The sequence below is a fragment of the Mustela nigripes genome, chromosome 5 (assembly GCF_022355385.1).
Source record: "Mustela nigripes isolate SB6536 chromosome 5, MUSNIG.SB6536, whole genome shotgun sequence".
In the NCBI taxonomy this organism is placed as follows: domain Eukaryota; kingdom Metazoa; phylum Chordata; class Mammalia; order Carnivora; family Mustelidae; genus Mustela; species Mustela nigripes.
The window spans coordinates 11,419,182-11,563,360 of record NC_081561.1 but is presented as its reverse complement, the minus strand read 5'-3'; the positions used below and the strand labels follow the sequence as shown (position 1 = coordinate 11,563,360).

Sequence of the window (144,179 nt, the reverse complement as noted above, 5' to 3'; positions counted from 1 at the left end):
CTTCCTTAACACATGATATCTCAAGTTTGTCAACCACAATTCAAATTTCAGTGACTCCCTATCTGTTCACTACCTTAACTTATTCTCTTTATGTGCAGAAATTGCTTACAAATGTCTCACTCAGTGGGCATGGTGCTTTCATTGTTCAGTCTATCTGAGGTCCAGTTTTTATGAGGCACTCTCTTCTACATGAAAATCTCCAGACCTCCTTTGGCTTCTGTGCCTTCTCTCTTTGTTTCCCTCCAACCACTCTGATCATCTTCTTTTGGTCTTCTGTGGGGCTTTCCTCTCTACCTGCCCCTAAAAGGTAGGTGTTTACAGCTTTGATGCAAGCTAGCTGTGTCCAAGGACCAGAGGGGAGTCCCTCAGGAGTAGCCAAGAGGGTCGGTGGCTTCATGCAGGGTAGAAATCAAGAGCCAGCCGAGATGAAGTGAGAGCAGAGTTCATTACAGACATAGAGGGAGAGTAGATACAGACATAGCATCCGGGAAACTCAGAAAGGAAAAGACAATGAATCTTGTCTTTGCTTGGGATCTGGGGTTTTTATTGTGGGTTGTGGTCCAGGGTACATGTGTTCTCAGGCATCCGAAAACAAAGACACGTGTTTCGGAATCCTCCATAAGTCACTTATGCCTTGGAGCCAGGGGTCTTAATGAGTCTGTGGTCTTGGAAAATGTTCACGACAACCCCACTCAGTCACTCTTTAGATGTTCTCTACTATGCTTGAAGACTCCAAAGAAATCATTAACTCCTTGACCTTCACAAGGAGGACAAAAACATCTGTTCTATAAGGCTTGTGAAGGCAGAGATGTAGGTCCTAGCAAGAATAAAATCAGGAAAAGGAGCAAAAAACAAACAAAAAGTTTCTCATGGGATGCCTTCAAGTTCCCTGTCTCAGCTTCATCCTGTAACCCTTTTCTCTTCTTAACCTTCCCACTTTTCCAGATGACTTCATCCAAATTCATGGTTTCACTTACCACCCACTCAATGACTACTAACTCCATTTCTCCAGCAGAGACCTCCCTTCTGGAGTCCAGATTTATGTATTCAAAATATCTACTAAGAATCACCATTCAGATGTTTCCCAGATATCATACACTCAACTGTGCTGAGTGCACTTGGGCCTGCCATAACACAACACCATGGAATGAGTGGCTTAAACAGCATAAAATTATTTCTCACAGTTCTGAGGACCAAGATCAAGGGGCTAGATAACTTAGTTCCTGGTGAAGCCCTTCTTACTGGCTGGCAGATGGAAACCTCTCACTGTGCACTCACATGGCCTTTACTTCATGCACGCTCATGGAGAAAGAGAGAATTCTTTCTCTTCCTCTTCTTTGAAGAGCACTGACCTCATCCTAAGGGTGCCACACTCACTACCTCATTGAATAGTAGCCCCCCTCCCAAAGACCACAGCTCTGAGTATCACTAAAGCACCTGGGTTGCTCAGTTAGACATCTGACTCTTGGTTTCATTTCAAGTCATGATCTCACGGGTCGTGAGATTGAGCCCTTTGTCACGCTCGGTGGGGAGTCTGTTTGAAGATTTTTCTCCCTCTGCCTCCCCCCACTCATGGGCACGTGTGTGTGCATCTACCTCTAAAATAAATAAATCAAATTTTAAATACATACATACATATCATCACTTTGGGGATTAGTACTCTGACATACGAATTTCTAGTGGGAGGAGGAAAATCACAAACATTTAGTTGGTAATGTGAGCCAAAACCAAATGCCTTGTCTTCCCTCCCAGACCTGCCCCACCTCTGCTGTACCTCATCTCAGGGGAGAACAGGACCACCCCCCACCCAGCTGCCTACCTGGCAACAAGGAGGGGTCACCTTCTAGATTTTCTGTTTCCTCATCTATAAAATAACAATATAATAGTATCTACTTCACAGAGAATAAGATCAAATGAGCCAATGCATGCAAAATGCTAATAAAATGCGGAACGCGAAGTAAGTTGTTAATAGTATTGCCGTTAGATTTTTTCTCTAAAATTTTCTCTTTTTTTGGAGGGGGTTGCCTAGATGGCTCAGTCAAGTTAGACATCCGACTCACGGTATCAGCTCAGGTCATGATGTCAGGGTCCTGAGATCGAGCGCCGAAGTGGGCTCCATGCTCCGTGCAAGGTCTGCTTGAGATTTTTCTCTCCCTCATCCTCTCTCCTCCCCTCTGCACACCCCACTTGCAATCTCTCTTAAACAAACAAACAAACAAATAAAATCTTTAGATTTTCTTTTTTAAAAAAACTAACCCCCAGAAAAGATTCAGATCCTACCTTTCATAATATCCTTGGACTTGCCACCTTCCCCCACCCCAACCTGTCCTACCTTGACTTTGGGTAGTTCACTGCACACATGGAATATGGGCACTGCCTCCTAATTGGCTTTTCTTCATTGTCTCAGCTTGCTGTCAAGTCGTCTCCACCATAGCTACAAGAGTCATCTTTTCAAGCTGTACTGATCACTGGCACATTTCTATGGTCAAGTCTTCAACGGCTTTGCATGCTTTCAGACAAAGTTCAAATTCCTCAGCATCATCTAAAATGACCTTGGGGGGAGACCCTCTGCTTAGCTCTCCAGCCCCTGTGGGGAGAGACTGTCTATATGGGTGCTGAACATAAGTGCACACTCTTGCCGAGTACGTCAGACAGGAAGACTTGTCCATCTCCTCACACCGAGCAGTACCAGCAGCCAGTCACAGCGGGACCTAAGGAGATCCAGGTGACCACAGCATGGTCACTGCAGACCTGTTCACTGCCTTGGAGTGGGGGGACTTAATAGCTGGTTGCTTGTTGAAGAAAGGCTGTGCCCTTGGGTCTGAGATCCTCCACTGAACGTGTAGCATCCTCTTGAGTCCATCACATTACTCATGCGGGATTTGGGGGAAAAAGAAACAAGTGTGAATATGCTGCATCTCCTGTTCTTGCTACACCATTCATAATAAAGTACTTTGTCTCCGCCCCAGGATTCTTGTGTCACCTGCCAAGATGCTAACATGTTAGGCTGTGAGTAGGGGAAAATTCCATAGCCTCCACAGTGTTTGACAGCCCATCTCCTCCTATCTCTTGTTCCGTCTCTCATCCCATGCCCTGGTTGCACTGATCTATTTCCTGTCCCTCTGCCTTAAAAGATGCTGATCCTTGGGCACCTTGGGTGACTCAGTAAGTATGTGTCTGCCATGCTCAGGTTATGATCCCAGGGTCCTGGGGTAGAGGTTCACCTCAGGCTCCCTGTTTGGTGGGAAGCCTGCTTCTCCCTCTCCCACACCCCCTGCTTGTGCTTTCTTTCTCACTGTCAAATAAATAAATAAATAATCTTAAAAAAAAAAAAAGATGCTGATCCCGCCTCCCCAAATCTTATCTCCTTTATTTTCTACCAACTGAAAGTACTGTCTCCTCTAGGAAGCCTTCCAGAATTCTAGTGTGATTTTGATGCCGTCCGGCACCCCATGTACATCTCATCAGAGTTCTCTGTATCACACTGTGGCTTATTTCCCTCATGCAGCTTCTCCACTGGACAGAAGGTTCTTTTTTTAATAAATATTCTACTTATCTATTTGACAGAGAGAGAAGGAGAGAGATAGCAAGAGAGAGAGCGCAAGCAGGGAGAGCAGCATCAAAAGGAAGCCCAAGGAGGGTCCCGATCCTGGGACCCCAGGCCGATGCTTAACAGACTGAGCCACCAAGACGCCCCTGGACTGAGAGCTTCTCAAGGGTAGGGGTCGTTTTTTAATTTTTCTTTTCTGTATGCCTTGCATCTACAGACTCTATCCTGCCACACTTGGCCTGTGAATGTCAATAAATATTACATATGATGGAATGAGTGACAGGATCCTAAGAGGTTTGACCCATTCTGAAGGATGAGCCTAGAATTGAATTATCCTATGTATCTCCCTTTGCCCTTCACACTTTTTTTTCCTCTCTTACCTTCCCATTTCTTTTCTATTCTAAACTACACCCTACTTCGTGTTCTTAGACGCAAATAGATTTACGTGAGGCAGAAGCATGTCTGCAGAGCAGTGAGATGGATTTCATGCACATATGGGAAAATTAATCTCACCTTATATAATCAGTGTCTAAAGACAGAGACTCAAACTTCCTTCCTCTCCCAAATTTCTTGAGATTGCAAAAAATGGATTAAGTAGAGGGGATGAGGTGGTGTTTATACTTTAAAATATCTTTCATTTTCTCCCTCTCTTTTTCTCTAACACAGCCGTCCTGGTGATAAAGAGAGGACCATGGTGAAAGATAATTGCCCAGGACCCTGGCCAGCGTTAGACACATTGGCTATGGCCACAGTGGAAAACTTAGCTTTAAATGAGCCCTCTTTTCCATCTATAGAATGCTTAGCTGCATACACCATGAACCTAGGAGGGACATCTTGACATGTGTTAAATAAATGAATGTACTAGTAAATAAGGTTCAGGAGCATGCATTAGTTACCCCACAGGGATGCTTTAAAACTCAACATTTTCATAGGGAAACTAATACTATTCTCTTTCCTGGGAAAGGCATATGTCTTCTCCTACTTCCTTAATTACTGTCCTGACCCTGACCATGTCTTCTGAGTGCACTAAACAATAGCGTGGCTAGGACTCCATCCTGGTGAACTTCATTAGGGAAGGTTTTCTCTCTTGGCTTCCAACTCAAGCTTGAATATTCAGCTCTGTGCTTCTGACACTGACTCTGCAAATTCTGTGTCTGTTCGGCCAGTTGCCTCTTTCAATGGGGAACAACCAGGGAAGAAGATTACTTGCTGCTTCCTGTCGCTTTGCTACTGTCACCAACGTCATCCAGCCTCACTCCCTCAGAATTTGGAATAACCTCACTTTTTTCCCATAAATGCGAACGGCCCAGCCCCCTGCAGGGGCGGTGCCTTGGACCTGGCTTCCTCTTGCTCTGGGTGCAGAACCTCTGCCCTCCTAGTCCTGCCTTCATGCCAGCCTACCGAACATTCTGTCTCTTTCACAGCACCCTGTGAGATCCCAGAGCCAGCCCTTTATAGGACAAATGCTAAAATAGAAACCGAGGTGAGACCGAAAACTAGCAGCCATGAAATAAATATTTGTGCTTACATGCTTAAAAATAACCATTCTGGAATGACATAATAGGAAAAACCCAGCTACAATGACATTTGCTCCCGTGTGAAGTCGCAAATGGCTTTACCACTGGGAGTGCTTTCTCTCTTCCGTCCCACAAATGTTTATAGGCACAGTTCATCTCCTGCATTTCCTCATCTCTCTCCCCTCCAAAATGCGCTAAGGAATGACGATTTTTCATTTGTGTCCAGCATTACTTTTTTCTGTCTTATAAATTAAGGTGCCAGTGGTTTGAAGAGATCTCTTGTTAATTTCAGCTCCAATGAAATTGTAAAGTTTCACTAATTTCTTGAAGAGATTATGCAGCTTTTGATGGGGGTTGGGCGTGGGGAGAAGAGTGAAGAAGAAGGGGAAGGGAAAGCAGCAGCAGGACGGCCACGGGGGTCACCCCCCACCTCCCTGGCTTGAGCTGCTGACACCACCTTGCTCTGGGCTACCCTCACCCACACTACCCTTCTGTCTTCTAGAAGAAGAGAGAAACCGGGGGGGGGGATAGCTGCAGAATGCTTGCTGGCCCTGGACTTGCCTCCAAAATTTATCCTGCGTCCCTTATCCGTTCCTTGGGGGTAGATGAGTTGAATAAGGACATCAACAACGTTCTCAGCAAACCGTCCATGGCACATTGGTAGAAATGCTAGCCAGAATCTTCCTTGGGAAAATCAGAGTCCCAGAGATCTCAAGCAGATCAGCCATACTCATTAGGATATAGATGTCTGGACTAATGTATAAAATAAGGGAAAGTTGGTGCGTATGATGGAAATGAGACCATTTTACTAACAGAACATTCAATACCAATCATTCTCACGATTATAGAACCACGCATGATCACACGTTGGGGTCCCCTCCTAGATAGTCTATTAGCAACTTTCATCGTATCTTATTACAGTGGTCATTATGTGGGATTACAATTGTCTGTCTTTCTTCCTGCACTGTAAGCACTCTGAGGGCAGGGACAGTGCCTTTTTCCTTTTCCCTTTTGTAATCCGCGGGTCTCCTATGATGTATAACCCATTGTGGGCGCTTAATGCTAATCCACATGATATGGGGTCTAGCTTTTGACTATAAAACTCAACACCATTTATGCCATACAAGAGTTAAGTCTTGAACACTGTTTTACTCTTTGTATTGTATTAAGATGAGGTTATATGAGATAGTCCAGTGATTAAGAATGAGCACTCTGTCCTTGACTGGCTGGACAACCTTGATTGATTTCCTTAGGTCTTGATATATCTCAGTTTCTCTATCTATAAAATGGGGGTATAATGAGCCTACTTCATAGGCTCATTGTGAGAATTAAATGAGATAATACACATGAGTTATTTAAACAGGCCTGGCAGAAGGTAAGCACTCACTAATTATCTTAGTGGTAGTCACGGCATAAAAATGATGATGGTAATAATGAAAACGATGAATTAAAATCATGATACAGGGACTGATTAGAGGTCATATTTTTAACACTAAACCAGACAAAGGATTAACATAAAGAACTTCAAATTTCAATTTTAAAAATAAATATGGGGCAATACTTATTAAAAATAAAATATTTAAATTTATTTTTTATTATTTTTAATTTAATTTTATTTATTAAAAATTTAAATGAGGCAAAGAAATAAAGATGATTTACTTCCCTAGAAACTCAGCTGACAATTCACTAATACTTTGGAACACGGGAAGCAAAATCCATGAAATCATTGTAATTATTTGGAAATTTTTTGAAGTTGCTAAGCTGATGAAACTTTCAGTCTGTTGGTTTCAAATGTCGGCAGTCAGCTAGAGTGATGGGAACTCTCGACCCTAGGTTGGTACCAGCACCATGGGGGGGCAATTTGGCAGTATTCATTAACATTGAATATGTGCACATCCAGATTCCAGGAATCTGGTGGCTTTTACACCAGGGCTATTCAAAGGGTTCGTCAGTTCGGAGGGTTTTACCAGACTGACCTAAAAGTCTACCTGTGTTCACAGAAGACTCTCCCACATCCACCCCAAATCCTACTTCAGTTCATGGTTCCTGAGTTCAAAAGCCTATAGGTAACCAGACAAAGAGAAGCCTCCTTTAAGGGCTTCTGAGAGCACCATGGAGCCTTTGGTCTCCTGGTCTCTGGATACACATTTCTGTTCAGAGGAAACCTTAGTCTAAAATGAGATAATAGGTTACATTGTAGAGCTAGGTGGAAGAGACGGCCATGTTCATTGAGCCATTTTGCTTCTGTTATTCCAGACCAATGTCAAAAATTGCAACTCTGTTTGTAGTGGTGGGGTGGGGGGTGTTCATGATTGCAAATCATGGGTAAATTTTTTAATTATTTAAAATTTTAAAATTATTTTAATACTCTATGACTTTTCTTGTGTATTTAGGTGCAGGCAATTCTGTTAAGGAATTCTCAGTATTTATGGCTAAAATGTTTCATTCGCAGGAAAGAAAAGCACCTTTAAAGAGAGAAGTATACATCAGGGAATCAGATTTTTAAAAAATGGGTCCAACGTGTCTTTCTCTGGGCAGTTTGGGAAACCCCAAACTGCCCAGAGCAAATTGGATAAGAATCCACAACTAAAATATGTTCATCATTTCTTTCTTTATGGTGTGAGCTCTTAAATAAAGCAGCTAAAATGCATATTATAAAAAATATATCATTAAACCTCTATTCTACTTTAAATTAATTCCCATCTAATTTTATTTATAAAACAATGTTTTTTTATTACTGTTAACAACAAAAAATAGAAATATAAGTTTCTTCCAGATGAGTTTCAGCAATGAAAATCTCTTGTCCTTTAAATACGAGGACATGTTTTACCCCAAGGTCTAGGAATTAATGACATTATTTATGACATCTATACTGGGTTCTAAGTCAATTAATTATTCCCCAAAGCAGAATACCAATAATCCATACATGCACACAAACACACTTACCAAAGGAATACCATGCTTTTTTATCATATACTCCATTTCAGAAATAATTTACAATTTTAGCTAAATTGTACATTACATTGTTATTAATTAAATAATGAGAAATAACATGTCAATTCATTTTCTTGTTTGGATGACTTATTATAAAGTGAATAAATCAACTATCTCTACACCATTTAAATCATCTCTTTACAACATGCGTCTTGAAATTTATTTCTCAGTTGTTCGGTAGTGTTTCATATTTATTCAATATTAAATTCAAATTCAATTCAAGGAATAGCTAATGAGATTTTTGAATCCTATATTAACATTTATTTGAATCAGAAATGAAGTTAAACTATTGCTGTCAGAAAATGTTTTATTTTGCTGATCGGTTTGACAAAGGTTATTGGTTTTGTCAATATAGGGAGGGTATTTTTTATAAATTAAATGAGATGAATCTGCGGCTTCAAGGTTTTGATGAAAATATACATATATTTTTTAAAGATTTTATTTATTTATTTGACAGGGAGAGAGATCACAAATAGGCAGGGCGGCAGGCGGTGGGCAGGGGGGAGGAGCAGGCTCCCGGCTAAGCAGAGAGCCTGATAGGGGGGTCAATCTCAGCACCCTGACATCATTACTTGAGCCGAAGGCAGAAGCTTTAACCCACTGAGCCACCAGGTGCCCAAAAAATATATTTTAAAATGTGATAAGATTGGTGTGATAAGAGCTCAGTCTGTTAAGCAGCTGCCTTCAGCTCAGGTCATGGTCCCACAGTCCTGGTTGGACTCCCCACTCAACGGGGTGTCTGCTTCTCCCCCTCTACTCACCCCTCCCCTGCTCATGCTCTCTCTTTCTCGAATAAATAAATAAAATCTTTAAAAAAATAAAATACAATAAGATACATATTTCTATCAGTAATGAAAGTTGCAATGTTTCCGTTTTTTTTCAGTTATTACAGACACAGTTGACGTTCCCACTGCATATCCTCCAGCCCACCTCTAAGTTCACCGAACCTTCTCGTGGTAAAGGCTGAGTCTTTGCCTAAGGAAGGCTTTCTCTGATCCTCAGCCAGGCACAGGAGCAGTTAATGAAAGGGCGTGAATGCCCCACTTCCCTGTCCTTTGATGGGACATTTCTGAGGTGCCTTCTACATGATACTCAGAAAGTCCCCACTGTGATAAACCTTCTGGGATGGACGCTCAGATAAACCACTTGAACCCAAGACCTCATTTTAGAGTTTGCTTTCCCTTCTTGGAAAACTCTGAAACAGTGATCTGTTCTATACACGGTGCTGTAAGTTAAAGAACTATTTGGTAAATCTAGGTGTTCCTCCTAGAAATTGAACGTGTGAATAACTCTCATTCATGTCAGGTGGTTTTCAATTTTCACCAATTTGAAGAAGAATTTAATAGAATTTTTAGCAAGAGGAATACTAAATAATTTTGATGGTAAATGACTAGGTAGTATTTGACATGTAATTTGAATAAGATTCAAAGAATTGGATAAAATTGCTATAACAAATACTTTTCATTCCCATTTATTTATTATGATGAATATGTTTTCTGAGCAGTTACTTCTGTAAAAACAGAGTGGAGGACAGGAATAACAATAGTGCAGAAATCTGTGTTGTTCTAGTATAAAACCATTCATCAATGCGTACATGAACTAATTGGAGGGAAAAGCACTATTTATATTATTTCGAGAGAAGTGTTATATATGATTGATTAATCACTGACTTCTATCTCTGAACTAATAATACATTATATGCTAATTAATTGAATTTAAATTAAAAATAATTTTAAAATTTTAATTTCCATTCATAATTTCATCAAAAAGAAAGATAATAGGGTGATCAAAAATGGGACTTCCTGGGCACCTGGGTGGCTCAGTGGGTTAAGCCGCTGCCTTTGGCTCAGGTCATGATCTCAGGGTCCTGGGATCGACTCCCGCATCGGGCTCTCTGCTCAGCAGGGAGCCTGCTTCCCTCTCTCTCTCTGCCTGCCTCTCTCTCTACTTGTGATCTCTCTGTCAAATAAATAAATAAAATCTTAAAAAAAAAAAAAAAAACCTACAACTCTCCTTTAAAAAAAAAAAAAAAAAAAAAGGGACTTCCTGGCATAGAAATATATTACACAAAGATAAAACTAGGGGAATTGGAATGGGAAGGGGAAAACAGAAAGATTTAAAATTTCCATAGGAAATTGTGCACGTATTTTTAATGATTATGATCATTGAATCAAATTGTTATGGTATTTAGATTTTTTTGGATATACTTGAAAGAGTAATCGTTTATTTAAAAATAATAGTTACAAAATACCGGAAACTGTTTTAAACCTATGATTTAAATTCTCAAATGTCATGTTAAACAGTGTGAAGGGTATGTAGTTTCTCCAAATTCTTTTTTTTTTTAAGATTTTATTTATTTATTTGACAGAGAGAAAGTAGGCGCGGGGGGGCGGGCAGGCTCCCTTCTGAGCAGAGAGCCTGATGTAGGGCTTGATCCCAGGACCCTGAGATCATAACCTAAACCGAAGGCAGAGACTCAACCCACTGAGCCACCCAGGTGCCCCTCTCCAAGTTCTTTTAAGGGTTATACAAGAAATGAATTTGAAGACTTACAGGTTGAGTTGTGTCCCCAGCCCCTCTCCCCCAATTCATGCAATGATGTTCTAAGCCCAGTTGTTCAGAATACGACCTTATTTGGAGATATAGGTATCTTTATAAAGATATCTATATCTTTTTAATATATAATATTTAATATAATATACATGTGACAATATTATTTATATAAATATATAATATTTAATATAGTATATTAAATATAATACATTTATCTATTATATATATATATCTTTATAAAGATAATGAAATTAAAATGAGGTCATTAGTGTAGGCCCTAATCCAATATGACAGGTGTCCTTATAAAAAGGGAAGTTTGGACATGGAGACAGAGGAAATACAGGGTGAAAAGACACAGGGAGAAGGTGGTCATCTTCAAGCCAAGGAGAGAGACCAGGAACAGATTCTCACAATACTTAGAAGGAACCATTCTTGCAAACACCCATCTCAGATTTTGAGCCTCCAGAACTGTGAGAAATACATTTCTCTTGTTTAACACCCCTGTCTGTGGTACCTTTTTATTGCATCTCTAGAAAATGAATACAAAGACTATTGCCCTGGGGAATAAGACATTAAAATCTGGTACCCCAGCATTTCCCATTTAGTGCCGGGGGTGGGATCCAGGAGATGGGGATGTGATTCCAGATCCTTCTGACACAGTGCCTTTGGAGTCCTGCTTTCGCTATCTAAAACTGGCAAATGCCTCTTCCATTTTCTGCAAATGCCCTGAAGTCACACATGCCTTCGGTCATAGTTTTCTTTAGCTTTTCTCCGTGGGATTGCCTGACAATCTTTGGAGTTGCAGTGTTGTTTTTGACACACTTTATAATGTCAAAGGACTTTTCCACTAGTTTCTAAATTGCAGGCTCATTTTCCCCCTCTGCTATTCTCTTTGGTGTGCCCCTACAGCCACAACTCTAGAACTTGGATTTTAAAATCCAGTAGGATTCTCTTCCTTTGTTTCTTCCTCTTGTATCATGGGGCAAAATTGGCAGAATCTGAAATAAATGGCAACACGATATCTTTTGTTTAAAAAGATGAATCGATGTGCTGAATGGCAGAACGGATAGACAGATATGTGATAAAGGAAGTGAAGTAAAAGATCAGTTTAGAATCTATGTTGGGGGATATATTATTATATAATATATTATAATTTATATATTACAATATAATATATATCATATATATGACACAGCTCCCGCCTTATATATTATATATTATATTATAATTATATTGTAAATATTATAAAAACTTACAACTTTGATTTTGCTGTTTTCAAGTTCTCATAAGAAAATATTGGGGGAGGGGTGCCTGGGATGGAGCCCCACATCACGCTCTCTGCTCAGCGGGGAGCCTGCCTTCTCCTCTCTCTCTGCCTGCCTCTCTGCCTACTTGTGATGTCTGTCAAATAAATAAAATCTTTAAAAAAAAAAAAAGAAAGAAAAAGAAAATATCGGGGGAAATCGGAGGGGGAGATAAACCATGAGAGACTGTAGACTCTGAGAAACCAACTGAGGGTTTTAGAGGAGAGAGGGTGGGGGTGGGGGATGGGTGATCCTGGTGGCGGGTATTAAGGGGGAGCATGGATTACATGAAACACTGGGTGTGGTGTATAAACAATGAATCTTGGAACATTGAAAAGATAAAATAAAATTTAAAAAAAAGAAAATATTGGAAAAACAATGAAGACATCAGTGGCAGACAGAGCACAGAATGAACAAGGCACACACAACACAGAGCACATCCAACTCAGGTAACCAAGGCCAACACCAACTGTGATTAAGTCCTGTCGACAGCATGTGTCTTGATATAAAGAGGGAACACTTCACCTCTGTAATTTTCCTCTCACAAACAGATAACCCCAGTCTGATCGTGACAAACAAATTAGCTAAATCCCAGCTGAAGGACTGCCTACAAAATACCCAAGCAGTAAACCTTAAAACTGTCAAAGCCATCCGGAAACAAGGAACGTGGGAGAAACCGTCACAGCTAAGAGGAACTGAAGGAGACACAGTGACTTACAGGTAATGTGGTTCCCTGGATGGGATCCTAGGACAGGAGATGTTGGGTGAAACCCAAAAAGATCTGAATACAGTGTGAACCTTAGTTAACTATAATCTATCAGTACTGGCTATCCGTTTCAGTAAATGCCCCACACTAAACTCAAGGTGTTACCATTAGGAGACATTGGGTATGAAATATCCAGGATCACTCTGTTCTGTCTTCGTGATTGCTCTGTAATTCTAAAACTGCTCTAAAATACAAAAGTTTATTTAAAAACACAATAACACAAATAATACCTGAAGGAATTAATGTTACTTTGTTATTATATCACAAGTGCAGTTAGATATTGGACCTTCTCAATACAGCTGTAAGGTCTTTGTGTGTCTCTGTAGACTAAAGGCTCTTATTTTCAATGTTGACCTTGGTAGTACGAACTGAAGGCAAGGCCAGGTCATGGGAATTATGCGTGGCATTGAAGCATCTAGTCTGCTCAGTTGGGAATTAACAAACTGTGTGCGTGTGTGTTTGTGTGTGCATGCGCACGCATGTTTTATTTTTTTGACGATGGGTGTTGCAAAATTATGCCATCAGATAACATAGATCAGACAGTTACATTAGAATGGGTGGGACAGCATTCCCCCAGATCTGAATTGGTAATAACGTGTTATACAGATGCAAACACATTCATACAAAAGTATTTTATGACATCTGTAACTCAACTTATTTATAACAGGTGTGTGTAAGATTTCAAAGGGTGTCCATTTTTGACCTTTCGCGCTTTTGCAAAGACACTCATCTTTATTGTATTCTAAAGTTCCAGAAATAGCTGCAGAAAGAATTTCCTTCAAGGAGTCAGCTTTCCTGGGCTGTGCTCCCGGGGCCCTCTGCCGGTTGCTTCACAGCCTGGTATCCAGGCCTTTCTCTTGTCTTCTGGCATCTCCTACTGTCTGCTCACCGGGGCTTCTCCCTCTGCTGTTTAATTCCTGCGTATTCCTTTAAGACTCTAGTTGGCCAAAAAAATGTTCAGTTCCAAAATTTTATGGGTTTGAAAAATAACAGCTTGCACTGATACAGAAAATTACAAAGTATTTCCACATATACGATCTCACTGGATTCTCGCAAAAATCTTCATAAAAACTCCTTTCTTCATGAAGGACACAGAGGGTAAGCTCGGAAGGGACCCCTGGCTGTTCTTGGCTACCTAGCGTCTGATTACCCTTACAGTATTAGGGAACCCTCCCATCTCATAAGGCAAACGTGCAAGCCCCCAGCCTCCCACACAGACACATGGCCCAGGACCCACCCGTGACACAGCTCCCGCCTCAGACCCTGAATCCAAAGTTAGAGAAATGAGGACTCGAGATCCAGCTGGAGTGGGAATGGCCAGCTACATCCTTGTGCAGGAGACAGCAGGGATAACAATGGAGTGGGAGCATCTCTAGCCTGATCCTACCCCGGAGCTGGTAGTTCCAGACCCAATGTCTAGAGCCCCGCTGTGGGGTGATTGCCGGGCAAGCTTGCAAGACGATTTTGGACTCTGTTCCTCACTGTCCAGCCTGAAGATGAAGTTCTCTAGCATCTGGGAGATTATCTGCCACGCGGATACTTCAGCCCCACCTCCTGCTTTTTTTAAAAAATAGATTTGACAAATAGTAGAATAGAATAGAATCGGCTTGCAATAGAATAAAATTGGATTGACACACAATTGGATAAAATAGAATTGACATATTATTGCATAGAACAGAACTGACCTGAAATAAGCTGCACATATTTAAAGTATATAATTTGATAATAATTGACATACAACTATACCTCCAGAATCATCACAAATATCACAAAAGTGATTATGTTCATCACGGCCAAGATTTTTTGTGTTTTTTTAATGCTCTGTTGTAATCCTTGTTTCCTACTTGTTCCCTGCCCCCTCTTTCCAGGCACTGATCTGTTTTCTGTCATTACAGAAAATGATTTTCCAGAAGTGTTATGGGAATAGAATCATACAGAGTATACACTTTCCATCTGCCTTCTTTTACTCAGCATAATTATTTTGACATTCAGCTTGTTTAGCGATCCTTTTCATTGCTCAGTAGCATTCCATGGTAAAGATATACCCCAATGCCTTCATTTGCTGATGGGCATTTAGACTGTTTCCGGGTTTGAGATATTAACACATAGCGCTTCTATGAAGATCCATGCATCAGTTTTTGCATGGGTATGTCCTTTCATTTCTTCTGAGTTAATGCCTAGGGCAGAATGTCTGGATAACATGGTAGGTAATATTTTAATTTGAGAAACTGCCAAGTCATGAGCTCAGGGTCGTGAGATTGAGCCCAGGATCTGGCTCCACACTCAGCGCAGAGTCTGCTTAAAATTCTCTCTCTCCCTCTCCCTGTGCCCCACCCCTCCTCACATGCTCACGTGCTTTCTCTCAAATAATAAAAATAAAACCAAAAAACTGCCAAGAATTTTCCAAAGGACTGCATCATTTTAAATTCCCACCAGCAGTGGGAGTGCCGATTCCTTCACATCTTCTGTCATATTTGGTATGATAAGTCTTAAATTTTAGCTTTTCTAGTAGGTATGAAGTTATCTCATCATGGTTTAATTTGTGTTTCCCTAATGGCTGAGGGTGTTGATGTATCTTTTTCATCTGCTTTTTTTTTTGCCCCCTGTATATACATATATATATATATTTTTAAAGATTTTATTTATTTATTTGACAGACAGAGATCACAAGTAGGCAGAGAGGCAGGCAGAGAGAGAGAGAAGAGGAAGCAGGCTCCCTGCAGAGCAGACAGCCCGATGCAGGGCTCAATCCCAGGGTCCTGGGATCATGACCTGAGCCGAAGGCAGAGCTTTAACCTACCAAGCCACCTAGGCACTCCTCCCTGTATATATTTTTTGCTGAAGTATCTATTCAAGTCTTTTGCATGGTTTTTAATTGGCTTCTTTGTTTTCTTCTTATTGAGTTATGAGAGCTCTTTACATATTCAGGTTACAAATATTTTCACATTTTCTGCTATCCAGGGACTTGCCATTTTATTCTCTTAAGAGTATCTTTTATGGAGGGCACGTATTGCATGGAGCATTGGGTGTGGTGTATAAATAATGAATTCTGGAACACTGAAAAGAAATTTAAAAAATAAATAAAAATTTAAGAAAATAAACAAAAGGTTTATTGTAAACAAAAGTTTACAATGAATCTTGGAACACTGAAAAAATAAAATAAAATTTTAAAAAATAAAAGGCAGTTTTAAATTTTCTTGAGGCCTACTTTACCATTTTTTTCTCTGTGTCGAATTGCTTTTAGTAACACATCCAGAAATCTTTGCTTAACTCCGGATCCCAATGCAAATTCTCCTTTATTTCTTTCTAAAAATTGTATAATCTTAGCTTTTACATTTAGCTCTAGGACCCATTTTGAGTTCATTTTTCCCTTCAGTGATCCCCAAAGCCTCACTATTCCCTACCCTACAGAATTAGCTCCTATGCTGCTTGCCCCTTTTGCTTGCCATCTAGCTACAGTGGTCTCTTTGCAAAATCCTTACTCTCTTCTGCCAAACGGCTCTGTTCACACTGTCCCCACCCCCATCCCCAGAACACTATTCCTTACCCCTCTTGACCAAAGACCTTATCTATTTTAACTCAACAGAAGCTATTCTGGCTTGGCATAGAGCTAAGCACATGGGAGATCCTCCACAGTTTCTAAAAATGGGTCAATAGAAGAAATAGGTGAATAATGAACAAGATCGTATTCCTTGATGAAGGTAACATGGTAATAAAGCTGGGGAACTGGAAAGGGGCTTCTGCTTCCTAGCCCAGTCCAAGTTTTCGTGTGGCATTTGAGTTAAAAGCTTGAAAGAGCTTCTTGACCACGGTCAGTTCCCCCATATACATTTTGGAGATGTCAGTAATGGGACCCAGCCGGCAAATCTCTTGGAAAGTTGGCCCCTTCGTGCCCCATGACTGGTGACTGACTGGTGCATTAGGCCTAGGCATTTTTATGCTGTGAAGTTATTTATGGGTGACTTTAGGCTTGAAGAATTTCTGTTGATCCAGTAATTGGGCTAAGCATTAGTTTTTGTTGATTTAGCTGTGTTCCTTGTGAATTAATGACTAATGACAGGGATTTAAGAACTGATACCCTCAGGTACTTAGCTGTTTTAAATAGCACATTAAACAATATAATGCTTAAAGTTCATGTTCCTTAAAAAAATATTTCATGAAAACCCAGGAGGTGAACCATAAGTGCTATATTAGTTGCATTAAGGATTCATTTTATACCTCCAGAGGTAGAGCCAGGAGCGGATTCTTTTTTCTCTAAATGAATGTGCCTTTCACTAAGAACACAGGCTCCTGATGAATGAGGAGTATACGAATTCCAGCTCCCAAACTCAAGACCTAGTGCTTAAAAGGGAGAAGCATACAAACTTAAATTCAGCTACAAGGAAAGATTAGATACACCACACTGAGAGACAATCTCAAAAGTATCAGGGTTATGAAAGACAAAAGACATCGAGGACCTGTCCCAGATGAGAATCCTGACAAAGAATTGCAACTGTGAAATGCTGGCTTGGATCCTCCATTATAGAAAGAACACAGGTGTGACAACTAGCAACATTTGAATAAGGTCTGTTGATTAATTAAGGGTATTGTCTGTACTATTTCTACTTCCCTGGTTTTGATAGTTGTATAATGGTTTCATTTGTGGAAGCTAGAAGAGTATACAAAATCTTTTGGGACTATTTTTAACACTTGGTTATAAGACTAAAATTAATTCATAACATATTGTTTAAAAATATCCCTAAAATAAATTAATAAACAAAAAACCCCAACAGACATATGCATAAAAAGAGGGACATTTCTTTTTTTTTTTTTTAGTTTTTTATTTAAATTCAATTTAATGAACATAGAGCATATTATTAGTTTCAGAGGTAGAGTTCAGTGATTCATCGGTTGCATATAACACCCAGTGTTCATTCCATCACGTGCCCTCCTCAATGCCCATCACCCTCTCACCCCATCACCCCACCAACCTCCCCTCCAGCAACCCTCAGTTTGTTTCCTAGAGTTAAGAGTCTCTTATGGTTTTTCTCCCACTCTGATTTCAATTTATTTTATTTTTCCTTCCCTTTCCCTATGTTCATCTGTTTTGTTTCTTAACTTCCACATAAGGGTGAGATCATATGATATTTGTCTTTCTCTGACTGACTTATTTCACTTAGCATAATAGAGAGGGAGACATTTCTGTGCAGAGAATAATATAAAGATTTTAAATTGGCAGGGTTCCAAACACCAACAAAAGCATGCAGGAAGAGAATTGATCCTGTTGAGCCTAGGGCCCCTCAAGAAAATGGAATGCTTCTTTATATAATAGAAGAAGAACAGAACCACCACTTCTGGTCTCAGCAGATACAACAGCCCAGGTGCCTGTGCTACTGTCTCTGGCTGCCCTGCTGATGGAGCCCGGGGACCTGACTTCTCATGGGGCCTGCAGGGTATGAACACAAAATCAGGACTTCTCTGCCCAAATACAAATGGGCCACCACTCCTTCTTAAACAGACACCCAAACACCCGTCAGTTGTTTATATTTCCAGTATAACACTGGGTACCACAGTGCAGGCTGGCTCACTGTAATCAGGGGGTTTGACCAGAATTACCTGCAAAGCCTGTCAGCTCCTAAGAGAAGCTGAGAGTAGAGAAAATACAACTTTCTTCAAAGTAATATACATATAAAAAAAAAATACATCAGCCCAAAGACCTCTTCTCTCCAAAGCCATGTGGTCCATGTTATACCTGAAGAGGCCTAGGCTCAGAGAAGGGTGTTGACTTGCTGGAGAGTGTAGGGGGTGAAAGTGAGTCCAGTGGCTTCTGTCCAAGTCCTACACACCATTGGGAGGAGCAACTCCTCTCGGCCTCTGAGCTGGGTTGATTCCAATGTCCCTTCTTACTTTATTTTAACCTTTTTAACCTTCCAACCTGTAATTTAAGGAAAGAATATTTATTCAGATGAAGAATACAGATTAAACCCAAGTGCCATGATTACCATTCCAACCCAAAGCTTGGCATCGCTGAACGAGAGGTACTTCTCTCTCTGGTTTTGAAAAGTGGTTTGTGATGTCTCCACCTCTAAGTTCTAGAACCCATGCCTGTCAGGTACTCTAAAATGTACTTTTACTTGTGTGTATTCTCAAGCATCTTCCAGACATGTCTCTGAAATCAACTAACCATGAACAAATGAAAACCTCCCTCCATGGTTCTCTCTATCCCTGCACAGCCAAACTTCAGGAAAAATTATATATACTTTGCCATATCCATTGTCACCCCTTCCACTGCCTCCTTAATCAACTCTACCATGCTAGGGGAAGAAAAGAGATATTCAATAAAGCCACCTCTATATCATGAACCCAAGGGATAGCTGTTCTGATATAACAGAACGTCTCAAACCATCCAGTACTGTGAGTCATTCTCTCGCTGAAAGACGTTCTGTCTTCAGCTTCCCTGATACTATCTGCTGCCGGTTTTTCTCCTGTTTCTCTGCCAGCTCCTCCTCAATATCCTTTGTCTGCTTTGCTTCTCTACCCAGACTATTAAACGTTGGAAATTCTTAAGACTAGATCCTGGGACTTCATTCTTTTATGTGCTGTACTTTCCTAAAGCAATCCTCCCAATGTGACTTTAAATATGCTATATTCTGGATTCCCATAGACTCAACTCTGAGTTTCCGACCATCAGCTGTTCTACCTTGCTGTCTCAAAAGCACTCAAAATTCAAGGAGTCTCAACTAATTCAATCTCCACACTCAAATCACTGAACCCCTAGCCTGTTCTTCTTGCCATTTCCTCCCTCAGTGAATAGCACCACCATCGTGGCAGTTGTGTCATCCAGAAACCTGCATATTATTATTGACAATGTTCTCTCCTTCCCCCATATATAACACCAAAGAAAAACTTTCCATCTTTCTACCTAAAAATCTCTTGTGGCCGTTCACTTTTCTCTATTTCTCTCACTACTAGCCTTGAAGTCTGATCAACAACTATGGGAAATTTCCCAGTTGGTTTCTTGTCACTTCCCTGTGCCCGAAACCATTCTACCATTGTTTCCCTTAGTCTCTTCATACTACACCCAAAGTGGCCTCTTTCTCTTAACTTTAATTCTGATGTATTTATAGATTCATAGGAAGGTACAAACATAGGACAGAGAGGACCCATGTATTCTGCACCCATTTTCTTCCATGGTTACATTTTATATAATTTTATAGTACAAGGTCAAAGCCAGGAATTTGACATTGGTGCAGTGTGTGAATATAATCCTGTTTCATTTTATCATGTGTGTAGATTGATGTCACCACCACTAGTGGTGGTATAGTCAGTCAAGGTTCAGAGCTATTATTCCATCACCACAGAGACCTCCCTCATGCTACCCCTTCATAGTGACACCTACCCCTCTCCTCTGTCTGCCCCACCATTTCTAACCCCTGCAACTCTCAATCTGTTTTCCATCTCTATAATTTTGTCTTATTCAAGAACACTATACCCCTAAAAATCTTAAAGTATGTGACTTTTTTGGATTGGCTTTTTTTCACTCAAGAGAATGCCCTTGAGATCTAAGTTGTTGTATATCAATGGTTTGTTCCTTTTTATTGCTAAGTAGTACTAATGTTATGGTTGAGCGAATTCCTATGAATTCATTTTGGCTGTTTCTAGTTTGGGCTCTTACACATAATGCTGTGATGAACAACTATGTACAGGTGTTTATGTGGACATAAGTCTTCATTTCTCTAGAAAGCCCAGGAGTGCAACTGTATATTTGGTTTTACAAGAAACAGGCAAATCGGGGCGCCTGGGTGGCTCAGTGGGTTAAGCTTCTGCCTTCAGCTCAGGTCATGATCCCAGGGTCCTGGGATTGAGCCCCATATTGGGCTCTCTGCTCAGCAGGGAGCCTGCTTCCCTTCCTCTCTCTCTGCCTGCCTCTCTGCCTGCTTGTGATTGCTGTCTGTCAAATAAATTAAAAAAAAAAAAAAAAGAAACAGGCAAATAATTTTCCAGACTGTCTGTACCATATTAACAGCAATGCAGGGGAGATCCACTCTCTCTGCTTCCCCTTCCCTGTATCCTTGTCATCATTTTTTTAAGTTATTCTAATGGGTGTATAGTGTTCTCTCACCTTGGTCTTCATTTGCATTTATCTAATGCCTGGTGGTGTCAAACATTTTTTTTAATTTAATTTAATTTATTTTCAGTGTTCCAAGATTCATTGTTTATGCACCATGCTCAGTGCTCCATGGAATACATGCCCTCCTTTTTAATTTGCTTATGTGCCATTTGTATATTTTCTTTGGTGCAATGTCTCTTCATATCTTTTTTTATAAGATTTATTTATTTATTTTAAAAGGGGGAGGGGCAGAAGCAGAGGGAGAGAATCCTCAAGCAGACTCCCTGCTCAGCACTGAGCCCTACTAGGGGCTTGAACCCATGACCCTAAGATCATGAACTGAGCCAAAACCAAGAGTCAGAAACTTAATGGACTGAGCCACCCACGCATCCCTCCCACACATATTTTACAATAATCTTGTCTATGTCTTCAAAAACTCTTGCTGGAATTTTAATATGTATCACATTAAATCTGTATATCAATTTGGGGAGAATTGACATCATTACTATGTTGAGTCTTCCTATCCATGAACATGGAATATCTCTCCAGTTACTCAGATCTTTGATTTCATTGCCTGGTAGTGTTAAGCACATAAGTCCTATACATGTTTTGTTAGACTTTCACCTAAGTATTTCATCTCTTTGTGATTGTAAGTAGTGTTTATTTAATTTTAGTTTCTGCATGTTAATTGATAGTATATATAAATACAGCTGATTTTTGTATGCTGATCTTGTAGTAACAGTGAACTCAATAGTTGTAGGAATTATTTTGTAGATTCCTTGGGATTTTTACATGGACACCCTGTAATATGCAAATGGCACAGTTTTATTACTTTCTTGTCAATCTATATACATTTTAGCTCCTTTTTTTCATTATCGCACTGGCTAGAATTTCCAGTTCTATGTTATTCTATGAATAATAATTATGAGAGTGGATAGCTTCACCTTACTGTCATTGTTAAGAGGAAAACATCAGTTTTGCACCATGAAGTCTGATTTATTGTTATAAATTATATTGTATCCTTTACTAGTTTGAAGGAGTTCCTTTTATTTCTATTTTTCCAATAGTTTTTACCATGAATGGGTGTTGGATTTGTCAAGTGTTTTTGGTGAATTGATTCATATAACCATGTGATTTTTCTCCTGTGTTTAACCTGTTAATGTGGTGGATTCCACTGACTGATTTTCACATTTTAAACCAGACTTGCATCCCTAGAATAAATCCCAGTTAGTCAGGGTGTATAATTACTTTTTATTTCATTTACTATTGTTGTTATATGAAATTAATTTTTATTCATGTCTATTTTCCCAGAATTATCTTTAAAACATAAATTTGACTGCATAATTCCTCTGTTGTTTTTAGTTAACTGTAGGAAATAGATCAAAGCCTTATACGGGCCCACCTTATGGCTAGTCTGGTCCCTGCCTTCCTCGCTACCTCATCTTGTGCTGTTATCTCATTTTCTGTGTTCCAGGCTTCTTTCCTGGCCTTCACACTGTTCACTCTACCTCTGACATTTCCACTACCTCTTACCAAATTAACTTCTACATACTCCTCGCATCTTGGGGATATCCTCTGTAGCCCCCAGTTTTGGTAGAGCCTTTTTATTTAAACTTCATGTTTTATATCAATTTCCTCTGCACATAGCGCATAGTTACATGATTAGATGTGCTATTATTTAATGTCTTCCTGTCCCATGAGAAGCAAAGCTTCACATGGACTGGGGCCACGGCCATCTTAGTTTCTATGGTGACTCCCTTACAGGGCCAAAAGAAGGAATATAGATACATGTTGAATAAATGCATCAAAGTAAGTGTAAGTGGAGGCTAAACAAATGTGGGTGGGGAAGATAAGTGGGTTCAGGGTAGTTGTCCAGTTTTTGAGAAGGTATGGAATCCTGGGAGACAACCCTCAAAAGTCAAGACTACAATTTCCAGATAGAAGAAGGAGTGCTCTGATTTGCGGACAAAGGGGAGTCACTGGCTTCTGGAGAGAGAAAGCCCCTGAAATTATCAGTTCTTACAGATATATGTTTGCCTTCATATTTCAACTCTTTTCTCCAATATCTATCTCTACAAGGTGATCTTAAATCATAAATATGTCCATTTCTCATTTATGTGTGTGTGTCTGTGTGTGTGTGTAGATAGAGATAGATATATATTGATTCCTCAGAATCTTCCAGAAGCAAAAAAGTCAGCTAACAAAACAACTTGGCGATCTCAGAAAGTTACGATCAGAAACTATATTCCAAAATTTTGCTAATCACTTTGAAAAACCATATCTAAGACCTTTTTAAAGTGTGTCACGTTCTCTCACTTAGCTCCATTTGATTCTGATGAAACTCTTCTATTCTCCTTCTGCGACTCAGTGTCTTCCTGAGACTGCTCAGTTTTGCTCCATTCCATCTTCTCTGTCTCTCCTACCCGCCCATCACAGGCCTTCTGCGGGGTTCTGGTCCCAGCTTTTCCTGTCCTCCCTTTATCCTCCCCACTGAGCATCTCTTCACCCAGCATCTCTGTAGGGATCACTCCCTCACCAGATGTTCTTAATGACAATGTCCTTCAGGCCCTCTGGCTGGACATCATGTTACGCTGCTGCTTCCAAGACTACAGAATCTCCTTTTACTCAGAAACCTTTCACAGTCAGCTCTATTGCAATACAACCTTCAATAAAGTATTCTCTGGGCTATGTAGTATGTGGATTGTAATATTATATTGCTATAAATTCCTCATAAAATCTTTGTCTCCCTAAAGGAATGGAGATAAGTCCCAAACATATTGACTAAAGTTCAGCTCTACCTCTGGGAATGAGCTATTTTCTTCTATCCTAAGACTAGAGGTCCTGAGAAAATAATCCACATTTCCCTTAAATGATAAAACATGGTTCAAGCTCGGAAATATTTAACTATAGGCTTATCATAAGCATTAAAAAGATATTGACCACCTATCTAATGCTGACATCCATTTCTCTAGTTCACTGATTCAAGGTAATGTGCATATTATAATAATAACTACTGATTCAAGGTAATGTGCATATTATAATAATAACTACTTGGTGACCTCAAGGTAACATTTCCCATTACTTCCTTGTTGCAAGATTAGCTAAAATAGTTGTGTGTGTGTGTGTGTGTGTGTGTGTGTGAGCGCGTGTGTGTATGCACATGTATATAATCCAGAAATTTTAAAAAAGTTTCCAACTGCTTTTGATTGCACTTTGAAATCTTTGTTTTTTTTTCAGATTTTTTTCATTTATTTTATTTTATTTTTTAAAGATTTTATTTATTTATTCGGCAGAGAGGGAGTGATCACAGGAAGACAAAGAGGCAGGCAGGCAGAGAGAGAGGAGGAAGCAGGCAGGCTCCTTGCCGAGCAGAGAGCCTGATGCGGGCCTCGATCCCAGGACCTCAAGATCATGACCCGAGCTGAAGGCAGAGGATTTAACCCCCTGAACCACTCACGGGCCCCTAGATTTTTTTTTTTTTTCATTTATTTTAGAGAGAGAGAGACCATGTGAGCAGGGAGAGGCAGAAGGAGAGCAAAGGCAAATCTGAAGCAGATTCCTTGCTAAACATGTAACCCTACCCTGGGCTCAGTCCCACAACCCTGAGATTACGACATGAGCCAAAACCAAGAGTCTGACGTTTAACGCACTGAGCCACCCTGGCACCCTGGCTTGTTGCAATCTTATCTTTGTTTTTCTTTCTAGAAGATGCACATGTGCCTTGTGCACATGTCAGTAACTATAAAATTTACATTTTTAGCCCTGATGTCTCTCTAGAACACAACCCTCAATTTTTTTCTGCTCAACAGATACTTTCACTTAAATATTAACTGTACACTAGTAACTGTAACTAGTACAATGCCCAGCACAGAGCAGACCCTCACAAACTTTAAAGAAGTGAATGGACATTATGCAAGATAATGAAATAGTGGAAAGCACCTAATGGCCAAGTATTTTGGTGTGGGTTACTATTAATTTAAAAAGTACTACTAGTAAAAACAAACAAACAACATTTGTTCTACACTTGAAGATATATTGACATTAAAGTAATATATTAATACTATAAACAGAATTTATCACCATTTTGCTCAGTATAGTTCCAAACTTAATGGCTACTCCTACAAACTAGTAAAATCAGCCTAGTCGATGTCCCGGGAACATATTATCTTTATTTCTTTGCATCCATAATCAATCTCCTTCTTGATAAAATTGGATTCCTATTTACTCTTATTTAAATGTTCTTCAAGATCTATCTCAACCCCCACCTCCTATCGAAAGCATTCCTTCAGCCTTCAAGTCAACACAGCTCTGACTGTCTTCTGAATTCTTAAAGTGCACGGTCTAACCACATAATGGATAATTAGGATACCACTGTGTGTCTAATTTTAGTTCTATCACATTCTATGTAAACTTTTTCAGCTGTTTAACTTTCTTGAACTTTGATTTTCCGATCTTTGAGGAAGACACACTAACATTTACTTCTCAAGATTCTTTTAAGGATTAATTAAAATAATGTTTATAAAAAACTTATCTTGTATGCCTTAACTATTCAATTAAGAGCAGCTCTAATGTTGATACATGGCACATACAATTTGCCATCTTACTGTGGACCTTTAGTATATATTTCATAACTCCCTAGATTGGAGGTGTTTCTTTGTAATTCTTTAATCACTGAGAGTTGTGCTTTACTAAAGGGCTTGCTGATTTATTTATCATGATTGTTATTTTTGCTGCTATCTTTATTATTATACCTCAGGTGTGTACAATACTTTATAGTTCACAAAATTCTTTGATATACATGACTGTATTTTATTTTCATAACCTTGTGAGGAAATAGGCCAAAAGATTTTTAGACAAAACAACAAGAAGCACAAAGTATAAAATAATAAAATTATAAGTTGACTTTATCAAAATTTAAAATTTCAACTACTTGGAAACTATATCAAGCTGAACAAAATATTTGCATTCTATATATCTGATGAAAGACTTATGTCCAGAATATATAAAGATCTCTTACACCTAAATGATAAGGTAATTTTTTTTTTAGATTTTTATTTATTTATCCAACAGACAGAGATCACAGGCAGAGAGGCAGGCAGAGAGGAAGGGAAGCAGGCTCCCTGCCAAGCAGAGAGCCCCACGCAGGCCTTGATCCCAGGACCCTGAGATTATGACCTGAGCAGAAGGCAGCGGCTTAACCCACTAAGCCACCCAGGCGCCCAATAAGGTAATTTTTTAAATGTTCAAAGTATATGAGCAGATACTTCAAAAATGAAAATATATGAATGGGGGATGCCTGGGTGGCTCAGTCAGCTAAGTGTCTGCCTTTGGCTCAGGTCAGGATCCCAGGGTCCTGGAATTGAATCCCACATCAGTCTCCTTGATCAGCAGGAAGCCTGCTTTGCTTCTCCCTCTGCCTACAGCTTCCCCTGCTTGTGTTCTCTCTCTCTGACAAATACATTAATTTAATTTAATTTTTAAAAAATAAAATATTAGTTATTGGAATGTTAAAATTAAAATCACAATGCACTTCATAAACCACTTCACCCGCACAAGAATGACTAAAGTTTGAATTACTGACTGTAACCATTGTTAGCCAGGATATGAGAAAACTGGAACACACCTATAAAATGGTGACGTTTGGGAAAGTTGAGTACTTTTTAAAATAAATAGATATACCCTTATCATAAGACTCAGCAATTCCTCCCCAGGTTTTGCCCAAGAAAAATGAACCCACATGTCAGCAAAAACACTGTTACATGAGTGTTCATATTTACTTATGAGAGACAAACACCAAATGGCCATCAGTGGGTGAACAGATAAACAGAAGCAAAGCTGCATAATGAGATAATACACAGCAATAAAAAGAATAAGCAAAAGGAAGAACTATTGCTATATACAACAATATGAATGAATTTCAAAAGCATGCTGAGAGAAATGAGCCGGATACAAAAGAATACATACTGTCATTAATAGTTTTCTCCAGCCTGACTACTGACATCATAACTTCTACCATGAAGTCTATTTCTGACATCTTGCTTATATCCACATCCATTAGATCTGTGGGAGAGGCCATTGTCTCTGGATCTTTTCTCTGTTGGGAGTTCCTCCTCTCAGTCATTCTGCTAAGTTGTGGTTGAAGGAATATACAGCCGAAAATAATCAACCACAATCCAGGCAAGGTGCACCCTGGGAAGGTTTGGAGCAATGAGAAGTCACCACAAAAAAAAAAATACTGTCTAATTCTATTTATATGAAGTGCTAAAATAGACTAAACTAATCTAGAGTGATAGAAAGCAGATCAGTCAGCTGTTGCCTGGGGCTGGGAAAAAGGGGAAAGATTAACTACAAAGGGACAAGAGTGAAATTTTAGGACCAACAGAAAAGTGTATATTGATTATGGTGGATGTACACCTTTCAATCCAGTGTCTCTAAATTATACATTTATCAAAATGTATCAACTGTATACTTAAAATGGGTACATTCCATTGTGTGTCAATTATACCTCAATAAAACTGATTTAAAAGGAAGGAGGAAGAGAGAAAGCTCAGGAGGGAGCTTGGAGTGTTGACTTGATTTGCTAAACACCAGAGCCCAAACTCAAGTCCTCTCACTCTCAATACACTGCTTTTCCCCAAGACCATATTGCCTCTGAATTACCATGGGACGACAGGTACAGAAACCTGGAGAGCAACCTGGTGGCCGCTGCTGGGGGTGACTTGTGCCGAAGGGAGGAGCCTGCTCAGACCACCTGCTTCTCTGGTCTTTATTGCTCCGCACCACACTCTTCTTCTTGCCACAGCTAGAGCTAAAAATCTGCTCTTCCAGCTCATGATCTAGGGCTTTTGCTGCTCTCCTAGAAGCAATACATACTGTGAATCAGTTTCGTCCAGCTCTGCGCTTACGGTTTACACTGCGGTATCATTTAGAGACACTGGATTGAAAGGGACTAATTCACTCTAATTCACTCCACAATTTCTGGGCAGACTTTCTGTGGCTTTATCTTTCTTCCATTAACATACCTATTTATCTGATTAGCAAGCTATCAGCACTCACTACCAAGAGCCTGGATAGTTCATTCAGTGCACTTCAGTCTCCCGACTGCATTTCAGAAGGAGCACAAAAACCTGAAAACAGAGAAGGAAAGCGAATGTAGATCCTGGGCAAGGACAGACATGACAGGATCAGAGCAACATGGCGGACCCCCCCGGGCAGCCATTAGTGGGAACCACATCAGGAGAAGGGAAAATACCAAAAGCCAACCATTGCTACATCTAAGACTTCACCTGGAGCATGGGACGCAGTGGTTTGGTGGCTTTCAGAGCCAGACAGATCTTGGTTAGGGTGCTGTTTCATTTCTGAGCGAATGTGAGCAAGTGACTTATCTCTGAACTTCCACTTCCACACCATGTGGTGAAAATAAAATCTTTCCTTGGTATTATTAGAAGGATTAATGGGTCATGATACAGAAGAAGGTCACAATAATTTTTTATAGTAAATAAAATGGTAAAAATAGAAGAGACCCTAAATTCTTTTAGCTCAACACCCTTCTCGTAAAGATATTTTTTAAAAGATTTTATTTATTTATTTACTTACTTGACAGAGAGAGATCTTAAGTTGGCATAGAGGCACGCAGAAGGAGAGGGGGAAGTAGGCTCCCTGCTGAGCAGAGATCCTGCTGCCGGCCTTGATCCAAGGACCTGAGATCAGGACCCGAGTTGAAGGCAGAGGCTTTAACCCATTGAGCTACCCAGGCGCCCTCAACACCCTGCTCATACAGGTGAGAGAAGCACTTGCTTGTGATCCTACCACCGGTCATTGGCAATCCTGAGATCTCCTGACTGGTATGATCTTTCCACTATGCCATGGGGCATGTCTAGTTGGGGACTTGGTAATTCTAATGCTATATGTATGTGGTTAAGGGTTCAAATCCAAGGAGCTATCAGAAAGGACAGCTCTCTTACCCCACCTTTTCCACTTAAGAACACCAAATTAAAGTGCCCCCTGTTTTAAAAGCTGCTCTGATGAGTAGTTTGTAAACCTCTGATAGATTTCCATAACCCAAGACATATTTGATATCTCCTATTATAATTTCTGAATGGAGGCCGTACTGAGAGTTCCCAAGATGGAGCCCTCAAACTCTTCAAAGTCCACAGTCTTTCAGAGGTGAACAGATACTATTTGAGGGTTGACCTACACCCAGACCTCCTTCCTACTTGAGAAGAAAGCTCCATATTTGTGAGCCTCAGGGGAATGCTGAACTCTGCCAGCTACGACCAAAAGAGAAGAAGAGAGATGTTACCTCCCCTGCCCCTACAGCTAGAACTGGGTCAGGTGACATGTACTCTGCCAATTAGTTGTTCCCATCAGCCCATGATCCCTAAGTGAAGGGTGTTAAGATTAGAATTCAAGGTGGCAGCATCAGGGACAACAATATAGCATTCATGGAAGTAGTGTCTAGGACTGTGTTTCTCAACCATTTTTTTTTCCACTGTCGTTCTCCTAATGAGACTTTTCAGACATTTTTTTTTTTTAATAAATTGCCCTCCCATGAAGTTTTAAGATAGTAGATAAAATGTATATCTGCTTATGTACTGTGTGTATACCCATGCTTTATACATTTGCATTCTGCTCATCGGGGGGAGATATCACCCTAAATGAGAATGCACATGGCATCCAATGGCATTGCAACCAGATGTTCCTGTGAATTAATAATGGCCATACATCTTGTTCCCTAACATCTCTAGTCTGCTCCCCATCTTCACAGTCTGGATCTTCATCCAACTGTGAGTTACCTGACTTTTTCCAATAAGGTCCCATCTTACTTTGGACTTGCCCAGAAGCAGACTCTGAGACAAGGATTCAAGTGCACGTCATTTATTTCGGAGGGTATCCCAGTAAACACCAGGGACAGCTGGAGCTCAAGCCCTTGGGGGTGCTCTAGGTCAGAGAGTAAGACATTCGCCAGGATTATCCTGCCCAATCATCCAGCTGTCAAGACAGCTGGAGACTTCCTACACTAATTCACAGCAGTCATCATCTGAGTACTACTGCCTTGGAGGCTAGGCACCCCACGTTTCTAGTCTGCCTTATATGAGCAGAGCAGCTTTGGAGACCAGAGAAAGCCTCCAGGTAAAGAGACAGCAATGCCGGCCATTGGAAGTCCAGCCCAAGAACACGGAAGTAAAAAAGGTCAAGAGATGTGGTCAAGGCACTGACAATGAAAAACATAAATCATGGATTTTCACCAAGGATTTTTGAGGACTATGTCAAGAGGATGACGTAGATGGACATCAAAGGCAAAATTTGATATGAAGTTCCCAAATTACATAATCAGCTGAATTCCTATCTTTATGTGTTTTGTTTGCTTGTTTGGGTTTTTTTTTTTTTTTTTTTTTTTAATGAGTAAGGATCGGAAGAAAACTGGAATGGGGATGTATGGGAGGATTTAGAGACCTCTAGTTTTCCCAACCCTCAACCTGTTCTTAGCACCCCCTTTTCATCACCTCCTTCCCAGTCTGATCAGGCTCTTCATGTGTGGCCTGAAGGTTCTGACCTTCTGAAAGGAGACGTATAGAATCCCTTCATGCTCTATGCTCCTAACCACACTAATACCAGGATCCTTGATATCCCCAGACCTGTAACTGAAGTCAGAGCCCAGCATTTTGAAATCTAGGGGAAGGAGGAAGGGAAGATTTACAAAGTCAAACCCAGTAGGAGATTTACCCACCAGAAGACTTATCATATTGACAAAGATCTGGGAATGTGTGAGAAAAGGGATCCTGAGGACTACTGAGCCAGGCAGGAAGAATAAACATCATTTTGATCGGGATAAATATGGGTACAATCACCCATGATTCTGGATCTACCAGTGCTAGGCTGAGCAGCTGCGAGTGGTTCTGATATGGGCTTGTCAGCTGAAGAAACCTTGGGCTTCATTGGAAGTGAAGTGTGGGGAAAGTTGAGAGGTCAGAAATGGTGAATTCAATAGAAAAGAGAAGAATTCAAAGATGTCAAGAGATAGGAATGCAGCTGTAGATTTAGCCCTATAGATGATCTCATCCCTAGGGCCTGAGATATGCACTGATGAGGGAAACACCAACGTCTTTGAAAAGCAGCACAGTGGCTCTTCTCTGTGGGCTGGGGTTACTGTAAGATACTGCCATTGCAAAAGGCTCTTAGAATGGCATGACCTTGGGAAAGCCCCAAAGTGACAAAGAGCGTGTAGTTAGACTAGAGCAGACAGACACAAATAGGTGCAGCCACCTTGGGGGACATTAGGACTCATCAGAAGAGACTGACCTGCTGGGATCTTGGGCTGTGGTAGATTGATCATAGGGTTTTTTGCCCTGCTTGATGTATATAACTAAAAAAATATCCAAGTCTGGTGAATCAAGGTTACCACCATGTCAGAAAGTCAGGGTCATTCCTAAGTCCCAATCAGTTCGCAGATCCACACTCCCTTTAATGAAGGCTGAAGAAACCACTTCCTACCATTGCAGGTGTATTCTGTGAATTTCCCTCCTGGTCTCCTTCCCCAAAGGTACTTGTGTCCGTTCTCATGGGCCACTGTACTGGGGAAAGGAAAATGCCCAAACTTTTCAGAAATATTTGGACACTGGCTTCAAGCCAACAGTGTTATAAAAACAGGAGACTAGTAAAGCTCAGGCAATAAATAGAAGTTTAGAGTGTGTGTGCGTGTGTGTGTGTGTGTGTGTATGGTGCTCTGGAGAATGGAATCATCAGAGAAGAGTGTGACATTCATGATGAATTTTCGCTCATGTAATAGAATCTATTCTCCCCTTCCTTGTGGTGTTCCTTCCCCCTGCATCTTGGTGTCTCACACTCTCCGGTCTCCCTCCCACTCCAGGGTCTTTGAACTTGCTTGTCCCTGGTCTGCACTTTCTTCCCACCTCTCCCTACCCCCTCACCTAATTAATTCTTCCTCACCCTTCACAGGTCCGCTCCAGCTGGGACACTTCCATCCGGAAACTTGCCTGTGCCCATCTCTGCTCGCATCTAGGAATCTAGGTCAACTTCCTTGGTTCAACAGCATCACAGGACAGCGTTCCTTTCCTTCAAAGCACTGTCCTCAGTTTGTTCTTTTAGGGGCATGAGGGTGACTTGATCAGTATCTGCTTCTTCTGCTCCATGGTAAGTATCCTAAGAGCTGGAACTACATGCTTTTCTTCACCTCTGGATTCCGGTTTCCTGAAGACAATGTCTGGCATGGTGGACTCTCAAAAAACATTTGTCCAATGAATGAATGAAAACGTTAAGGTACCCACACTGTTTGTCTCAAAAGAAAAAAAGTCTTGTAAGAACTTATTCTTCAGGATCTTGAGTTCTGACAGCACTTTCTTCTGGTGACTGGAGCAGAGGTAGAAACCTGCTATCCTCCTTACTGCCCCCACGTCGGAGACTATCAGTGTGCCCCCCTCCAGAACAGCACCTGGATCCCTAAGGTCACAGAACGATAATCTTTCCTACACAGGACAACATTTTCACCAGACTACAATAGCTGGCTTGAGAGCTGAAAAAAAAAAAAAAAAAAAAGTAAGATTCTGTGCAAGGGTAAGTAGGGGAAATGCAGCCATCCACCATCGCATTGTCCTGTGTTTTTTGGCATCTCCAAGAAGGGGCTAATGGAAGGGTTTGCAGCAGAGAGACTGGATTTTAATTGGTTTGCAAAACTCTCATAAAGCTTTGTTTCAAGCCTTTAATTTCACCATACTTCCCTTTTAACAAACTTCAAGGAAATAACTCACCCCGAACTACAACTGTGTACTGCCAAAGAGCTACCAAATAAGCAAGGCACATGTTTCCTGTATTTGGGTGAATGAACCAGCACCGCTCACTTAAAAGGCTTTTTTTACTAGCAAAAGGTTTGCCTTCAGTGTTACTTTTCTAATGAAAACGTTTGGCGCCACCTGCTGTCAAAATTCACACTGACAGCTTTGCGTTCAGGGAGCCTTCAACGTCTCCCGCAGGAGCCAGCTAGATTATGAAAAACCCCTACTACAACTAATTGGGTGAATTTTAAGAGTATAGACAATTTAAGTTCCTTATTTTCTTACTGGAAAAAAAAAATACCATCTGAGACACTCCACCACGTGTGGCAATTTCCGTTCCCGCAGAAGTGTTTAATGGAAAAGTTTCTTTAAAGGAATATACTTTTTGCACAACTTGTTACTGAGCTGAAAAGACATTTGAGAGAAGGAGAGAAATTGCCCAGAAATCCTACAGGCCTCTTTCATTACTAACATACCAGGATCCTGAGAAGGTTGGAGAATGTGTCTGATGCTAACATTTGGCCCAAGCACACTAATCCAGTTGGCTAACTTTCCCTTTGAGAAGTCTCGCATTCCACTCCCTTGAGTAAAACATAAATAAACCCAGTTAGTCCCCCTGATGCTTTATGAACTGGAATTGTGCGTCTTCACCTACCATTCTTTCCTGAGTATGAGAAAAACAAGAAGGGTGATAATCGAGCGCCTTAACAAGCTCACGCCGGGATAGCTGACATAATGAACTAGCTGACTTATTAGTTTAACTAGCTGACATAATGAACACAAATGATGTTTCAGAGAAATCCACCCCCTTATAAATCAACTGTGTTTACAAATCCCCACATGCACAAGCTGTGTATCTGAATAGCAAGGAGAAAAAAAAAAAAAAAAGATTTTTCTGGAAATGTATAGGTTGATTAGCAGAGACAAGCCCCGTCTGCCTTGCTCGCTCCAGAAGAACACCCAGGGTGAGGGCATTGCGTAGCGTGCTGGCCTCGTTTGTGCTGACCGAAGGAAATCTGGTCCTAAGCATCAGCCAGTACAGAAAAGCATCTGCAAACTTAGCAAAGTGGTAGCATTTCATGCACCAGAATCTAAGTCAGTACTTCGGAGAGGAGTCTCCAGAAACAACCCACCAAGAGCCTGCCATTCAAGCCCCTCTTTTTTGACAGGCAAGTAAATGGAGCCCTAAGAGTTTAAGACTTTCCACGGGCCCTTGTCAGGTTAGGGCAGAGCCAGGGACAGACGGGAGGTCTCCTGATTCGCACCTTCTTCTTCTCCTTCATCATCACGTTTGTTCTAACCAAGGATCTCCTCTGGGATGCAGAACATAGACGTGATGGAGAAGCCACCTGTGACAGCGCCTGTAATCTACATCACTCATCTGAATGTCTTCCCCCTTAAAGAAAGAAATAAAGCTCTTAAGATAAAATAAAGGGGGAGGGGAGGGAAATGACAACTCTGGTAAGCAGAGGGCATGCACCAAAGTGAATCCGGATGCTTGAGTTGTTAAGCCCCTGCTATGTCCCGGGTACCCTACGCACGTCATCTTCAGGTCTGGTGACACTCTTCAATAGAGCGTGATTATGTCTATTTCATAGGTGACCAGGTGGTAGAGCATCGTGCAGAAATGAAGGGCAGAACCCGCCTGTGACATCAGGGCTCCGCATCTCCAAACCCTATCCTCAGTCCCCTTCACCAGGCTGCCTTCTCTGAGCACCTACAGCTGCACCCACTCATCGGTGTCACATAAACAGGACAAGGGGCAGAGATGCTGAAAGGAGGTCCTGCTTTGAGAACCTAAAGGGGTGCCGCTTCTAATAATCCACATTAATAACACAGCTGCCCCACGGAGCGTCAAATCCGTAGTCGTTGAGCTCAACATTTGCCTTGAAAATGAGAATTAGGGGTGCTTGGGTGGCTCAATCGGTTAAGGGACTGTCTTCGGCTCAGGTCCTGGAATCAAGCCCCACATCAGGCTCCCTGCTCAACGGGGAGGCTGCTTCTCCCCTGCCTGTTGTACCCTTGCTTGTGCTTGCTCTCTGTCTCTCGCTCTCTCGCTCTCTCTGTGTCAAATAAATAAATAAAATCTTTAAAAAAAAAAAAAAGAAAGAAAGAAAAAGAATGAGAATTATTGACTCAGGGTGAAAACTTCAGTCTCAAGCATTAGTCATCTTGCCTAGCAGACCTGGTTTGTTTTTAGTCAAGTGTGGGGTGTGTGTTCACCAGCAAAACATGTCACAAGAGGATGTCGACACACACATAACTCCCGTCCGCCTATTACAGCTGCCTCAGACATCTCTTGTCTGACAGAATAGGGTCTGTTTCCGACCCCCACACATCTTTAGGGAATGTGATCTTTGCAGGGATCACGGACAGGAAATGACCTTGAGGGAAGTCACTTGATGTCATTCCTTGAATATTCTGCTGTCAGCTCCTAAAACTGTCAGGAATGAGGTAGAGTGAGTGTCCCCTTCAGCTGCACAAACAGAGGTCACCAAATTCCAGGAAAGAAAAAGGTTGGTAATCACAGTAATTCGCACTTGGACCCAATAGGGCAGCTGGTGATAGGAGACGGCTTCATACTGTGAGCCAAGCAAAGGCAAGCTCGCACCCAGCAGCTGCCATTTTCCGAAGGCAGGACATTGAACCACATGCTTACCAGCTCAGTCTTCCCATCCGCTTGGTGGGCTTCAGACCATGATGTGAGTAGTTAGTCCCTGGGAAAAGCTGCTTCTTGTTTTTTCTGTCTCCAACCCCACGATGTGGTCAAAAATCACGGAGGGTATCCCTCCGAACCAAGAACTGTGGCCCATGCAAAGGGCAAACGCAGCTCCCCTGCCATCAAGGTCACACTGAGTCCACAATGGAGCAAATGCACAAGCTTGACTTTTAATAGAAGTCTGCTTGCATCAGATTCTTGAAGGGTCCCTTTCCTACCAAACACTTAAGAATGACTGGCATAATTCCTTCTCCCTCACACCTCCCAGAAGATCTCTCTTCTCCTTGGTGACTGCCTCCCTGTCTTCCATCTCCCACACTGCCCCTTCCCCACTGCCAGAGTGCACGCTCTGACCTGTCCAGCAAAGTCAGCAGGTACTGTCGGTTGTCTCCTGACATCATTCTCCTGTCTCCTTTCAAAGGGAGTCTGCATTTTATTCAAGTATCTACCGCTCCCTCCTTTGCCTGGGCCTCAAGGAAAGCCATCCATACCCCCTTGTCCTGCTATGGGTCTGATTGATCTAAGAGTCAGTCCACTCACCTTGCCAGCACCTGGTTTAGTAATGGTCTGCATCTCAATTCTGTGCAATGATAGGTGAAGAAAGGTTTCTAGTTATTTCTTGGAATGTTCTCCATCAATCTTATCTGTAGACCATGAAGCATGCGTCATTCTGTCATGATGCTATCACGCGGCCTTATTCCTTGACATCGTTTTGTCCCTACTGAGACTGTCAGCTCAGAGTAGAACTTCTCTTGGGCTACTTTTCAACCCATTCCTATGCAATACCTAGTATACGGCGAGTCCTCAAATAACATTTGTTGACTGAATAAATGAATGAATGAATAATATTATAAGCAGTCCAAAGGAGTGAGTTTTCCTAATGCGTTTCCTAATAAACAAAAAGACAAAGACCTTACTCAACAGTATCCACTGGGTGATTACGTTTGGCTACAAACTGTTATCGATCCCAGCCGTCTTTTCCCAAAACATGACGCCGGGCCAGGTTTCAACCTTCTTTCCCAATTAGGAAATGGCTTCTCAATGACATACACAAGGAGACTTCTGCACAGGCTGTTATGATCACAAGAAGTGAAGGTTTTAGGCCATCAAAGATAGTGAGGCTTTCAAAACCCTGTCTTCTCAGTAGAAACAGTACCTGCAGACAGTTGTGTCATCCCAACCAACAAGACAAAACCAAGGGGACCCTGGCACCACCTGGATGTAGATGACGTGGATATAAGGTACAAGGTCTACTCCCTTAATCACCAAAAACATTAAATTAACAGTCCTGCCTGTCCCTATACGGTCCAGAGGACAAATTAGCCGCCTTGTGTACAGACTGCTATAGAATCATTGGCAATTAAGAGCGGTAATTTAGCTCCTGTTCCTGTAATTACAACTTCTGTGTGGACAGACAGATCCCTCATTGTGTCTGGAACAATCGCAGCATTCCAAACACAAAGCAAGCCAAAGCAGCATATCCCAGGGCGGGCTCTTTCAACAATCTATCGCTCACAGCCCCATGCTTAAGCCAGCTCGAGGACCCAGTTTCCTGCCATTGTTAGCACGTTGAGCCTGGAATTCCATCCAAATGGATTTGACCCTTTACTAAACAACAGTGCATATTTCCCTGATTAGTATATTCCTGTGTTTAGATGGGAAGTGGCAAGACTCAGGGAGGAAAAGGGAGAAAGAGAAGGAAAATAACAAGGAAAAAAAAAACCTTTATTCTATTCATGCTATCATGATAACAACTTGGAGCTCTGACTCCATCCACAAGTGTAATAAAAAGGCTCTCCTGTACATAAATACACAGACATCTATCAGAAATCCCGTTTTATGTGCATGCAGTAAAGTAACTGGACCGGAAATGAACCAGCACACCTGGCTTTGTTAATAACCAGGCATTGCTACGAGGGGTCTGTTTATGCTCAACAGGGGCACCCATACAATTATAACCTCCAGTGATTGTCCTTATCTACGTACATTCTGTTTCTTCAGGATATTATTTCTTCTCATGGTGACATTGACTAGGAGCCTTTTGGTATTGGGCAATTGGGGTGACTCCTGCATGTGCAAAACTACAGAACTCTTCTCTACATGATCCCCTTGAGCATTAGACCTTATTTCTTTTGCTTTTTTCTCTAATGCTACCACTTCTACCCATTTTTATTGCCCTTTATCTCAAGCTGAAGCTACCTCGTATTGATCAATTCACCATGTGTTCTATTAGCAAATATTTTATGATCACATGTGTATTAAGGTCTATTTGTAAATGACCCAAAGGCAGAGAAAAAAAATGAGTCAGCATTTAAAAACCTGTGAAGTTATCAACATTTAAAATTTATGTGTTTCAGAGCGCCTGGGTGGCTCAGTAGATTAAGCCTCTGCCTTTGGCTCGGGTCATGATCTCATGGTCCTGGGATTGAGTCCTGCATCAGGCTCTCTGCTGAGCAGAGAGCCTGCTTTCTCCTCTCTCTCTGCCTCTCTGCCTACTTGTGATCTTTGTCTGTCAAGTAAATAAATAAAATCTTTAAAAATTTTTAAAAAAATAAAACGTATGTGTTTCAAAAGGCACCATCGAGAAAGTTAAAAGACCATATGTTCACGGAATGGGAGAAAAAAAATTGCAAATCATATACATCTCATAAGGTTCTTGTATCTAGAAGACATAGGGAACTATTACAACTCAAGATGCACAACCCAAGTGGAAGTGGGCAAGAATATGAATAGACATTTCTCCAAAGAAGATGCACAAAGGACCAGCAAGCCCAGCAAAGATGCTCAACATCGCGGCCATCGGAGACATGCAAATCAGACCACAATAAGATGCCACTGCAGACCCACAAGGATGGCTCTTTAAAAAAAAAAAAAAAAGGCAGATACTAAGTGTTGGTGCAAATATGAAGAACCCAAAATGTTCCTGTGCTGCTAATGGGAATGTAAAATGGTACCAATGCTTTGGGAAACAGTGTGGCACTTCCTTAAATAGTTAATCATAGAGTTTTCATATCATTTGGCAATCCGACTCTGAGGCAGGTACCCAAGAGACATGAAAAGATTTGTCTACACAAAAACCTGCACATGAATGTGTCTAGCAGCATTATTTATAATAGCCAAGAAGTAGAAACAAACCAATGTCCGACAACTAATGAAATGCTAACAAAAGCCTATCTAGCCATACAGTGGAATAGTATTCAGCAATAAAAAGAAATGAAAGACAGGGGCGCCTGGGTGGTTTAGTGGGTTAAACCTCTGCCTTTGGCTTAGGTCATGATCTCAGGGTCCTGGGATCGAGCCCTGCTTCAGGCTTTCTGATCAATGGAGAGCCTGCTTCCCCGCCTCTCTCTGCCTACTTGTGATCTCTCTCTCTCTCTCTCTCTGTGTCAAATAAATAAATAAAATCCAAAAAAAAAAAAAAAAAGAAATGAAACCCAGATGCAGGTTATGATGCAGATGAACATTGAAAATATTCTGGATGAAAGAAGCCAATTACAAAAGACTACACGTTCTATGATTTCATTTTATGAAATATTCAGAATTGGCAATTGGATAGAGACAGAAAGTAGACAGGTGGCTGTCTAGGGTTGAGGGGACAAAGTATCCATACAGAAATAGCCCCAAAGAAAATGCAGAGATGGCCAATTGGAGTATTTGGGGCTGACAGTTAAGGGTGGTAACAGAGGCACAACTCTGTGAATATATTAAGTCATCAATCTTGGACGCCTGGGTGGCTCAGCCAGTTAAGTGACTGCCTTCGGCTCAGGTCATGATTTCAGAGTCCTGGGACTAAGCCCCGCATCAGGCTCTCTGCTCAGTGGAGAGCCTGCTTCTCCCTCTCCCTCTGCTGTTCTGCCTGCATGTCCTCTCTTGCTCTCTCTGTCAAATAAATAAGTAACATCTTAAAAATTAAAAGTCACTGATCTGTGTACTTTAAATGAGTGAATTGGATCTCAAGTGAATTGTACCTCAATAAAACAAACAAACAAACAAACAAAACTGTGAGGTTAAATAAATGTTCATAATTTGTTATCAGATTTTCATTGAAAGAATGTGGGACTTAAACCCAGAATCTTTGCAGTCTTGCCCTAACATTGACCCCACTCCAAATTAAGTAACCAGGGTAATTCTCTTTAGTCCTCACCTGTACATGAGGAGGGCAGACGGATGTTCTGAAGACCTTCTCACCCCTAATTCTTTTAAAGAACAGTGACCTCTCAAACAATTGTGTTGATAAAACGGCCTGACTGTTCTTTGAACTCTCTAAAGTTATCATATTCTTTTCTTTGGTTTTTAAAATTCCACCATGGACTCCACTGGGTAGTTAAAATAATAAGTTAATTGTGTTTGATTTCAATGAAAGTAGTGTTTTAAATTAGCATGTTTTGTTTACATGCTGATAACATCCATTTTCTGCGAGTTGGGGGGCGTGGGGGGGTAGAGTGAGCTAGTGGAACCTACTTACTCAGAACCAGGCTGGGGTGGGGAGAGATGGGCAGCCAAGGACCTAGGAAGCCCCCTCCTACTCACTCTACATAGAACCCATGGTCCTTCCTATGCTATTTCTTATTTTTCAGCATCCTTCTGGATGATTCTGAGTTTGTCAGGTCACAGCCCGGCACCACATAAACTTGCAGATTAATTCTGACCTGTGGGCACAACAATCCTGGTCCAACACTTTCAAGACAGGATTTTTGTGGTTATAATTTGACTTTTTTTCACTTAATGGTAATGGGCACAGTGTACTCTCCCCACCAAGCTGACACATGAATCATTGGCCAGATGTCTGCTTGACACAATGTAAATCTCCCAAGCCTGGCCACAGAGAGTGCAGAACAGGTCCCCCTGTCTCCCGAACCCTCACGTTTCCAGGTGACATAGCTGCTCTGATGCAGACTGTTTGCTCTCCCTCTTCTGCTCAGCCCTTTGACTTTGTTCTGAAGAATCTCTTTTCCCCCATCAAAAAAGCATTAATGCTTTTAAACCACAACTTTAGCTCAAACCCTATCTTTTCCTTAAATTCTTCTTATCTACCTACACTCTACTGTGGTAGACTGCAATATCATCTTTCTCTGAATTCCATTATAATAATGGCCATGAGCATAAAATGTGTGGAATGGGTTGCCAGTTATTTAATGACCGTAAATTTGGCATCTTCAACCAGTTGTTGAGGTCAGAATTCAGCCTAATGTCTCTCTCCTATCCCTCTCAGTATCTACTATAATCAAAACAGACATGAAATAAACATTTACTAACTTGTGAAAACTGGAACTCAGAGAACACCTACAAAGATGTGGTCCAATGTTGATGTTGTAAGACAAGTAAAATGTGGAAAACAGAAGTAGAAAATTTTGTGAAACATTATTGGTCACACCCTATTAGAGTACAGTTCTGGAAATAATAATATCACTTGCTCTAACTTTTCTATTGGCAGCATTGGGGTGGGGAGAGAGGTAATACTTCTGGTTGATGTTTCCATTTATTCTGGCCAGAAATGAGGTCTCTGTACCTCCATGTTCCCCTCCCGGGTGCCTTATAGCAGATCTTCATCTATACTCTGAAGACCTCCCTAGATCTTCTTCCTTTTCATCCCTTCTTTCTATCTCACTAAATCATCCTCAAGAGTTTTCTTTGTCCTCACACAATTTTTGGAATAATAAAAATGTTTGGATCTGTATAGATCAATCCTATATTCATATACAATTAGTAACTTTCTGAAAAATAGGATTATTGCAAATTACTTTAACCAATTTGATTACGGTTTGGTTTGTTAAGTCACAGTAGCTTTCAAGAGCACTTAAGTGGGCAATAACTAGCTTTCCTCTGCAACCTTGCCACCAAGTCATAATGGAAGCCAGTATCATGCTAAATTCTCATACACACACATCCATCTGATAATCATTTGTTAACAAACCAGGCTCAGTACAGTTCAACTGGTTCTCTAAACTCCATTAAGTCCCAATGCTCTGCTCCTTTAGGAGGTGTTCCAACCATGTCCTACAGAAGGTTTGCTCACAATAGCCACAGGAATATTCCTGACCAAGACTCAAAACATTGGAATCAACATTATCACGTTGGTTAAACCAATGACTGGACTTAGGACTAAATGAGGTTCAAGCTAAGAAAATATCCCTAAGGGAAATGGGTCCATGGTTGAGTGAATTCTTAGGTCCTGTTCAGTCAGAAAGAAGGAACACCTCCAAGTTCTAATCTACACATCTTGAATATTTTTAACTGCGTCAATGAGAGCTAATTAACAAGAATTAATAAAAACCCATTGTTGTTGATACCTAATGTAAGAATTAACAAGGAGGCTTTGTAAAAGATGTATCTGGCCTTTCTGATAAAACATTGGCTGGCTACATCCTAACTAGGCCAGCACCTGATTAGCACCTGATTAGCACCTGGCACTGACCTAAGCTAACATAACACTCATAGAATATCAGACTATTTATACTCAAATATTTGTAAGAAACTTACAGGGATCACAAGAAGCTTGGAAATTAACATTGTATAAGTTGAACCTCTTTGAAAAATTACTTCGCATCATTTTGTAAAGAATTTCTCCTATCCCTGTATTTATCTTTTAAGTGATTTTTTTAAAAAATTCTGGTATTTACACCAAAGATACAGATGTACTGAAAAGAAGGGCCAACTGTACCCCAGTGTTCATAGCAGCAATGGCCACAGTCACCAAACTATGGAAAGAACCAAGATCCCCTTCAACAGACGAATGGATAAAGAAGATTTAGTTCATATATGCAATGGGGTGTTATGCCTCCATCAGGAAGGATGAATACCCAACTCTTGTATCAACATGGACAGGACTGCAAGAGATTATGCTGAGTGAAATAAGTCAAGCAGAGAGAGTCAATTATCATATAGTTTCACTTACTTGTGGAGCATAAGGAATAACACGGAGGATATTGGGAGATGGAGAGGAGAAGTGAGAAAGGGGAAACCGGAGGGGGAGACAAACCATGGGAGCCTGTGGACTCTGAGGGACAAACTGAGATTTTGGAGGGGCCGGGGGTGGGGAGTTGGGTGAACCTGGTGGTTGGTATTATGGAGGGCACATATTGCATGGAGCACTGGGTGTGGTGCATAAACAATGAATTCTGGAGCACTGAAAAGAAATAAAATAGAATAAAATGAAAAAAAATCTGTCAGGGGGGGAAAAAACCTGGTTTTCTTAAAGCTAGGCTTCCTTAAGGCAAAATGTTGTTCCTGCACCAGGCTCACAGTACCTTTGAAAATTTGGAGGGTCTTCTGAGTAAGCAATGAAACTGAAAGCTAGATGTTCACTTAGTGACAGTGCAGATCCCTGAGGAGGGTTCCGCAGGGAAGAAGAAATTCTTTCTCTACCCCTTGAATTCTTCCACATGACTGAGAATTGAATTGACATGAGACAGATTAGCAGCAGGAAAAAAAAATGTTCTATAATGCACACAAGGAGGCCTAATAATGAAATTGAGACCTAAAGAAATGATCAATGCAGTCAGTGTTTATACACTTTAGACAAAGAGACATAAATTTGTGAGGAATTGACAGGACAAAGAAAACAGGTGTTTGGAAGCTGAAATTAGTAGGGAATTCTAAGCAGAATCTAGGCTGAGCAAGTAGATTAGAAAAAAAATAACAAGGTTTGTTTCTACAGCTTTCCTGGTGATAAGGATGTCTTCTTAGTGCAGGGAGGGTGTTTTCCATATGGGAGATTTGTTTCCTGCTTTCAGGGGGACAAAAGTGGGGTCAGTTCTTGCAATGGCGGTGTCTTTAAGTGACTTTCATTTAAAATAATCAGTATGCTAAAGGGATACATTTTGAGGTGGCCTTTGTAGATCCCTTAAGTTGGGTTGGGACAGAGGGACTCTGAGGTCCTTTGCTTGCCAGGCTGGGGCTCTCCACTTCACTTGTGGGCCCCAGTCTCTCCCCAGAAGGGTTATGGAATTTTTTCTAGTGCCATGCCAGCAATGCATGGAACAGCCTGCAGGTCTTCAACTCTTTGAGTTCGAGAAGCACCTGGAGAATGTGGTGAAATTCTCTGCAATAAAAACACATGTATGCACATGCAAAGCATTAGCTGTGAACACCACGTCAGAGTTAGCGGAGAGCTACGACCACCACCGCTTGCAAACTTAATCTCCTGGGAATCCACCAAGGCAGTCAGTACACCAGCTCTGACCTCATGCTGTCAGGAACACCAGTAGACTTCCCTGAGCTCCATCATCTTCCCTGAAATTGGCTTCACAGTGCTCCCTCTTGCTCTCTCTCTACTGCATCCCCCTCCTATGAGGAGGCACCTTGGAAAGTATGGATGAGTATTGAATGTATGGTGGTCATATCAATGCAATGACCACCTCCAGTAAACACAAGCTTCTGTCCCCCTTGCCTTTCCCTGGACACACACAATGTGCCCTGGCACCGAGTCCGCTCACACCCTCGTGTTTCATGAACCAGACAAGCACTCCTCTCCCAGGACTGCCCTCTGCAGGTGGCAAACATGTAAACCTTATACCGGGGGTGTCTTCTCATCTCTTGAAATGTTGCCCCTTGTCTTCAACCTCTGTTTTCCTTCCACACCCATCCTCACCCAGAGCTGTCATTGGACCCTGAGTCTTTGCACCACTCAGTTGAATCACACGGTAGCCACAGGGACCTGATGCAGTACGTATCCCCATCAGAATTTCTCACTTTGAAAACACGCTGCCCAGTTCACGCTAGGTTGATGATAAAGAATGCATCTCCAATAATGGCATTTTTATAGTAATTATCACACCAGTCTCGGAAAGTTACATTTTAAGGCATTTCCTCAGATCAGTCATTTTGTTGGTCACATAGTCCTCATCAGCTTGAAGACAGTTTGCTAATTGCTTGAAATTTCTATAGGCCCTTGGTGAGGGGACCCTCGGCCCATATCTACGCAAGACTACTTCCAAAGCGACAGTGAAGAATTCTGCCCCTCTTTTCTTCAGAGAGTTCAGCTTTTCCCTGAAAAGAAGAAGGAAATCAGGTTCATTTCAATGCCAGTGGTGTCAGAACCCAAGTCAGGGAGAACTGGCCATCCTGAGAACTTGTATTTCCGTTAGTCCCATGGGACAAGCAAGGCGCCTGGCCACCCTGAGCTCAGGGCACCATCAAGGAATCACTCTGGGATGGAAGACCATCCCCCTTACCCCATCTTTTACTTGAAAATCATTTGAAAACTCCAAGTCAAAAGCCCAACTTAGCTGCACCTATCTGGCCCGTTCCTACTCACACCTCCCCGCCATCACCACCACCAAAGCACACAGCAGGAGCACATCTAGAGCCCAGATCCCTCTTTTACAGTTCTTGCCTTTCCCCATGATTTTGTCTCATTTCAGATGAACAGCCTGGCCCTGGCTCTGGCTCTTCTTGTTCCCATACTGCCTTTCCCCATGCATGACCTCTCCTTGTCCAGGATCCTACTTGCCCTGTCAAGTCCTGGCTTGAATCTTTTGGAGAGCCTGCAAGCCCAGCTCACGCCTCCTGACAACTCAGAGCCCACCCAGTCCTGTGGAGGAAGGGGAGAGGGCCTCCCTGTCTCTGGTTCATTGCCAGCTCTGCCAGTTCCTCACCGCAAACTGACATTCCAAAGGAGAAACTTTTAAGTTCATATGTTTTCCTAGAAGCCAACACTGATAGTGCAAAGGCTTCTAATGCCATCCTGTCTTTAAAAAAAAAAAAAAAAAAAAGTCTAAGTTAATTTTATGTTTCGGATATAAGAATCTTGGAACCCTGTATTTTTTATCCACCTTTTATTTCTATTCTGCCTTTCTTCTCTGTCCAAGTTTTAATGGCTCAGCTGGAGTCAAGACCATATTTGCTACTCATGTTTGTTTGAACACTTAGATTCTGTGAAAATATTTGCCTCCTAAATTCCCAATGATAGACAGATGTCCTAGCTCATTGCCATTGTTTTTTAAGGATCTTGGCAGAGAGAGAATTGGCTTCGTATTTCAAAGAACCCCCCCGCCTTTTTTTTACTAAAAAGTTCTCGTATCATCACACAAAAGCACTTACAACATGCACTCACAAAGTGGGCCCTCCATCCCATAAAAAGGAAAAGCAACTCTCTTCATTTTCTCTCAAGGCCCACTAATGAGCTCAGTGACCTTGGGTCTAACCTCACTGAGCCTTGGTTTCCTTTGTAAATGGGGGATTTGTTTGATTTCTAAGGTTTCATCCAGCCATGACCTTCCACGGTTCTATCAAAACAGGTCACAGTGAAAGAAAGCATAATTTTACTCTGAGCTCAGGGATTTTCAGGAGAATATTACAAATCTGCAAATAGTGCTTGAGATGTCATCAATCTCTTTTTGCTAACAAAATGCATTTCCACTTGCCCCAGCTCTACTCTTTCACTGAGCAATTGGAAATAGCCTTGAGAAGTAAAGATTTGATGGGCCTCAGGGACAGCAAGCTTCATTCTTCTGCCTGTAGATTCCAAAGTTAAAACACTGTTAGAGCCAATTCTTCTTGCCAAACCAGATCCAGCAGGAGCCCTGTCAACGGGGTCCATCTCCATGTCCGGCGCAATGGATATGAATACATGTTTGCGTAGACCGAGCAAATGCACGAAGGACCCCTGGGTCAGCACTTTCATTCCTTGTCTGTTTCGTGGGCAAAGTAACGTTCATCCTCCTGGAATGGAAAGAAGTAGAGAAAATCCGTTATCTGTTGCAGAGGTTTTTGACATGCATCCACTCAACTTTTTGGTCAGTAAGTCAGGATTCCACCGGCCCTTTCTGTTCTAGAATTGAGGGTGTTGGGGAATCGGGAATTGGGGAGACAGTATTGTCAATCATCTGATGTTTTCTCCTGTCAGTTAATAAAGCTGCACCCATCACTTTGCTCCTACAGCCCCGGACTTCCCCACACAGCTCCAAAATGTTTCCGCATTAAAAAAGACAATTCAGTGACAATATCTCTGATCATTTTAACCACATCTTGAGTCTAATAAAGGACGAAGGGTGAGCTATAAAGTACTTAGCTGCAGAAACTTGGCCTGGTGCCTGGAGGTTATTTGGTCTTTTCTTCCCTTATTCCCTGGATACTGTGTCTCTATCACTTTACCATTCCTTTGGGCTCTTATTCAAGCCCACAGGCTGTGTTTCTGTGAACACATACAAAATGGAAATCTAAGCTGTCAGTTTCATGTACCACTCAGAGAAGAAATGACCGATCCTAGCCCTGTCCTTAGCTGGAATTACAGGCATGTGGGAATATTTTTGGCTCAAAATTCAGTCCTCAACCTCCACTCCTCCACATTTCCTTTTCTAATGAAAAGCGATGTGGAAACACATACACATACACATACACACACACACACACACACACACACACACACAGAGAGAACTAGCCGCATCTTCATTTTGTTTGTAGTTTTCGTGAACCAAAATACAGCTTTTTATTTCTTCCCAAGAAGCACATGTAGGGGGACATCATTGGAAGACCCTCTATCATATTTAAGATTTCACATTTTCATTAAAAAATGTACCCTTAGAAAGTAGAATTATTTTTCCCAACTATGAGTTTAAAGGGGTTAGGAAAAGTTCATTGTCAATGATTCAGTTGATAAAGGTCTAGAGAAACATTTCATACAGGAAAATGAGGCCAAGCAAAGAGGAAAATGAAAACAGGGAAAGGGCTCTGCAAGAAACCAACAGACAAGAGCAACTCAAAGGAAAAGCATTCCCAGGCAGCAAAAGGCACACCTATGCTCCAGCCATACACACATGTACAGGTAGACCTACACCTACACACGTGGCTTTGAACCCAATGGGCCAGTGCAACCACTCATGTTTCATGGACTCCTTTTGTGATTTGTCCATGTAAGCTCTAAATTCTGCAAAGTTCTGTAAATGTCAAATATAATTCTAGAGTTGCTGGTTTGCTTTTTTTTTTTTTTAATGCAGAAAATCCTGACTCTATACCACACATGACCACTGATGTATTCAACAAATATATTCCCTGATGAATTTCTACCATGTTCTAGGTACTGTGCACAGAGCTGTATAGAACACTCTCTCTGACTTATGGCACTCCTGCTCATGAATGAGATAGGTCTAGAAAGGTAACCAGAATAAAAATGTGTGGTGTGAAGGAGTACATGCAGCCATGTGGAAACACAGATTAAAGAATAACTAGCTCTGCTTGAAGAAACACTTGTGCTAAGTCTAGAAGGATAAGGAGGGGTTCACTAAGGAAGCAGGAAAAGCATAATGAGCAAAGGGCAGACCATGGACAATAGCAACAAGGGAGAGAAAGAGAGTGGGATGTACAGTAGGTAGCAACTCTCATGGGACTGGTGTTTAGGAAGTAAGTCAGATTTTGAAAGACACTGATCACCATGCTGAGAAGTTTTGGTTTTATCACATAGGCAGTATTGCAGCATAAAGGGATTCCCTCTATCCCCTCTTTCTCCCTCTTTCTCCCCTCCTCCCCCCAAGGCTTCACTATTAATTTATGGATTCTTTGAGATTTTTGTTGCTGCAAGATATGGCAACAGCAGGACAAAGGGGCAGGAGGTAGGGGAGAGAGAGAAATCAGTTAAGAGGCTTTGGCAATATTCTTCATAAGAGCTAATGAAGGAAGTGGGCAGTGGGAAGGGAGACCAGAAAGATTCACAGAGGCAGGCCAGCAATCACCCAGACCATCCTTATGTCCATGTCTCCTAGATTATCCTTATTTGGGGTCATCTGTTTCCATCAAGGCTCTGTGACTACAGAGGACCCCCTGACTCATCTGAGAACAGTCTACCAAGCCCCCGTGTAGGGCACCTTCATATTCACTGGGGTGTCCTGGCTGGGGACTCAACAGCATAACCTCATGAGATCAGAACTCATGCTGGACTTAGAGTGTCCTTCTCAGAAACAACTTTCCATCTGACTCATTAGGACAGTAAAGCTGGCAGTTTGATTCACCTTTGAAATCAGTTTCATAAATAAAAAATCAATTTCCTGGGTTATCAGAAGCAGCTTGATACTGGAGGTAAAAAGGGGACCTTACTTTTTCACAGCTTGGCAGCCACACATCAGGATCTCCTGGAACAGTAACTGTCAACCACTGTCATGAGCTGATGAGAAAATACCCAGACAGATCATCCCATCATTAGTAATGAGATGGCAGTGGGAATGAAGAAGCCTTTTGTGAGGATGCACACGAGGAAGGGTTGAGGTTACTTATACATCTGAAAGCAGAAGCTGAAAAGCTCAGCCAGATTCAGCAAAGGAAGGTGGATGGTGCAAAGTACCTTCTCCTGCCTTCATCCATGGAGGGCCAACCACCGTCTAAATCAACAGGCAAACATGGGAGCACACTGAAATGAAACAACAATTAGGACAGCTGACTTTCCATATCTATTTGCTTTCAAGCCTCAAATGTGGTATATTGCTGGTGTACAATAAATACTTTTTGAGTAAATAAGAGGTTTGGATTACACAGGTGATTTTCTTTTCTTTTTTTTTTTTATGATTTTATTTATTTATTTGAGAGAGGGTGTGAACAAGGTGCAGAGGGGAGGGACAAGCAGACTCACCACTGAGCAGGGAGCCCAATGTGAGGCTTGATCCCCAGGATCCCTGGACCCCAGGATCATGACCTGAGCTGAAGGCAGGTGCTTAACTGACTGAGCCACCCATGTGCCCCTACATAAGTGATTTTCAGACTGGACTTCACCAGGGCCTAAGATTTCCCTGGAGATGCCCAGGACTGGCCTATAGAAAAGTGGGACTACTTTATCTGTATTCCCATGATGGTCCACATCTCTACATCATCTTTTATTCTAAGGGAAGTTTCTACAAGTAAGACTAGGTAACTACTAAAACCCTCCCACTCCTAAAATATCATTTGGATTCTATGCAACAAGACCTAAATGAACTGATTTCCAGTGCTCAATGTGCTCTAGCAAGTCATGTTTAATGTATTTTTAATTCACTGATGACAAATAAAAATCAGCACTCTTTCCTTATATTTGAGGAAATTGGAATTCCAGAATTGGCTGGATTTAGGAGGAATGAGGCTGCCATCATGGGGTTCACCCAGCTTGCTTTATAAATATTATTCTACCCATATCTCCAGTTCTTCAAACTGCTAGCAACACCACTGTGGCTTAAAATGACAAACTCTTGGCACCCTCCAACCCTAACCATCCCTCCCAAACCTCTCTAGGGAAGCTGGACTTCCAAACCAGAATGACTTCCTCACCCACAAAGCAATGAGGCCTGGATTTTTCTCTTCTTAGGGTAACTTTCTAACTTGTTATTTCCATAATTAGCTTTAATGACTCTCCTCCTCCTCTCTTTATTTCCAAACAACATGCTATTTTCATTCCTTGTGGGGGTGGCAGACCTCCAAGCTTTTGGCAACTCTCCCTTTGACCGAAGACCCAAGGAAGAATTTTAGACAGTCGACTGAGGGCGTCTAGGACAGCTGCATGAAGAATGAGACTGAGATGATGAGGTGGTGTTGGAGGGGGGGCTCAAAAAAGCATTGATGGCAAACCCCATTTCACAGATGAGAAAGCTGAGACCTAACAGGTAAAGCAACTTGCCCAAGATTGCATTGTAGGGACTAGGGGAACATCAAGCTACAAAAGCTGGGGTAGGGGGTGGGAATGAAATTGACAATGTCCATGGTTGGCTTAGGTGGTGCCCTGAACTTCTACTTTCGCAGGTGAAATATGGCAACAATGGCATCCAGAATTTTCTGGAAACTCCAAGTCATATTTTAGCGGGTCAGGCCTTTTCGTAGATGCAGCCCCTTCTCCCTAGCAGGCTGTTCTTCAGCTATTTCTGTTGGGGTGCTCAGAGCTCTCCAGGGGAGCCAATATACTGCAAAAAGAGATGTGGGATCTTCTTGGGTAGACAAAGTATTCACCAGCACAGCAGACAGCTCCATAATCTTCTCCTGCAGGCTTCTGTCTCCTATGGTGTGTCCAATACATACCTGTGCCCATCCCTTGGATCAGTTCTGAGCCCATTCGTATTTTGTCCCGCATCCAGACTGGCACCTCACCTACCTGGGTCAATCCCTCTCAAACTCAGTCTGAGACCCAAGAAAAATGTGCACATAGACATATGGGACACACACACACACAGACATCACAGAGAAACTTGGAAAACAATGGGAGGGATTGCTGTAGAGAAGGAGTTTATTTTCTTCTTTCTCTTTATCGCTCCTAAATTTTTCTCAAGTTCCTTTGAATTACTAATTCAGTTTGGACATCCAAAACCAAAAATAAACACGTTATTTTTAAAATGTCCATGAAGGGGCACCTAGGTGATGCAGTCAGTTAAACATCTGACTCTTGGTTTTGGCTCAGGTCATGAACTCAGGGTTGTGAAATCAGGCCCAGTGCTGGGTTCCATGCTGAGCAAAAAGCTGCTTAAAGATTAATTATATATATATATATATATATATAGAGAGAGAGAGAGAGAGAGAGAAAGAGAGAGAGAGAGAGAGAAATATTTAACCCACTGAACCACCCAGGTGCCCCGAGAAAGAAATCTTTAAAAAATAAATAATAAAATGTGTATGAAAAGTGCATTAAATAGGTATACTCTTTCCTTCATGTACGCTTCACTCATTCATTCATTCAACTAATGTTGATTTTCACCTGGTTGCCAGACAAAGACAGTACTTAATGTTAAGGACAAGAAGAGGACTGATACACTGATACACTGTTTCTGTTCTCAACCTGTCACTTATCAAAGAAAGAATACACTGAACACATCCGTTAAACACACGTAGTGTAAACCCAATCCCAATATTAAAACACAATTACAAAAGATTTCTCAGCACTGGTTAATGATCCGTGTGCTACAGATGGAAACATTACCCCACAGGGTAAGTTGCTAGTTCAACCAAAGGATCCCTCAGGGAACACAGGTAATGCGGTTCGACCTGTACAAGGTGTGACTAATAAGATAACGAGGCTCAGTTTTCATTTTGTTTATTCACAAATACACCAGAACTCCCGTCTCCAAGCAAACGGTGTCCTTCAATGCAATTACACGGAAGGCAATCATTCTAACCACAGAGACGTTGTTCGGGTTATTTTTCGAACTGTTCCGTCAAAACGTTGCCGATAAACAGTTCACCACCATATGGGGAAAATCAGTCATTTTTTTTTTAAATAGTCCACCTTAGAATTAAATAAAAAAGAAAGGGGAGAAATGAGGCATGGGGAACGTCATTGGAAGAATCAGGGCACAAAAGATGCCAAGGCTAGTGGAAGTAACAAGCCCAGACCGCCAGTTCTCTGAGGGCGAAAACAGGGCTTGGCATCTCCCAGTACCTAGCACAGCGCCTGGCATATCGTTGGCCATTAATCAATATAGGTTGAAAGAAAAACTAATGAAGAGAAGAAAGGAATGAGTCAACATTGTGGTCAGGTTGGTAATCCCGGCATGCCACGCTCACAGGAGACCAATCCCGGCATGCCATGCTCTCAGGTGGCCAATCTGGGCATGCCATACTCACAGGTCAGCATTCCCAGCATGCCGCGCTCACAGGAGACCATACCCGGCATGCCGTGCTCTCGGGTGGCCAATCCCGACATGCCACACTCACAGGTCAGCATTCCCAGCATGCCGCGCTCACAGGAGACCATACCCGGCATGCCGTGCTCTCGGGTGGCCAATCCCGACATGCCACACTCACAGGTCAGCATTCCCAGCATGCCGCGCTCACAGGAGACCATACCCGGCATGCCGTGCTCTCGGGTGGCCAATCCCGACATGCCACACTCACAGGTCAGCATTCCCAGCATGCCGCGCTCACAGGAGACCATACCCGGCATGCCGTGCTCTCGGGTGGCCAATCCGGGCATGCCGCACTCACAGGTCAGCATTCCCAGCATGCCGCGCTCACAGGAGACCATACCCGGCATGCCGTGCTCTCAGGCGGCCAATCCCGGCATGCCACACTCACAGGTCAGCATTCCCGGTATGCCATGCCCACCAGCCACGACTTCTGCCCCACAGCGGGGTGCTGCCATTACCCAGAGTCAAGAGGAAGGGAGGTGTCTACATCCCTTTTTTCTCTTCTCATCTGCATTCCTAACAACGGCACAAGGTTAGGTTTTAACTGAAAACATTCTCACCCTCGGTGTTTATGACCACGTAGCTGACACAAAGGCAAAGGGATTCCAGCATCATCGTGACAGCCAAAGGCAGGTTCAAAGCCACAGCCCTCAAGTCCAGACAGGCTCTTGTGCCGGCCGGAGGCCTTGCTGGCCTGCCTTTCATGCCTGCCCCCTCGCTGAGTGTCAGGGCTTTGAGGGAGCCTCAAGCCAGTGACAGGCAGGTGGTGCTGTGGCAGCCCTGCCTGCCGGGCAGAGCAGACACCTGTGTGTGGGGGAGGCTCGGCTTTGCTCCTGCCCGAGCCTGAAGGGCCCGAGTTCCTTGCATTTAGCCAAGGCCTGTGGAAGCCCCTCCGGGTCCTGTGTCTGCCAGGGGTCTCTGGAGTTCACTGCTCTCCAGACGAGGGCCGTCGGCCAAGGCTGGCTGGGAATGGTGGTTTTCTCCAGTTTTTTCTCTAAAACAAAAGCGATTTCAAGAAGCTAGTCCTCCCTGGGGTGGGGTGAGGAGTGTTGAGAATGGATAAGAGAGTGAGCTTTGTCCAGACAATCAAGATCTGCGGTTCTATTTCAGTCATCCCGGAACACAAAAAAGTACTCTTTCTTCCATTCAAAGTGCACACACCTTAAAAAAAAAAAACAATAGCCTGCAAGTGTGTCATTCAGTAGCCAGCTCATTTTTGTGCCCCTGGAAATCCCTGAAATGGGCAAGCTGCTCATATCTGGCTCCATCAAAACATTCTTCCCTCAATTAAGAAATCCCCAGCCTCTCCTTCACTATGCCCTCCCTTGGGTGTCTTGCAATTGGTGTTAGTAATTAAACCAAATCAAATTATTAATTAGACTATCGGCTTTATTCTGTTAGAGCTTACAAAATACCAAGTGCTGAAAGTCAGTTATCTCATTTGATCCTCATAAAAAATGGGGTTTGTTCCAATTTTACAAAAGTAAAAATAAGGCATGTAGGCAGCACCCAAAATAGAGTATCGAATCCACATTGTTGTTTGCATTACTGGCATAACTAATTCAAGTGTTGTGATTGTTGGAAGATAGTCATGCTATGTGAGCAAAAAGTAAGTTCTGCACAGGCTGGGAGTGCACCGTCATGTCACCATCAGAGAAACTTAAGAAACCAGATTAATTGGACACTTTCTGCAGCCAGTCACAAGCAGAGCTTGGCTGTAAGGTCACTAAGTGTGGACTGCCTAGGAGGTGAGCGGCCACACATCGATGGCCTCCACTTAAACCTTAGCCCTTCTGACCTCTAGCCTCTCACTTCTCAGCACACTTTTCCAATACCAGCTTATCTAAGCTGACTCCAAAACATCCTGGGCACTAAAACCCAAAGAAAGTGACATCTACAGTGGCATTCACTAGCACCTAGCATATGCCTCACACATGATCAATGTTCAACAAGTATTTGCTGAATTACCAGTCTTTGCCAGAGACTCTCAGTGGGCTCAGTGAGAGTAGCCTGACACCAACACTCCATCATCTGGAGCTGGGCTTTCCCAAAGTGGCACACAGATGGCGTTGTGCCTGTCAAATGGTTGACTAAGCGAGCTTTCAGTTCCAGCTGGGTCCACAAGAAAAAGCCAAGCCTTCCCTGGCTTTTCCCAACCCCCAGCCTGATCTCAGGCAGGTAAGACTAAAGGCTGCTCTGTCCACATTGGATGTTTTTGGGGTATGAGCCTGAGCCCCTCAAAGCTTAGAAAACACTAACCCTGGACATTCACAGAATAGGCTATCTTTGTTGCTGCCTCCTCTCCTCTCTGTCCCTACTCTTCCTGGTGTTCAGTGTCCTTTAAATAACCCATGAAGGCATTGATGGATAATTAAGGTAGAATATTTACTAGAAGCAGGACTCAAATCTGGAAAGCTCTCATACCCAAAGGAAGACAGCTCTGATGGAAATAATCAGTGAAGATGGGATAGTTGAGGGGAGGAATCTTTGTCTGATTTTCCTAAAATTCACTCACTGTCAGTAATTACTTGGAGCAGCTCCTCAAAAGACCGATAGTGGCCCCACACTCCAGAAGAATTGTACAAGGAGGTGCCTATTACAACAGTCTCACCAGAGAGCTACGAGATGGGCCAGCATCCTTTGTTATAAGCCACCCATTGGAGAAAGGGGGATTGCTTAGCAAATAGTTTTAGGGCTTACTGTTTACCAGTCACTTTGTTGAGCCCTGCTTCTGGGCACAGAGATGATCAAAGATAAATGTTCTCAAGAAGCCTATGGTCTATGGGGCGCCTGAGTGGCTCAGTGGGTTAAAGCCTCTGCCTTCAGCTCAGGTCATGGTCTCAGGGTCCTGGGATCGAGTCCTGCATCGGACTCTCTGCTCAGTGGGGGGCCTGCTCCCCCCACCACCTCTCTGCCTACTTGTGATCTCTGTCAAATAAACAAATAAAATCTTTAAAAAAAAAAAAAAAGGAGCCCATGTTCTAGCATAGAACATGAACTTAGAAGCAGATACTATCAGGGTAATGTACCAGGTCTTATGAAACCAGTAGCATCAAGGAACACAGGCCTGGGATAACCCACCTCTAGCCTGGGGTTTCTAAGAAATTTTCCCAGAGACACTTTATTCGCTTTAAAAGCTGGGTCTTTGTCCTGGTTTCCAAGAATGGAGTGGTGTTGATTTCCTCCACCTGGTTTCTCTCCATCGACACTCTTCCTAGAGTCCGCTGTCTAAGCATGCCAGGCCAGCCAGAAAGCACCCCAGTTGGACCATGAAGGACTAACTGCCAATCCAGCTTGGCCCAGTGAGCTTCAGGGCCGTGAAAGAGAGAAATGCCATGTTTTGGGGACCAAGGGTATGGTATAAATATTTGCTGCTTCTCAGGAAATGCTTGTCAACAATGTCATCCCAGAGGCAAGGACAGATTCGGGTTTTGTGGACCCTGGAGTTTAGATAATTTGATGGACATTCTTTTAAAAGAAAGGATTTGGAAAGATTCCTCCTGAAAATTGTCAAAGATGTGTGACTTATGAACACATTGCTAGGATCCTGTGTAGAAGGGGGATCCCCGGAGGTAGGGGGTCCTAAAGCCCGAATTTCATGGACTTCCTGGCAAACCCACGTTTGCTCAAAGGCAAAGAAATGGTTTTTCTCTAAAGGAAAGAATCGGGCTTCCCATCCACCTCCCATAACTTTTCATCCTTGAACTGCAAAGACAGAGTGGCAGTCTCCCACTGAAAGCGAAAAATGTGTTCCCAAACAGGGCTGCCTCTGCCTGTACCTGTAGGTCTTCAAGAGGATTAGAGTTATTTTTAGTAGCACAAACCTTTAGCATCAAGTTTAGCCTCTGACATTTTCATAGCAAAGCAAATTGTGATACCGGGTGGGGAAAAAAAAAATAGCTTCCTATTGCTTTTTGTTGTTATTCTAGTGAACCAAGGGCAGAAGACATTAATTTTTAAGGAACATATGAAAAATATGCATGCTAGGGGCACCTGCGGGGCTCAGTCGGTTAAGCATCTGCCTTTGGCTCAGGTCATGATCCTGGGATCCTGGGATCGAGTTTTGCATCAAGCTGCCTGCCCACTGGGGAGTCTGCCTCTCCTGCTTGTGCTTTCTCTCTTTTGCTCACACTCTCTCTCAAATAAATAAATAAAATCTTTATAAGAAATATCTGTGTTTATTGCTTTTCTTACTTTTTGGTGGGGGGGGGGGTGGATTATAAAGATCCAGAGTTCAAACACATCATATGAATGGCAGCAACATTTTTTGCTTTTGTTTTGATCCAACACACAGTGTTGCTAAAGATTAAGAAAAAGAGTCCAGTGAACAGATGGATATTGATAACTCTATCAGCACCATTATTATTGATACAGTGACTTTTACTAATACTAATTAACAGCCATAGAGATCCGCTGTCCCTAAGACTTCACTAACAATATGAGAAATGAACAAATTCAGAAAGTACCAACACAAGCAGAGTTTAGGGGGAAAAAATACTGGAAATGCTGGGTCTGTTGAGTATTTCACTCCTAATCCCAATCCATGAAGCCTCCCCTGATTTTCTAGGTCATGAAACACCTCCTCTTCTATATTCAGCCCAAGGCAGGAAGAGAACTATTGACCAAAAGCCATCCCTTCCTCCCCACCTTGCCTCCCTAAGGAAACAATCTGCCATGTGACAGTTATGGCCAGTGATATTGGGGAGGAGGCCTCTTCTAAAAACCAAGGGGCAGAGCCTTGCTAGCAGGAAGCTCTTCATTCTATGGTCCCTTTATCTCCTCTTCTCCCCCTGCCCCTTCTTCCTACTTGACAGCCTGAAGCTGTGGCTGCCATATTGGAAAACAAGAGAGGGCCGTATGTGCTAAGTATTCCACAGAAGGTCCCGGTCTTGGGGGCAGAGGTAGGCCACCCATCAGCCATGACCTGGCCTCTTCAGGCTATTATTTTTTTTTTTAAGATTTTATTTATTTTTTTGGCAGAGAGAGATCACAAGTAAGCAGAGAGGCAGGCAGAGAGAAAGAGAAGAGGAGGAAGCAGTCTCCTTGCTGAGCAGAGAGCCCAATGCAGGACTCAATCACAGGACCCTGAGATCATGACCTGAGCCAAAGGCAGAGAGGTTTAACCCACTGAGCCACCTAGGTGCCCCAGACTGTTATTTGATGAGATGAATAAATCCTTCGTTCTTGAAGCCACCATTAGTCAATATTTTTGGTTCTTCTTACGAAATACATTCCTAATTGATGCAAGAGAAAGAAACAACCTGATCTGCTTTAATTTCATCATAAATGTATTAGCAAATAATAGAACAAATATAATAGTCCTGTGTTCTCTAAGTTTCTATTTTCTCCTGGGTAAAACAGCTAACTGTCCTTGGCTTCCCTCTTCATTGGGTTGCTCTGAGAATAAAATATTATATGTGAGAACACTTTGAAAACTGCAAAGTATACCTTATTGAGTATAGCAGGCATGCTAGGAGACACATCTGGGAGCCTACCTATCCTGGGGTATTAGGGTCAGCCAACAGGATACTTATTTTTTTAAGTCTGCCTAGAGCTGTGCCAGAGAGAGTAAGGGTCAACTAACAAGACCTATAGAAACTCGAAACAAATATTAGAGTTAGGGTTCAAAGTGCCCCTCATTAACAATGCCAGAAGGAATACAGACCAACAAATGACCAAGAGTTCTCAGATACAAAACTGCATTCATTTCCCTGGATTTCTGCCACAAATTACCACAAACTGGGCAACTTAAACAGATATTTATTTCTCTCAAGTTCTGGAAACCAGATGTTCAAAATCAGAATGTCCTGTAGGCTTGGTCCTTCTGGAGGCTCTGAGGGAGAGTCTGCTCCATGCCTCTCTCCTAGCTTCTGATGACTCCTTAGCAATCCTTGGTGCTCCTCATTTGTAAATGTAAATGAATTGCTCCAATCTCTGCCTCCATCATCACATGGTGTTCCCTTTCTGTGACTTCGTGCCTTCTAATTTTTTCTCTCTTATAATGACTCTCTTTATTGGATTTAAGGATCACCCTAAGTGAACATGATCTCAATTTGAGTTCCTTACCTTAACTTCATTACCTTAATTGCATTAAGACACTTATTCCAAATAAGGCCACATTCTGAGGTTCCTGTAGGCATAATTTCAAGGGGCCATAATTCAACCCCGGGAGGGTAACTGAAATGCTATTAGACCCAGGTCCTGGGTAACTGGACCATATTCCTGCAAAAGGGAGAGTTTCAGTTTCCCCTTGGGGCCCATGGGACCTGTGGTTACTGAGAGGTCCTCACCCCTTCGCCAAAGGCTGAAATGGAGGAGGGAAATCTGGTTCCCACAGCAGCAGAGGAGACTGTGAAAGCAGTAGAAGCAACAACATCCACTGCAGGAAAGTAAGCCAGCACTTCGGTATCAACGCCCCTTCATCCCTCCACGACCAGCCACCTGTCTGACTTGCCCCAAGTTCCAGAACAATCCTAACAGGACATTCCAAGCACACTCACTCCTCCTCCTGACATCCTTCCCCTTTCCCCCACTAACTGCCCACCCACTCCCCACCTGGCAGGGCTGAGAATCACATCATTCCCCATTTTGGTCTAATCTGGGAAGATCCTGAGCCCCTGAGATCACCTTAGCCACAACTCCTCACCACACTGTCTCCACAACTTTTTTATACAACTTCTTCTCTGGAATCCACCATGTACCTTGGGTCACTGAGCTTCTCTTTCCTTCTCTTCATCTCTGTTTCTGAGTCCCATTCCATCATCTCACAGAGCTCTCCAAAATGTTCTACTGGGACTCCACCTTGCTCTTACCAGGTCTCCTGAATTCCATATTTTCTCACCATTTTCTCTTGCTGAGTGACAATGGACATACCTTTGAGAACACTGAGGGAAACTAAGGTACAAGAAAGGAAGAAAGTTATGAGGACATTAACATTGACCTACCAAGCATCCAGGCTCACACAACCGCAGAGATCTGAGAAGAAAAGGAATCCATAACAGAACTAGGAGGTCTGGGGCAAGGGTCAAAAGGATGGACAGACATGAAAATCTGGAGGAAATTCTGAGAAGGAAAAGATCTCCTCAGGCACGGGGAAGGTAGAGTTTGATTTAATGAAGAAAATGTTTCTTGAGCATCCTTGACTATATTTTCTTCTACAGTGTCTTACCCATTCACATGCCAGATGACTTCCCAATCTGGATGTCTACCTAGAAACTTCATAGTTTTCACTTGTGATCCATCTCCACTGGGATATCCCACAGGCCCTCAATGTCAACATGGCCAGGCTTGAGTTCCTTGTCTTCCTCCTCGGCATATCCCTAGCTTCCCACAGCAAAAATCTAGGAATCACCTTCAACAACTTTCTCCCTTTTACCCTCTCATTCAATGAAGAAAAAAAGAAAGAAAACACAGAATACATAGGTTTAAAGAAAAGAAGGAAGGGAAAGAGAAGGACTTAGGTGTAGAGCCCTAAACACCAAATTCTGAATGGACGTTTACTGCATCCAAGAGGTGGCCTTGCAGCTATAAATGCCTGGTCCCTCTCCAAAACATAGGACAGTTCTGAAGGGTCCCTTCTGCTTTACATCCACTCCCACCCATGGGATCAGCTAAGACCCTGTGGTGACTGCAGGGTCACCTGCAACTTTTCTCTGTGTCCCCACCATCATTGACCCTGAGAGCATTCCCCAGGCAAACCCCTGCAGCCAAATCTCCATCTCAGAGTCTGCTTCCAGGGAAGCCAGTGTTCAAAGAATTGTCCTAATTACAAAATGTAAGAAAAGGAAATCTCAGCCTGTACTTGAGATAGTCAAAAGTGCTCGAAGTGCTCAAATTAAGGCACTTTCAATTGTACAAGGAAATAACTTTTTTTTCCTTCTGAACAATCAAGTTACAAAATAGTTTTGTAAAAATAGCATGAACACCAAGCCAGATCTTGTGCAGCATCCCGTACTGGCTTTACAACAAGGGCTTGAAATGACTTCTTATAATACCATGGACTCTCTCAACTTTTTACCACTTGGCTTAAATGTTAACAACCTATTGTCTGATTTTTATGGACTTTAAACACGGTTGCCAACCCTCCTGGAAAAGATCTGGTTTTTGTCAGCAATTCAAGCATGAGTATTAGGATTTGAAAACAAATAAAAAGACCTAGCAAGCTCATGGGACTCATCCTTCTAGAGGAAAATGATTCCCATGTCTATACATGCTCCCATAAGCACATGTGTACCCACATTTCTCCTATCCCAGGTGTATTCACAATTCACAATACAAACAGATGTATTCTGTTTAGGGATGGAGTAATCGTGTCTTATTTCAATAAAATGATTTTGTGCCACTATTTGACTGAGTCATGGAGCCATGAATTTGAATTCCAGGTTGCCCAATAGGCTGGGAACTCTGGTGAGTTGCAGGAAAGAATTCTAAAGATATTTAGGAATTTCCCCAAAAATTGTGAACTTAGAGAAAAATGAGAAAACTTCATAGTGAGTTCAGGAAAAAAAGACTGAAGCATAGGAAATATGATCAGAAGAGAGCTGAGTTCACTTCAGGGAAATTCCAAGAGCCTTAAGAAGTCACTGAGCTTGGTAACAGCAACACAGGGAAGACATTCTGCAAAAAGCATCTTGCTCTCTGAATCAAGTCTGGAAGAGTCCTCAGAGAAAGATTTCTCATGCTAAATAAAGCTGGAAACAGCTTATAGAAGCTGGATCTCTGATTCAATATTGGAATTTTTTCCCCTTATATTATATTAAGTATATTGACTGACTGTTTAACTTAAAAAAAGAAATGATGTACCCAATAACATAATGCTGGCTCAGTGCTTTGAGATGATCTCCAACACACAGGATCTCAGGAAAATACAGGCTAGGCTGGAGTATATGAAAATTTCTCCCTCCTCACCTTTCTGATTATACAAATGAGGTCTTCATTGGTTTCCAACTATTATGCACTCTCCCTATGATGTAGGACACGATAACTACATAAGGTCCTTCTTGTTACTGAGGGACAAACCAATGAAATTGGCTATTGACTAGTGATGCTTTCAAAGAAAGATTTTGATCAAAAGGGGAACATATGAAAATTAGTAAAAGGAAACCTTACTTGGAATGGAGTCAGGCGGCAGACGGGGGAGTTCTCATGCCCTTCAGTGCTTCAGCAAATGCAGACCCAACAGAAAGAGAGGAACCTTGCATGTGGATACGACTTTACTATCCCAGCAGGAGGAAAGAAGATTTCTTCCTCCCCTGACAACAACCCAGCCAATGTGGTACAGAGAATCTTGGCTGAAGAGGACAAAATGAGCAAGTGGTATGTCATTAACAGATGGGGGAAGGGCAATGCTTCAGGGACCTGGCACGGGGTAAAGAATCCCTGAAGACCATACATGGAGGTGGGGAAAACTCCTCCAACTATCCCCTGAGTTAGAGACAGGGCCAGTTGAGAGAAGGGGAGATGTCCTGGCCTACCTAAAGTCAGTCACAGGACCACACATCTCACCAGTCACTCATTTGTATGAATAAAAGCCCCACTGCAATTATAAATTTCAAGATACAAGAGGCATAGATACCTGTGCAGAGAGATAGACCTGTCCATGTTACAGATGGGTTTTCTTCCTAGTCAGAGGATCTTTACAGCTAGCTCAGACATGGTGACTTCCCCATACTCTTGAGATGGCCTTGCCAGGCACTGGGGGTAGGATAGTGCTCTTGGTTATACAGAGTCTCTCAGAATAGTAAGGCAGGCAGACAGAAAACAATCTATTAAAGGCCGGATCGTGTCCTCTAAAATCACATGTTGAAGTCCTAACCTCTGGTACCTCAGAATATGACTGTCTTTGAAGATAGGAACTTAAAAGGAGTACTTAAGGTAAAATGAGGTCACAGGTGTGGGCCCTAATCCAGTATGACTGGTGTCCTAATAAGAGCAGTACATTAGGGCACAGACACACACAGAAGGAAGACCCTGTGATGACCCAGGGAGAAGAAGGCATCTGCAAGCCAAGGAGAGTGGCCTCAGAAGAACTAACCCTACCAGCATCTTGCTCTTGAACTTCTAGCCTCCAGAACTGTGAACAAGCAAATTTTTATTGTCTAAGCCCCCCAGTTTGTGGTACTTTGTTATGGCTGTCCATGCAGACTAATATACTATCTACTGAGATCATAGTTTTAAGAGACTCCTAAGTGTCCTCATAGTGGAAGGACTGGGTCTCTGTCATTTATGCTGTTCCCCCCGAGCTAAATCTGGTGCCTGGCTTACAAGATACTCAACTGGCTTGTAGGGTAAGTGAATGACTTGGGAAAAATCCTTTATGGGACTGAAACTTTCCAGGTGGTCTCACTTGCTCAGCTAGAGAGTCTTATCTGGGTGGCTGCCAGGAGTTTTGCTCTGTCACAAGAGGTTATAAAAGCACAGCAGTAGTACCCTGTCAATGACAACAAGCCTCTCTGGGTGGGGGTCATGGTTGGAGGACACAAACTCTTTTTAGTTTACTTCTTTCAGTCCTCAGCATGACTGCGTTGGGCAGGTTCATGCTTTGTTAATATTTCTTTTCACGAAAATAATTGTAATATTGCCATGGGCTGGTACCATGTTTAGTAATAGGTCTATGCAAATGTTTCCTTTAGGTACTCATTACTCTAGGACTGATCCCATTTTATCCCTCCTCACTTCTGTTGATGGTATCTCCATTCTCCCATAGCTCAGACACAAGCCCTTGAAGTCATAGCTGATTCTTTCTTATACTTGAATCCCTAAGTCTAATCAATAACAATATCCCCTCCATTTTATCTTTCACTCTTTCCCTTTCCATGCCCGCCATTATCACAATCCAGCCCTTGTCTCATGACATTGGAATCTTCTCTGGTCTTCCTGCCGCTAACCTTGACTCCATTGTATGATGTGCTCTGCTGCCAGACTCACCCTTATCAAGCCTCAAAAGCTCTTCCTAGGGGCCCTGGGGAGATAGTAAAGAAGGTTATTCTTACTCATTTTATGCCTAGGAGCAGTGGCTAAAACATTTGTAGGAGGAGAAAACATGGGAGGCCAATAAAATGGCTAGAAATATTTGCTACCTTAATCTACCACCATGGCTGGGAGGTCTTCTGGAATCAGAAACCACATTTCCAGCTGCTATGCTATCAAATACGCAGAGCAAGATTCACCTTAGGTTGTTGGACACAAGAACTCAGCTTTTACAACATACCAGAGTTCATATGTAAACTATTAATTACACCATCTTTCCCATGTGTTTATTTTTGCAAGAACTGTTATAAGATGGGGTGGGGTCAGGGGTAGGGGGTGACATGTGGAGGCCAGAGGGACTTGGGGAAAGAAGACTGCTCCCGGGAACACTGAGTAATGGCCAAGAACTATAATTCTAACCTTCGCCCTACATGGTTCAGTGGTTTGTGGGCTGGAAGAAGGAAAGTGACATCTGTGATTTAGTCCATATGAAACGGTTGACCTCCCCAGCTTCATGCTTCAACAGGCTCAGTGTGGGGCTGAGGCCAGCAAGCAGAGCAGGAAGCGCAGAGCAGAGGAATGTTGACAGAAGAAACATTCATATGTTCTCTGGATGCTAATTACAAAAAGCCTACCCTCCTACAGACTGTTTTGTGATAGATTTTCTGCTTATGTAAATTTATGAAACAAATTAATCCATTTGGTACGGTTAGCCATGGAAGGATGATTTCCTGAACAACACTGGCACAGTGCAAACACCTTCCACTGCCCTGGATTTTTCCATATCTATACATGTGTCATAGGCGTTTCCATAGCAGAACCCCATAAGGGCCAGCTCACCACACCCACTCTGAGCCTAGGATTTCCATGCCTGACATGCGAAGGCAATTTGGAATTAATAAAGGACTTGTAAAAAACAGAAATTGATTTTCTTATTAATCATTACAAGTCTAGACAGAGGCAAACTCTCCTTGACATGTCCACCATGCAGTCTGGATTTACTCCCCCACGCTGCCTCCCCTGACCCTACCACACTGGAAATTTGAAAATCCTGTCCCTAGATACCCACTGCCTTAGAATCCTGAGAGCTGAAACTTTGAGGGAGAGCACAGAAAGATCATCTCCAAGAGGATCCAGCTTGGCTCATCATTCTCCATCTCTTCCAGCATACATGATATGTATTTGAAGTATTGCTCTCTTGGAGCGCCTGGGTGGCTCAGTCATTAAGCCTCTCTGCCTTCGGCTCGGGTCATGATCCTGGGGTCCTGGGACTGAGTCCCACATCAGGCTCCCTACTTGGCAGGAAGCCTGCTTTTCCCTCTTCCACTCCCCCTGCTTGTGTTCCCTCTCTCACTGTGTCTCCCTCTGTCAAATAAATAAACTAAACCTTTAAAAATATATAAAAATTGCTCTTTTAAGCATTATTACTCTATTAATCTAACAAAGATTAATATTTCTTTTTTTTAAAGATTCATTAGGAGTCATTATTTGAGAGACAGAGAGCATGAGTGGTGGTGGAGGGACAGAAGGAAGAAAGATAATCAGACTCCCGCTGAGCAGAGATTCCAACTTGGGGCTCGATTCCAGGACCCCAAGATCATGACCTGAGCCAAAGGCAGATGCTTAACCAACTGAGTCATCCAGGCACCCCACATTAGTATATCTTTAACTAGTTGATTACTCATTTTAATCGACTATGATTGACACACTCACACAACACAATGTGTGTGTTGGTGACAGTGGTATGCTGGCAAAATGACTCTTCAGAAAAAAAAGAGGAGAAGAAGGAGGAGGAGGAGGAAGAAGAGGAGGAGAAGGAGGATGAAGAAGAAGGAGGAGGAGGACGACGACGAGAAGGGAAAGAAGAAGAAAGAAGAAAAAGAAGGAGGAGGAGGAGGAGAAAAAAAAGAAGAGAAAGAAGAAGAAAAGAAAGTTCTGATTTACAGTGTTTGCAGATTCTTACCATGTAAAACAGCATGACCATGGCCAATTTGAAGCTACGATCCTGATATTACTAAAGCACCAAACAAAGACCTGGAAAGACGTGCATACCCCTGACTCAAGCCAAGCTCAAGCTCAAGCTGGCTCAGCACACTACCAGTTGGGTCTAAGCTAACAAATGTCAAGGTTGGCCTGAATATGTTTAAATTCCTATATTATGGCTTTGTTTTTTATTTTCACCTTAGGACACCCCAAAATTTGTGACAGGTAAAGCCTGACAATAGACAGACATATATTTTGAAACTGAAGTTCCATGGACTGGAGAATAAGAGGCAAGATATTAAGACCATATTGGGGTCCATTCATTTGGCTCTTCTCTTGCAGCTCAGAGAACAATGGAAGTAGGCAAACCATGAAGTCCTGCTTCTCACATTAAGCCAGTTGACCTCTTAGCTGGACTGGCAGCCCCATTTCCAACTCCTATCGAGCTACGTTCCAGGAACCCAGCTCAACCCATAATCCATGATAGGCATTCAATAAATGTTAATCAAATATGAATGTATTCTGAAACAGGGTCTTGAATTCTAACCATTAGGACACTTTACAGTTTCTGTTCTGATCAAAGACAAGCAGATGCAATAGGCTGTGGGCCAACTGAGTGGAAAAAACAAAGTAATGAATTATATACCCAGCAAGCAAAATAAACACTGTCCTCTCCAGTGATGCCTGGACTCATTCTTGCTGATGCTCTGGGGTTAGACCAAGTTTACCAACAGCAGATTCTGGGAAGTCTATAAATAGACTTTCTTCAGGGAAGGTAAGTCCAGTTATTAAAAACCACATTCAGAAACGTCATCTCTACTGACAAGTAGTTGTCCCTGAGTACCTACCTAGGAAGGAAGCTGTACAAACAGCCCAGAATACTTGTATAGCTCATTTCTCCCACCTTGAAACACAGACTCCTGCTTTCCTGCCATTGATGTAGATCAAATGAAATAATATATGCAGGGTACCTGGGACTATGCCTGGATCATAGTAGAAGTTCAGTAATAATAGATGTTAGGTTCATAATTAAACTCTTTCAAGCCTCCACATTCTCTTCTTATCCCTTCTCATTTTTTCAAATGGACTCCATTCCAGTAAAAACATGTCTCTAAAGTTGATCAGAAGTATGATTCTGCCTCCCCATCTCTGAGGTGTGCAGGAATTGTTATGTGGTATGATTCCAAGCAGCTCAAGCTATAGGTGGTAAGTAGAATTCCATCTTAGCTGGCCAAAAATGTTGAAGGGTCACAATTTCAACATTGTTGCCTTTTAGGCTATCGTAGACAGCGTAATGGCTCCCTAAAGATCCCCCATCCTAATCCCCAGAATTTATGCCTATGTTGTCTTATATGGCAAAAGAGACATTAAAGGTGTGATTAAGTTAAGCATCTTGAATTGGGTCGATTATCTTAAATTATCTGGTGAGACCAATGTAATCATCAGGGTCTTTACGAGAGGAGGACAAGAGGGTCTGTATCAGAGAGAGGTCATGATGAAGCAGAGTTCAGAGGGTGCACTATGAGCTCAGGGGTGCTGGAAGCTTCTAGACAGTGAAAGAGGAAAGGAATGATTCTCCCCTGGCATCGCCAGGAGGAGCCAGCCCTGTGACACTTTGACTTTAGCCCAATGAGACAGATGTTAGGCTTTTGACCTTCAGAATAATAACACATTGTTTTAAGCCACTAAGTCTGTGGTAATTGATGACAGCACCCACAGAAGTCTATGCCTAGACCATCAGTGGAGCATGGGCCTCAGAAGGGAGGCAATGCTCCCTCTCCAAAACCCATATGTGAGAGCCAAGGATACAGTCTCCTTGGCTTATGATTATGTCACTTCCTCTGGTGAGATTTCTTTGGTGCAAGAAAGTACTGTTCGCCAATGGGACCTCAGAACTTCCAGGACCACCATTTAAGTCAGGGAATGTAAAAGAAAGAAGACCAGTAGGTAGGCATTTAATGTGTAGAAAAGTCACAAGCTGTCAGTATTGTTGAACTCAGGTGATGTGTGTATATACAGATTTTTTAATTTAGAAAGTTTCTAAGTGATGACATTTAAGTGGATCAAAGAAGTCAAGTAAAGGGTTTTTCAAGTAAATATTAGAGATGAACTAAAAATGATGACATCAACTGAATGATGGCCTCATTTTCCAAGAAGGACTAAAAGTTCCAGCTTAGAACACAGTAAGGCTGTTGTAGACAAATAGGAACTACTCCTTAAGAAACAGTCCTCTTCTCCCAGCAGCTCCTCCTGGAGTCATTCTGTGGCCTCCCTGTGTCAGCTAGACCCACCCACCATGTATGAACCACATTTGTGAAATCCAGGAGGACATAGGTCATTGGAGAGTGTCCTATGTGTGCTCTTGAGTTGGTAGAGAAACCTGAAGAAAGCAGAGGGGAAAACAGAGGTTGCTGGCCAGTTGGTGAAGCCCCGGACTCCCGTTTGGTTCATATTGTTCCATTTTACAGAAGGCCCCTGCTGTCCTCACTCTTAGCAAAATGCTTTCCAAACAGAACTGCTAACTGAAAGCCTTTTAGCAGACTTTATCTAGTATTTTTCAATTGTGCTGTTTCAAAAAGCATATGGAAAGACAATCATGAACGATTTTCTTATGCATGTGTGTGCATATATATAGGGTGTAATATATACACACACAACAGAGCAGAAAACAGATGATGGTCTGAGTGGACCCAGTGAGCTTCCTGAATTAAGTCTTCTTACAACCAAACTATCCTGGACCGGTGAATGGCTAATCTGTCTCATGTGTGTGTTCCTAGGATAGTGCACCTCATTTTGGGTATTCTGGCACAAGGTTTTGAAAACTGAAATGTGCAAAGGAATCACCCTAGAATCGTGTTGAAAGGTGGGTTCTGATTCAGTGCATCCAGGGTGGGGCTGAGATTCAGCATCCAGGGATGCTGATGCTGCTGGTCCATGGACCAACTGGGGGTTGCAAGCACCCAGACCACTGTCAGACAGGTAGTGGGTCATACATTCTAACTTAGGATCAGAACATATAGGCCGCGCAAGTAGGTGGTCCTCAGACGAGTAAGTCATCAGCTTTCCAAAGCTAGGACCAAGATAGGCCCAAGATCAGACAGTAGACTTCAAAACCAGATTGGATAACTGGTGGTCAACGTCCTAGGGCTCTAGGGGCTGAAGACAGTTCCTTGAAACTCACTGCTCTCGACACTGGAACACTTAGGAGGTGTAATGCGAGGCACATCAGCTCCCCTCTTCTTTACTGCTTTTCACCATAAATGGAAAGACTTCCCCAAAGAGGTCCCCAGGGACCTCACGGCAGTGTGGTCACTGCTCTTATCACTGATATTACAGTAAGTGCTGTGATGCCAACGAGCTGGAATGTTTGCTCCAAAGACCAGGATGTCCAGTTCTTTGTGATTGCCCTTCAACAAGAACCTCTGGAATTTTGAAACTGACACACTTATTTAAAAAAAAAAAAATTAAATACGAGGTGATCAGCCAAAATCCAAGGGAATTTCCCACCCTGAATTGTGTGAGCCAAAACTAACCAAACCACTTGGTTGTGTTTTCTTTTTTTATTGCTGGCATGCAAACAATACAAGCATTGTAGTTTATGCTGGAGATATGGTATCACCCCTAACCAAGACAAAAGATCAGAACAGCCTTTGTTTTAGGACTCTCTGTTCTGTGGCCAGAGAGTGCATGAAGGATTTCTACTTGCAAGTCATTGGAGGGCAAATCAGATTCCTTGAAGTCCCTAGCAGACTTGTTACTGTAACCACAACATGAATAAGGACTTGTCATCCCGATGTCATCTTTGCCGTGGCTCCTCTGCACTTTCAGCCGCAAGAAGGCATTGCCCGTGGTGGGGCTTTCCCTTCTTGCTGAGAAGACAGGAGGCAGATCTCTGCCACCATATGCCTCTGGGTTTCTTACCTGTTTCTCAGGGACATTCAGCAATTCTGAATCTCAAAATCCAATTTTTTTTAATTCTTTTTTTTTTTTTTTTTAGATTTTATTTATTGATTTGACAGAAAGAAACCACAAGTAGACAGAGAGACAGGCGGTGGGGGGTGGGGGAAGCAGGCTCCCCACAGAGCAGAGATCCCGATGCGGGGCTCAATTCCAGAACCGTGAGACCATGTATGACCCGAGCTGAAGGAAGAGGCTTCAACCCACTGAGCCACCCAGGTGCCCCACAAAATCCGATTTTTAACACATTTTGGAAATCATCAAGCCCAGTCTCTTCTACGTACAGATGAGAAACTCATGACCTTTAGGAATAAAGTGCCCAAGGACATCCAGCAGTCTGTGGCAGAGCCCGAAGCAGAATTCTGTCTTTGGATCCCAAGCCTATGCTGAGTCCACTTCTGCCAGGCAATGGCTGTCACTGAAACCCTATCCCACACAGGAACAGTCTGGTTCCTTAAAGTGAAAAGCCTGACCTACCAGGGGCACTTTATAAATGCTTCATTTTAGAAGCAGAGGAGATGATGATGCTGGCCCTCAAGCAGCTTTAACTGTGGAAAAGCAAAAGGATAAGCTAGCACGTCAAGCACTTACCACAGGCTCAACACTTTGCACGTGTTCTCTCATTTAATCCTGGTGGCATCTCTTGAACACAGACACTACTATGAAGCCCATTTTATGCTTTCAGGAACACAGATGCCAAGTGATTATCACATCCAAGATCTCAAATCTATGTAGTGGCTTCAAAAGTCCTCTGCTCTTGAGCCAGGCTTGCAGACTTGTTGTCTTTCCATGGCCTCAAGCTCTACGCCTTACCACACTTCTCTTGGGGTCCATCCAGAAAGGAACTGGTTGAAAACTCTTCTAGGAGATTTTTTTCTAACTGTGGCTATTCATTGGCTAGGGCTGCCAGAACAAAAGTACCACAGACTGGAAAGGCTTAAGCAACAGAAATGTAGTCCCTCATTGTTCTAGAGTCTGGGAGTCTACCACCAAGATGGTGGCATGTTTGGTTTCTCCTGAGATCCCTCCCCCAGCTTACAGGTGGCCAATTGGCGGTGTTCTCATATTCACTGTGTCCAGTCTGAGTTGTCTGTGTTCTAATGTCCTCTTCTTTGAGGACACCAGTCACATTGGATTGGTGCCCATCCTCATTTTAATTTAATTACGTCTTTAAAGACTATTATTCCAAAGGGTCACATTCTGAGATACCAGGGGTTAGGACTTCAGTGTATCAATTTGGGGTGGGTGCAGTTCTGCCCATAACACCCAGACACATGGGGGTCTCCTCTGAAACAATTCTGAAATCCACAGGTACAAACATAATGGACAAAAGTTAGGGGGACAGGGGAAGAGCAGGGGGCATAGTTTCTGCCTAGAAAGATGCATAGATTTCTTTTCAAATGCCTTTCCGTGATCCCTTTTGCCCCCTTGAATGATTTTACTACTTGGTCATTCCTTGCACTATCCATATTCTCCGATGAGCACTTTATACAGTGTGTCCCTGCTCAGAATCACCACGTACCCACTCTGTAGGTTGTGCTCTGCTCTAAGACACTCAGGGCAGGGGTGAAAGATGGCTGAATCCAGCCCTGAATCTACTTGCCAAGGCAGAGGACACAGGACTGCACTTCCTAAGAATGGGATGTCTTTTTCTTGATGCAAAAAAAAAGCATATTTTTCTAATTGGTCTTCCCAGATGAGTACTTTCTCTAATTGGCCCAAAATCTTCATCTGGGCTCACAGGGCCCTGTCCTTGTCCCCTCCTCACCCCTCCCCCTAACCCACAGTGCTCTGAAATTTGACTTTGTTCTAGAGCTGCTCTCTCCCAATCTCCTTTCACTCACCCATTCTGTCTGGTGGCTTGCTCTCAGGCTCTGTTCCACATTATAGGACATGGCACACCTTTCAGGCTTCAACACTCTTGACCTTCTGGTGTCCCCAGTGTCTCCCTCCTGCTTCCTCTCCTACCTCTGAGATAAGTGTGCTGACTTCTCTGCCATTCTCTCTAGACTTCATCTTGGAAATCCCAGCCACACTCCCTTCTTCACCTCAACTATGAGGGACACTTACAGATTGATATGTATCTATGGTCTCCCTTCCCTTCTGGATCAGACCTATTCGAGAAACATAACAGGCTGCTTATGGCAAATACCCATCCACTCCTCATCTACCTACCAATCAACACCTCATCTTCCTAGACAGAAAAGTGCCTATGCTCTGTCTCAGTTCATCAAAATCCAATTTCTTTCCAGCTCAAACCTTCTTTCATCCATAAAATGTTCCCTGAACTGCCCCCCCTGTTTCTGAAACAATGGCCTGCATCACTTCTTTAACATCCATCATTTGTGACTTCATGCTGAAATTGCTTCCCATGTCTGTAGATATGAAGAGAGACAGATAAAAACAGAAAGGAAATAAGTGGGCTGTGGGGGAGAGAGATGGGGGGAGGAATATTCCATCTTTGTTAAGTGCATCCTTGAGGGCGGGAGTCTCTGCCTTGCATCTTTGGGTGTTCAATAACACCTCATGTGGTTACTCATAGAGAGAGAAAATTCCTTACATTTATTCCCAGGAAGATAAGGCTGGGTCAGGAATGGCAGTTGAAGTAGTCTATGCAAATTTCAACTACTGGGATTTATTCCTGTCTTTATTTCTCAACACCTTCATGGCCCAACTATTTCTCCTGCTACACCAAAATATATCAAGTCAAACTTTTAAGTTGACTCTAAACTCTATATGTTGCTAAATTTTTCTGATTCCACCACCTCCTTCTATTATTTATAATCTCAATAAGGGAAAAGACTACAAGCATCTTCCAGGAGCAAACACACAAGAGCTTTAATCCTCTATCCCTGGCTGTTCTCCTCTGTGATCTCTCTTCCTCAGCTACTTTCCCCTCCAAGTTCCACCACTTCCTCTCCTATCTTTTTTCTTTTGGTCTTCTAGCTCAAATGTAACATATTTCTTGTTCACATTACAGTGCTGAGAAACAAGTTCTTTCCAGGGCATTTCTGCTCCACATGGAGACTGAAATCTGGAAAAGAGCTATTGGAAGGAACTGATGTCATGGGTGAAATGACTAGACATCATTCCTGACACTTTTTTCTCCCTTGTGTAGACCCCGCTTTTTATCGGGTAACATGTTCCATCTGCCTGCAGGATTTCCTTTAATGTGTCTTGCACAGTCTACAAGCGATGAATTCTTTCAACTTCCACATATCTGACAGAGTCTCCATTTTACATTTGGCTTTGAAAGTTATTATTGCTGGTAGAGAATTCTAGATGGGTAATTGTTTGTTTGTTTGTTTGTTTGTTTTTCTTTCAGAACTTTACCATGTAGCTCCACCATCTTGTAACATGCATTGTTTCCAAAGAGGAGTCTTCTAAAATTCGTATCTTTGTTCCTTTGTATATGTATGTTTTTCCTTTGGTCACAGCCTAGATTTTCTCCTCACCATGATTTTTTTTTTAATTTTAATCTAAATATTATAATCTATAGGTAGGTTCCCTGCTCAGCAGGGAGCCCACTTCTCCCTCTCTGCTCTTTCCCTGCGTGTGCTCTCTCTGCCTCTCTCTCTCAAATAAATAAATAAAATCTCTAAAAATAAATAAGGAAGGAAGGAAATAAATAAATAAATTTAAAAATTTGTCATGAACTTTATCCTCACCACCGTTCTTACCCTATTGAATTTGATTATGATATGCCTTGGAGTAATCGAAGACATTTTTTCACATTTCTTCTCCTTGATTTTTGTTCCATTTCTTAGGTCTGTGAGCTTAAGGTTTTCTACAATTTTAGAAATTTTTGGCCATTTTTTTGGACCCCTCTTACAGCTTCATTTACACGTATATATGAAATTATGACTGGTTCACCCAGAGCACACTGATATTTGGTTGACGTTTGTTTACCATTTTTCTTCTGCATGTTCCATTTTGAGTAGTGTTTACTGCTGAGTCCTCAAGTTCACTAATATTTTCCTTCATCATGTCTAAGCTCCTATTAATGCCATCCAGTGTAATCCTATCTCAGACATGGCATTTTCATACTTAACTAGTTGACTCAGGTCTTTATTTTTTTAATTTTAAATTAAATGTCATGTTTTTCCTCCATATGCTCATAATTTCCTCCATCGTTTTAAATATGGAATAAATTTCTAGGGGGTGTTTTACTATCTCTTACATTTTTCACATGGTGAGCCAATACTACAAGGCCCTGTCACTCTTTACCCAGGCAATTGTTCAGGAATGTTCTTAGAGCTGTTCCCCTTGAGAAATGAGGCAACACCTCTCCCTGAATAAGGGCCAAATTAACTTACTGTTTGTAGTGGATTCCCTCAAGGTCAGGGTCACTTAAAAACGCAAACACACTGAGTGGCATTCATCTGGGCCACATTGTGTTTCTCTGGTGAGAAGGGGCATATGTTAGTGGCATTGCCGGAAGTACCAGAATTCTTTTTCTCAGATTCAAGAAGCTCGTAGCTTCTGCTGGCTTCCAGAAAACACTAACACACTACTTTGCTAACTTGTATATACGGTAAACATCAACCCCAGGCCCAGAAGAATACAACAGTGAAAACTGAATAAAAAAGTGATCAAAATCTCAAATGAGGGGCACCTGCGTGGCTCAGTCAGCTAATAGCCTGACTCTTGATTTTGGCTCAAGTCATGATCTCAGGATCGTGAAATGGAGCCCCATGTTGGGCTTTGCACTGGGCATGGAGCCTGCTTAAGATTCTCTCTCTCTATCTCTCTCTCTCCCTCTCGGACCCTCCCTCAACTCAAAAAAATTAAATAAAATAAAAATCTCAAACAAAGCTCAGGTGAGTATATGCACACACTTTGTTTATTTAATATAAACTTTTAAAACCAAAGGGCTTCAGAGTAAATGCATTCCCCCTCTCAGTGGCACTGGCTGAACCACTGTCATTTGGTAAATATTACATTTTACAACTGCTCATTTGCACTCACAGAAAGCAAATCAGGATTGGCTGTATACTTGTCCATCCATCCATCTTTCCTATGTTGACTCTCTGTAGAAGTGATTTCTTAGGCCTAGGTAAATCCTTCAATTACCTATGCACTCTGGGAATCCCCCCATTAGTGCTTTGGGCCTGAGGGCAGTTGTATGACTGACATGGAACCCTCTGAGACAGAGAAGCTGGAGATAGGAAAAATGGGAGCAGAATCTAATGGTCAGCAGCCTGAAAAGGCAGAAGAAAAAGGTGAAAATGAAGCAGGTGAAGATGATAAGGCACAAGATGGAGAAAGCAGAAAAAACAATAGCGAGAAGGAGCAGGAGCGTGAAGTCGGGAGAATACAGAATCAGGAGGAGGGACATGGAACTCACCAGAGGGTGATCTTGGGAAGAAGAAAGCAGAACATGTCATTTCTAAGGCACAAGTAGTGCCTCGGCTGCTCCCAAACCCAATGCCCAGTTGCCATGGAGGGTAGGAAGTTCAAGTCTCTGGTTGTTCTCCTGCTTGAGACAGAAATGAAGAACGAGGGGATCAGACTTGGACATTCTGAGGTGCGTGGGGGTGGGGCTTTAGAACGATGGCTTTAGGTGGCCGTTGTTCACTGAATGCCAGAACTTGAATGTGGAACAAGGCAATAACCTGAGCTCAGCGGCCAGTGGAACAGTGAGAGCATGGACGGGGGCACCTATGCTCAGGGCGATCTGGCCTGGCACCTGCCATGATGCCTCCTCAGTAACCCCTCCCTCCCCGCTGATGCATGACCACCAGATACCACCACGTCCTGCTCCCTGGCCCACTCAGCTATCTGGTCCCATGATGCTTGGGCAGCCCCTTCCTGGCCCCAAGACTACCATTACTCTGTAGCCTTCTGGAAGTAGTCCCATCCCTTTCGGTGTTCCTCCAAGACCAGGAAACATCTCGTAACCCTAAGTAATGCCCCACCACAGCCCCTGACAGCATGTGTCCTGAACTCATTTGTTTGGGCCTGTAGTTCAGAAGCCGCAGACCCTTCCAGGACTGTCCAACCTGCTAGCAGCTGCCTTGAGGGAGGCTCTCCGGCCCTGGGAGAGACACTCCATCAGCAAACAGTTATCACTCACCTATGTGTGTCCAGCCAGATTAAGCACCATGAGAGTTAAGAAAGGAAGACACAGAACTCATCCAGGAATGAGCTTATCATTGAAGTAAAGAAATAAAATTAAGAGAAAACCATTAAAATACAATGAAATGGGGGTGCCTGGGTGGTTCAGTGGACTAAAGCCTCTGCCTTCACTTCAGGTCATGATCCCAGGGTCCTGGAATCGAGCCCCGCATCGGGCTCTCTGCTCAGTGGGGAGCCTGCTTCCTCCTCTCTCTCTCTCTTTCTCCCTCTCCCTCTGCCTGCCTCTCTGTCTAGTTGTGATCTCTGCCTGTCAAATAAATAAATGAAATCTTTTTAAAAAATACAATGAAATGTTTAAAAAGACAAGGAAACCAAACATAATTAGTTTCTGGGGGGAATAAAAGGTCAAAGGTCAATGCAGTTGGAGCTAGGTATATACTGAGCCAGGATCATTTGTTTATGCCCCAGTGGGACTTTTCAGGGGGCCAGTGTATCTCTGAGTATCTCTGAGCCCTGGAGAGCTGGTGCATTAGGAAATCAACAGCAGGCCAAAGTCATCAAAGATCTACATTCATCATAAGGTCTGAAGCTGGCCATTGGCAAGAATGTAGGATTCTCTTCCCAGGCCTCCTGATGGACTGTTGGCTCTCCTTAGCAAAGCTGTGCTAGCTGCACGGCTCCCCCAAAGCTTCCATTCAGATCTCCTGTTTTTCTCTGTTGTCTTGAACATTTCATCCCGCATTCTGCACAGAAACAGATATAATACCATCATCCAGACCCCTATCTATGAGGACTCTAGTGATGTGTTTTTCTGAAGCCTCAGCCAGGCAAAGCAAAGATTCATCATTGTGTTATGTCTTTTTTCTGCTGGGGGTGGGGGGGTCTCACTAGTCATTTCAACAAGTAGCTCCAATCTGTATAGAATCTCCTATTGCTTGACAAATTGTAGATGCTATGCCTACCCTTCCCATTCATGCAACACTCTTCCTTAGGGCTAAGTTTCTGGCCATGGTAACCATGAGCCGAACAAGCCAGAAACGACACAGAATTCATGATCCCAGGAACAGACTTCCACTCATGACAGATGGAAATTTGAAAGACATACACTCCAGCTTCCTCGGTCTTCATCTGGGGTGACTGTGGGATACCACTGTCTCCTGGAGGTCCCAGCAGGATCGAGCTCTAGTTCCCCACAGTGGTAACTAGTTTGATAGCACAATGTTAATTGGCCTCCTTCTCTCTCTCCTTCTCTCCATCTCTCCCCTCCACACCTCTCCCCTTACGGGGGTTTTCAGGGATCATCTTCCAAATACATTATTTCAACTCAAATCTTTATGTCAGGGCACACTTCTGGGGAAATGCAAACACAGACAATCACTAAAATGAAATCCTAACTAAATGTGACGTAAACCCTAGGAGACCTGAACCAGACAAATCTATGACCGGGGTTGAGTCTAACGACCACATTAGGTGTTTCTGCAGACATGTATATTTACCCCCAGCTCCCTCTTCAGTGGGGCCCAGGGCAAAATGGGGTTTAAAAACAAGGTGACTGGGGTACCTGGAAGGCTCTGTTGGTCAGGCATCTGCCTTTGGCTCAGGTCATGATCCCAAGGTCCTGGGATCAAGCCCCATGTCAGGCTCTCTGCTCAGTGGGATCCTGCTTCTCCCTCTCCCTGCTGCTCCTCCTGCTTGTGCTGTCTCTCTTTCTATGCCAAATAAATAAATAAAATCTTAAAAAAAATAAATAAAAGCAAGGGAACTAATGCTGTCAAAGGTACTATAATATGGGGGGACCGAGGTGGCTCAGTCCGTTAGGTATCCAACATTTGATTTCAGCTCAGGTCTGAAATCAGACCTGATTTCTGTGTCGGGCCTCACTCCCGGGGAGGAATCAGCTTGAGAGTCTCTGTCTCTGCTCCTCCCCGCTGTCCATGGTTTTTTTCCTCTCTCTCTCTAAAAAAATAAAATAAAATAAAATCTTTTAAAAAATAAATAAAATAGATAAAATAAAATTTTAAAATGAATTTAAAAACAGCTATACCTTCGATTCTAACTTATGATTAATATTTTTCAACATTTGAGAAATCCTCCTTTTTTTTAAAGTTTGAGTTTCAATATTCTCCATATAATTATTGTCTACCCTGATAAACAAAGTCAATGAAGAATTGTTTTTTTTTTTTATTTCTTTTCAGTGTAACAGAATTTATTGTTTATGCACCACATCCTGTGCTCCATGCAATATGTGCCCTCCGTAATACCCACCACCAGACTCCCCTAACCTCCCACCCCCTGCCCCTTCAAAACCCTCAGATTGTTTTTCAGAGGCCATAGTCTCTCATGGTTCATCTCCATGATGATGAACTCCATGATGGAGATGAACCATGAGAGACTATGGACTCTGAAAAAATGACACATTTTAATTATTAGCATGAATTTTACCATTTTTCTTTACAGGTGCAATGCCAGTTTTATTTTTTTTCCAATGCCAGTTTTAAATGCAAATCTAAGAATATGTAACTCATGCAGAATCACTGAAATTATATAATTCATATTTTGTAGTTCATTTTATTCTTACCAAAACAGTGGAAATGCTATCTAAAAAACCTAACTCAATTGTTTTCATTTCATTTCATGATATACACACATGCTATCAACAGTCTGTATCTCTGGCTTACTGGTGAGCAAGAAAGAACTGAAAAGAAAAAGAAGTACCATTGGCTCTATTTTTCCATTTTCTTCTATGTCTTCATTTTCAGCTGAAATGCTTGACTAACTCAGGGAAGCAAAGGCAGTATGGAAGGACATGGCAGGGTTCCGTGGTCATCTGTGCTCCTCAGAACACCACTGCCTTCTTTCTGGAAAAAAGAGTGAGTTCTGTGTTCACTTGGACTTCACCCTTCTTTCCTGCTCCCACCTTAGTCATAGGCACGCTTTCCTTGTATTTGCTTTGAGTCTTTCCTAGACTCGGACCCATCCTGGGTCCTGTAGAGTTCTGTGCTCATGGGGCATCTCAAACGGTACCCAGAAATGGGCACTAAGAACCAGAACCAATGGAGGTCCATACTGTGTGGAATTACTCAACTCATATGCATATTCTGCTCTCCCATTGGACTTCATTTACAAAACACAAGTTCAAAGACAATATTATTAAGAATTTCAAGATGGTGACAGCAGAGTGTTAAACCACAGGGTATGGTTCCCTTCTGAGAGTGGGCTCCAGATCACAGAACAGTTTACGTGTCCGTGATGCCGGCCCTCCTCATCAGCGTAGAGAAGGAAAGTCGGGACATTAGATAGCCTGAGTTGGAGATCACCATTCTGCATTAAGATGGACAGATGACCCAGCAGATGACCAAGGGCAAGACACAACTCCTCTTTGGTCATCAGAGTCCTTATAAAATGAGTTTCTTGTATATGATCTTTACCAAGTTCTTATTTCCAAAATCATATCATTGTACCAGAGAGAGAGGGGACCTTAAAGCTCTTTTTCACGTTCAAGCAGGTCTCATTTAAGACCTGGAATGAATTTTTTTTTAATGATTTACTTATTGATTTTAGAAAGAGAAAGAGTGAGAGAGCATAAGTAGAAGGAGGGAAAGAGGAAGAAGGAGAAGACAGACTCCACACAGAGCCCAGGGCCTGACTCTATTGGACTCCATCTCACAATCCCGAGATCATGACTTGAACTGGAATCCAGAGTCCGACACTACGCACAGAGCCACCCAGAGACCCCAAACTACAATGACTTTAAAGAACATACCCGCCCCTCTCTTTGGTGTTCCCCTCACTCTCCCTGGTAAAATTTAGAAAAAAGCCTGACTGCTGCAGAACCTATTTGGCAAGAGCAAACTTCTTCCTAGATGTTAAGATAAATTCCATGGCTATTTTTCTCTGAAATGCTTAGGGCTTTGCAGGCTTCCCACTGAGTCATTTTTCAGCCCGAGTGTCCCCACAGATCCACGCACACACGCTCTTGGCTTTGTTTAAGCAGCCACATCCGCCTGGTGGGGTCACTGAGGCTGCGGTGCCCAGGGACAGGAGGCTTGTTGTGTTCTCTGACTTCCAGCTGTCTTCCCTGCACCTGCCTTCACCTCTGTTCTCTGTGTTGCTGGAATGTCTGCTAGTTTTCCGTATCAGGCCTGCGGAGGAACACAAACATTTTGCCTTTTCTGAACGAGACGTCGTGTGTGCGTGTGTGTGTATCTAACTTCCTAGAAACCAGAACTGTTTGCTCTTGCCAGGCGCCACCGTGGGCCTTCCTGTGCAGGAGGTCATTTCAATAAGGACTTGGAGCTTAGTAAGTGGAGAAAAGAAGGTCATTCTCAGACAGGATGTTGGGAAGACGTCCTGAGTGAACCTTGCTGGGCAAGAGACGCCAACGGGACCAAGAATGTGGGCCAGTCCCCCAGGAAGTTATTCATGAGCCTGCACTGGATGATAAACAGGCAACCAAAGCCTTTCTAAACAACAAAAATCACAATGCTCCAAATTCCAGAAAATCCTCAAACAATGACTGGACATTCCTTATCCCCAATTTGCTTATTTGTGCACCAAATACTTTCAAAGAAACCAGAAACTGGGGTCTCACTTGGGCTCAGAGCTGAATGTAGTGTACAAGGAGATGTGTGGGCAGTGGCCTCCCCCCCAGGGCCATCTCCCTTCATGAGGAGTGTGAGTCTCCTGGTGCTGTGCCAGCCCCAAAGCCTAGAATTCCCTCTGCTCCCAAAAGTCATCTTGGGGTGAAGGACAGCATGAAGTAGCTTTGACCTCGGTCAGCAGGATCGGATCAAAAGACGGGGAGTTTGCCTCTGCTGTTCATGTCACCAAGTTGACCGAGTGAGTTGATCAGGTCAAAAAGCTCCTCCTGAATAAACAAAGACTATTTGGGGAACTAGAAATTTCAGATATATAAGAATCTAGATCCCTCTGACTTGAAAGAGGTATCAAAGTTCCTTGAGGATAAAATTTTCATTAAATTACAGCCTGTATTATTATGTACATGTGTATACATATAATTATAAAATGATATTCTAAATATTGTTTTATAAATAAATATTAATATCTATGAAATATAAGATTTTTAATTCTACAAACAATGATATGTATATCACTGTCTCAATGTTTTTTTATTGGCAAGACCAACTCTCCATAAGAAGGAACAGAAATTATCATTTGTCATTTTTCTCTCTTGTTCATTAAGGTTGCCCTTGAAAATATTTTGAAAATTTTCTTTTCCCCATTCTACCTGCACACCAGGTCCCCCTTTATCTGCTCCAATTTTGCTTCTGTTTTGTCTCTATAACTTCTCTCTTTCTCTCTCTTTTTTATTTTTTAGGATTTGTTTATTTTAGAGAAAGGGAGAGAGCTTGCATGCATATGGTGGGGGAACGGTGGAGGGAGAGAGACAGTCTTAGTCAAAGTCCCCGAGGAGCTTAGAGCCCAAGGTGGGGCTCGAGCTCACCACCCTGAGATCGTGACCAGAGCCAAAACCAAGAAGCGAGTGTCAGACGTTTAACCGTCTACGCCACCCAGGCGCCCTCTGTTTCTATTACTTCTAACATGTCACACAATTTACTTATTCTTTATTGTTTCCCATCTGTCTCCCACACGCCCCCCCTTGAAGGTCACAAGGTGACCTTTCAAGGCAGGAAGTTTTGTCAGTTTTCAGGTATCTCAAGGGCACAGACCAGTGACTGGCACACACTAGACCCTCAAAATTAATGGATGCGTGAATGAATAAATAGGGCAGGTAGACGAGCTTCGATGACAGGTGACTAGAATTGAAGGCTCTTTCCCCGGGATGGGCACAGATCCTGGCACTCAGCCTTGGCACAGCAATGAGAAGGAACTGGGCTTCAATGTCTGGATGAGGGCTTCTGTCTGGAGAAGCTCATAGCCAGTCCAAAGACCGTCAAAGAGGCATCATAGCTTCATTATTACATTAATCAGAAGGCTGAGGTTTCTTAAAACGCACCATCCTTTCGTGGATTTATCACAAGGACCGGCTGGCACTCAGCTGAGCATCCCTAGGGCAGTTCAGCAGGCTGTCTCTGTCACAGGAAGGCAGGTGGCCAACTAGATCTGGGAGGAGGAGGAAGCTGAACTAGGCACAGAGTTGGTGAGCCCCAAGGTTAACTACCCATTGAAACAGCCTAAAAGGAGAACTCACCTCCGTTCTGCTCGGTTTTCATTAGTGGCTTCATCTGCAAAGGAGCGGAGAACCCGCACAGAGTCAGACCCTTGACTTGGTTCGCTGGATTCTAGCAAGCTTGCCAAAAACCTGAAGGCGCTGGGGGAGAGCATCTGCTTTTATGAAGGGTCTTAAATGTAACATATATTGTTTTAGAAATATGCACTCCTTGGCAGCTCTCTTGCCTCTCTCCAAGTGGCCAGCAGGGCCCATTTGAAAAGACCTGCCCCAGGCTCCCACCGCCCCCTGCCCCCCACTGCATCAAACTGCCGCAGCCTCAGAAGAAGCCCTATGCCCAAGGCCAGGGTGCCTTGCTCCTTGCAAAACTTGAAGGCAGTGGCTTCTCTCCTCTCTCTCCTCCGGCATTACTCAACACGGATTATCAAATTTTGCTTTCACTCAAGTCAACCCAAGGCTTGTTTTCCTGGGAGGCTCAGAATTTCTTCTCTTTTTTTTTTTGCAGGTGGTTCCCTGGGAGGCCTTCACTGTTTTCCTAGCCCCAAGGGTTTGTATTCTATTTTCGGCCTCTGCACACGATAACCCTTTTGTTCTCTTTGGAGCCCTCATGCTGACACGGCGTCCTTCCTCCTTTATAATCTGTCTGTCTTTCTGTATATTTATCTCGGCAGGAATGTAGCTCCAAAGAAAGAAAATCAGCTACAGGTTTAGTCCCCACAGCTTAGCAGGCTGTTTTTGTCCATACAAAGCATTCGCCCCAGAAAGGAATGTGTACAACTGTAGGCATCCCAGAAAACAAACCATCCCTGATGTCAGGTAGCAGAGTCAGGTACACGGGGAACTCACAACAGATCTATTTGTGCCTTTGTATGAGAACAAATGGTACCCTTGAGGGCCCAAACTCAAGTGGAGAAAGGGGGGGGTTGTTAGGAGAAACAAAACAAGTGGTGTTGCAATCTGGTTTTCTTCCTTTCCCAGGCCTCCTGTAACCCGCCGGTGGGGCAACCAGGCCAAGAACAGGAGTAGATTCTTGATGGGGAAAGCCCCAGAGGTTCTGCTCGGGGCTGCCTGGGGGAGGGGCGGTGGTTTCCGAGCACCTTCCGCATTGATCTTTGAGTCCTATCTGTGGCTTCCGGGGAATCCTCTGTAGTTAGTAAGTCTACCTCTTCCAAGCTCCTAACATAAAGGTGATTAACAGATGATTCAAAAAGGAAGCTTCTGGAAGCTGATAATAATTGCTTTAAGCTTAGAGGCTGAATGCCTTTTTCATGCTCTTCTATTCTTCCACAGAACCTTTTAAATAGACATGATAAGATTTTAAAAAGCCAGGTCTAGGGAGTCTAATAGGGAAAGAGGCTGGGGCTCTCCTGCTTTGAACCATTTTCTGACTCTGACAAAGCCCAGATGAAACACACAGTGTAGACTTGGAGCCACCTGTTTTCTCCGTTCCCTCCCCAGACCCCTCCTCCCTCTGTTTCTCACTTTCCTGGTCACCTGAAGTCATCCTGATGAGACTGCTTTTCTTGGGGGTTAAATATCACATACAAATAAGAGCTCTCCAGAGGCAGTTCTGGGTTAGCCTCAGCCCATTGGTGGCCACGGATAGATGCTATCAGCTCCGGTCCCCTGTGGTCCTCAGCCAACCCCGCCCTGCGCTGCTGGGGCAACTTCCCACTCCTCCCCTCCAAAGTCTCCCTGACCAGAACCAGTGTTGCAGCCAGATTGGCCCTCCATGGATCTTGGGATTCCAAGTTGAGCCTAAACAACCTGCATAGAGGAATTTTGAAAAAACAAGGCTGTTGCTCACAGGTTCTGCACGGTCCACAGCAGCATGCCTGAGACCACACAGTGAGGTTGTGTGGGTGTGGGGGCAGAAAGAGAGAGAGAGAGAGAGCTCACCGACCTGGGGTTTCACTTCAGGGAGGTCAAAAGTGGAGTGCCTCGGGTTTTTCGTGTTCATTTTTTATTGGCGAACTTAAACCAGAGCAGGAAGGGAAAGCAGGGTCCCTGGAATGGTCTGTTGTGTTCGCACTCAGGGCTTTCTGCAAGGGGGACCTCCGTGGCTAGGGTGGCCTGGCCCTGCGTAGAGGTGTGTCGTGGGCCCTGTGTGTATTGAAGGTGACTGTCTTTGAGATGGAGGCCTCAGCGATCACAAGCTTCACGTCAGGGACCCACGCTAGAGCTATACTTGAGAAGGTGCTGATTTCCCCTCCCCCCCAGACCCCTAGTCCTGGGTGACATCATCTTCATATGCCTTCAGCTGTGTCGTGGAGACAGCTTCCTGGTAGTGACGTGGACAGTCTGCCCAACCCCAGACACTGTCCTATGCATTCAGTGGCACCATGATGCCTTGTGGGTCATTAGTCTGGCCTCAGCCTCCATTCACGAGGGTGAATTCCTGATTATTTGGTTCCTTTTCTTTGTCCCTCAAGAGGCTGTGCCATCTTGATGAGCCGAAATGTGCTCTGGCCCAGCTCTCCAGGGTAGGATCCTGGAGTGTCCCTTACCTTAAAGTCCCCTGCCTGCATAGGGTTGTCCAAAGATTAGGAATTTGAGGTCCAGCTACTAACAACCTGCACCTTACTGTGGGCGAGCTGTCAGGTGCCGCAATCTCAAGAGTCTGGATTTCAACCAGGGTTCTTGTGCAGGAGTGAGGCCTGGAGAATGGGGCTGGATGAGAAGGACCTCAGAAAAGAAATCGGATGCCCCATCACCATTTTCTTTCCTGACATAAAGGCTTCTCCTCCACTCCCACCCCGAGCATGCAAACAGTCCTGGGAAGCAACTTTGGTAATAAAGAGACCCCAGGAGGCAACCCTAGGTGTTGGTTCCTTTTTTTTTTTTTTTTTTTAAGATTTTGTTTATCTATTTGACAGAGAGATCACAAGTAGACAGAGAGGCAGGAGGGGCGGGGTTGGGGGAGGTGAAGCAGGCTCCCTGCTGAGCAGAGAGCCCAGTGCAGGGCTAGATCCTAGGACCCTGGGATCATGGCGTGAGCCAAAGGCAGAGGCTTAACCCACTGAGCCACCCAGGTGCCCCCTAGGTGTCGTTTCTAAACCACAGTCCAGGTCGAAGGTCCCAGTTGGCATCTCTGGATCTGGAAAAACACATCATTGGCTGTCTGGCTGTTGCTGCTGGAACTCACACAGGCATCCCTGGATTAGTTCAATGCTACCCACATGTTCAAACGAGTCCCGGGATGAAATCACCAGGGCCTTCCGGAGCAACAGCCCCGATGCAGTTGAATTGGGCAACATTTATCTTATGCCTGTTACATGCAAGATAGTTTGGCCACCACTTAAGGGAGTGAAAAAGCCCACAGTTCCAGGGATGAGGAGAGATGCGCATAAATAACGATAATGAAGAGCCAAAAGTTTATTAGTAATCGTGTGTAATTGCAGACCCAAGTAAAGTGCTGTCAGAGCACAAAGGAGGGAAGACATGACCTCCAATGGAGGAGGCAGTGGGAGGAAGGCCTTTATATTACCTGGGCCTTGTGAGCAGGGTCTCCAAGGGTTTCTTACTGAGTGAGCCAGATGAGAAGTCCTTCATGGCGGCTCTGCCCCCCAGCCCATGGGTGCTGTCCCAGAACTTCTCCTCTCCTTGTTCCGTTGTGAGTTTGAGGTATCCGGAAGAAAGGACTCCCAGGAAAAGACTGATATTCTGAATATCAAATAACCAATAAGTCACAGGCAGGAATGGACCTGTGGGAATGGACATACTGTAAGCCACTGGGCAAGCTCATGCCTACCAACATAATTCCCACTTCCAGGGGTGCAGCTGGTACAGGAGATAACAAGATGTCAAAGAAGTTTGGGAGTAGGGCAAGGTTTGGGGGAGACCAGCCATCGTATTATACCCCCTCTAATGCCTGGTAGGGTTTTTTGAGTTTGGAGTTTTATTTTTTTCTAAGGGAATAAGACTTGTTTTTATCATTAAGTAATAAAGATATAAAAAATAATCTACTGATTCTAGAAGAATTTCAGAATATTCTGAAGAGTTTCAAAAGGAGACCATGAAACCACCTCTTACCCATTAGGATGGCTACTGTTAAAAGAAGAAAAAGAAAGAAAAGAACAAGAGTTAGCCAAGATGTGAAGACACTGGAATGATCACACACTGTTGTTGGGAAGGTGAAATAATACAGTTGCTTGAAGAGCAATATGGCGGTTCATCAGAAAAATTCCAAATGGAATTGCCACATGAGCCAGCAGTTCCACTTCCAGGTATAGACCAAAAAGAATTGAAACAAGACTAGAACAGACATTTGCACACCCATGTTCACAGCAGCATTAGACACAACAGCCAAAATTTGGAAACAACCCAAGCATCTATCAGTGAAAGAATGGATAAGCAAAACATGGTCTACACACACAATGGACTATCACTCCACCCTAAAAAGGAGGGAAACTGACACACACAACAACATGGATGAAACTTGACAGCATTATGCTGAGTGAAATAAACCAGTCACAAAAGGACAAATTTAGTATGATTCGACTTATGTGAGGTCCCTAGAGCAGACAAATTCATAGATATGGAGAGTAGAAGGGTGGTTGCCAGGGGCTGGGAGAGGGGGGAATGCGGAGCGAGTGTTGAAGGGCTGTGGTGTTTGTTTGTTTGTTTGTTTTTGTTTCTTTTTTTTAATATTTTATTTATTTATTTGACAGAGAGAGACACAGCAAGAAAGGGAACACAGCAGAGGGAGTGGGAGAGGGAGAAGCAGGCTTCCCATGGAGCAGAGACCCCAATGCGGGACTGGATCCCAGGACTCTGGGATCATGACCTGAGCTAAAGGCAGACACTTAATGACTGAGCAACCCAGGTGCCCCAGGGCTGTGGAGTTCTAGTTATAGAAGATAAAAAGAGTTCTGGGAGTGGATGGTGGTGACAGTTGTGCAACAGTGTGAATGTACTTCATTCTACCGAGCTGTACATTTGAAAATGCTTAAAATAATGTTTCATGATATGTGTCTTTTGCCACAATTAAAAAAACAAAAAAAGACCATGGAAAAGAAAGGTATCACAGGTGGGGGGATTGTCTGTGGGAATCCTGGAGCAGGGAGAGCAGAGTGCATGCCTGATCCCGTCACAACAATCACATGGCATTGCCTGGACCATTCACTGGAAATGAACAGTGAGAGAAAAAGTTGAAATATTTGTTTGAGTCCAGTGGTAAAAATGCATGACATCAGAGTCAGATAAGTTATTTTACAGTGCTTTGACAGTTTTTGAGGAAGAAGGTGATATGATGAACAATGTATTTTAGGAAATATCTGTAAACAGAAGTACATGGTTCATCAAATGAGGAAGAGACTGGAGGGTTCAGAGAAGAAGGAAGAGCTAGAAGAACAGGGAATCTGGGGGGCACCTGGGTGGCTCCGTTGGTTGAGCGTCCGACTCTTGATTTCAGGTCAGGTCATGATCTAGGAGTCATGGGATTGAACCCCGTGTCAGGCTCTGCTCTCAGCACAGTTTACTTGTCCAACTTCTTCCCACCTCCACCCCCCCCCCCCACTTATGCTCTCTCTCTCTCTCTCTCTCTCTCTCTCCCTCCCTCTCAAATAAATAAATAAATAAAATCTTAAAAAGAAAAGAAAAAGAAAACAATGTTTTCATGGGCGTGAAAACACGGGGAAGGATGAGACAGATGTTGCAAAGGTGGGACCAACAAGAGCCATCGGATATGACATTCGGGAGAGTTGGGGAAAAGACGCTGATGTGACTTTTCCTGAAACCAGCATGGAAGGGTTGGGAAGGGATAAGAAGTTTGAAACCTGTCCAGGCTGAAGAATCTGTCACCAGGGGACGCCTCATCAGGTGGAGTTGTGAGTGCAGGAACAGAGCCAGTAGAAATGGCTGCGCTCTGCTGGTTGGTCCTGTAGACACTCCCCCACACACTGTCCCCACCCTTCAGGTCTCTAGCATGTCCCATTGCTCCTCCTCAACGCTGCTTCCTTAGGGAAAGCCTTTCCTCATGGTCCCATCACTAATGGGGGTCCCTACTGGGTTCTCCTAAAATGTCCTGTACCCACCCAGCCCCCCACCTCCCGCTCACATCACAGCACTTGCCCTGCATCATTGTAAATGCTATGTCAATGTCCTGGTACAGGGCCCGGCCCACAGAAGATGTCTAGTAATTACCTGCTGTACCAGTGAGAGGAAGGGAGTGGAGAGAGGGAGGGAGGAAGGGAGGGAAAGAAAATCTGGAGTTTGGAAAAGAGGGAAGTGCCCATTTAGATGTCATTGACAGATGAAGTCAGAAGAAAAACGAAAGGGACACAAGAGTATCCATGGAAAATATGTCAGGACAGAACCTGTGCGTTGAGGAAGAGGAGGGAGAAGGAGGAGGAAGGGAGAAGAGAACACAGTAAAGAAAACAGAATGATATCAAGGGTTAGAAAAACGAATCACAGTGAAGAAGGTGCCATTGAAGTGGGGAAAGAGAAGGTTTCAAGAAGGGGACACACTGGTGCATCAGGGAGGGGGACAGTGACCTGGAGTGCTTCGGGCTCAGAAGTCAGAGAGAGGAGGAGAGCTCCCAGCAGGTGTGGCTCTGAACAGAATTGCCATGTCTAAGACCTTGGCCACCAGCAGGGAGAGGAAGATGTGCAGGAGTTCAAAGGAGGAAGGGATGTGGGTTTTTCCCACTCAAGAAGACTGCAAAGATGGGCAGGTATCCATAATACTCTGTTAGGAGAGCACTCCAAGACAAACAAGAGAAGACACAGATAACAGAACAAAGTCAGTGGGGTTTGCAGGAGGACTCTAAGTCTAGGTCAGGGACTAGGGCATTAGCCTTCAAGAGGCAGAGGAACACAGGAGTCCTGAAGAGAGGGGAGAGGCAGGAGGGATGGACACGTAAAGAAAGCAGGCAGGTGAGGGAAACTGAGGGGCCAGTGGATGAGCCAAGGTCCTTGGCTGAGTGGGGTTCAGGTAAGAGGGGCATGGGTCTTGCCAGGTTTGGAAAGAAAGGTTTAAAAATCTCTATCTGGTTAAGAGAAAAGAATGTTAATATCACAGAAGATCTAGACCCCACAGAGTCCTTGAAATCACAGCATGCAAGTCCGGGAAGCTCACTCCTTTTCCTTTCCAACACCCAAGTGAGTTCGACAAGACTTTCCAAGAGAAGAAAAGGACTGTATCCATTCCAACAATTATTACAATCCGCAAAGTCAAGCGAAGCGAACACCCAGGGACAACCAGATCTCTGCCTGCAGGATGACCCACGCATGCTCCCAGCCCTCTGCCGTGTAACCTGTCTAGCTTTCAGCCCTGCAGCCTGCTCCCTCTATCCGGCAGTGCGTCTCTTTAGAGTCGTGCGTGACCCTGACTTGGCTGGAGTCAGCCTAACCTCCAGGGAGAAGAACGGAGAATTCCCTACAGGATGGGTACCATCAGGGGTGGGCTGGCAATGTGTCACTCTTTCATTAGTAGAGACGTGCCTCGGAAATGAAAATGACAAGAGAGGCACAGGAGAGAAGGTCATTCCTGTGGTCACCTGTGGATGGGTCGCCTGTGCATCTCCTGCCCCAGGAAATGAGATTGGGGGAAGGCCATCACCAAGACAGACCATTCTGGAAAACAAGGAAGAAGGCAGAACTGGGCGGGCTGTTGCAGTGACGTTGTCTGGATCTCTGGGTACTTGGGATTTTAGCGGAGCAGGCAAGAAGCAGAGAGGAGAAACCTAGAGAAAAGAAGAGGTAGAGAGGACAAAAACAAAGCAATACCGAAGCAAAGCCCTATCGGCACCATCATTTTACTTGGATTTGGCTTTATTGCAGAACATGGAGTGGAATTAGCTCAGAGTTTATTCTGTCCAAGCAATCTAGCCAAGTACAACAGAATCAACTCAGGGAGTACTGGAATGACACTGGAAGGTATGAAAATCCCAGGAGGGCTGGATGGGGCATCCTCAGCAGGTGGTTTATCTTACACTCCTCCTCCCTTGAGCAGAGAGTCAGTGAGTAGGTTTCTAAGGTTTCTAAGGAGCTCCTCCAGCTCCCGTGAGAATTCCCTTGGACTTTTCTCTCCTTTAACCATCCCGACCACCCCATGAGGTGGCCACTGTGACCCTTCCCCATCGTACAGATAAGGAAACAGAAGCCCAGAGAAATTAAGTGGCCCAAGATCACGCATATAGTAAGTAGCAGAGTCTGGACACAAATGCAGACCATCGAGACTCTCTAGCCGAGGCTCCTAACCAGAAGCTTCACCACCTCCAAGATGCTGCTTGTTCCTGAGCACAGTAAAGAAAAATGATAGGGACAGAGGGAAGGAAGTAGGGAAATGGTGGTGGGGAGAGGAAGACGGGGAGAGAGGGCGCATTCTGAGAAGGGAGAAGTGACCCTGAGACACATCCCAAGACGCAAAGAGTGTAGTTCTACCAGATTTAAGAGAAAAGAGCTCCAGACCATCCAGTCCAGAAAGATGAGGCACTGTGTGCCCAGGGCCCACAAATGTATACCCCAACTTGGATATTTTTACCTCTGGCTTATTCCTGCTCCTGTCTCCCTTCCAAGTATTAGTACCATAACATTCTTTTGATAATTTTTCCTTTTAAAGGAGATACTACTCTTACAAAAAGGTCAACTAGCTAAAAATATTTTGCTTGAATTTTCCATGGGCTTTTCTGCATGATTTCTTTGCTTCGAGTCCTGCCTAGGAGAAACTGCGAAAACATTTTCCACACGTAGGGGCTCGTTTTCCAGGCCCCGATGCCAAGCTTTCTTTTTTCCTTCTTCCTTCCCTGCTTCACCCCTTTTGGTCTTCTCAGTCATTTTCAGAAGAACCAAAAGAAAGATTGTGTCCTTAAAGAAAGAGAGAAACGCTTCTTTTTTGACATTTCAAACCAAAGGGCCAAAGTTCCTCTTTAATAAATCCCTTGATAATAACCAAGGCAGGGCATTGTAGCATGTGGGTCATTGAAATGAACATTTTCCTGGGGGCAGGGCTGGGTGCCCCATGGAGTGATTTAAGGGGGACCCCCAGACAGGGTCTGGAATCCCTACCAGTGGATCAGTTGTTTGAGCCAAGACATGGAAGGTCCCCATTCGAAGCTCTCCTCCTGGAGCACTCCTTCTTCTGTTTCTCTACGTGGCAAAGTTGTACCCATTCTTTAGCACACACTTCAGTCTAGATCCTCACAGCAACTGACTCCTAGCCCTGTTACTTTTGCTCTCATCATTTTTCTATTGCATGGCTGTCTCTTCACACCACCCACGCTCTCTGTGTTGGATCCTAAGCACTTCTACCCCAGCTGGGACCAATCTTAGCATCTCTGGAGACATAAGCCCTGGGGGAGGGACAACAGACTCACCTCTGAACCTGGTAAGAACATCTGAGGGTTTCCACCCAAGGAGTAAGGGGTCGGAGGGGAGGTGTGGTTGGATATTACTCAGAGGTCATGTCCAAAATAGGGGACTCTTGCTAGATGACCTAGCGGGATTCTTTGCTAAGTCTAGGCTGGGGTAGGCCAAGTACAGGAAGGGGGTCAATTTTAAGACCTAGTAGAAAAGAAGGCTCAGATGACCCTGACCAATGTTTGATCAAGGGCAGTCTTAGTAGCAAAGGGCATGTAGAATGAAAGGATCTAATTGCCGGTAGTAACTCATTCTGACTATTTAACTCAATTCACATTATTCTCTATAAACCACCACTGGCTATTTGATACACATTCTCTTTGACCAAACTCAAATCCGGCCTCTTCCAAACTCTTCTAGACTAGCCTTTGACCTGTGGGTTTCTGTGTTTGTCTTTGCATTGTCCAAGAATCCTGCTAAGTCCACGTAGCCAGACTCACCCTCCCCATTTTTTTTTCCCCTAAACTGTTTGAGAGATGTCCCCTTCTGTGGGGTAGAGCAATGTTTGCCCGAGAACAGAGGTTCTCCTCTGTAACCACAGTGCAGTTATCAAATTCAAGAAACTGAACACTGATAAGATATATTTCATCTCCAGTCCATAAAATATGACTCTAATGTATCCCAAAAGTCTTAGCGCAGTTTTAGGCAGTTTATTTGTCATGAAACAAAAGGAAAACATGTGGTGCACTGCAGAGACCATTCCTGAGAAACTTCCCACTAATTTCTACTAAAAACAAATGATTTGCACCATAAATTATTTATTGATCTAACTACGTTTACGTTGGTTACTGCCTCATAGAAGACCTCTAAATACCTATTTATAAATCTGGGAAGATATTCTGACCATCCTGCTGACATCAGCTTGATTTGTAAGATCTGATATTTCATTCTAAATGCAATTAATCTGTAAGGAAGTCGAAGAGGCAAAATACAGTCTTCAACATTTTAGCAGGATTTGGGCTTCTGGGGTATACAAGAATGGAAATGTAGACTTGCAATGTTCTTTATGAAAATGACCCCAGGACCCCAGGAGACCAGAAAATGCACAACCAACAGCCACAGCAGGAGCCAAGAGCTAGAAGTGCTGAACTCAACACATGACCAACCTTGGCTCCAGCGCTCTTCCTTCTTACCGAGAGAGAGAAAGAGAGAGAGAGAGAGAGCAAGCCCACACCGTTATCCACCGGGAGGATATGTGCTGATTTCATGATCATGTGATATCGATACTGTAGCAATGGCATGTACATTCCCACAGCCACACACAGTCTTCTATCCCTTTCTTCCGGGTCATTGTAAGAGAAGCCTTAGGAGGTCAAGGCTTTCGTCTTCTCCCACCCTGTGGGAACTTCTGGAGGCTATGTGCTCTCTTTCTCCTCCAACAATCTCTCTACTCCTCCCTCTCTCTGTTCCTCCCCTTCCCTCTATCTCTCTTCAGCTCTCCTGTTCCCTAGTTCTCTCTCCTCCCTCCCTGCCTCCTCCTCTTTTTCCCTCCATCTCCCCTCTCTCTCCTTCCCTCTCCTCTCTCTCTATCCCTAGCTCTCCCTCTCTCTGTCTCTCCCTCCTTCCTTCCCTCTCTCTGTCTCTCTCTCTGTTTCTCGGTCACCTTTCCTCCTTCTCCATTGGCATTTTTATCCCCATAACTCAGAGTCTACCCAAGTTCTTCCCCAGAAGACGAGTCCAGGCACAGCGGCCCCTGGAGTAGGGCCAGGGTGGGTGTCTAGCCTAGAGGAGGTGGAAAACACAAAGACAGGGACAAGGAACCAAATGGACACATTATTTATAAAGCTACCACGTGAGGGGAGAATGAGATAAGGCCTTTAGTCCAGAAAGAGAGTCTGGGTTGAGGGGTTAAAATCAATTTTTTAAAATGATCTATCTATTTATTTTAGATAGAGAGAGGGTGTGTGAGTGGGCAGGGGGAGGGGCAGAGGGAGAGGGAGCATCTCAAGCAGACGCCCCACTCAGCAGGAGCCTGACGTGGGGCTCGATCTCACGACCCTGAGATCATGATCTGAACCAAAACCAAGAGCTGGATGCTCCACCGACGGAGCCCCCCAGGTGCCTGGGGTGTTCAAATAATTTTGTAAAATCCTGACATATAGAGACAAGATAAGGACAGAAGGGACATAAATGAAATGTTAGCTAATAATAACAATGTACTAAGTGTCTTACAGTGTAAATAAAATCCCATAGATGACAATGTACTTTTGCTTATTTTCAACACCTTGGGCCCCGGCTAGCATCCAGGTAAGAGCTCTTCGAGACAATTCCCATCTGGCCTTCCCTCCCCCAATTAAGGAACTTCAGAAAGAAGAAAGGGGAAAGCCACGAGGGAACTGGGATTTTCCAGCTTTCTGTGAAAAGAGCCAGGCTGGGGTCAATGGGTTTCACCTTCCTCTGACAGTCTCCTTTGCACGGGAGCTATCTGAGCAGATAGGGTTTCAGCCCTCCTGCTCCCAGAGCCAGGCCAGGTGGCTGCTTTTCTCCAGATGACAGCTAAGGCTAGGGCTAATGCTGCTGAAGAAAGCAGTGGTAGGGGGCTCCTGGCAAACAGACGAACCCAGCGGCTCAAGAAGGGGAAGCATGGAGGTGGCAGGATCCTATCTGTCCTGGGCACTTTGGGCCATGCCGCTCAGGGATGCCGCCGGGGTGCACAGCTGAGCCCACGGCACGCTGATCAACGTCTCTATATCCAGAAGAGTAGAGTGATGGCCAAGGGCATGGCTTTTGCAGCTGTCTGCAGCCGTGTATTTTATTATTATTATTATTTAAGTTCAATTAGCCAACCTATAGTAAGTATGTCATTAGTTTCAGATGCAGCGTTCAGTAATTCATCAGTTGCGTTTAACACCCGGGGCTCATCACATCACGTGCCTTCCTTCATGCCCAACCACCAGTGGCCCCATTCCCCCACCCGCGTCCCCTCCATCAACCCCCAGTTTGTTTCCCAGAGTCCAGAGTCTCTCATGGTTTGTCTCCCGCTCTGATTTCTCCCCATTCAGCTTTCTCTCCCTTCCCCTGGGGTCCTCTGTGCTATTTCCTACACTCCACATCTGAGCAGAAAACTAGGATGGCCTTGGCCTTTCTCTGACTGATTCGCACAACAGAATCCCCTCCGGTTCCATCCGCATGGATGCAAACGGTGGGCGGCCCTGTCTTCTTCCAACAGCACAGCCTCTTGACAAGGGTGGAACTCGGACGCTCACCAGAACTGGGTCCCCACCGAGGTAGTTTTGCAACCATTTCATACATGGGGAAACTGAAATTTTTGTGAGGCCAATTACGTTTCTCAGAATCATAAGTGAGATCAGGAGGAGGATTCTGGATGGAAGCCCTTGCTCTTTCCTCTAACAGCGAGAAGGGGACACTGGAATGACCAGGGAACTCCCGGGCCCCAGCGCTCTCCTTCCCTCTCATGTCAGATGGAGGTGTGCCTTTCTTTCTCCAGAAGTTCCAATGGCTCCTTCTTCCTCTAGGATCAAAGTCAAGTTCATGAGCCCAGGTGAGGGCTCTTCCATGTGGTGTCTATGCACCATCCTGGCCCCCTTCTGCCATCTCCCACTTACCCCTCTCCTGTCTGTCGCTCTCCTGGCACATCCCACCCCACTGCCTGGGTTTCTGTTATCCTTCCCTCTGCACTGTCCAGCTCTATCCTTTTCCTCCTCAACAGAGGCTGGAGAAACACCCTTCAGAGTCCTGCCTTGACGCCATGTCACTTGGGAAGCTGTCCCTGACCTTCTCACGCCTGGAAATGCCGTGACATCCAGCCTGTACCTCTCACTTGACACATGTCAGGTGCAACCTTTGAGTCTACATGAAAATCCCAGTGAACACGACTAACTTGAGCCTGGGTCACGGATGGCAAATGCCAGCCTGGGACCAAGAAGCCCCAGAAGGGTATGCTAGTTACAGCAATGCTGACATACCTCTGCCGAACATGACCTCGCAGGGCCAAATGGGAAGGTACCTGCAGCCAGAGGTCTGGGCCAAGCCAAGGGTGAGAAGCCTGAAGGTCGGCATATACTGGAAGCCAGAGAGGAGCAGCCCTGGGCCGCTGGGATTAAAAATGTGGGTTAAAACTTAGATATTAAAACCCTACTTCATGTTTAGCATGATTGATCCAGGGATCTTTGAGATGGGCTCACCAGGTGGAAATTTAAAAATACGTTTGGAGGGTTCCCCTTTCTCCACATCCCCTCCAACACATGTTGCTTCCTGTCTTGCTAATTTTGGCCATTCTAAGTGGAGTAAGGTGGTATCTCAATGGGGTTTTAATTTGAATCTCCCTGATGGCTAGTGATGATGAACATTTTTTCATGTGTCTGATAGCCATTTGTATGTCTTCATTGGAGAAGTGTCTGTTCATATCTTCTGCCCATTTTTTTTATATGATTGTCTGTTTTGTGTGTGCGGAAGAGGGGAACCTTCTTACACTGTTGGTGGGAATGCAAGTTGGTGCAGCCACTTTGGAGAACAGTGTGGAGATTCCTCAAGAAATTAAAAATAGAGCTTCCCTATGACCCTGCAATTGCACTACTGGGTATTTACCCCAAAGATACAGATGTAGTGAAAAGAAGGGCCATCTCTACCCCAATGTTTATAGCAACAATGGCCATGGTCGCCAAACTGTGGAAAGAACCAAGATGCCCTTCAACGGACGAATGGATAAGGAAGATGTGGTCCATATACACTATGGAGTATTATGCCTCCATCAGAAAGGATGAATACCCAACTTTTGTAGCAACATGGACAGGACTGGAAGAGATTATGGTGAGTGAAATAAGTCAAGCAGAGAGAGTCAATTATCATATGGTTTCACTTATTTGTGGAGCATACCAAATAACATGGAGGACATGGGGAGATGGAGAGGAGAAGGGCGTTGAGGGAAATTGGAAGGGGAGGTGAACCATGAGAGACTATGGACTCTGAAAAACAACCTGAGGGTTTTGAAGGGGCGGGAGATGGGAGGTTGGGGGAGCCAGGTGGTGGGTATTATAGAGGGCATGGATTGCATGGAGCACTGGGTGTGGTGCAAAAAACAATGAATACTGTTATGCTGAAAATAAATTTTAAAAATTAAATAAAAATATAAAACACACACACAAAAATAAAATTAAAAATATTAAAAATAAAAATGTGTTTGGAAATGATTTCCAAAAGACCCCCAGATCAGCCATGAGACCCGTCTTACTGCCATGGACAACTTTTCAGAGGGCTCATGGCAATGAAGCAAAGCCAAACAGGGCTCTTAACTCAAAGTTTTTCAAAATCCTAAGGAGGCTTGGGTGAACTGTGACAGTCTAAGTTAGGAAGATGCGAGACAAGTTTTATCACTTAATTGTCCCTGGAATTCTTTTTCTCAAGAGTGAACTTTGGAATATCCTTAATAAACCCTATTTACATTTATGTGAAACCTGTGTTTCTTCATGGCTCAGAGAGCAGTGGGACTGGGAAATTTCAGAGAGATTGGGCCTGGTTTACCAAATTTTTACTATATTAAGAGTCCGAGTTATTGCTAGCTTCAGATAAAATGATTCCAGCCTGGATTAATCACAGCCAAGATAATTACAGAACAGTAGAGGTGCACTTCAAAAACCTGGAACCCCACCAAATGATTTGATACATTTCTCCAGTTGACATCTGATATTTTCTAATAATAGAGACACTGAATGGATATTTCCAAAAATAAAACAATTCGTCCTTATTTTTAGCTTGATTGTTCTCATTTTAGTTTATGGAAGAAACCTTGCCCTTGTGTCAGAATCTATTTCGAGGGCTTCTTTCGTAAACTTCTGGGGTTGTTTTGACCAAAAAAAAAAAAAAAGAATCTTATCTGCTCAATCCGTCTTAATTCTGTATTCTGCATGTAACAAAATCCTTTGAAATCTTTCAACGCTTAACTACCTCTGCCCCCTTCCAGAGATGGTGAGTGAAGACCAAGTTTATATACATTTGAGAAAGAAATGCTTTAAGATACAAAGTGATGTTGATAAAGCAGTGTGGGTTTCAATGTCAGGCAAAAATTCTTTGGGGGTTATCCGCCGTTTTATTATCTCTGCCTCTTGTTTCCTCCATTGTGAAGGTGGGGTGACATAATGTTGAGCTGATCTTTATTCATGGACACGGCTGTAATCTAGGTTTGGGTTCCAGCTTTCAATAATTTTCTCAATACAGTCTTAAATACCACGAACAGATTGCTGATGTCAAGCGCGGATGTGTTTTCACTTAGTCCTGACTTGTGCTATCCACTCTGCCTATTGTAGTCAACGCGTCTGCTACGGAAATACCAAAGACCCTAATTTACAGATAGCCCGAACACATTGCTTCCCATCTCCAGGATACCCAAATTACAGTTTTTTCTTTGGTCTCTTTTGGACGCAAAAATGTCTAGGAAGACTTAATGTTTTGCTTTGACTCGGCAAGTTTTCCTGTCCAGATAATATGTAGTGTGCATTCAGCCAGTTAAGGTGAAAACAAGAGTCTCTGACAATCATGCTGTTTTATTTATGAAAGGAATTGTTTGCTTAGTGAAGCTAACTCGTGGGAAAACCTTAATTAAATATGGTGGCTCGTCTGTCGATATGAGCATTCTATCAACACTGGGCACGGAAGTCATAGGACTAAAAATGTTCATCACAAGGAAGTTCTTTCTTTCTTTTTTATTTAATATTTTCTTATTTATTCCAGAGACAGAGAGAGAAACAGTGAGCACGAGTGGTAGGAAAGAGCAAGGAAGAGCGGGAGAAGCAGACTTTCTGCCAAGCAGAGAGCCCCATGCGGGGCTCCATCCCAGGACCTGGGGATCACGACCTGAGCCAAAGCCAGATGCTTAACTGACTGAGCCACCCAGGTGCCCCAGGAAGATATTTCTGTTGGAAGAAAATAGGTTGATTCTTTAATAAATTCTCAGTAGAACCGATCTGGGCCTTCTGCATCCTTTCTGAAAATGTCTTGGGCCAAAGCATTGTGGAAGAACGATCGAGTCGTGGGTTATGCAGGAAATAATCAGTTTCCAAGGGGATCTCTTCAGGCATCTGAGGGTTACCTGAGTCCAGGCAACAGGTTGCTGTGGCCCTTTCCGGTCTGTTCTTCTTATTAGCATCTGATCGTAATAATCTGTATTTAACCAGGTAAATGGCTTTGATTAAAAAAATAAAAAAGAAAGAAAGAAAGAAAGAAAAAAGAAAAGGCATTTTCTCTTTTCTTCCAATAAGAACGAATTATGAGAATAAAATGAGATTATAGATGTGAAAAATGGTTTGGGAGTAAAACATTATTACAAGGATTACCCACACAGGTTTTACACATTTCCTCCAAATACTTGTTTTTAAAAAAAAAAAAGTTGTACCTTAGTTTTGAAAATTTCATCCCTTCTCCTTCACCTTGCAAAAAGTCTCCAAGCTAAACAAGCTTCAGATAAGAAATCAAAAGATGGGGTGCCTGGGTGGCTCAGGTGGTTGAGTGACTGCCTTGGGCTCGGGTTGTGATCCCGGAGTTCCGGGATCGAGTCCCGCATCGGGCTCCCAGCTCCATGGGGAGTCTGCTTCTCCTTCTGACCTTTTCCTCTCTCGTGCTCTCTCTCACTCATTCTCTCTCAAATAAATAAATAAAATCTTTTTAAAAAAAAAAAAAAAGAAAGAAAAGAAAAGTCACAAGGTGGGCCAAAGCTTAGAACTGTAACAGATGTGGCCAATGTCCGGTCCAGGATGCCAAACCAGTCTGGGTCCAGTAAGATCCTTGAATGACGGATCTGTACTGATGTCCCATGGAACGTTTCAGCCCACATTTAAGAGAAGACAGAAAGAGCCAATCTGTTTTCCAGAAGAAACTGGCACAGAGAGGTTACTCTAACGTGAGGTCTCATGGGCACACAGGGTCAGAACCAGGGAGAAGACCCAGATCTGACCCCTTCCCCATCAGTCCATACCATGGGGCTTCCAGAAGTCCTAAGTCTCTCAAACCTGCTGTTCCTTCAGCCCTACATCTCCCACGCATCTCCATCCCTCCCCGATTTCCACACCGAAGAGAACACCAGTGTCTTGTATCACAAGCTGGGCTCACCCACCAACACCAGCTCCCCCCGAAACAACGCAGAGGGAATGGGGGTGATGTCACTTTGTGAAGATCAGTTGGGTACCTTCTCTGGTTGCTCAAATTGGGTCTCGATTTCTTTAAGACCCTGAGTGCACAGGCATGTTTGTCTCCGCCTGTGCTTTTAAGGTCAGAAACTCGGGAGCTGAGATGCCCAACAATTCCCTGTCTCTGCAGAACAATAAACAAAGCCGAGAAGGCCACTTGAAGCAGGATCTGAGGTGACGGATGACTTTGTGTACAGCTGACAGGCGAGTCACAACCGTCATCGGGGAATTGAATCGATGTTGGCTGCTGTGGCTTCCTCATCTTGTACGTATTTGGTTGGCAGAACGCAAGGAATTCGCTTGCTGAGCAAGTTTATCCATTCTTTTTTTCTAACCAGGCTCTTGTCTACTGAGGTATGTCTCTGAGAAATTCTCCCAGCGGACTGTTGCCAGAGCAGCACACGGTTCAGTGGGACAGTTTGAACCTGGAACGAATCCTCTCTCTAAAAATACACTGTGCACTGTGTGGAAAGAGGATCCGGCTCTGACTTGGAAATGGAGGTACCTGAACTTAACTACCACAACTGAGGGCAAAGTCTAGAAGGGCATGACCCTTCCAGTGCCCACATTACACGAGAGGACGAACGGGATGGAGTATTTGCTGAATACCCATTACATGCAACAGGAGATAGCGTCCCTGTTTACTGAGGAGAAAACTGAAGGTCACAGAAGGAAAATAACTTGGCCAAGTCCACACACTAAATGGCAGAGCAGAAATGTACAACCAAGTCTCATGCTACGACAAGGCGTTATGCTGGGGTATCCCCTTTGATCCAACAAGTTGACCAACTAAATAACTAAATATCACTAAAGCATTAACTTTTCAATGAAAAAAAATATTTTAGGGGTTAGAGTAACAAATTTGAGAAAAATACGTAAATCCAGGTCCAGGTTAATGACTTACCAAAATCATACAGTTAATGTGATTTTTCTGATTTGCAAATAACCCCTGAACCTGATCTTAATGTTCTTTGGAAAGTTAAATTTGTTAGTGATAAGGCATAGCTCTTGATTTGTCTCAACTTTACTTTCCTCATGTGTGTTTTTGTCGGGAAAAAAAAAATGAACATTAGATGTATCTTACAGAATTGAGTCCAAAAGTACAGGCTCTGTTCGTAGGGAACGGCCCAGACGAAAGCAGGGAAAAATAAAATGGAGCCATTGCGCCATCTAGTGGTAAAACTCTTGTTCTGCAAGAAAACCACCCGATGGTGATTCCATATTGCACATCAGTCCCCAGAAGTCTCTGAGCCTGAAGGATATTCGTAAAACTGGCCTAAAGAAAGTTGTCTGATAACAACAAATAATGAGAAATCAATGGCAGTCAACAAGAACAATGGAACGGAAACGATTCTTCTGTCAAAATTCTTCTGGTAAGACTCCATTAGAAGCTGGAGGTGAACCCAAATTCTACTTCTTAAAGATCAGTGGCAGGTCCTGTTTTCCTTTCTCCTTGTACCCCGAAACGTTTAGTACTATTTCACTAATTGACACGGGCTCCATTTCAGCACATGGACGGCCCAGGTGCCTATCCAGGAAGTCTGAGCTCCTCTGCCTCCACGAGTCTCACTAGGTAGGACCCACGCTCCCTCTCGGAGCTCAGTCTACCACCCGAACCTTTTCCCCCGGCTCTTGTTCTGCACCAGCGGCACTAAGTCTGAATTTGACATTTTTTCTCAATGCTCAGTAAATATCAAAATACCCAAGGATAGCTTACCCGTTAGAAAAACATTATAAAAGTATTACTTTAAGTGTCAAAGATAATAGAAGCAACATAGAATATGAGGGTTTTTTTTTTTTTTTGAAGATTTTATTTATTCATTTGACAGACAGAGATCACAAGTAGGCAGAGAGGCAGGCAGAGAGAGAGGAGGAAGCAGGCTCCCCGGCGAGAAGAGAGTCCGATGCGGGGCTCCATCCCAGGACCCCGAGATCACAACCTAAGCTGAAGGCAGAGGCTTAACCCACTGAGCCACCTAGGTGCGTCAGGAAATGCTTTTTTAATCTCAAGATTTATGTTTTGCTCAAGAACTTTTTAAGACTTATAAAGGAGAAATATAATAATTTTATAATTATTATAGGTACTGAGGAAAAACTATTTCAGTTCAGTAATTAATATGTCCATGTACATGAAAAAAAAAAAAACCTGTTTACTTCCGTTTTGCTTGTAGAGTTTTTACAGTTACCTAGCTTTTATTCCTGTGGGGTTTGTAACGATGACAGTGACTGGCTCTGTCAGTCCTAATCTCTTCTCAGGCAGAAGAATAGAGGAGTCTACCTGGGTATCCCGTACCAGCCCCCTGAAATCCCTAAGAAAAATTCCGAGTATTCATAAATTTGACAATACAAATCCCGAGTTGATAATTTTTCAAATCCCCGTGAGGCCATCTGGTCTTGGTCAAGAATGAGACTTTCTTCCTGCAGGTAGGAGCTCCCAGAATGCTCTGTGGAAGCCGACAGGGCTTGGCGGAGAAAACACACAGGTAAGAGAGTAAGAAAACCCCAGCACAGCGCTGTTAGCTGTGTGACCTTGAGAAGTTCTCACCTTCTCAGAACCTCCAGTGCTTCATTTGCAAAGGATTACCTTTGCAAACCTTAGTAATCCACTTAACTTGAAGGATCACCCTGTTAAAGAATAAGGTGTCTAACAGATAATAAACACTCCATAAATGGTAGTCATTTATTAATAAAAGTGAGAGTGTGCCTTGTAAAACAATAATTCTTAGAAGAAGATGTTTATGTGGCCTATGACTAGTCCTGGGTAAAACAATAAATTCAACCAAGTTTGTCTTTTGGACTTCTTACTTTTGCAGGACTACCTCCAAAATCCACATGTAAAACGGGCCGAGAAAACCTGACCGAAGGGTAAGAGAAAAAACATTCCAGTCCGCAGTGAATGAGTTGAGAAGCTGTCGTCAAGAGTCAAAACGCCCCATAAAGCTTTTAAAGACAGGTTTATTTATATATAAGTGCATGAAATTGAATACAGAAATTTTATTAAAATACTGTATATTACAAATTTTTAATCCAATAAATTCTGTGTAATGACGTTTAAGTGCTGGATTCGCTTTTAACAGTTGTCCTGTGTGTGTCAGTAAAGAGTTCACCCTGTATATTACAAAGAGGAGAGACACACGGACCTCAGAAATGGTCCTGTGATCAGACAGTAGATAGTAATTGTGCATCTTTTCTTTAAAGCAATGAATTGGAACCTAGATCTTGTGTTTGCAGACCAACTTTCTAGAGTCAAAAATAACTTGCATGTGTTTATTGCTGCCCTTTGAAGAAAATGAGTGGTGAAAAATAAAGAAAATAAAGACCAACATCCCTCAGGCTAACTTGATGCTTACCACAATTAAAATAAAGTTCACTGCAAAATTTGTGTTCTCCAGGAAATCAGGCTATATACACAATGAGGTTTGTACATGAATTGGGAAATAAAAAAATCGCTTATATAAAATTAAAAATCAATAGTATACAATATTTACAGCTCGTTAGGTATTATACATAAACATAGTTTTTAAAATAATCCTTCAAAATTAAACTGTATTATGTAAACATGCAGTACACATACTCATACAGTGTAGTTTATAGTCTTAACAGAAGGAAGGGATTGTGTTCACATAATATGGGGTAGTTCATCACATACGCCTTTGCTTTTGTGTGTGACCCCGTCTAACATTTATTCTTCCTGTCTTTAAACTTCACAGTACATTAAGTTTTTCTATAGTAAAAAGAAATCCCTGATGGTAAACATATTCCTAAAGGTTACATAAAGTTTCTGCCCTTTAATACTACGATATAAAACTAACACTGTCCACGCTAGAATTTCTAGTTCACGACAAAACTGAATTTTAAAATCCCACACTTCATTGTCTTGACTACATTTTTCTCCATTTCGAACTTCCTTGTAAAAAGAAAAAAAATTATAGACAAATACCACATCATGAAAATGTAAGGAAAGTAGTTGTCATTTGTCGGAGTCAATGGCAAAATGGCTGATTTTTATTCACCATAAGGAGTGAATTCAATAAAACCATCCCTAAATTCTAAATCTCCAGTAACAAGTATGCCAGTCCTGTATCCCGTCAAATTCACTCTGCAAAAGTATCTTAACTTCCAAGGCACTAAGGCATCATTTAGCTTTTAAAAACTGCTGCGTTTTACTAAATGACTCATCAGTGACCTGAGAGTTAACACAATTTGAAAGTGAATTTTTAATACCTAGCGGGTAAACTATATTTTGTTGCTATTTAAATCAAGCCATTGTTGTTGGTTCATTTGAAGTGGATCCCCTCGTCCTCAAATGTCTAGAGTCAGGGGTTAATACTTCATGGCAGAATCCTATAAATTTTAGTAAGTTATAGGACTGTAATGGAAAATACTGTGGAGTTTTATTTGTTCATCTAAAATGTGTACAGCTCACGTCTGCGTGTATTGAGGGTAGAAACTAAAAATTTCTCCACATAAATGCATCTGCTACCACAAACACCAAGAAAGGGTCAACAGTTAAGACAACCAACTCATCCAGTACTGAAAGTAAATCATTTTTAACTTCTTTTCAAACAAGGGCCTCTATTTCGCTCTCTATGGAGGAAACTTTAAAACGTTCCTTCCCCCAAGATACTTAGTGATGATGTGCAAATATTTAAGTCTAAAAACAAGAGAGATTTCTCCTAATCAGTAGTACTGTCAAGTTAACATTCATTCGTACAGGGCTCTAAAACGAGAGATGGACTTTGGAAATTTTCAATATGAAATTAGGAGAAAAAGTATTACAGTTATGGTCATTATGGATGATGGTGCCTCGTTCTATATATTAGTGTTACACTGCTTTCCAGTTTCAGTTCCGTACCTAAATAGATTCCCAAAGAGGGGACAGTCACATTACCATTGAGGCCAGATTGAGAGGACGCAGAACATCATCCAAAAAATATGGAAGAGGTTCATGCTTTCTTGGCTTGCCTGGAACATTTATTTTTCAGTGAGATTATAACTGCATGACCGTAAGGTGTTAAGAACCTTTTCTTCTAAACAGTGCTTCTGAGTCTATCAACAAACTGCACTTGGGTTTAACCTTTAACTTATGACATTGGTATGGAAGGAAGGGGGAGATTTTTAAGAAACTGGAAAATTCATTCTTGAAATTGACAAAGGGTCATTATGTAAGTCCAACGTCTGCGCAATGAATGTAAGGAGGAGTCCTCTAACCTCCGGGGAGGAGATACAGTTCAGAGCTCAGCTCATGCAGAAATGTGGGCGTTTCCATCGATTTAATCAAGTATTCACTGGTAAACCTCCACATTTACTGAAACATATTAAGTACTACTCCCCCAAACAAATTCGTAAATATATTTTTAGATAACTACCTTAGCAGCCTCCTTAAAAACACTGTACTGTCTACACTGAACAGAGATCGTTCTATGAGAAGAGCTAACCTATCAACACACACACACACACACACACACACACACACACACAGATTGCGAATGCTCCCTTGAGTCTCTCAAATGAACAGCAGACGTCCTCACACAGTGTAGTTTACAGACCTACCACCGGGGCCAGCTGTGTTCGCCCTGGCTTGCGGTGTTTCCCCTCCAGCTTCTTCCTGCCTAAAGGAAAAACTGCCCCCTGCTACAAAATGCTACCACAGTGTTTGAAACACCTTGTCATCTTTAATCGAATAATGTCCTTTTGCATGAAGAGTCTCCCCTCGAGTTAAGAGATTATGAGCCAACTGATCGGATCACTAGCCAACTTTCCGCACTGAGATTCTCACCCCTGACGATTAAAAACAACCATTTACACAGCGACCCAGCAGGTGGTGCCCAACTTCTCTGCCCCTTAGGTCGGCCAGAACTCCTTCGTGACCTTCTGTGTTCTTCACATCTTATAAACAAGTAAGGACTCTGAAGAGATTCTGATTAAGACGTTCGAGAGAGGAGGGAAAAAAGGTAATAGAAGAGTGAAGTAGTTTGAGAATATTTCAGAAAATATCCTTCATGTCTTGTGACTTCATGAATTATAACCTGACATAAATCAAAAATAACAGAACCCCCTGCAGTTAGAAACAAGTAGGGCATAATAAGCACCTTTGGTCCGTGGGAGGAGGGGCACGGCAGGCACCGAAGCCCGGATCTATTTCCTACAGAACTGACCCGACACCTGAAGCCGGTGGCGCAGGGGCGAGGGGGAGGGGGAGGGGAGGGCACGGAGGACACCCTGTGCCATCCCCGAAACAAGGACAGTGAAGCCGCATGTGGTAGACATTCAGTGGACGTAGGCTGAATGATCCAAGGGAAGCACAGCAGGCTAAGACAAAGACCGGGCCGAGGAGGGGGAGTGTCAGTGCTGGCTACTCTCACCCTTTTTCTAGTTGAACTAGCAATAAACAAACGAATTTAATCCTGCTCGTCCTGGCCATCTCCACCCCCTCCAACTCCCAGAAGTGGTCTTGCAGAATCTGCTCATTTTCAAAATAAAGAGCTGGAGAGGAGGTAAAGGAAGCAAGATTATGAGATATTTTTTTTAGTTTCCTTCTTAAAATAGATGTAGGGGAACATGTGGAAATGGAAGAAAATAGATGAATTTTACAAAACAACATATTCAGTTGGTGTTAAAAATGTAACTGAAACCATCCTAATGATTCCCTTGGTCACCTACTGCCAAATAGTTACGGCTGTGCATTCAAAGAGAGACAGGTCCTGGGTTCGAGGTGAGGCAGAGGGCTACAGTCTAGCCTTCAGTCCACACTGTCAGAGCAATGGTATCTCACTTTCAGAAAGTCCATTCAGTGGATAAACTGGGAAGACTAGAATCTGGGGGCAGCGGGAAGGGGGACCAGGACTTAAACTCTCAAACAGAATCGGGAAGTAAAATGCCCAGGCTTTTTAGGGTTTACAATTACCTTGCTAGCTCTTGGTGGACTCAAGGGCAGGGATCCCCCCCCCTCCCTCCTTGTATTTACTATAGAAATACTCAGGACGGAACCTGGAAAGCCACAGAGCCATGCATACCAGACGGAATTAGCTGGCGAGGAAGTGCCCGCATGGCATGGGCACAGCAACATGGCAGAGCCCTCTGTGTCTGAATTAGTCCATCTTTAAAGGCGTTTTCAACACTCTTTGATTTTAACTTACCCCATTCCTTATATCACAGATGCGTGATATACGGGGCAGCTCATTTCCTTACTTCTCACTTAAAGTACAAACAAACAAAACCCTCATGCTTTTTTGGGCTGTGCAAATATACGTTGCAAATACTAAGAAAGTACCCCAGGTAACAGACTAAGACTGCTTAGTATACAGTAAGATGTAAAGTAAGAGTGATTAAGCTGTGGGCATTGAATACAGCCACCATTTAGAAATGTCCTTATTCTAGGCAACCAGTGGAGTCCTCCCATGGGGCCACCTGCACTGCCTTCATTTAAAAGTTCTGCATTATTTGTAGCTTCAGTGGGCCCCCCTGATCGATTCTGATCTATGGACAGTTCTAACCAGTATGTTAAGTATAATTAGTTTGGAGATGTTGGCATAGGTCTCTTCTTTGGGGAACTGATTTCACCATCAGTAGTATTTTAGTAAACTTTTTTAAAATTTTTTTAAATAAAGGAGTATAAACTCTAAAAGATTTCCCCCTTCCTTCCTGCATTTATCACAAAGAAAGTTTACTGCTAAATCATATATAAATTTTAACCCAAATACATCAATAAGGGCTTTTTGTCATATCACAAACGAGGGTCTCCAGCACTAATAACCCAAGAAAAACTCCAAATTAAAAAATCTCAAATATCCTTGCTTATTTAAAAGATCACTCAACTGAACAAATATATAAAATTCTCTACTGGAACGGGAAAGTGTTCACTGAACAAAAGCTTTCCAATTAGACTATATTCATATGTAGCAGCTTTACATATATGTATATAATGATATATATGTGTGTGTGAATATATAACATTAAGCATTTGTTGTCTCTGTAGGAAAACCACTGATTTAAAAAAAAAAAATCTCGGCACAGGAAGAGCTATTAAGACAATTTCATCAACTCACACGATTCAACTGCATTTGAAAATATCAAGAGAGTGACATCTGCACAAAATCCCAATGGAAAGAACTGAAAACAGCAAAGAAACCAGCAATTCTCCAAAGGTTAAGAGCTCACACACAGACACAATTCATAATGTAAAGCAACCTGATGGAGAGAGCTGCAGGACACTCCATAGACTAATTAAGAACCACCTAATTATACTTCCATTCGAGAGTAAAAACAGGAGTTAGAATCTCTTTGGTCCACACACGGATGGATTTAATGTGTCTGCGTTATTTTCTGGCTAATTTTGGATTCTAAACCATGTGCTCGTATTCCCTTACCAAGGTAACTTTCTTACATCATGAAACAACCAAATGTTCAAAGAAATATTCCTATCGTCGATCTGAAACAATGTGAACATGTGATTGGTAACTCCTCTCAAAGAATATGAACACTTGAAATGACCAATAGAAGAGCCAAAGTAAAGGAAGAACACAATTCAAGTCTGAAAGAAAAGGAGAAATCAAATTGACTTGGAAAATTTATGCCTAAATTTAATTTGGGAAAGCATCAGGAGCATAAGGAACACATGAAAATAATTTTTAGGTTTGTACATGATAAAAAGAATCAATTTTAAGGTTTACTTCAAAGATCTCTAGGGATGCATAGTTGCTTATTGGTTTAAAAAAAAAACAAAACAAAAACAGATTTCTAAGCCACAGCATAAGTAAACCCCCAAGACTGGCTTCCATACTGGTAAAAGTATCACCTCCCCAACTCCCTATTGTGAAGTCATTGAAAGATCTGCTTTTTGGTGGAAAAGAAGTGGTGTGGGTAATGAGGGTCTTAAATTTGAATGGGACCTAATAGAAATGCACTTTTTAGCAAATCGGGGTATAAAACAGTGAGGCTAGAGTATGCAGATTGTTTTTTGGATTGCCCTTAACTTCACATTTTCTGCAGTGGGTTTCTGAGTTAGCACATTTATCAGAGGACCTGGAATTTAAAACAATCAGTTGGAGACAAATTCAACCAGGTTCTGTCCCCGTTACTCCTTGCACTCTTAAAAACAACTCCATCTTGCCAAAACCTCTTAAAATGTTGTATTACTAAGTACTTTTTCATTCTATTAAATGTCGTCGCTGATTCTAGGAAACTTAATAGTGCAAATCGAGAACTGAACGACAGAACGGCTCTAATATATGTTCAGTACTGTACTGATATGCTGAGAGTAAGTGCCAAATTTTTAAATTACTTATATTCCCCAATTTTTACTTAGCAAAATTATGTTACCACATGCCCAATGTAAGATAGTTTATTACTCTTCTTATATAACTTGTCACTTATCTACAAATGAGGCTCTCTGTTTTCACAGCCTAATTTAGGCCACTCTTTAAATATAGGTAATACTCCAGAATGCAAGATCCTTTATGTTTTGTCAAAAATCAAGATATATGCAACAAGTAATATAATCCCACCGAGATACGAGTTATAAAGATGTTTTCTCCATGAGATACATGGCAAAAACTTTCTTTAGAAGGGTCAAAGAATGCAACATGCATTTCAGCCTTCTTTTCTTACAAAGTTTATAAGAAAATTTTCAAATTATATTTTTATGACACACAAACTACAGCCAATGTGTGTGACCCATAGTTTTTGAATTCATATTAATAGAATAGTTACTTAGGAGGGAAACTATTAAAAGAGTGTTTGTTATTTAAGTGAGTGGGAAGGATGCACCCTATGGGTCTACTTTGAGTCCTTACAAGAGTTTAGCTAGTTTTCCATTAAGTATTATTTTCCACATAAATTAAATAACAATAATGCCTAAACATATTAAAGCCCTAAATCCCAGAAACGTTCAACATTAAAAACCAAAAAGTTCGCCGCATACTAAAGGATTCGGTGTTCAGCACTCACACGGGATTTAGCGTCACGAAAGAAAAATCTCACTACGTTACCTGAATTCATGTCAAATGTGGTTCACAGCACTCATCTACATCTACACTTGCAAATTGTCACATGATCAATGTTTTAAAAAAAAAGAGAGAGAGAGAGAGAGAAGAGTTTGGCACATATATCAATTCCTCAAAACGTCCCCGTAACTCAACACAACACTGTTAAAGAACGATGAGTCAACACCAGTGTTAACCTGATTGGCAGCTGAACAAGGTGCTTCTGCTCACGGCTTCCAGGATGCGCCTGGCCTGGGACGGAGGCACGTTAAGGTGCGGTGCGGTAGTGCAATCACTTGGACACCAGAGGGCGATCTTCGCACACAGCTCAAGGCCTTCTGCAGCGACCTGCTCCTTCCACGCTCTCCTGGCTCAATTTCATCCCGCTCCTTCACAACGCCGTGTTCTGAGAATCTGTACATCTGTTTCCTTCTGTGAAGTGAGACATGCCCACCGACAGCTCAGAGTGTGGCGAGGATCCTTGAGAAGGAGATGATTAATGTCAATACAGTCTGTCCCACGCCCCACACCAGCGCCTCCAGGGGGGCCATGTTCTTCCCTGCCACTCGGTAGATGCCCGCGACGGCTGCGCCTGGGTGACAAGGGGCAGAGAAAGACAAGAACACGTTCATTCCCTTCCTGACACCCTGCGCCGTGGGCACGTCAGATCGTCCTCCATCTCTGCACACCAGAGTCAGTCACCTACACGCTCCTGTTCTAACCTGTCCATGGAGGTTTCCGTGGGATCCATGAAAGTCACACTTGACCACCCGGCTTCCAGGAAAAACAGGATTTCTATTCAGCAGCAAAATACGTATTTACAACACACGCTGTTTACTTGACACTAAGCATGTTCATAAACATGAGTAATCTGTTACTGTAACCTCTCACCTGGGTGTTGAACTGGCCAATCACTATTTTTATAAACATACAACTCAATATGCTGATAATCACAAATGAAAATAAAGAAAACTGCACAGTTTAATGCAGTTCCTAAATTACTCAAGAAATTTTTTTAAAAATTCTTAAATGTGATATGAAATATTAAAGAATTGACAGCTACATCTCAGAATCTACCATATAGTTCTTATTTTGTAATAAAGCATACAACCATAAAGTTATTTAGAGACTAGTATCATGACATCTAATAAAAATGGAAGATGAACCTGACGTCTGTTCTGGAAAAATGTTTAAATCGTGCACACTTCCAAGAATGCGGGAATCCTGGAGTTCCAGGAGTCTCAGAGCCCGTCTGATTCAACACTTCACCTTATTAATATACTACATATAATGAAACATTTAATTTAGAGTATGCCTTCTAAGCATTTAATTTAGAGTAAGTAGAGTATTTAATTTAGAGATTGAGATGGCCTTCAAACTTTCCCCTAGAAAAAAAAAAAAAAAAAAAAAAAAAAAACGATCTATCCTAGAATGGCCAAACAAAATGCAAGACCAGAAGTAAATGATTCAGAGATACTGACACGACAGTTCTTTGAGATAGAAATCTGTTCCTAAAAAATTAACTAAGAATGAACTCTGTCATTCTCTTAAAATTCCCCAAACAAAAGTAACTATATTCCTTTAAAGAGATATAAACTGGGAAGAGAAGTTACTGATCTGAGCCAAGGACTTCATATGTGCATTTTTTAAGAAGGAAATTAAAATGTACTCCCTTTTTACTACGTGTTATATATCTTGAGAGCAACTTTACAAATACTATCTTTACAAACACTATCTTGTTTAAATATCATCCCAGGCCAGAATATTACCACCTAATGTAAAGATGAAAAACAGAGGTTCAGAGAGGTTAAATGACCAGCCCAAGGAAGTACAGTGAGGACAAGAGCAGGAATTCCAATAACAGTTAATCTGGCTATAAATCTCCAAATCATTCTATCATTTTACATATGTACTAAGTAAAAAAGAAAACAAGGAATTCAGAAAATCATAAAGTCTGATAAACATCTCAACATTAAATAAAACTAGTGGCACTAACATTTACCTCATCAAGTAATAAGCTTCACTAGAGTAACTGGTGACGTCCTCAAATTTTAGAATTAGAGAACATTCTTTAAAAAATGTTAAAGATTTTTAAAAAATGGGTGCCTAAGGGGCTAAGCATCTGACTCTTGATTTTGCCTCAGGCCGTGATCTCAGGGTCCTAGGATTGAACCTGCACGGGGCTCCTTCTGCCGCTTCCTCCCTGATGCACTCTCTCTCTCTCCCTAAAATAATAGATCTTTGAAAAAGAAAAAAATATTTTAAAGATTTTATGCTTTCTCTGTTATCAAAAATAATATTAAAATAAACCTGAAGAAATACTATTTTTCTGTGGATTTACCCTAGATTTCCATGACTCTCTTCAATTTGGCCTCCATATCTCCAGCACTAAGTTTTCAAAAATGATCCAAGAAGTGAAAATCTAAGCACTTACTAGCTCAGGCTTCCTAGGAAATGGGAAGCAAACGCATCAAGTCAAACATCTCACGCTCATGTGAGGTGAAGAGCACGGGTTTTGAAGCCAGACTTGTGGACCAAACTCCGAAATCCACTAGCTAGCAGACATGCTACACGGGGCGGTCCCTCAACTTCTCTGTGCCTCATTTCCTCAACTGTAAAATGGGCGAGCATGAAGACAAAGAGTGACTGGTCCTAGTATGCACTCAGCTTTGGCTAATGGTTGTCATAGGAGAAAATGAAAAAGGTATTCCCAGTGACTTAGCATTCGGTAAATGATGTTGGAACAACTAGCAGCCACTGGAAGGAGAAAATCTAGATCCTTCCTTCACAACACTCCCCAGAATATATTTCATATGAGTTAAAGAATATTAAAGTTAAAATATTAAGTTAAAATATTAAAAACAATCTTAAAATATTAAAATACTAAAAACAATCTTATAAATGTAAACTTTAAAACAGAAGAGAATGTATCTATGACCTTAGGAAAAAGAAGAGAGCTTAAAACTATATAAAAAAGAGAAAAACCCTAAAAGGACAGACTAGAAAAATACTTGACTCATACCCACAGCACAGACACACACATACACACAAACACACACGATAACCAAGGCAGTACATTTTGTAGTAGCAAAAACAAACACAAACAAACCACAAAATCAAAAGCAAGGACCCAATATCCTTCAGTCTGGAGTGGGTAAACTAGATCAAGCCCACACGATGAAACCCATACAATTTCAAAAGAAAAATAAAAAAACTTATGAACTGATATGAACAGAACCTAAGACAGATCATTTTTGCAACAAAGAAAATGAAACCTGAAACTGTATCTATTCTCTATGAGTACATGCATCTGTATGCTGGTGTGCCTGTATGTAAACGTTTATACATGTAAATATGAATAAATGTAATATTCATATAGACATACAATCTGGGGGGATAAAAGCCAAACTAAAAATAGGGATTACAACTGAGAAGAGCGCTAGTTTGGGAGTGCTAGTCCAAAGAGACCTTTGCCTCATCCATAATGTTTTGCGTTTTACAAGGAGAATATGCAGTCATTTATTACTTACGAAATTAAAACTCATTTTAAAAATCTAAATTTCCACGCCAGCTTGCCTATACTTCTCTATAAGTCTAAGAAACTTTCATCCTCAAGGTCAGAATATTTCAATCCTATTTTCCAAACTAAAATATTGGTAGGTAATGACAAAGTTCACTGAATTCTTAATATCAAATAATAAGGAATAAATTACACTTTAAGCTAGGTAGCACATCTTACAGAATAAGAAAAATTGTGTACATGTTCAATGTCAAGTGTTTTCTATGTAACTAAAAGAGGCAGTGCTTATATTTATTATTTCTGTGCCTCTGAAGTTCAGGGTAGGTTCCTTTGGCTGGAGGGAGAGGGCCCAAGAAAACACATTTGGGGCATCTCCGTAGGGGGTTAGATTTTAACTGGAGGTCAGGAACCATGGAAACATACCCAAAGAGACAAAGGGAGAAGGGGATTAAAAAAAAAAAAAAAGATTTAAGGAATAGAAAATGAGTACTGAGAACCTTTCCACTCTACTGGCATCTCCTTTCCCAAACAAGCTGACTCCTTTACTAAGTATTTGGCTGCTCTGGTGATTAAAATGGATTTCACGCTGGAAGGCCTTGCTGTTCGAGGAAAAACAAACAAAGCTACTAAATAAACTATTCTTCTTTAAAATCTTTCAAGGAACACAGGACAAGCTCTTCAAGCCTATGTAGTGTTATACAGAAAATAAAATAAACCACCGTTTTCTTTCCAGTGGATAATCAGTCAGGAAACAATTCGGAAGTTACAACTTTCCTCCAGAAGAAGCAGGTTTACAGAAATCCCCACTGTGTTGTAGGATTCCACACCCAGACGCACTGGTCAGAAGAGTGCACCAGTGATTCTCAATCTAAAAGATCTACAAGAAAACAATTTTAGATGCCTAATAAATGAATTTGGAAACATTGCTATTGAATATGAAGCAGCTATGAAAGAGTATTTATAAAAACATACGTTGGGGGGTGCCTGGGTGTCTCAGTCGGTTATGTGTCTGACTCTTCATCTCAAGCTCTGGTCATGACCTTAGGGTTGTGACCTCAGGGTGGAGCCTGTTGGGGTTCTCTCTCCCTCTGCCCCTTCCCCACTCTCTCTCAAATATATAAGTCTTTGAAGTGTGTGTGTGTAGATAATAAAATAACAAATTCCCAATACCATCATCCAACTGAAGAGAAGAACGTCACTATCTCCTCTGAAATTCCCATGTACTCTGCTCAGTTTATGTCCCATTCCCTCCTTGAATTTGTTTTTTATCATTCCCTCGCTTTTTGTCAGCTTTACCACCTTCTTGTATCCTAAAAACATATATTATTTGGTTTTGTAAAATAAATTAATTTTATGTAAATTGACGCAGTAAGTATTCCAGAATTGGGGCTCAACATCATAGGTCTGAAAGCTACCCATGTTGGGGTGTGTAGCTATAATTCATGCATTTTCACTATTGCATAGAATTCTAAGCATGAATATACCACAATTTGTTCACTCTACTGCCAGTAAATTTGTTTCCAATCCTTAACAATGACAAACACTGATTCTGTGAAGATCCTTGTGCGTGACCCCTGGCCCACGTACACTGTCAAAAATTTCTCTTCAATACACGAGTAAAAGTAGAATTGCTTAGCCTTGTAATTTTTTTTAAAGATTTTATTTTATTTTATTGACAGACAGAAATCACAAGTAGGCAGAGAGGCAGGCAGAGAGAGAGAGGGAAGCAGGCTCCCCACTGAGCAGAGAGCCCGATGCGGGGCTCGATCCCAGGACCCTGGGATCATGACCTGAGCGGAAGGCAGAGGCTTTAACCCACTGAGCCACCCAGATGCCCCTGCTTAGCCTTATATGATAGGCATTTTCAACTTCAGTAAGGAATGCCAAACTATCTTCCAAAGTAGTCGTACCAATTTATATTTCAGTTACTTCCTATCTTCAGAAGCAGTTGGTATCTATTTTTTAAATTTTTGTCAATCTGATAAGAGATGTCATCTCTGTGATAAATTTGCATTTCCCCGATAATTAATGTGACTGAACTTTTCTTCACATATTAGAGGCCAGGAGGGTTTTCTACTTTTACTAAATGCTTGTCAAATTTTCCATCCTTTTTTCTATTGAGTTTTCTTCTTATTATTTGATTCATAGGGTTTTTAAAATATAGTTTGGATATTAATCCTTTTCTATTTATATATGTTCACAAATGTCGTCCCTCCAATTCTTGCTTTAGTTTTCACTCTCTCTACAGTGTATTCTGCTACACACTAGCCAGATGAAAGACCACAAATATTATGGTTTTTATTTTTTTGGTGAAGTACAAGGTTAAGTTATGCAAGAATAAAGAAGACCCAAGCAGAACAGAATGCTTGAAATAAATGGTGCATGTCTGGAACTGCCCCTACCAACCATGGCAGAAAGAATCACTTAGAAATAAGGAAAAGGCTCCTGAGGACCTAGGGACTAGCAAACTCTTGCACAGTAAAGATGAAGTGCGGAAAGCAATACTGCTGAGTTGACATGAGGGTTAGTGAAAGACATGAACCTACAAGGTCAAGAGAGACTAGAAGAGCCACCAGAAGAAGAAAGATGTCAATATACAGTGACACACCAAAGAAAGTGACCTGACTTGCCCTCCGAATTTCCTGAGAGAAAGTAAACGTGAAGGCTAAGACAGGTTTGGTTTTAACAGTGTTGGTTCCACCAGCCTGTGTGGTCCAACAAGGGGCTGGCGAGCTGCGGTTCACAGGTCCACCCTGCATACCACATCACACAGGAGTGTGGCACAGGAGTGAAGAGTGGTTTTTACATTTTTAAAAGATTTTTTAAAAATCAAAAGAAAAACACTTCATGATACATGAAAGTTATACAAAACTTAAATTTCAGTTCCCATAAATAGCGTTTTATTGGCACACAGCCATAGTCATGTCTGATCCTGAATTATTTTTACATTCCTAGGGTAACACTCAAAAGGTAAATGAGCCTATACTTTTCTGCTCCTACACAGTCTTTATTTTGCTTAACAAGATTACTTTGGCCTCAGCCAATGAGCTGTGCAAGGCTTTTACTCTTTCCATTTCCTCAAAAATTTGGATAAAATAGGAACTCAACTGTCCCTTCAAAATATTGGTAGAACCCATTTGACCCTGGAATTCCTTTGTGTGGGGGGGGTCTTCAGCATTTCAATTGTTTAAATATACTTACTGTCCTAATCTCATTTAGTTTCTTTTTATACCAATTTTGACATTTTATACTTAGGAATATATTCCAAGATGGAGAAGTTATTTGCAAAACTGTTATTTTTATAATTCTTTATTCTATCTCTACCATTGGGTCTCTACTTATTTATTCTATTTTGTTCTATACTTTATTTTTCTGCCTTAACTTTTTTTTAAATCAGTTTACCAGCGATTATTCATCTTAGTATCTTTCTACTAAGATACTGTTTTGCTTTATCTTTCATAGACACCACTCAGAAAATTGAACAGCATTTCTCTATACCAATAAAACTAACTAATGTCACTGAAAGATACCATGCACAGCAACCACGATGTAAGAGTTTAAGAATTAACCAAAAACATGCAACCCTCTTGTTGAGAAAGACATTTTTAAACTCTAACGAAAGACACAGAGGGTGATCCGAATACATGGAAATCTAATACATGTTCTTGGGTAGAATAGTTTACTATGCCAGGTCTTCTCAAGTTAACCTCTCCATTAAATTAAATCCCAATAAACATTATACAGTTATACTTTTTGAGAAATTGAGTAGACATATTCTAAAATCTATGTGAAAGAATAAAAGTCCTTAAACAGCCATGTTAACTTAAGAAAGAAATGAGAGGGATCCAGCCTGATCAGGTATCAAGAAATACCACAAAACTACAGGAGAAAAAAAAAAAAAAAAAGTGACCTTGCTGCAAGAACACATAAAAAGACTGACAGATCAGAACAGGGTTCGGAGACAGATCCTCGTGCTTGAGCATAATACACAGACAAGGTGAATCAATGAGGAAATGATGGGTATTTTTAATGGATGGTGTGGTCAAACCCAACTTATTATGTGGGAAGAAAAATAAATACACCTGGAATCCTATCTAATACCAAATACAAAGTTAGACTCTAAACCAGGCAAGTCAGGAATTTATGAAATTATTCCTGAATGCCAAATCCCTGTATTTGTAAGATTTTATTAGAAAAAGCCATGCCTATTCATTTACACACTTCTGTATCTGCTTTCACACTACAGTGGCAGAGCCAAAGAGCTCTGACAGAGACCACCGGGCTTTCAAAGTTTACATACTCCCTTTAAGAAAAGGTTGGCTGACTCCTGTTCTGTAGGTATTGAAGACCTCAGTACTGAAGGTAAAACAATAAAATTAACCTTAGAAAATATATCAGCATATCTTTTGACCTTGGTGGGGGGAAGAAGTTCTTAAGGCAAAAAACTCTTTAAGCTGATAACACAGAAATTCAAGCTTTCGGCTCAATAGATCATAGAATCATAGAATAGATCAACTACCATCATAGATGATGGTAACTGATTAAAGATGGAGAAGTTATTTGCAAATTCCAAAACCAACAAGAGACCAATACCTCTAGTGTATAAGAAACCCCTATAATTTAATGAGAAGGAAGCAAGAACCCCAAAAGAAAAGCAAGCACTTAAATTGCTTAAAGAAGCAATTTGCAGAAAAAGAAATCTAAATATATAATAAGCATAAGAAGAGATGTTCAAGCTCTATAGTGATCAGAGAAATGCAAATTAACCCAACAAACAGATGTGTCATTTTATACCTTCAGATTTGCTAAAATTAGTCAGCTGTATAATGTTGGCTGATGGCAATATACAGACACCTGGTTTCTCCCAAGTTTGTTATTAACCATCAATACCAACTAAAATGAAAAATCACTGTCTTGGAAATAAAACCTAAGGAGGAGCAAAATATAACAGAGATGTGTCTATATTCAATCAGTATCTTATTCAGAAGAGATCGGAGGCAATCATTTGCAGACTTGAATACACAGTTGTGAGAATACGGACAATCACAAATTGCATTAAGAAAATAAATATAGCTAAAATAGTTTCATTTTGGCTAGTTTTCTTAATTCAAGTGTCTGTAGGTCAAAAGACTAGCCAGAAGAAATTTAAATGCTTTATTGGAAACCTGGATACACATTTTTACTTGAAATTATGTCAGACTTCTCTTTGTAAGGATTTAAAATATAACACAGCAGTTTCTAAAATCACTGGCGTATTTTATTCTTGGCTGAACTGAAACTAGGCAATAAACATACAAATGCACCGTTAGAGATACACTAAGGAGAGTGACATTTCTCCTGATCTCTGAGCTTCTACGGTAATTTATGCCAATAGATGCACAGATCTGCACGCGGCTCACAACTCTTAAGCACAATGTTCGTGGGTTCGCAATCACAGCAGTGGCGCCCACCAAAAACACTGCAGTCCCTTCCAAGCCTCTGTGTATGCCACCACAGTGAGTAAAACTAATTTGGGTTGATTCCTCTTGCCATAGTCCCTAGCCGTCACGTCCAAGCACAGCTACAACTCTCGTTCAGATCCCCGCCTCAAGTTCAGATCACAGGTGAGGTCTCTCACTTCCCCTTCCTTTCCGTTTCTCCTTTCTTCCCTCACGTTTCCTCCTTTCTTACCTCCTCCCCTACTGAACCCATCCCTCCGACCAGCATGTTCTGAGGATCTGTTATGATCCCGGCACTGTTTTATTGCTAGGAAGGCAGCAGTGGTGAAGAGAGACGAAGCCCCTGCCCCTTCTGAGTTGCCTCCTGGTTCTTTATGTATAACTATATTCAGCTATTACATTTTTCCATCGGACTGCTTTGTCCCTTGCCAACCCCATTCAAAATGATCTTACTTGTTTTCCATGGCCTGCAGGAAAAAAGCCCAAATTTTCTGGCTCGCCTTCCATGGCCCTCTAGGATCTGGTTCCACTGTCTTTCCAGCTGAATCTCCAGCTTCATTCTGCATGTCCTGTGCTTCGGCTAAACCTGAGCGCTCGCCCTACACCCCAGCTATGGCAGAATGGACACGGTACCGCACGATCGGGTGACAGGCTGCCTGCGGCAACAACCGAAACCCAATACAGAGGAACACAGAAAAACCGAACGGTGAGGGAAGCACGGATGAAGAAACAGACGACGACATGGAAATCTAATACATGTTCTTGGGGGGAACAGCTTACTATACCAGTTCCCTCCAAATTAACCTCTCCATTCCCTTAAATCCCAGTACAAGTCATAGTTACACTTTGTCCCACAGCTGTTTATGAATGTCCTAGTAGTGCCACAGGACCGACACTGGGAAATGGGAGCAGGGCAAGGTATGTAAATCCCTCTGGGAAAAGGTGACTGCCTCCCCCAAAAGGAGGCCTTTGAACTAGAGAAGAAAAGGACTGACTCTTACCTGGGAGGCTAAAAACCAACCAGAAAGTTAGATGTCCTTGTGCAGCAGTGAGCTGCCCAGACACCAGGGAGCAGGCCCCAAGTGCAGGGCCATGTAAGCCGCTACGATGCCCTGACGAGGGCAGAAGTCCCCAGCAGCACAGAGAAGCAGCAGCCCCTGCAGGCAGAGCTGCATCAAGGAAGCAGCCATGGCACCCTCTGGTCTCAACAGGACATCTAAGGACCGGCTCAACCAGCACAGCAGGAACTGGGACCGCCTCTCTGAACCCCAGGCAGAGGCGGGCCCGCTCCAGTGTCAAGGAAAGGCAGAGGGAAGGCTGCCGAGGGCCGCTGGGCACTTCAGGCAGCACAGGAGGACAGCTGATCAGGGCTTGAGGACACTCGCACGCGGCCGATCCCCACTAGGTCAGAGGAGATTTGTGTCGTAACAAATTGTATTTAAGAAGAAAGTGCGGTTTTACCTTGTAGTCCTCGGCAGATCACATCGAGGACCTCTGGGCTCTATTTTCACTTTTTTTTTTTTTTTAATTTTTTCAATTTATTTATTTTCAGAAAAACAGTATTCGTTATTTTTTCACCACACCCAGTGCTCCATGCAATCCGTGCCCTCTATAATACCCACAGGTGGTGGGTATTTTCACTTTTTTAATGACAATGACCACTGTCAAATCGGTGTGCCGGTCTCTCTCCCTGACTAGATCGGAGTTCCTTTAAAGCAAAAACTAAGTCCACTAGAAAATAAACCTCCCCCTGAATTTCTGCGCCCCTTGTCAATTTTCACAAGTTGTTCTAGATCCCACAGAACCCTGCATAGCAAGTCTTCACAGAGAAGTACTAAAACTCTCCATTCCATGAGCCCATGAACGGATCTTTTCCTCCAGGTGAAGTGTAATCAGTGTTGAAAATACCTTCCGTGGGAGAGGACACGAACGCCCCCTTCATCGTAAGAATAAAGTGCATGCACGGTCAGGTCCTTAAGCAAAGCAAAACCCGCTTACTAGTAATCATCGCGCCGGTGACAGAAGCCAGAAATCCGACGCTGACGGCGATGAGGGAGATCACTCTCCCCTGCCTGTGTCTCTGCAGCATCACAAACATCAACACGCCCGCAGCACCGTGGACAAACAGAGACGAGAAGAGAGCCCACAGGAAGATCCAGTACCACATCTCTGAAAAGAAGAGCAGAGGGTTAATAGTTCTGCTGGAAACAACCTAGACAACCCGGGTTAATGAACAGGGGCGCACCCAGGGTTTGGAGGAAGTGTAAATGAGAAAACGGATAGAAAAGTGCCCAGTACTGTGCCTCACACATAGCAACACTAACTAAACATTAACGATGATCATCATCACTGATGCTCGACGGGGGAACAGTTCAGCCTTCAAAACATTAAGGCGAAGACGCTCTGACTGGCTCTGTCTCCATCATACAGCTATAACCCATCAACGTGTCTAGAGAGTCCCTAACATATTTGCAAATCTCGTGCAATAAATTTATTAACTGCTGTTTGAGGTAGGATTTTCTATTTTCTACACCAAATAACAGTGTTGACATTTTTGAAATCTACCTCTTAATTCAAATTGTTCCAGAAATCAACAATTTCATCTTTTATGATTTTAGGCATTTCGGGCAATTCCCCTCTTGGATCCCAACTTTATATACTAAGGCATCACTCAGAATGGGTTTTTTTTTTTTTTTAATTTCTTTGTCTCGCATAATTTTAATAGTCCTTACCCAGACCTTTCCAAGCTCCATCGTTCCTTCCTCAGAGTGTCCTTAATTACTGTTCACTGTGGTTTAGGCTACGGTCGATGAGCACACCTTCCATTCTGTCTCTCTTGTGCTCGTTCCCTTTCCTTCTGGCTTCCTGCACCCTCCCAGTCAACCCACGCAGCTCCAAGAGGCTTGGCCAGGTCCTTGCACTGACTCCATCTCCCCGCCCAAGCCCGTGGTGAGGTACGTCAGGGGAGACAACTGATCCCAGCTGAGCTGCTCTTTCCCTTCCTCTGGGAATTCTGGACTGGGCCCAAGGGAGCACCTCAGTCTTTGGGTGGCTGAGGGATCTCTGAAGGGCCATTTCTTCATCACATGATGAGAGCCTTGGGACAAGACGAAAGAAAACTATACCCACCAAAGAGAAGAGACAACCAAATCCCTCATTCCAGTGATTCCTATGGCCTGCCACATCACCACCCTTAGTTTCCACATAACACCCTAGTTTCCTTGTCATAAAATCCCTTTTTATGTAAACAAGTTGTGTGACTTAGAGCTGGAAGAGCGGACACCAGAATGCTGGGATGTCACCTTGAGGATCATCCTTGGTAAGCCAACATTCCGTAATGCAAGATATCTATCTACACTAGCGTTCTCTCTCATTGACCTCAAGAAAGGTCAATGAAACAGTCATGAAACAGACAGAGAGAACAAAAATGGATGAATAAGAACAGATTTATCAGGTATATGCTGTTGGTGGGAATGTAGAATGGTGCCGCTGCCAAAGAGAAGTAGAGTAGTTCCTCAAGAACTTGGAAAAAGAACTACCATGCGATCCAGCAATTCCGCTTCTGTGTATAGAGCCAAAGAATTAAAGGCAGCATCCCAAAGAGCAATCTGCACACCCGTGTTCAGAGCAGCATTATTCACAGCAGCCAAGAAACGGAAGCAGCTCGGGTGTCCACCAACAGGGATGGCACATACAATGGAATAGTAGTCAGCTTCAAAAGGGAAAGAAACCTTGGGACATGCCACAACAGAGCTCAAGCTTGAGGACGTCATACTGAGTAAAGTCAGCCAGTCACAGAAAACTACACATACTGTGTGATTCCATTCACATGAGGTAGATCCAAAGCAGTGTGGTTCAGAGAAGAAACAGAATTATGACTGCGCGAGGCTTGGGGAGAGGGGAACGGGTACAGAACTGCAGTTCTGCAAGACAAGAAAGATGTGGAGACCCGTGACACAACGGTGTGAAGGGACTAAATGCTACTGAACTACACACTTAAAATAGGTACGATGGGAAATTTTATGCATTTTTTTTTAACCACACTAAAAATAAACTTTTTAACGTATGGATATAATTTTTAAAGATAATTATTTTCTGAGTCCACAGTCTCTCATGGTTGAGAAACAAACAGGGTTTTGGAGGGGTGAGGGGTGGGGGGTGGGAAGGCCTGGGGGTGGGTATCACGGAGGGTACCTATTGCATGGAGCACTGGCTGTGGTGCATGAACAAAGAATCTTGGAACACTGAAAAAAAATAAAATAAAATTTAAAGAAAAGAAAGAGATAATTATTGTAATGACCATAAATGAGAAACAAATTAAAGATGTGTGAAGTGGAGCGCCTGGGTGGCTCAGTTGGTTAGGCACCTGACTCATGATTCTGGCTCCGGTCATGATCTCAGGGTCCTGGGATGGGTCCCTGCGCCTGGCTCTGTGCTCGGCGGGGAGTCTGCTTGTCCTCTTCCCTCTGTTCCCCCCGCCCCTGTGCTCTCCCTCTCTCAAATAAATAAATAAATAAATGCATTCTTAAAAAAAAAAAAAAACACCTCATGAAGGATACACCACCCCCAAAACACCTCATGAAGGAAAGAAGGTGTGGATAGAACAAGGTAAATACTAGGGGTCTTGGGCAATGGAACTATTCTATAGTTTGACTGCAGTGGTTTTGTACAAGTGTACAGTTTTGTCACTCCATACAGAAATAAATGCACACACATAACTGAGTACACCTGTCCAAGTAGTACTGGTGAAGTCTGAATGAGGTCTGTATCAAGGTTTTGATATTATACTATGGTTTTCCAAGATGGTCTCATCGGGTAAACTGGGTAAAGGGTAAGGGGGTTCTCTCCGCATTATTTCCTGCAAACGCATGTGAATCTACAATCGTCTCCAAGTAAAAAGCTCTTTTTTTTTTTTTAAAAGAGAGGATACACTGAAAACAGATTAAAAAATAAAATCATTTCAGCATGCCAAATTCTTAAGAGTAACAATCAGATTGGACTCAGTTAATGTGAAATAATTTGAAGGAAGAGTCACCAGACATATTTTCCAATTGTGCTGAAGGACCATCCATGCTTCTCAGTGGCATAAGAGACAGATGCTGGTCATTATGGAAAAGAATACAAAGCTTGCCTTTCCAGATTTCAGGAAAATAGTGTTTTCATGCTGTCAATCCCAAACAAATAGCTTCAATTTATAATAAATGCATTAAAGACAAAAAGGCTTAACCTGCTCAGAAGATATTTCTATCTTTAAAGATGTAATTTTTCAAAGTGAACCTAAAAAACTGGAAATATAAGGGAATATAAGGGAACATGAAGGCATTTTCACCAGGGAGGCGCTGAGACAAGAAGGGTTCGATAGCAACAGGCAGATACTCTTAAGGAAGAAAATAATCGGGGCACCTGGGTGGCTCAGTGGGTTAAGGCTCTACCTTCAGCTCAGACCATGATCTCAGGGTCCTGGGATCGAGCCCTGCATCAGGCTCTCTGCTCCACGGAGAGCCTGCTTCCCCCACCTCCCTCTGTCTACTTGTGATCTCTGTCTGTCAAACAAATAAATAAAATCTTAGAAAGAAAGAAAGAGAGAGAGAAAGAAAACAATCATCTGCCTCGTAGCCCACGCCAACTCTGGTAGCTTACCAGATCTACCCCAGAAAACACTTTTGTTTGTTGTCCTTGAAATACAAATTGGGGTAAAGCATTCTTAACTATATTTAAGACTATGAGTGAGAAATTATTTGACATTATAAACAATGGTGTTTGTCTATTGACTATATAGTTATTGGCTTCAACAATAAATTGGCCTGATCATTTGGAAATGTAAATTTTAAGTTTAATGTTCTATGAAACCCCAAGATATCAAAGAATTATACAACTAAAATAGAACCTCGAAGAGTCCTCTAGTGACCAGGCAAGGGTTATCCCTTAAGCAGATTGAGCATAAACTACCTAAACTTAAATTTATTTTCACATTTCTGTCTTTGTTAAAAAATCGTTATTATTTATCTTGGAAAAACTGAACTCTGCTGAGAATATCTATAGCTAACTTAGGCCTCATGTTATCACTATGCTTGTGAATTACCTGATGGATGCACGCAACCTGGTCCGTGGATAGGGCTTCTGAAGAACTTGATCTCCTCTGCATAAACAAGTCTGTCTTAGGCCCTGCTCACTACTGGCAAACAGAGGAAGCCTGCTGGGTTAGTTCAGGTGAAGAGAACTGCAGGATCCTAAGAGGAGAGCAAGACCAGATGTCCAAGAGCCCCAGAGGAAGGACAGATGTTAGGAGGACAGGCATGGAATACCACCACCTTCTCCTCAACTGCCTAGGCCATACAGCTGATGTGGACATCCACAGGCCCACTGTTCCTGTCTGCCAACAGCCCACCTAATCCAAGCCTCCAGCAATTGAGCAACGGTGAGGGGAGGATAGGCCAGAGGGAGACTTGGTGCATGCTAAACAAGATGCAACACAAAATTTTAAAAATACAATGCACAAAGCAGAAAATTCTGAAGCCTGCCATCCATACACTCACCTTAATTCACTGGAAGGAAATATTCCTTCTTCTTGGGTGCATCTCCTCTGGTTATTTCTCCCTATTCAAAGATTATGGAATCTTCACCGTAAACAAATTTTGCCTGAATTGTTGCACGGAGAACTGTGATGTGTCCCGGCCTCCAAACAATCCTAGAATAGCCCTGCTCCCAATCTGTATCTCTCATCAGCGCCCGTTGCCAAGTTGCTCAAAAATTATCTTCTGTGCTTTTGTTTTTAATCCTTGGGCAAAATTATTTATGAGAAATGGTTTTCTCTAGATGTCTAAAATGTATTAACTGGGTAAAAACAAGTCAAAGAATGGTACATACTGTACAATCCTATTTACTAAAAAATATGTTTATGTACAGAAAAAAAGCACAAACAGAAAACTTGACAATGGCTATCTTTTAAAGATAAGAGATGGGTGATATTATTTTATATATTCTTTATATTTTTTAGAACCTGCCTGAAATGTGTATATTTTTTAATTTTGCTGCAAACATACTGTCTTCAAAAAAGTAGTTTTTCATTCTAAAATTCATCAATGAAGGTGCTCTACTAGGCCAAAGTTCCTCAACCCAGGCTGCTCACAAGAACTACCCTAAATTAAAGTAATCTCTGGAGGTAGGACCTAAAGAACAACACTTTCGTCAACTCTACCAAATAACCACAACATGGAATAGAAATCAGAAGTACTACCCCATGCTAAAGTTACAGAAGAGATGCTTATGAAAAAATCCCAAAGTCATAAAAACAACAAAACCATCTCATTAGACAAACAACACTAAATGTATTTTTAATCCTCTAGAGACTATCTCACCTTTCTACTAAAATCATTAACAGGTGCTGAACTCTTACTGTATGCTCGACATACTCAAAGTCTCCAGCAGAAAATACCATGCCAGTAAGACATGGTTCTATTCTTTTTTCTCTCATATTTTAGTTTGAATAATTTCTTTTGGTCCATCTTTAAGTTGATGGTCTCCACGGAGAGCCTGCTTCTCTGTTAGCTGTTCAGGATTTCTACCTTCTTTATAAAAATGGTCCACATTGTATCTTTAGATAGTCTGTGTTCACATTAGATTATCTCAAGCTTTGCTCTCATTCCAGCAAATCTAAAAGCGTGGAAATCACTCCCCTTAGTTTCCAATATCAGTGACTTCTCAGTTTGGGGATGCATCTCACCTAGGTGACTTATTAGAGTCTCAGGAAGATGATGCACTTATAATTTGAAAAAGTCCCCTAGATCAGAGGTCAGCAAAGTAGGCTCCATGAGCTGTAGCTGGCCCACTACCTGTTTCTGTAAAGTCTGTGAACTAAGAATGGTTCCTACATTTTCAAGTGGTTGAAAAATCAAAAGAACTATATTTCACACCTCAAAATTACACAGAGTTTGAATTTAAGTGTCCATAAAACTTTACTGAAACATAGTCAGACTCATCCAGACTCTCTATGGCTACTTCCATGCTATAAAAGCAAAACTGAGTAGTTATGACCTGCATAGCTGAAAATATTTACTATGGTACATTAATTAATTTAATACAGTACTTTCATATATTAGCAAGAGCTGCCACGTTGAGTGTTTAGTTAATGATTTCAATGGCATATATTCTAATAACTCGGTTCTTCAGAGCACAGTGGGTAGCTGATATAATGCGGAAGAGAAGCTTGAACAAGAAGGACAATGTCAAAGAAGGTCCCAAGAGAATTCACTGTCACATAAGAATTTTTTTAAATAAATTTAATTTAACTAAATAATAAACATATTGGAAATGGCATGAAGGTAAAGAAAAGAATCCACTGTCAAGAAATAAAGCAATCAATAGAACCAAATTGAGGAATGACCTAGACTTTACAACAAGCAGAAAGGGACTTTACAGTTACTATAATTTACATGTTAAAGGCTTTCATGGGAAAGGTAGAAAACTCACATGAACAGATGTGGAATTTTAGCAGAAAAATGGAAATTCCAAGTAAAAGTCAAATGGAAATGCTTGACATTTTTTTAAAAGTCAACAACAAAAACCATATTATCTGAGATAAAAAATTCTGTTAATGGTCTCCCCAATAGACCTGACACAGTTAAGCAAAGAATCAGTCAACTTAAAGATGGACCAAAAGAAATTATTCAAACTAAAATATGAGAGAAAAAAGAATAGAACAAAAGGAGGAGAATAAGAGAAAGAAGGAGATTAAGGGAAAAGAGGAATCACCCATCTAAGAGCTATGCAACAATTTCAAGTGGTTTAGCACACATGTAATTGGAGTCACAGAGGGAGAAGAAAAAGAGAATGGAAAAGAAAAATATTTGAAAAGAGATGGTTGAAAAATTATAAAAATAATGAAAGATATCACACCACAAATCTAAGACTCCAAGAGAATCTCAAGCAAGATAAAGACTTGCCAAAATAACCAAAACACAATAAAATAAAAATAAGCTACACACTACCTAGATACATCATAGTGAAATGATGAAAAATCAACGATAATGGGAAAATATTGAAAGTAGTAGTAGCAACAGTTTACATATAGGAGAACAAAGATTAAAAACTATAGCAAACTTCTCATCAGAAACCATCAAACCAGAAGACAATAGAGTGACATTTTTTTAAAGACTGAAAGGGGAAAACAAACCAAACCAAAACAAAAAACCTGGAAAGGCAGGAATCTATATTTTGGAGAAATAGCTTTCAAAACTGAAGGTGAAATGAAGACTTTTTTCAAAAAGAAGAAAAGCTGGGAGAATTAATCACCAGTGGACCTAAAAGACATATTAAAGGAAGCTCTTCAGACAGAAGGAGTATGATAGTAGATGGAAGCTTAACTCTACACAAAGAAATGAACAAAAAAGAAAGTTAAAATGAAGGTAAACATAAAGGACATTTTTCCTTATTTTTAATCATTCTTAACATATTAACTGGACTTAAAAATAAATCACTGTATTCGTCCACTTGAAACTGCAATTAACATAGAAGTTGAAGCTACAGTAAATATTTAAAGCTATCTGCTTCTGCTTTTTAAAGAGAGAAAAAAACACTAGTTTTTAAATTCAATGGTGATACTTTCAGGGTTTGCCTTAATTCATTGGCTTTCTCAAAGCTTATGGCAACACTTATTACCCACTTTCACTAAATTACACTTTTGCCAGCTAATTATATAATTTCAAACGGTAAATTACAGTACTTATCATTGAATAGTAAAAGAAATTTCTTTAAAAAGCAAGTTTTTTAATTTAAAACAATCAAAATATCACTGCTTTAAAGCAATCAGGTTAAGGCTACTTAAAATAGTTCAAATACTGCTCTATATTCAAGCCATAGTACTGTCTTCCTAAAAGATGTCACTCATCTTGTTCTTCCTTGTAATTGATTAGCTACTCAGTTACAAAAGCATAAGAATTAAATGTCAAAATCTGAATCTATTATGAAATTATAGCATTATACAATGATTTCAATTGTTATTACTTGTATGCCCTCAAGTATCTTAAATTATACATGTCATACTAAAAAAAAGTCAGTAACAACATGTTTGTTTGAATCAGTCACTGATTTAAAAAATCTTGTCAGCAATTGATAAAATGTTTCACAATCTCATGACACAGTATTTCCAAGGGATATTAACACTGAACACTGAAAATTGAACTTTTTACATCAATGAGCATAACATATAATGAAATTCTCAATGTAATAAACTCCTAAAATTAAATCTAAATACAGGGCCAGATGAATGACAGATCAGAAAATAAAAGCACAACCAAGAAAATTTAGCAAGTAATGTGCACGCCTGGTCAGAGTGTCACACCTTGGATATCACTTGACAATAATCCAGAGGAAGAAGTTACACCACACACAGATAAACAAAAAAATTAAACGAAGACATAATTTCAGATACTGAATCCAGAGTTTCCTAAACCAAATTTTAAGAAGGCCCCATTCTAAGAGCTGTTAAATGGTGTTCACAGAGTATGGATTTTTCTAGGTCCTAAGCTTCACCTTATAAATCAGCCTATTAAAAACCTGAGGAAGCACCACTTAAAAAAGAAAAATTTCTTAATTTTAAAGATTAAAGAAATAAGTTTATATGCAAATGGTAAGCGTTTTCCTTAACTCATAGTTAACTAAACTTTTCCTTTTCTTTTTTAAGATTTTATTTTATTTATTTATTTGACAGAGAAGGAACATAAGCAGGGTAAGTGGGAGGGGGAGAAGCAGGCCCCCTGCCGAGCAAGGAGCGCAATGTGGGGCTGCATCCCAGGACCCTGGGATCATGCCCTGACCTAAAGGCACACACTTACGGACTGAGCCACCCAGGTGCCCCTAACTAAACTTTTCTCTCCCTACTTTCTAATTTCTAACTCAGCTTTCCCATAACATCAGCATGAGAACGGCTGGCATCAGATTGTATTACACACAAGGAACCTGAGCCTGGGAAACATGTGGCTTGTCCAACATGCAAAATCCATTTAGTTGCAGTCAAGCATAAAACTCAGTTTCTTGATCCATAAATGCAGGGATCCTACTGTTTCTTTAGACTCTTTATTTGCATACAAGTATCTGACAGAACCCAGATTATTCCAGAAGGAAGAATTCCAATAGCTGCACATTATCTAAGTGTTTACATAAATATTGCTAATGCTAAATTCTCCCATATACTTCAGATCTAATGTAGCTAAGCCATCTTGAATTTTCAAAATATGGTCATTTAATAGGAATTATTCTCTACAGTTAATGGTTCATATAAAGAAACATTACTAAAATATTAAATAGATTAAAATATTAAAAATAATATTAATAATTAGGATTAAAAGATAGTCACTTATTAAAAACTGGGTTTGAGCATCCTCCTGGAAATGAGTTGTTTATATTGAAAATTTAATAAGTCTTTAGTTATACCAAATTCTCCATATTAATTTGCTTTATATATCACAATATAGCTACAGATTGATCACCAAAAACTTTATCTTTAAAAATTGGGTGTTCCCAAACCTCGAGCTCTCAATAACAAAATCACCCAGAACTAGCTAAAAATGTTAGCTTCAGAGACCCCTTTCTCAAAAGTCCTCCATAAATAGGGACTGGAACCCTGGATTTGTACCTTTAACCCAACCCAGGTGATGCTGATAGGCAGCAAAGTTCAGAAACTATGTTGGATTAAAGTAATTCGTGGCAGGGAATGGGAGAGGGGTGCAGTTTCATCATGAAAATCCAGTCCACAACACTGACAGAAACATCGCAGCTAGACATTGATATGAGAGTAGTATACAGGTGCCTCCTGCTTTCCGAAATCTCCTATTATATCACTTCACTCTTACAAAAAGTCCTTCTAGATTATATCCCAAGATTTGTAAGAACAGGCAACTGGACCCAGGTAAAAGTCTGGTTCTTCCTACTTGTACAAGGTTTGGTGAAAAATCTCCTCAGCTAAGGTTACTGGAATTGGATAATCTAATGAGACCTTTTTTTTAAATGATTCCACTGCCACTGTTTATACTACTTTTACTTTTCTTTAATATCATACTTCTTTTATATTACACTTTTTATTTATTTTACTTTTTTATATTATACTTCTAATGCTAAAATACTTTGCCACGAAAAGCACAATTAGTCTATCCTACCTGATATAACCACATACATTTAATACAGCAGTAAGTTACATGGTCACTTCCATTATAGGAAAAAAGAAGCATATCAAATGCTTTGCCTTGTGTCTGGTATGTAGTAAATATTCAATGAACATCACTATTTTAGAGCTTTGGTATTTATTAGAATCTTTCATCTGATACTGTGGTAAATTCAGCATGCTATATAGTCTCGGGGCTCTCTTCTTACAGCTGATTTTTTTTTTTTTTCTTAGTTGAGGAAGAGCTGACACACGATGTTAGTTTCAGGTACACAACACAGTGATTGGACAAGTCTGGAGGCTGCCCTATGCATCTGCTCGCTACGGCTGCACTGTCTGTCTCCATACAACGCTATTACAACACCATTGTCTATAATCCCTATCCTGTATCTTTTATCTGGGTGACCTATTCATTCGATAACCAGAGTCTGTATTTCTCAATCCCCTTTATCTATTTTGCCCACCCCTCCATCTCCCTTCCCTCTGGCAACCGTCAGGTGGTTCTTTGTATTTATGGGTCTGTTTCTGTTTTTTATTTGTTCTGGTTTTATATTCCACATGTAAGTACCATCACATGGTATCTGTCTTTCTCTGATTTATCTGTCTGGCTTATTTCACTCATTCTAATATCCTCCAGGTCCATCCATTTTGTCACAAATCTTTCTTTTTTAATAGCTAATATTACATTGTACATATATACCACATCTTCTCTATCCATTGATCTACCAGTGGACACTTGGGTAGCTTCCACGCCTTGGATATTGTAAATAATGTTGCAATAACAACAGGGCTGCATGTATGTCTTGGGATTAGTGTTTTCATTCTCTTTGGGTAAATACCCAGTAGTAGAACCACTAGATCATATGACAGTTCTATTTTTAATTTTTTGAGAAACCTTCACACTGTTTTCCATAGTGGCTGCCCCAGTCTGCATCCCCACCAACCGTGCGTGACAGTTCCTTTTTATTCCCATCCTCACCGACACTTGTTATTTCTTGTCATTTTGACTCTACCTGGTCTGACTCTACAATACATCACTGTAGTTTTAATTCACACTTCCCTTATGATGAGTGATGTTGAGTATCCTTCCATGTGTCTGCTGGCCATCCAAAGGTGTTCCTTGGAAAAATGACTATTTAGCTGCTCTGCCCATTTTTTAATTAGATCATTCATTCTTTGGTATTATCTATATTTCTTTGATAGTTTGGATATTAATCCCTTAACAGATATATCAGTTGCAAATATCTTCTCCCCCACTCAGTATATTGCCTTTTTGTTTTGTTGATGGGTTTCCTTCACTGCACAGAAGCTTTACCGTGCTATAGTCCCAACGGTTTAATTTTGCTTTTGTTTCCCTTGCCCAAGGAGACAGATCTAGAAAAATGCTGCCATGGCTAATGTCAAAAAGATTACTGCCTCTGTTTTCTCCAGGAGCTTTGCAGTTTACACCTAACTATTCTTAATCCCAATTTCCTTTCCTGGTTTCACTGCCTCTGCCCTACCCCAGACTCAGGCTTCCTCTGCAGTTTAGGCTTTCTCTCCACAAGACAAATACCTCTAGTGATTTTGACTCCTCTTCCTGAATTACCTTACTTTTCCGGTCCTTCCTTTCAATCACCAAACAAAGCAAAGGTAAGTTTATATTAAGAGTCTATTAAAGCGTCAAAATTACAGCTCACACAGTCCGAAGACGTACCCAGAAACTGCTTTAAGAAATGTCATCTAGACCTCGGACTTGCTATTGCCAGAGGATATGGATGAATCATACGGACGCATGATTCAAAGATAATGAGATGGAGACTAAGAAAGTAAGAACCCATAGATGACAATTCTGGTTTTTGAAAAACTACAGTAGCTTCATTCTCAGTAAGACATATAGGTAAAACTTCCAAAAAGTGAAAGCCTATAAAGTACAAATCATAGCAGCGCTAGTTAATGGGCTCTGTACCACATAAGAGTAAGGAATTTTTCACTTGTATTGCAGAAAAACCTCCTGTAATAGAGCATTTAGAAAGAACTTAATTCACTGGAAGCTAGGGAGCAGGGTACCCCCAGAAAGCTGCACACTTTCTTGGGAGCATACTGAAGGAAGATGCTGGTTATTCCCGTGTATGGACAATTCCAACTACACAAAATGGATAAAAAACTTCCCAACCCCCCCACCTTTCTTTCTTTCTTTTTTTTGCGGACAGTCAATATTAACACTAAAGTAGCTCAGCCACTATAAAGTCTAAAAGGGAACTAGAATAGTGTGTATGTATAACAGGAAAAATAAGCACATATATATTTTATCTGACCTTCATTCAAGCCTGAATTCCCAGCTTCTCGATGTCTGTACCCACAGAAGAGGGGCACCTGCCCCCCATTTGCAACAGACACTGCGAAAGGAGATGAGCCCGAGGCCAGCCTGTGCCTTTTTTCCCAGGGACCAATTATCTTTTCCCAGTACCAGTCTCACTCTGTGTTTACACACAGGTTTAGGGATCCTGCGTTTTTCTAAGTAAAAAATTCTTCTCTAAATTCTTAGCAACTAAATTTGGGTCAGAACACAAAATTGGGAGCCAAAGTAGTTGAAGAAAATAAAAGTAAAGCAAAGGAATGTATTACACTGTAGATTATTTTTTTAAGTCAAATTACCCATAAAACTGAAAGAGTACATGCATACTGACTATAATTTTAGACTGGGGAAAGGAGACTTAGAACATATGGAAAGAAAGAAAAACTATTTCATAAAGAAGGCATTTATCTCTACTTTAGTAAGCTGAAGAAGCGGATAAGCTACACACCGTTAATAATTTTGGAATCCCGTGAATGACACACTTTGGGAAGTGATGGATAGAGAAGAGAACTTTAGCAATGGTGATTAACAGAAGAGATGGAATTTCCAGGTACTAATCTGTTCTATATGGAATCCCTATACTAGTGTCTTCAGGAAGGAGAAAGAATAAATAGCAGAGCAAATTTGGTAGGATTTCTAAAGCTACATATATAATAAATATGGATCACTAACTTTTACACAGGCAATGGCAACTTAAAATTTTGGGAAAGAAATATTATTCAATAATATCTTATATTTTCCAGTATCTTTTGTTTGCTGGACAAAAAGTAGTTCCATTCACACATTATTAGGCTTATCAGGGCAAATAATGCTAGGCTATTCTGAAGTATCTTAAGATTTATCACCAGATGTGCCTGAATTAAAAATCTGTGTGGAACGAAATGAAAGGCACAGAACCAAGCATCATTGAGCATCATTTCTAGGGCCTGCCTCTGTCCCTGAGTAACTGATCCCAGCCATGTTACTTTAATGATGTGATACATCAGTATTTCTGAAATGAAGCAGTCAAACTATGTAAGTTCTAGTTCTAAAGCCTGTTCTAATTTCTAGCTCTTATTTTCATTTTTTTGAAAATGCATTTCTATTGAAGTAATACATACACAAGACTGTTGCCTAAAGATAAGTGTCTAAGGGAAAAAAAAAGTCAATATAAAAACTTCCCTACTTCACCTTTGTTTAGGATAAAATACAAAGAGAATAAATAACACCTGTTATTTATGTTAGTGTAAAGAAAAAATAGAGATGAGAACACACTCTCCTTTTGCTTAATTAACCAGAGTTCCTATTAACCAGATTTCTGCAATCCTTCACACAGCCATTTCTTAAATCCAAATTAATTTGGTTCTACACTATGCTCCTTTCTGTTTCATTTCTAAGTTTATCATGATGACAAACATGTCTTCTGAGTTAATGTGTTATCAAAGTCTGAAAAAAAGGTAATAAATTTTCACTTATTAGCTATCAGAGCTGAGCAAGTTACTCTCAGCTTCCATGTCTGAATCCATAAAGATAAACAATAATCTCTTTCAAGATTATCGAAAAGATCAAATACATGAAGGCATGATAACAAGCACAGAAAAGTATATTTAATAAGCATTTTAAGTAGTTTCAGGATTAAGTAGTTTAAAGGTTCAACATCTAGCCATAAAATTTGCTTACACAACTCATCCCCTAGTTAACAGTATATTCACACCAACTAATGCAAGTAGAGTGTTTAACTAATGCAATTGTTAAGTATTGTTTCAGAAATGCAATTCGATAAACACATACTGAGTATTTATATGTGCAGGCAGAATAATGCTAAAACTCTAGAATTTCATGATTATGACAATGACCCCCTCCCCAAAAGTTCAGTCTGGAAGAGACAAATAAAAATTATAATTGAACAACATAATAATAAAAGCACGTATATGGAGCAGAAGCAGCAGGGTGAGGTAAGTAACTCATTCTGCCAAAAGAAAAAGGAGGAGCAGAAGCAGGTGGCAGAGGGGAAAGAGTACATTTGCGGGCAAAGACAGGGGTTCAGAGTCCTGCTCAGCCACTCACTGTTGATATGATTTGGGGCAACTTCGCCTCTCTTCTCTGCAATTCTACTTTGGAAAGTTATTCTTAAGATCAGAAACAATATATGTAAAGTGTCTGCTACATAGCAGGCACTCACAAAGTAAGTGGCAGTCGAGTCTTGTCTTAGGACGTGTGTGTTTGTTTTGAATAGACCAAATCCTAAATAGCACCATGGCGAGCATCTCTGGACTAATAACCAAGGTACATATAGGATTACTAAGGTCACCAGCATGAGAGGGCCACAGTGAATCACATCGGGTCAAATGTTACCACTTGCAGAATCCACTTTTTTTTTTTTAGAAATGGATTCCTAACATGTGGTTCACTCACCTGCTGGTGAAGCGTATTTCTGACCTACATCTTCCTCTGTTTCTACCAAGACAAACAGCATTTTGCATAGTCAGGCTCGATATTTCCTAGAAGAGGTCCCCATGTTCCTCAGTCCCACCCAAGGAACTAGTTTTGGATGTTCAGCATATCCTTTACGAAATGGCAAAGTCTGATGAGCAACAGACGATTATTAAGATTATATTAAGCAATAATGAGAGTTAACCCTGGGTTGAAACTATTATCAACCTACTGGTTGACTCATAGAACTGGAAGCCACTATAATGATTGGAATCCTAAAGTCAATATTTTAGAAATACTGTTAGATCTAGCCAAGTGGTACGTTACATTTACACTACTCTATAGCTCCCCAAACTAATTTTCTCTAAATAAATGGTGAGTCCTTACCAAATACAAACATATATTTAAGTTCTTACTTTTCACTTCAATCCTACAAACACTATGGATACAACATTTGAAATATGAACAGTAGATAAATATAAGCAAAGCCAGAAGTAAGATAACATAGGCTATCTCCAAGTTCAATTGAATCATGAAATGGTCTTCCTGTCAATGTATTCTTTTTAGAAATAAAAATATGTTCCTCACCCTCAACCATCATGTAAGGTCAGTTTGTATCAAGTTAAATAACCACAGATTAAAAGTGAGGACACCATGAATCAATCCAGAATCTATGTTAATTTTATAGTTGCCGCATTCAAGAAAATCCGTGTCTTTAAATTCATTCTACGGTATAAAAATTCTATAAAATTGTTCTCTACAGATATCTTAATTCCATATCATGCCAGATTTTATAATAAATATATACATATGATACTATATTATAAATGATACTCTATATTTATCATGTATATAATACACATGTGTATATAATGTCAGGACAGGTTATATTTGTAAAATACTCCTCACACTTAACAAGTTTGACATAATGTATTATAAATGTTCCTACCAAATTTAGCTTTATACATTTGCAAGAATTAAATCCTGAGTATGTTTTTAAGTTTTTTCCCTGGGAAGCAGAGACTGAGGAGACACCACATTGCAAGAGAATCTCTTTCCTCTAACCACTAATCTTAAAGAGTATTTTTTAAATTCAGAAATCAGAGTGTAAGAATTTCCACATTAATGCAGAAGTTTCTTCACAAACCAAACCTACAAATTCGATAAAAAAGAATATTACTGCTCACTTTTACCACCAAAATTGAGGTTAATTATTATAATGTAGTTAAGTCCAATTCCCTCTTGACAGCCTTGACGAATGAAGGGAAATGCAAAAAAAAAAATCAAATGTCACAGAAGCGGCAGCTTGTGGCCAGAGAGAGAGAGAAACAAGAGGGAGAAAATGGTTAAGCTGAAATGCTTGAAATGCACTAGATCTTGGCCCAAGCCCCTTACCCCCTATAACCTACTTCATCAGTCATCTAGGGCAACAACAATTTAACAGGTGAAGCAAACTGATCATGGTGAACAGAGAATTTAAGTCCTGCATCCGGTTTGAGATTTGCCAGAAAGAAGAGGATTTTAGCAGCAAGCGGGGTGTGTGCGCGCGCTTGCGGGGCGGGGGGTGTGGGGGAAACCAGCGCTAACTGTGCCCGAGTCTCAGCACTAACGCGATTCCGCGCGTACTACACAAGGCAGCACCGTCGGCAGCCCTCCCCGCGCCGGCAGGAGGAGGGGGTCGTGGATTCTCCACCCGCGATCAGGCCCCTCGGAGCGCCCTGGGAGTGGGTCGAGCGTCTGGCCCCGGGGACCCGCGTGGAGTGCCCCCAGTTAACACCTTCCCGGCCGGGACCTGGGACCGCCTGCCAGCCCGCCGGCGCGCACGGGGGTGGGGCGGCAGGAGCGCGGCCCCTCCTCGGGAGCGAGAAGGGAGGCAGGGGGCGGCACCGCATCCCCGTCCCCACCCCGGGCGCATCAATTACCCGTGAGGTTCCTCAGCACCGTCCCGTGGGCCCAGAGGCTCAGGACCTGCTGCACCGACAGGTTGATCATGGAGTGGTCGCCCCCCTCCGCCTTCATCTTCCCCGGGGGGCGCCCGCCGCCCTCTCCTCGGGCGCCGGGTGGCGGCGGCGGCTGCGAGGCTCCGGGGGCGGCGGCGGGTGCAGGGCTCCTCCAGGCCGCCGCCGCCGCCGGGGAAGGCTGCGGGGCGCCGGGCCGGGCGCTGCTGCTGCCGCCGACGGGCCTCCGGGGGGGGCAGCTCAGCGCGTCTCCCAGGCAGCCCCCTCCCCGCCGGGGAGACATTGAGGACGGCGGACGGGGGAGGGGAGGGGGCCGGGCGCTCTCCCCGCGCGGCCCCCGAGCGAGGACTCGGGGCGGAAGAGGCCGCTGCCGCTGCCGCTCCCTCTCAGGGGCAGCCCCGCGCCGCGGGGGCCGGGCACGCGAGGAGGCCGAGGTCACGCAGGGAGGCCCGGGGTGATGGGCAGACGGCAGGTGCAGCCCCCGACGGGGCCCAGCTCATCACCGCCGGAGGACGAGGAGACCCGGGACCCGGAGGAGGCTGCGGCGGCGGCCGCAGCGGCACCTGCCGCCAGCCTGCCCACCCTCCGGCCGCGGACACTCGAGGAACCGCCCCCTCCACCCGCGGCCGCCGGCGGGCCGCTCGTGCGCGCGCGCACAGGTCCCCACCTCCCCCGCCGTCCCCGGAGCCGCTGCGCATGCTCACTCTCCCTCCTCCCCTCGACCCGCCGCCCTCCGACAGCCTGCCGGCCCCCAAAGCCCTCCTCCTCCCCCTCCCCGCGCGCGCGAGCTAGGGTGGCTGACGGCGCCGAGCGTCGGCCCGCAGTGGGGCGGAGGGAAGCGCGGCCTACGTCACTAGCGCCACCGCCCGGCCCCGCCGCTGATTGGGTGCTCCGAGGGAACCACCTCCACTCCCTCCCCGCCCCCAGACCGCGGGCGCGCGCCTGGTGTGAGCTGGAGTCTTGCGGCGGGGCGGAGCTGGGGGCGGAGATGCTGGACTCGAAGCGTGCGGGGCAGCCCTGACCCACCGTGTGGGGAGCCGGGGTGCTCAAGCGCGTGGGAGGGGTTCTGTGGCATTACAGCTCTTTGGCCTCAAAATGCTTTTAATAAAGATGTTTGCGTACAAGTTTTGTTTTTCTTTTTTAAGGGTGTAAATATCTCAACGTTTTAGATGTATTAAAATTTGCGTGTTTTTTTTTTTTTTTTCTTCAAGTAAGTCAGCTGATCTGGCTAGGTCACAACCTGCAGAATACATTTCTAAGCCGCTAAAACAGAAATAGACCCGCTGTATCATTCATCCAGTCCTTCCCGCTTCAAGAATTTGGGCCTCCCGTGGCACTAGCATCCGAAATCACCTATTGACCCAGGGATCCGGAGGTGTCCTACTCCTGAATGCCGTCCTCTAGTCTCGCTCTCTTTTCGTTGCAATATTCTTTTTATATAAATTGTCAGAGCCTCTGTTGTTTTTTTTTTCCCCCCTACGACTGAAACTATACTCACTCCCTTGGCTTGCTGCTTTTCTCTGTGTCCAATCTGAGCCCGAGGAGCTGTCTGATTTACAACTACAGCAAATTCATTTATTAACTTCTCCTTGAAGGATGAAACCTTTTAACTTGAAAAATTAAAGCTAAATTTTGGCGATAACAAATATGCACTAGGCAGCCCCCTCCTCCTCTCCAGCCTTTTTCAACTGCTCTGCTTTCTGGAAAAGAAAATCGACAAAGAGAAATAAAGAAGTTCATGTGTTAGCTAAATCACCAAGTATATCTGGCCAAAGCACAGAGGGACTGAATCACCTCTAAGACAGTGATCTTGGTGACCACTTTAAAAATAATTTTATATGTAGTGAGTGCTGTGAAGTGTGTAAACCTGTTGATTCACAGACCTGTACCCCTGGGGATAAAAATATATGTTTATAAAAAATAAAAAATTATATTAAAAAAATAATAATAAAATAAAATAAAATAAAATAATTTTATATGTATGTAATTGTCTGTTGTGTATATGTATGTATTATCTGTTGGATATTACAACACAGTCAAGGGAAATTTTTGCGTTATTAATAGGAATTGAGCCAAAACTCACAATGTACAGTTTATCTTCTTCCTACCGTTTAGAAGTCTTACATCTTAATTAATTTAAGATTATACACTACCAGACTTAAAAGAGGCTTTAATAATTTTCTAATTCATTTTATTTTACAGGTAGAAAACTAATCCTGCAGAATTAAGTGATTGAATAGAGGTGACACCGCTTGAAAGCCCAGTTTCTGAATTCCTCGTCTATGAACTCTTTCTTGCAAATGACACTATCTTTCTCACCTCAGTAATTAACTCCATAATTTAAGGTTCTGAATGGGGAAGTGCAGGTTACCTTATGGCAACATTAAGAGACTAGGTATTATTTGGTTAGTGGTATCACTAACCAAACATGAACACATCCCATGATGAAGGGTTTATAGGAACAGCTGCATTAAACTCTCACATCAAGAACTTTTAGTGAGTTTACATAGAATCAATTGGGGTGCTTCTGGTTACACACTATTTAAACATGGTAGCATATATTTAAAACATTCAGGAGTTGCAGCAGTGCCTAGCATGTAATATTCAATAAATATTAGCTGAATGAATAATTGAATGAACTTCATAGAAGAGTTGGCATTTTGCTTGTTTTTCATATTTTTTTAAACTAAATCTAAACAATGTCAGGAAATGAGATTGTAAAACACAGCAATGAAGGCTCAATGTGATCTGTACTTCGGTAACCTGACAATTTTCTCCCTCCTTTTCAGTTCACTTTAGTAAGTATTTATTCAGCTCCTACTATCCATAATGTTCTCTGTGAGGCCTCATCTATAGAATTTGAAGATGAATAAGGTCCCTATTCTCTAGACTAATGTATTGCATTTAATTTGTCTTTGCTTTGATAAAGCTAATGATACCCACCATGTAGAACCCTATAGTCTTGAGAGAACTGAACATTTTCCCAATAGCCAGAGTAATGAAACTCCAAACTGAGTTAATGCAAAAAGAAGTCACATGTGTAACTTCTTTCCTTGCAGATTTTTGATACTGAATTAATGTAGCAATCAAGGAATGGCTTAGTCACACTGCAGAAGTTAGGGAATGCCTCAAATGAATCCTTGAGGTGTCTTTCAATCTTATGCCCTTGTGCCCAATCTACAAACAGTTCCTGGTTTATTTTTTGCTTGCGAGTGAAGGGACACCCCTAAGACTTAGGCATCTTATTAATTGTTCAGAGAGGGCCCGGAAGAAAGCTTTCAAAATCAACTGGAATATAAAATGATATGATCCTTTGAGAAAAACATTGACAATTGAGAATTTTTTCCTTCACTTTATTATCTTCCTTTCTTGGTCTACAGTACTACAGCATAATGTCACATTGTATAGACAATCTAATTTCATCTTCTTGCACATCTTAGTGGTTCTAAACCCTGAGTAGTGGAATAGGTTCAATAGGTTGATTATCTGAAAAATATGGTTTGAATACTGCCTGCAACTAGCTTTAAAATGGGAATAATAATATTATCTCTCTCTCCAAATATTTGATGTCCTCTGAGAAATAGTAATAATGAACGCAACCTCCTTCCTTATGTCAGGCCCTGTGTCAAATATTATAGATTTAATTTTCACAAGGATGAGTTAAAATTTCACAACACTTTTAAACTGTTTTGCTTTCAAAATCCATACTTAAAGCTGTTCAAATCTTTGTGCACACACACACACACCCAGTGAGATCATTGTTGCTTGTTTTCTGAAGAAAATAAAATTCAGTTGAATGAAATGACAGAAGTACTAAGAACAAAGAGTTGTATGTAAATATGCGCACCGAAATTTACATGTTGCACTGTTTCTCAGAACACCTATTAAGTCAAGATACATTTCTATCACAGTAAATCAGAGAAACAAGGTAAAGAGTATTTCCTTCTCTAAAAGCTGTAATTCTAAAAACAATGTTGAAAATGACACTGTGGAAATTCACACCCTAAATATAGCCTAGCTACCACAATTAGAATCATTCCACTTTGCCTACCTTGGGAATTTAAAAAGTTGAAATTTCTGTGACCGGGAAATACAAAGCTGTGTCCTATTGTATCTCCCCAGTATGGCACACTTAGCATGCCAAGCTACCATTATGGAGCTGCCCAGAAAAGGAAGAGTTTCTTCACATTGGCAGTGGGACGTCCATCCATAGTCATCAAGTGTCAAGGCCATGTTTGAGATGGGAGGACAGAGAGATAACCGCCAGGGCCTCCAGCTCCATTTTCCATCTCATTTTTGTGCCTTATCTCTGCCTGTGTATTCAAACCACCTTATTTATCATCCCAAGTCTTTTTTTTTTTTTAAGATTTTATTTATTTATTTGACAGACAGAGATCACAAGTAGGCAGAGAGGCAGGCAGAGACAGAGAGGAGGAAGCAGGCTCCCCGCTGAGCAGAGAGCCCGATGTGGGTCTCGATCCCAGGACCCTGGGATCATGACCCGAGCCAAAGGCAAGGCTTTAACCCACTGAGCCACCCAGGTGCCCTGATATCATCCCAAGTCTTAAGAAGAGAGAATACATAATGATATTTGGACTCTAAAATTTCATATATTGAAGGCTAAATGCGAGCAGAAGAAGAAAAATATTGCTAAAGTCACATGCACACAAAATCCTGCATTGGCAACATACAAGACTTAGTTTTCACCCATAACCAATGTTTACAAATTACCCTGCATCCACCCTGCTCATATTATAGGTGGAAGGCCAAATATAAAACATAAAATAGTCTGTTGACTGAACAGCACCTATAGATTTGTAATACCTAATTCTCACTGCATTCAGTTCTTAAATTATTTCACTGTGGAGCTAAACATCAGCAAACATTATATGCCAAGAACAAAATCATGAAAGTCATATTTCACTGTATCTTAATTAATGTTTTTCTGATCTTGAGTGAAGTTACACGTTTTTTCATGTGTATAGGAACATTTGGATTACCTTTTCTAGGAAATTTTACCATTTTTCCTTGGGATATTTTATCTTTTAAAAATAACATGTAGGACCTTTTAGATATTTAACAACACACCATTTGTGACATGCATTGCATTTATCATTTCCAGAACCTTTGTCCATTGCCTTTTAATTTTAATAAAATTCTTTTGTCATACAGAATGTCTGATATTTACATTATCAGGCTTTCCTTTTATGGTATCTGAGTCTTCAGCTGTGCTTTAGAAAGTCTTCCTTTCTCTCAGATTTGATTTTTAAAGTCTCTTCTATGTTTCCTGAATATTTTATGAGTGTTTTTGTTTATAACTTTGGTCCACTTGTAATTTTTTTAATGTAAGGAGCTTGGCAGAGATCCAATTTTTTTTAAGATGGCCACTCAGTTGTCCTAAAACATTTATTGAATAATCCATCATTTTCTCACCTAAATGCTTAAAATATCTAACCACCTAAAATACCAGCTACTTCATGTACAAAATTTTTTATATACTTGGATCTATTTTCAGGCTTTCATTTCTGTTCTATCTATCTATTCATATATCAGTATTACACTGTTTTAATTTTAACTGTAAAATATGCTTTAATATCTAAATTCTGTCTTGCTTATTCTTCATTTTCATTTTTTAAAAAATTAATCTTGAATGCATATTATTCCAGAGGAACTTTAAAACCAGCTTCTTAATTCTAAAAATACTACTGGTTATATTTTTAGTGGAGTCATGTTAAATTTATAAATAAGTTTAGGGGAAATGGAGAACTTTCCCCTTATTTTAAGAATTTTAATTTTGAAAAGTTATTAAAAATGTCTGTTTAATATCTGTAGATAAGACCATGTGATTCTTCCTTTGGTTCTCCACATACAGTGAATTGTATTAATACATTTCCTAATGCATTCTCTTTGAATTCTTATGATTAATGCTACTGGGTCATGATCTCTCATTCTTTTAATATGATAATTCTGCATCTTAATTTTTTATTAAATTTTTGCCATCGAGGGTGCCTGGGTGGCTCAATCAGTAGACCATGTGACTCTGGATTATGGCATGGTTAAGTTGAAGTCCCACACTGGGTGTAGCGATTACTTAAAATTAAAATCTTCTAAAAAAGAGGGGGTGACAGCCCCTATGTAGCTCGGTTGGATAAGCATCCGACCCTTGATTTTGACCCAGGTCATGATCTTAGGGTCATGATCTGGGCCCACATCTGGCTCTGCGCTGGGTGTGGAGCCAGGATTCTTTCCCTCTCCCTCTGCTCCTCAACACCCACTCCTGTGCTCTTTCTCTCCCCGTCTCTAAAAAATTAAAAAATAAAACACTTTAAAAATTGAACAAAAGGAATTGTGCCATTAATATTACAAGTGAGATTGATCTGCAGTTCTCTGTTTAAAAACATGTTTAATTTAGGGGTTTTTTTTCTAATTTATTTGTATTGGCTTTATATAAAATAATTAGAAACTGTTCTTATTTGGGTTTCCTCACTTCCTTAAAAATTTGGAGGAATTCAACTGTTAAACTGCTGTTGATGCTTTGGGGAAGCGGTTCTTCATCAGCTTTTTCTATTTAATATTTTACCCCCGGGGCAGTCAATCCATGTGGATATGTTTTTCTCTTTTTGAATCCTTTTTATAATTTTGTCCACCATTTTAAAAAATAATTTTTTTAAAGGTTTTATTTATTTATTTGACAGAGAAAGGGAGATGCAGAGAGAGAGGGAACACAAGTAAGGGGAGTGAGAAAGGGAGAAGCAGGCTTCCCACTGAACAGAGAGCCTGATGTGGGGCTGGATCCCAGGACCCTGGGATCATGACCTGAGCTGAAGGCAGATGCTTAACTGACTAAGCCCCCCTGGCACCCCTAAAAAATAATTTTCACTGTTAACCAATGCCTCTTTAAACTTTTCCAACACATTGCTTAGTTTGTGAATTTGCATATTCCCTCATTTTATCCTAATTATATTTGCTGATGATTTTATATTTCTCCCCATTAACTAGGTCTTAAGAGATGCTTATCAGTTCTCCATGTGTCTATATATTCATTCACTTATTTACTTTTATCATGATCAATTTTCTTCTGCTTTCCTTTGTATCATTTTGATATTTTCTATTAGTTTTACTTTAGCTATTTGATTCATTTACTTTTGTTCTTGTTTCTGAATAAGTACATAAGTTTGAGTGTTCACTGAGTGGTACTTCTGTTCCAGAGCTTTTGAAGCATACTGTTCCATTAACATTTTCTATTATTACCTTCCAGAAATTCTGCCATTGTAGTTTTGGTTTCTACTTTTAAATTATTTCAAAGAGATAATTTAATTTTTGACTTTTGGGAGAGGCGGTTTTCTATGGATTAGCCACTCATCATGCAATTACATTCTAGCCAAAGAGTGTTATCTATACAATTTCTACTTGGGGAGATTTATTAACATTTCCTTTGTGGCCCAATATATGGTTAACTTTGGTAAGTGAGAATACACGAAGAAAAAATGTGTATTCTGTTTTTAGTAAATTGCCGTATCCATGATCTACCATTTTTACTTTGTTACCAACAATCTTCCAAATCTTACTTATTTTTACCTGATAGATCTCCATAGGCTGTACGTAAGGTTTCATCAGCCCAAAGTACACAACGCAGAAACTCAAAATTTCATTGGCTTAAACAACACATCTCATTTCTTACTTGTGGAGCATGAGGACTTTAGATCGGTTTTTGTTTTCCTGGTATCCGCTTGCTTGGGCTCAGTCCAGGCATAGGTCTATTCACATCAGATACTGTCTGAAGGTTCATGCTGTCCTCATGGTCTAGGACTGGAAGTAGGGTCACAGCAAAGGCTTTGGCCTTGCCTGAAAATTTCAAGAGGACTCCAAAAACTCAGCAGTCGATAT

At 42.0% G+C, this 144,179-nt stretch overlaps 1 protein-coding gene and 2 long non-coding RNA genes across 3 annotated transcripts; all 3 read right to left on the bottom strand.

Moving 5' to 3' along the window:
* Positions 1–45,529: 45,529 nt before the first annotated feature.
* On the bottom strand, positions 45,530–61,109 carry LOC132018784 (uncharacterized). Its single transcript, XR_009404584.1, has 3 exons — positions 60,958–61,109; positions 48,558–48,623; positions 45,530–45,946 (listed from the first exon to the last, which is right to left on the bottom strand). It is a non-coding gene; the product is annotated as an uncharacterized LOC132018784 (long non-coding RNA).
* Positions 61,110–74,141: 13,032 nt separating this feature from the next.
* Positions 74,142–77,811, bottom strand: LOC132018782 (uncharacterized). The gene is made up of 3 exons (XR_009404583.1): positions 77,551–77,811; positions 76,694–76,791; positions 74,142–74,236 (listed from the first exon to the last, which is right to left on the bottom strand). It is a non-coding gene; the product is annotated as an uncharacterized LOC132018782 (long non-coding RNA).
* Positions 77,812–101,423: 23,612 nt separating this feature from the next.
* TMEM170B (transmembrane protein 170B) lies at positions 101,424–136,587 on the bottom strand. The gene is made up of 3 exons (XM_059399439.1): positions 136,257–136,587; positions 119,426–119,596; positions 101,424–109,061 (listed from the first exon to the last, which is right to left on the bottom strand). Exons 1-3 carry the CDS (start codon positions 136,573–136,575, stop codon positions 108,931–108,933), a joined length of 621 nt encoding a protein of 206 aa, XP_059255422.1. The 5' UTR covers positions 136,576–136,587; the 3' UTR covers positions 101,424–108,930.
* Positions 136,588–144,179: the final 7,592 nt, after the last annotated feature.

What these genes read in the sequence shown, in the direction of transcription:
- TMEM170B (XM_059399439.1), bottom strand. Translation starts at nt 136,575, where the DNA reads ATGTCTCCCCGGCGGGGAGGGGGCTGCCTGGGAGACGCGCTGAGCTGC. An exon ending in GGTGCTGAGGAACCTCACGG is followed by an intron (nt 119,597 to 136,256) that starts GTAATTGATGCG and finishes TCTTCTTTTCAG; the next exon opens with AGATGTGGTACTGGATCTTC. An exon ending in CACCGGCGCGATGATTACTA is followed by an intron (nt 109,062 to 119,425) that starts GTAAGCGGGTTT and finishes CTTGTCACCCAG; the next exon opens with GCGCAGCCGTCGCGGGCATC.